Source organism: Phyllostomus hastatus, unplaced genomic scaffold (assembly GCF_019186645.2).
Source record: "Phyllostomus hastatus isolate PE091 unplaced genomic scaffold, TTU_PhHast_1.1 phas_contig_65, whole genome shotgun sequence".
Taxonomy (NCBI): domain Eukaryota; kingdom Metazoa; phylum Chordata; class Mammalia; order Chiroptera; family Phyllostomidae; genus Phyllostomus; species Phyllostomus hastatus.
Window position 1 is genome coordinate 1,035,258 of NW_025333932.1, and position 144,179 is coordinate 1,179,436.

At 37.7% G+C, this 144,179-nt stretch overlaps 2 pseudogenes; one reads left to right on the forward strand and one right to left on the reverse strand.

Annotated features, from left to right (window-relative positions):
• Window positions 1–18,648: 18,648 nt before the first annotated feature.
• On the forward strand, window positions 18,649–85,441 carry LOC123825775 (annotated as a pseudogene).
• A 10,150-nt stretch (window positions 85,442–95,591) lies between these two features.
• LOC123825776 lies at window positions 95,592–98,772 on the reverse strand (annotated as a pseudogene).
• Between the last annotated feature and the right edge of the window lie 45,407 nt (window positions 98,773–144,179).

Genomic DNA, 144,179 nt, shown 5'->3' on the forward strand with positions numbered 1-144,179 from the left:
ATAAATAAATTTAGCAAAGTTATATGATATTAAGTCAATATAACAATGTATTTCTATATGCTAGTAATAACAAAAATAAAACAATGAATTGAATTATAATTTATACTCCATAATGAGAATGAAAGCAGCATTGCAGAGACATTAATGAAACTGTAACTGAATAGAGAGATATACCATATTGTTAGATTGGAAGTTTCAATTTTATTAACATGTTAATTATCCCCAAATTGATTTATAGATCCAATGTAATACCAATCAAAATCTACCAGGCTTTTTATTATATATTTTTTTAGAAATTGATAAGATGATTCTAAAATGTTTATGAAAATGCAAGGGATCTAGAATAGGCAACACAATCTTGAAAAAGAACAAAAAATATAAAGCTACAGTAATTAAGACAGTATGGTATTGGTGTAAGTAGAGACAAATAGATCAGTGGAAAGAATAAAAACTTCTAAAAATGTTTGCTGACAAGATGACACTGTGAAGAAAATGAAAAGGGGAGCCACAGTCTGAAAAACAATGTTTGCAGGACTTGATTTAGAATATATAAAGAATCTTATAGGTCAACAATATGAAGAACAACCAACTGAAAAAATGGGAAAAAGACATGAACAGACTCAACACAAAAGAAGACATGCAAATAGCCAGTAAGCTCAAGAAAAAGTGCAAAATTCACTAGTCATCAGAGAAATGCAAATTAAAACCACAATGAGGTACAGTTTATTCCCATTAAGACTGAAAATATCAAATATTGGCAAGGATGAAGAGCAACTGAATCATACATTGCTGGTCACAGTGTAAAATGACACAGCTACTGTGGAAAACCACTTGGCAGTTCTTTATAAAGTTAAATACACACATAGGTGATGAGTTAGAAATTTCTAAGAACTGAGAGAAAAATATATGTCTCCAAAAATACATGCAAAAGATGTTCATATTATAATGAACATTATCAATGAATATATGAATGTTCATTCATGATAGTTCCCAACTTGAAATAATGCAAATGACTATCAACAAGAGAGAGATTACACATATAGCAGTTAAATCATACACTGAAATACCAGACAGAAATGAAAAGTGATGAGAATGGCGGTTGCCTGTGGGAGAGTTTTGATGAATTGGGCAAGAAGGAACTTTCTGCACTGATGTGAAATAGTCTATTTTTTTTTATTTGGATGCTGGTAACAGTGTGCATATTTGTAAAACTTAATTAAATTATACAGCTAAAATCTGTTAATTTTATTGTGTGTAAAATTTACCTCAATGAAAGTAAATTGGGTTTTTGAGAATGAGTACATATTTTCAGATTAAGAAGGGAAGAGAATTCTAGGCAGAAGGAACTGTTGAATGAGTATTGATAAATGTGATTGATACTTTTTGGTCATGGTGAGAATTTTTGTATTGTTCTATGATGTGACTATTAGAATTGAAAAGGGAAAACGAAGGCAAAGTAGTAGACTGGAACTAGATCATGAAGGACTATTTATACCAGGCTAAAAAGTTTATACTTATTCTGCTTATTCACTTATAAGCAGAAAAATAATATGGCATAAAATCTGGAAGGTATGTTGAGTAAATGAATGACTTAAAGCAGATGTTAACAAACTTTTTCTATAAAGGACCAGACATTAAGTATTTTAGGCTGTGTGGGTCATGTAGTCTGTCTTGCACCTCCTTAACTCTGCCTCTGTAGTGCAAAAGCACACATAGGCAGTGTGTAAAGAAATACCACTGACTGTTCCACTAAAACTTTTAAAAATAATTTTTATTGTTATTCTATTACAGTTGTCCCAATTTTTCCCCCTTTGTCCTCCTCTGCCCTTCCCACCCCTGCTCCCTCAGTCAATTCTGACACTGTTGTCCATGTCTGTGGGTCATTCATACATGTTCTTTGACTAGTCCCTTCCCTTTCTTTCCACCATTATATTCATCCCCTTTCCCCTCTGGTCACTGTCAGTCTATTCCATGTTTCCATGCCTGTGGTTCTATTTTGTTTGTTAGTTTATTTTGTTCATTCCTCTTATAGGTGAGATCATGTGGTATCTATCTTTCACTGACTGACCTATTTCACTTAGCATAATATTCTCCAGTTCCATCCATGCTGTCATAAAAAGTAGGAGTTCTTACTTTCTACTGTGTAGTATTCCATTGTGTAAATGTACCACAGTTTCTTGATCTACTCAGTGCCCTGATGGGCACTTAGGCTGTTTCTAGCACATAGCTATTGTAAATAGCACTGCTATGAACACAGACGTGCCTAAGTTCTTTTGAATTGTTGATTTGGGATTCTTAGGGGTATTCCCAGAAGTGGAATTGATGGGTCAAAAGGCAGCTCCATTTTTACTTTTCTGAATAATGCTGTTTTCCGCAATAGCTGCACCAGTCTGCATTCCCACCAACAGTGCATTAGGGTTCCCTTTTCTCTACATCCTCTCCAACACTTATTTGTTGATTTGTTTATGATGGCCATTCTGACCGGTGTGAGGTGGCATCTCATTGTGGTTTTAATTTGCGTCTCTCTGATGCCTAGTGATGTTGAGTACCATTTCATATGTCTCTTGCTCTTCTGTGTGTCCTCCTTGGAGAACTGTCTATTCAGGTCCTTTGCCCACTTTTTAATTGGATTATTTCTCTTCCTGGTGTTGAGTAGTACAAGTTCTTTATTTATTTTGGAGATCAAACTCTTGTCTGATGTATCACTGGCAAATATGTTTTCCCATACATTCCCTTTTAATTTTGATGATGGTTTCTTTAGCTGTGCAGAAGCTTTTTAGTTTGATGTAGTCCTATTTGTCTATTTTTTCTTTTATTTCCCTTGCCCTATATTTATAATTAAATATATTTAATTTATATTAAATTTATTTATATTATTTAAATATAAATATAGGACACAACATACATTTAAGCCTTTTATCCATTTTGAGTTTATTGTGGTGTACGGTGTAAGTTGGTGGTCTAGTTTTATTTTTTTGCATATACCAGTCCAGTCTCCCAACACTATTTATTACATAGGCTATTTTTGCTCCATTATGTTTCTGCCCCCTTTGTCAAATATTAATTGACCATAGAGACATGCCTTTATTTCTGGGCTCTCTATTCTGTTCCATTGATCTATGTGTCTGTTCTTATGACAGTACAAGACAGTTTTGATTACAGTGGCCTTGTAGTATAGTTTAACATCTGATATTGTGATCCCTTCTACTTCATACTTCTTTCTCAATATTGCTGAGGCTATTAGGATTTTTTTTTAGTTTCATATACATTTTTGAAATATTTTTTCTAGATCTGTGAAATATGCCATTGGTATTTTAAGAGGAATTGTGTTGAATTTATAGATTGCTTTTGGGAGTATGGCCATATTAATGATGTTAATTCCTTCAATCCATGAACAAAAATATGCTTCCATTTATTTGTGTTTTCCTTAATTTCTTTCTTCAGTGTTCTACAGTTTTCTGAGTACAGGTCTTTTACCTCCTTGGTTAAATTTATTCCTAGGTACTTTATTTTTCTTGTTGCTATAGTAAATGGGATTTTTCCCCTTGTCTCTTTTTCTGAGATTTCATTGTTGGTATACAAAAATGCATTCAATTTCTGAATATTGGCTTTGTATCCCTCTATCTTGCCAAATTCACTTATTAGGTTGAGTAGTTTTTTGTGGAGGCTACAGGGTTTTTTATGTACACTATCATGTCATCTGTGAATTATGACAGTTTTACTTCCCCCTTTCCAATTTGGATGCCTTTTATTTCTTTTTGTGTCTGATCACTGTGGCTAAAAATTCCAGTACTATGTTGAATAACAGTGGTGAAAGTGGACACATTTGTCTTGTTCCTGATCTTAAGGGGAAAGCTTTTAGTTTTTGCCTATTGAGTATAATGTTGGCTGTGGGTTTCTTGTATATGGCTTTTATTCTGTTGAGGTGTGCTGCCTCTATTCCCACTTTGCTGAATGCTTTTATCATAAATGGGTGCTGAATCTTATCAAATGCTTTTTCAGCATCTACTGGTATGATTGGGTGTTTTTTGTCCTTCATTTTTTTATGTAGTGTATTATGTTTATTGATTTGAAAATATTGTACCATCCTTGCATCCCTGAGATGAATCCCACTTGATCATAGTGTATGATCTTTTTAATGTATTGCTGCATCTGGATTGCCAATATTTTGCATCTATGCTCATCAGAGATATTGGCCTATGGATTTTGTTTGTTTGTTTGTCTTTACCTGGTTTTAGAATTAGGAGGTTGCTGGCCTTATAAAACAAGTTTGAAATTCTTCCCTCTTCTTGAATTTTTTGGAATGGTTTGGGAAGGATATAAGTTAGTTCTTCCTTAGATATTTGGTAAAATTCACCTCTGAAGCCACCTGGTCCACGGTTTTTGTGTGCCAGGAAGTTTATTATTACTGCTCCAATTCCACTAGTTTTTTTCAGTCTATTCATGTTTTCTGCTTCTTCTTGATTCAATTTTTGAAAATTGTACATTTCTAGAAATTTTTCTATTTCATCCAGGTTGTCCCCTTTCTTGTCATAGAGGTTTTCATAGTAATTTCTTACAAACCTTTGTATTTCTGTGGTATCTGTTGTACACTTATCTTTCATTTATAATTTTTTGGGGTCCTCTCTCTTTTTTCTTGTTGAGTCCGGTTAAAGATTTGTTAATTTCATTTGCCTTTTCAAAGAACTAGCTCTTGGATTTATCAATCCTTTCAATTGTTCTTTCTGTCTCTATGTCATATAATTCTGTTTTGCTCTTGATAATTTCCGTCCCTCTACTTGTTCTGGGCTTTGTTTGTTGTTGTTCTTCTAATTCTTATAGATGTAGGGTTATGTTGTTTATCTGAGATTTTTCTGTCTTTTTAGGCAGGCCTGAATCCTATGAACTTCCCTCTCAGTGCTGCCTTGACTGTGGCCCATAGGTTTTGGGTTGTTGTATGTTTATTTTCATTTGTTCCAAGGTACATTCTTATTTCTTCCTTGATCCCATCATAGACCTATTTATTATTTAATAACATGTTATTGAGTCTCCATGAATTTGAATGTTTTTTAGTTTTTTCCTTGAGATTGGTTTCTAGTTTCAAGCCATTGGAATCTGAGAAGATGCTTGATATAATTTCAATTTTCTTGAATTTGTTGAGGCTTGTTTTGTGTCCTGCCATGTAGTCTATCTTTGAAAATGTTGCATATGTGAATTTGAAAAGAATGTATATTTTGCTTCTTTGGGGTGATCTAGATCAGTTTCCAGTTGATCTAGAGTGCCATTCAGTGCTACAGTATCCTTGTTGATTTATTTTTGGAAGATCCATTTTTCACAGTGGGGTGCTAAAACCCCCTAGAATGACTGTGTTTTTGTCAATATCTTTCTTGAAGACCTCCAAGATTTTCATTATATATTCAGGTACCCTTGTGTTGGCTATAACCGTTACAAAGGTTATATTGTCCTGTTGGATTACTCCCTCAAGTATTATGAAGTGACCTTCTTTGTCCCTTTTTATGGCTTTTGTTTTGAAGTCTATTTTGTCTGGTATAAGTATTGTTACCCCAGCTTTCTTTTCATGTGTTTGCTTGGAATTAATTTTTTTACTGTCCCTTCACTTTCAACTTGAGTAGATGTTTTGTTCTGAGGTGGGTCTTTTGTAGACAGCGTATATGTAGGTCATGTTTTCTTATCCATTCAGCCACCCCATGTCTTTTGATTGGGACATTTAATCCATTTACTTTTATGGTTATTATTGATAGGTGCTTATTCATTGACATTTTTACCATACCTGTGTTTTCTCTCTCTCTCTTTCCCTGTCTCTATTTCTTCTCCTTTTTATAGCAGTCCCTTTAGCATCTCTTACTGTGCTGGCTTGGTGGAGATGTACTCTTTTAGCCTTCTTTTGCCTGGGAAGCTCTTTATTTCACCTTCCATTATAAATGAGAGCCTTGCTGGATAGAGTAGTCTTTGTTGTAGGTTCCTGCTTTTCATTACTTGGAATATTTTGTATCAGTCCCTTCTGGCTTGTAGTGTTTCTGTTGAGAAATCAGCTGATAGCTCTATCGAAGCTCCCTCATATGTTACAGGCTATTTTCCCCTTGCTGCCTTGAGGAGTCTCCCTTTGTCTTTAAATTTCACCATTTTAATTATGATGTGTCTTAGGGTAGGCCTCTTTGAGTTCATCTTGATTGGAATCCTCTGTGCTTCCTGAATTTGTGTGACTTTTTTCCTCACAAAGTTAGGGAAGTTTTCTGCCATTGTTTTTTAAAAGAGGTTTGCTATCCCTTGCTCCTTTTTTTCTCCTTCTAATATTCCCACAGTGTGATTGTTATTATGTTCATGTTGTCCTGAAGCTTCCTTATGTGCTATCCTTGTTTTTTTTTTTTTGGGGGGGGGTAGCCTTTTTTTATTTTCTTGATCTGACTGGGTATTTCTTTCTACCTTGTCTTCCAGCTCACTGAATTGGTCCTCTGCTTCATCTAGTCTGTTTTTAATTTCTTCTAGTGTATTTTTCATTTCAGATGTTATATTCTTCATTTCTTCCTCATTCTTTTTTTTCTTTTCTTTTCTTTTTTTTTTTAGAAACATCAATGTGCGGTTGCTGGGGGCCATGGCCTGCAACCCAGGCATGTGCCCTGACTGGGAATCGAACCTGCAACACTTTGGTTTGCAGCCCGCGCTCAATCCACTGAACTACGCCAACCAGGCGATTCAATTCTTCCTCATTCTTATTCATAGTTTCTATGTTGCTTCTCAGGCTGCTGTAGTTCCCTCTAAGTTCCTTGTAGCTCCCTTGTAGTTCTCACTGAGTTCCTTAATCACCCTTATATTATGACTTTGAATTCTATGTCTGATAGATTGCTTGCCTCAATTTCATTTAGCTCTTTTTCTGGGAATTCTTCCTTTTCTTTAGATTTGGGTTATTTCTTTGTCTTCTAATTTTTGGTGGCTATTTTTGTTTGTTTCTGCCTCTCAAGTTGCTCTGTTTTGCCTGCCGGTCTTCATGGAGTGGACTTTTGTGGTAGAAGTTTTATGGGACTCAGTGGTGCAGTCTCTTTTATCTCCTGATCTGTGTGCTCTAGGTTAGCCCTTTATTCAGTTTATGTTGGCTCTTTTGTTGTACTTGGATGCTGATTATTGATGGCTCATTCATTGTTGGGTTCCTCCTCTGGCTGCCTGACTGGAGGTCACAACTCCCACCTTGTCTTGTATGCTGTTGTACAGGTATACAAGCAATACTACAGAAAACCAAACCCATGCCAGCAAAAATACCCACTACCACATCAGCAGTATCAGCAGCAATTAAGAAAAAAAAATAATAAAGGCCGAGAGAGATTAAAAATATTATAAGATAGGGAAAAGGGAATGTGAGATTACTAAAAGAGGGAAAAATGATTCTGAGTGGGAAGAAGGAGGAAAAATAATAAAACTAGGGAATAGAAACAAGGCAAAGGAAAGAAGAAAATACAATTTAAAATGTAAATAGGGAAGGGCAATGGCAAAATGAAATAAGAAAAGGGAAGACTATAATATGAGTCTTGAAATAAAATTTAAAAAGTAGAGAACAAAAAGGAACAAAATTGCAGAAAAACCACAACAGGGTTGATAACAATGACAGCTTAGCAAACATGAATAAAGGTGGAAAGAGAATAAGAATATTATATGAAAGAGAGAAGGGAATATGAGATATCTATGATAAGGAAAAGTGATTTTGAGAGGTTAGAGGGAGGAGAAATAACAACAGTAAGGAACAGAATCCTGGTTAAGGAAGGGGAAGAACAATTCCATAATCAAATTAGTATGGGCAGGAGGAGGTCAAAATGGAATAAGATAGGGGTGCATAACCCATGATATCTGAAATAAAAAATAATAGTGAATAACTAGGAATACTGTTGAAGAAGAACAGCAATAACCAAAGATATCCACACCAAACAAGCCACAGTTTATCATAGTGGAAAGAAAATAAGAATATTATGAGAAATGAAAAAAGAATGAGAGCTGACTAATGGAATGGAGAATGATTTTCAGAGGATAGAGGGAAAAGAAATAATAAGAGTAAGAAATAGGAACAAGGCATAGAGCATGGGGGAAAATAAGAATTACAACAAAAATTTAAAAGGGCAGGAAGAAGGCAAAATGGAGTAAGACAAGGGAAAGGTACAATGTGAAATTTGAAATAAAAGTAAAATAAAAAATAAGATAAAATCTAAATAAAAATAATAAGAAATAAAACACAAAGAATAGTGAATTAGGTAGAATACAATTGATGCAAAAGAAGAAGTCTTAAAAGGTTATGCAAAAAAAAATGACATGAATTCTGAAGACAAGGTACAATTCATCTCATCAGTGTTTGATGTTTGCTTTCTGTCTTCTCTTTCTGGATTTTCCTCTGGGTTTTATCAGCTCATGATCCTGGTGTGGGTCGTCCAAGTTCTGGCAGCACCACCTGTATCACTTTCACCTGCCTCTAGAGGGGGCTTCTGTTGTGATTGGAAGGGTGGGGCTCCTGAGTCTCCCTTGGAAGGCACTGTTCAGTCTTCAGGGAAAGTCTTGTGGGTGTGTTCCCCTTTTCCCTGCACCACCCGTCTTGGTCTGTCCCAGCTTATTTCCAATAATGTATAGTTTCTGATGAATTAGCTGTTTGTTTCAAGGGAGTGGCCAATCTGTGTAAGAGGGTCAGCTTTTTCCTGCTTGGTACTGAGGGCAGCTCTGTGTACGAGCTGAGGCTGGGCGGGGCCCTGATTCCCACTCGCTGCACCAATTTCTGAACTCCTTGCTTTGCTGGCCTCAGTGTAATAGGGCCCTAGGAACCAGTATATTTTGTCTCCCTGAGAGAAATTCAAAATGGGCCCTTTAGATGTTTCTCTTTCTGTATTTCTCTTGTGGATACACACCCTGCAGGAGGTTCCTGAGCCTCTCCTGCTTGCGACCTTGCAAGAGGTGGGGGATGAGTGCATCTTTGCTTTCCCAGACATTCAGTATACCCTATGGAAGGTGGCTCTGTTTGGCTGTAAATAATCTCGGGTGCTGCAAACAGCTGGTAATTATTGAAGGTGGGTTATGGGTACCCATAATGGTACCCATAAAGGGGCTTATTATAATGTTCTCAACTTTTGGTCATGTTGGAAATTTTAATAAAAATTAAAAAAAAAATAATCTCAGGTGCTCCACTCCCACCTATCCAGTTTCCAGCCCACTGCTCTCATAGCAGACATAGTCCCAAACTCTATTCTGCACAGCCTCTGGCCTGCTAGCTGCTCTGGGTTGGGCTTAAAAAAACCCCTTGCTATGCACCTTCCTGATTTCTCTGCCCAACTGAACTCAATAAGAGAAAACTGTGCCCTCAATCCTTTCCACTTGCTGGCAGGGCAGCTGCACACAGGGTCCCTGCCCAACAAGCCTCAGCTCCCCTTTTCAAAAGTCTCTGGGCATTCCCACTGCAGTGCTGAGTCATTGTCCTGCTTTCCTCACACACCACCTCTCTAAAAAGTCGAAAGTCCCTCACAGTCATGGCTTGCTGTGACCTGTTTCTCCCCAGCCTAGGTACAGATAAAATCCCTCTCCCTCTGGCACTCTCCCAGTTGGCGTTTGCTGCTGCAGCTATGGGTGTGCTGCTCACTGTGTGTGTGTAGCCTGGATCTCCCCAACTTTCTGTATCCAAGTCACTCCTGGCCCAGGTCTGGGGGTTCTCTGCTCTGGGAGGGGAAGGAGGCACAGAGCTGTGATCTCTGACCAGGCTCTTTGTGGCTGCGGGTGTCATTCCTGGGATACTTCCCCTTCAACCTATAAAATCTTCTTACCACCCATTGTGAAACATCTTCTGTACTCCTTGGCTTCCAAACTTTATATCAGCAAAATTCCATTGAATGATCAGTTTATCTATCCAAAGATCAGCCAAGAATCCAAGCTGGGGACAAGAGCAGTGGACTCAGCTTCCATATACTTGGCCACCATCTTCTCTCACCTGTTCTACTAAACCTTAGTGAATACTGAAATTTTGATTTTATATAATTTTATGTAACAAAATATTACTTTTCCTTTGATTTGTTTTCAACCATTAAAGAAATATAAGAAACTTTCTTAACTTATGGGTCATAGTCATTGTCATCATCATCCTAGATAATATTTTTTGAGAACTCATCATGTGCTAGAAGTAGCCTCCCAATCACGCTGCACACTGACAATCACTATGATCTCCATTTCAAACACTAGGTACTGAAGCCCAGAGAAATGAAGGAACTGTCTGTAGAGGACAGTATTGGTGGTAGAGCTCCACATGGTCCCAGGCATCAGTTCATAGCTGGTTCTCTTGTCCAGTGGGCCATAAGACCTCCAATGACACTGATCAAAGGCACAGTGACCAAGAATATGTTTAATATCATGGATTTTTAAACTATATTTTATTGATTACACTGTTACAGTTGTCCATTTTTTCATCCCCTTTACCCCCTCTGCTCTTTACCCCCCTTGCACCAGCATTTCCCCCTCTTAGTTTATGTCCATGAGTTGTACATATAAGTTCTTTGACTTCTCCATTTCCTATAGTATTCTTAACCTCCCCTTGTCTGTTTTGTACCTACAAATTATGCTTTTTATTCCCTGTACCTTTCCCCCCATTCTCCCTTCACACCCTCCCTGCTGATAACCCTCCATGTAGTCTCCATTTCCATGATGTTGTTCCTGTTCTAGTTTGCTAAATTTGCTTTTGTTTTTGTTTTTTAGGTTCAGTTTTTGATAGTTGTGAGTTTATTGTCATTTTACTGTTCATATTTTTCATCTTCTTTTTCTTAGGTAAGTCTCTTTAACATGTCTTATAATAATGGCTTGGTAATGATGAACTCCTTTAACTTGACCTTCTGGGAAGCACTTTATCTGCCCTTCCATTCTAAATGATAGCTTTGCTGGATAGGGTAATCTTGGATGTAGGCCCTTGCCTTTCATGATTTGAAATACTTTTTTTCCAGCCCCTTCTTGCCTGCAAGATTTTTTTTGAGGCCTCAGCTGATAAACTTATGGGAACTCCTTTGTAGATAACTGTCTTCTTTTCTCTTGCTGCTTTTAAGATTCTCTCCTTATCTTTCATCTTAGATAATTTAATTATGATGTGTCTTGGTGTGTTCCTCCTTGGGTTCAGTTTTTTTGGGACTTCCTGAGCTTTCTGGACTTCCTGGAATTCTATTTCCTTCACCAGATGGGGAAGTTCTCCATTATGATTTCAGGTAAGTTTTCAATTTCTTTCTCTTCCTCTTCTCCTTCTGGCACCCCTATGATTTGAATGTTAGAACATTTCAAGTTGTTCCAGAGGTTACTCAGCCTCTCCTCAATATTTGAATTCTTATTTCTTCATTCTGTTCCAGTTGAAGGTTTATTTCTTCCTTTTCTTCCAGATCATTGAGTCTTGATTTTCTTCCCTTTACTGTTGGTTTCCTGTATATTTTTCTTTATTTCACTTTGCATAGCCTTTACTTCTTCTATTTTGCATCCACACTCAGGTATTTCTGTGAGCATTCTGATTACCAGCGTTTTGAACTCTGCATCTGATAGGTTGGCTATCTCCTCTCACTTCATTATTTTTCTGGAGTTTTGATCTGTTCTTTCATTTGGGCTATATTTCTTTTTCAGTAACAGATGGAGCCTTTGGTATTTGCCAGGGAAGAGCAACCCACGTCACTGGTTTGTGGCACTGTATGTGGGGGAGGGGTCAGACAGGGATTAATGCCACTTGCTTGGCTCTTACCCCACTTACATTCACTTCCCCTGCTATCCCCAAGCAAATTGGGGCCTTGTAGTGCTGATTTCCAGGTGGATTGGCTGTGCACCTTCTAGGACCACGTGATTCTCTCCAATCAACTTTCCTTTGAGGCTGGGAGTTTCTCCCGCTGCCACAACCCCCACAGGTTTTTATAGCCAGAGCTTTTGAGGCTTTAGGTTCCCAAACTGGAACCCTGGGTTGCATGGTCTGACTCGCTCCCCAGGTATTTCTTCCACACACAAATCTGCACACAAATGTGGGATAACCTAGTCCACTGCCTTGCCATGGATCCTCTCGACCCCAGCTGCCCATATGCACCCTTTCTACCAGTCTAGATGAGTGTTTCCTCTTTAACTCTGTGGTTGTTGGAGTTCCATGCAGTTTGATTATTCTGGCAGTTCATTTTTTTTTGTCTTTATATTGGTCATTGTCCTCCATTTGGTTGTGCAAGGAAGCAAAGCATATCTACCTATGCCTCCATCTTGGCTGGAGGTCACGAATCTTCTGTCTAATGTCATGGCTCTTCATGTACCCATAACATTAAATTTGGGAAATGGAAAGCTAAAATGGCCAGGAATATGAAGAAATAGTCAATACCATAATTATTGTGAGAGATCACTACACTTCTGTTTTTAAAATTTTATTTTAATCATTGTTCCATTACAGTTTTCTCCTTTTTACTCCCAATCCAGCACCCCCTCCCACCCCTCCCCACTTCCCTCCCATTACCACCCTACCCTTAGTTTATGACCATGTGTCCTTGAAGTTTGTTCCTGTGAACCCTTCCCACTGTCCCCTGAAATTCCCTCTTCTCTCCCCTCCAGTCACCATCAGCCTGTCTTCTATTTCAGTGTCTTTGGATATATTTTGCTTGTTTCTTTGTTTTGTTATTGAGGTTCCTGTTAAAGGTGAGATCATATGGTATTTGTCTTTCACTGCCTGGCTTGTTTCACTAAAGCATAATGTTTTCCAGCTCCATCCACGCTGTTGCAAAGGGTAGGAGCTCCTTCTTTCTTTCTGCTGCATAGAATTCCAATGTGTAAATGTACCATAGTTTTTTGATCCATTCATTTACTGATGGGCATCTTGGTTGCTTCCAGCATCTAGCTATTGTAAATTGTGCTGCTATGAACATTGGGATGCATAGGTTCTTTTGAATTGGTGTTTTAGTGTTCTTAGGATAGAGTCCCAGCAGTGGAATTGCAGGGTCAAAAGGCAGATCCATTTTTTAGTTTTCTGAGGAAGTTCCATACTGCTTTCCATAGTGGTTGTACCAGTCTGCAGTCCCACCAGCAGTGCACTAGGGATCCCTTTTCTCCACAACCTCTCCAACACTTGTTGTTTGTTGCTTTGTTTATGATGGCCATTCTGTCTGGTGTGAAGTGGTATCTCATTGTGGTTTTAATTTGCATCTCTCTGATAGCTAGCGATATTGAACATCGTTTCATGTGTCTTTGGATTTTCTGTATGTCCTCCCTGGAGAAGTGTCTGTTCACGTCCTTTGCCCACTTTTTAATTGGATTCCTTGTCTTCTTAGAGTGCAGTTGTGGAAGTTCTCTATATATTTTGGAGATTAAACCCCTGTCTGAGGTATCATTGGCAAATATGTTTTCCCATACAGTTGGTTCTCTTTTAATTTTGATACTGTTTTCTGTAGCTGTGCAGAAGCTTTTAATTTTGATGATGTCCCATTTGTTTATTCTTTCCTTTATGTCCCTTTCTCTAGGGGACACGTCAGTAAAAAAGTTTGTTCGTGAAATATCTGAGATTTTCCTACCTACGTTCTCCTCTACGACTTTAATGGTGTCATGTTTTATATTTAAGTCTTTTATCCACCTTGAATTTATTTCTGTATGTGGTGTAACTTGGTGCTCAAGTTTCATTTTTTTTTGCATGTGGCTGTCCAGTTCTCCCAACACCATTTGTTGAAGAGGCTATTTTTACTCCATTTGATGTTGCTGCCTCCTTTGTCAAATATTAATTGACCATAGAGACTTGGGCTTATTTCTGGGCTTTCTGTTGTGTTCCATTGGTCTATGTGCCTGTTTTTATGCCAGTACCAGGCTGTTTTGATTACAGTGGCCTTGTAGTATAGTTTCGTGTCAGGTATTGTGATCCCTCCTACTTTACTCTTCTTTCTCAAAATTGCAGCAGCTATATGGGGTCGTTTATAATTCCATATAAATTTTTGAAGTGTTTGTTCTATGTCAGTGAAATATGCCATTGGTACTTTAATGGGAATTGCATTGAATGTGTAAATTGCTTTGGGTAGTATGAACATTTTGATGATATTAATTCTTCTAATCCATGAACACGGTATATGTTTCCATTTGTTTGTGTCTTCCTTGATTTCTTTCCTGGGTGTTATATACTTTTCTGAATACAGGTCTTTTACTCTTTGGTTAGGTTTATTCCTAGATATTTTATTTTTCTTTTTGCTATTTCAAATGGAATTTTTTCCTTGATCTCTGCTTCTGCTGTTTCATTGTTGGTGTACAGAAATGCCTTTGATTTCTGGATATTGACTTTGTATCCCGCTGTTTTGCCAAATTCATTTATTAGGTCAAGCAGTTTTTTGGTAGAGTCTATACGATTTTCTATGTATACTATCATGTCATCTGCAAACAGTGACAGTTTTGTTTCCTCTTTTCCAATTTGGATGCCTTTATTTCTTTTTCTTGTCTGATCGCTGTGGCTAAAACGTCCAGTACTATATTGAATAGAAGTGGTGAAAGTGGACAGCCTTGTCTTGTTCCTGATCTTAGTGGAAAAGGTTTTAATTTTTGTCCATTGAGAATGATGTTGGCTGAAGGTCTCTCATATATGGCCTTTATTGTGTTGAGGAATGCTCCCTCTATTCCCAGTTTGCCGAGTGTTTTTTATCATGAATGGGTGCTGTACCTTATCAAATGCTTCTTCTACATCAATTGATATCATCGTGTGCTTTTTGTCTTTGCTTTTGTTTGTGTGATGTATTACATTTACTGACTTGGGAATATTGAACCATCCTTGCATCCCTGGAGTGAATCCCACTTGGTCATGGTGTATGATCTTTTTAATGTATTGTTGGATGCAGTTTGCCTATATTTTGTTGAGGATTTTAGCGTCAATGTTCATCAGTGATATTGGCCTGAAGTTTTCTTTCTTTGTTGTGTCTTTATCTGGTTTTGGAATTAAGATGATGTTGGCCTCATAAAAAGAGTTTGGGAGACTCCCATCTTTCTGGGAGTAATAATTTCTTACAATCCTTTGTATTTTTGTAGTATCAGTTGTAACCTCTCCTCTTTCATTTTTGATTGTGTTTATTTGGGTCTTTTCTCTTTTTTTCTTGATGAACCTGCTTAAAGGCTTGTCGATTTTGTTTATCTTTTCAAAGAACCAGCTGTTGGATTCATTGATCCTTAGAATTGTGCTTTTAGTCTCTGTCATTTAATTCTGCTCTGATCTTGGTTATTTCCTTCCTTCTGCTTGCTCTTGGCTGCCTTTGTTGTTGTTCCTTGAGTTCTTGTAGACGTAGGGTTAGGTTGTTTGTTTGGAATGTTTCTAACCTTTTTAGGTGGGCCTGTATTGCTATGAACTTCCCTCTCAGGACTGCCTTGGCTGTGTCCCATAAGTTTTGGGTTGTTGTGAGTTCATTTTCATTTGTTTCCAGAAACTTTTTGATTTCTTCCCTAATATCATTCTTGACCCATTCATTGTTTAATAGCATGCTATTTAATCTCCGTGATTTGGAGTGTTTTTGGTTTTTTTCCTTTGGATTGGTTTCAAGCTTCAGTCCCTTGTGGTCTGAGAAAATGCTTGGTATGATTTCAGTTTTCTTTAAATTGTTGAGGCTTGTTTTGTGTCCTATCATGTGGTCTATCTTTGAGAATGTTCCGTGTACATTTGAAAAGAATGTGTATCTAGCTTCTTTTTGATCGAGGGCTCTCTATATATCAGTAAAGTCCATTTCATCAAGGGTATTGTTCAATGCCACAATATCTTTGTTGATATTTTGTTTAGAAGATATGTTCATTTTTGATAGTGGGGTGTTAAAATCTCCCATATAATTGTGTTGCTGTCCATATCTTTCTTGAAGTCCTCTAAGATTCTCTTTATGTATTTGGGTGCACCTATTTTGGGTGCATATATATTTACAATATTTATGTCTTCTTGATGGATTCTTCCCTTGAGTATTATGAAGTGACCTTCTGGGTCTCTCTTTATGGACCTTTTTTGGAAGTCTATTTTGTCTGATATGAGTATTGCTAGTCTGGCTTTTTTTTCCTGTCCATTTGCTTGGAAGATTTGTTTCCAGCCCTTCACTTTCAGCCTGTGTAGGTCTTTTATCCTAAGGTGAGTCTCTTGTACACAGCAGATATGTGGGTCATTTTTTCTTATCCAATCAGCTATTCTATGTCTTTTGATTGGAGCATTTAATCCATTTATGTTTAAGGTTATTATTGATAGGTACTTATTCATTGTCTTTTAGGTACGTGTGTTTCTCTCTCTCTCTCCCTCTCTCTCTCTCTCTTTCTCTCTCTCTCTTTCTCTCTCTCTTTTCCTTTCCTTCCTTAAAGCAGTCCCTTTAGGATCTCTTGCAGAGCTGGTTTGGTCGAGGTGTATTCTTTTAGACTGCTTTTGTCTGGGAAGCTTCTTATTTGGCCTTCTATCTTGATTGAGAGCCTTGCTGGATATAGTAGCCTTGGTTGCAGACCTCTGGTTCTCATTACCTGGAGTATTTCTTGCCATTCTCTTCTGGCTTGAAGTGTGTCCATTGAGAAGTCAGCTGTTAGCCTTATTGGGGCTCCCTTGTATGTTACTTCCCCTTCTCCCTTGCTGCCTTTAATATTCTCTCTTTGTCTTGAAGTTTTGTCATTTTAATTATGATGTGTCTTGGGGTGGGTCTCTTTGGGCTCCTCTTGATTGGGACTCTCTGTGTTTCCTGGATTTGTGTGACTTTTTCTCTCATCAAATTGGGGAAGTTCTCCTTCATTACTTGTTCAACTAGGTTTTCAATCCCTTGCTCTTCTTCTTCTCCTTCTGGTATCCCTATTATACGGATATTATTACGTTTCATATTGTCTTGCATTTCTCTTAAGCCCTCTTCATTCTTTCTGATCTTCTTTTCCTTTTCTTTCTCTTTCTGGATGTTGTTTTCTACTTTGTCCTCCAGCTCGCTAATCCGATCTTCTGCTTCATCAATCCTGCTTTTCATTCCTTCTACTGTGTTCTTCAGTTCAGAAATTGTATTCTTCATTTCCTCTTGACCTTGTTGAGAGTTTCTATTTCCTTTTTCATATTTATATAGTTTGCAGTGAGGTTGACATAGTTTCCCTCTAATTTCTGAAAGCTCATTGTGAGTTCATTGAACTTCCTGGTAATCAGTGTTTTGAACTCACTATCAGATAGTTGAGTTGCCTCTATTTCATTTAGCATTTTTCCTGAGGCTTCCTCATTTCCCTTCAATTGGGGGTTGTTTCTTTGTTTTCTCATTGTTCGTGGGTTTCTTCTTTTTTCTTCTTGTTTGTTAAATTGATATGTTCTGATTCCCTGAAATTATGGTGTGAACTTCTGTGGTAGAGTATTTGTGAGATTCAGTGGTGCAATCTCCTTCGTGTATCCTGGTGTTCACAGCTTCCCCCTACTCTTTTTTTGTGATCAGTTGGAGGAGTAAAGTGAAATGGTTTAAGACAGCAATACAATCTACTATGATATTCACAATAGCGGCCAGTAGAGAAGAGATGGGTTATCCTTTTGCTCCTTATAGTGTTAATCGTGATCCTCCACCCCACTATACTATCCACGTTTTAGAAAGGATGGAAAGAGGGTAAGACTCTTACTGGGGATGAGAGGATTGTTAGTTGTATCTAGAAGTTGTAAGGCTGTGGGAGGTCAGATTCTAAGGTATGATTGGATTAAAGATTAGTATATAGGAGTAGTGTGTAAAAGAATAGAGACAACCCCCACAATAGTATAGTTCAGAAAATTGCAAGGTGAGCTGAGATCAGGTAGGGGTATTGAGTAGTATTTACAATTGTATGAACTAGGTCTTATTAACAGTAATAGTATAGTGACAGTCTCTTGGCAGAATTGATGAGATCTAGATAACAAGAATAAAGAGTATAGAACCTTGAGAGGTGTATTAATGGAACACAGATGAAGAATAGTAAATTATCAACACATTGTGACTGATATACCAGGGGGAGCCTATCAAATGACAGTATAACCAGCCAAGCAAAGAAGATTATACAGAAAGAAAAAGAATAGCAAAATACTATTAAAATAAAAAATGTTGGAAAAGTGAGAAAAAGATAATAGAAATTTACAATAACTTGCAAGATTGAAAGAAAGAAAGGAAAGAAAAGCAGAAGATGTAGTGCAGGAGAGATCAATTTGGAGTGGACAGAATATTAAGATGAACGGAAGAGAAACATAAGGGATTGCGAAGTATAAAAATAATAAGAATTGAAAAATAAAATGTCACATAAAACACAAGATAAAATCAATCAATCAACAACAGCCACAAAAACAAAACAAAACAAAACAAAATAAGAAAAACCTTTTGTTGGTTTCTAACTGGCCAGACCAGTTTTTCTGATCTTGCTGGCTTCAGCTGGCTGAGGGACCTTTGAAATGCTTCTCTCTCTTCCCAGTCAGATCTCAGCAAGACTGTCAGGTACCCTGGGTGCTCCCAAGCATACTAGCTCTCTAGAGCTCACTGCCGTGTTCTTCCGGACTCCGGGGTCCTGCAGGGTTCCAGCTCTATGATCTCAGAATGCACGTGAGACATTTTGGGATTCACTGCGCCCTCCCTGGGAATCATAAAAGTGTGCGCCCCTCCACCAAACTTTTGAGATTCGGGCTCTAGGATCACCCTAAGCGCCACGCTGCGACTCTTCCGAGTTCACAGCGAGCTCGAGACAGGCTCCCCGATGGAGCTCTCGACCCTTCCAGGTTCACAGCGCGCTGGAGTCAGGCTTCCCAATGGAGTGCGTGACACCCCTGGGTTCACAGAGCGTTCCCGATGGAGTAAGCGACCACCCTGGGTTCACAGCGTGCGAGTCAGGCCTCCAGATCGGGCGTGGGTGGAGTCCTTTCCAGCTCTTTATTTTCCACCAATCCGCACCCCAACCGGGCCAGGGGTGCTGGCACCTTTCCTGACCAGGGGCTGTCATGTTGGCTGGGGGGGCCTCACTTCTCCCAGGTCTCTGGGTGGGTGTTCATAGTCCCTGGGCGATTTTGTCCCAGGCCAACTGGCCAATCTGTTCCTTCAAGCGACACGTTCTCCCCTGGAGTTGCTCAGCCCCCATATTTGGTGGAGGGAGCAGCGACTCCCCTCTCCTGGGAGCCCTGAGGCAGACCCTGGAGCACCGGGCCTGGGGACTGCACACCCCCAGACCCCGCGCTGATCCCCGGGTCCCTTTTGTCCCAAAGCAATCTCCCTACCGTCTGGTTTTCCAGTGATTGCAATAATCCCCGATGTCCTGCTTTCAAAAGTGATTCGGTAACCCAGTCCACTTTCTCTGCCTCTCCACCAATCCGCGAGTTTCCCTCCTCTTCACAGAAACCGAGAAAAATGCTGCCTAGAGCAAAGCTGCCATCTTCCTTCCACTTCTTATTTTTAAGTCCTCACCTAAGGGTATGTTTTTGACTTTAGAGAGAGGGAGAGAGAGAGAGAGGAGAGGAGAACATTGATCGCTAGCCTCCCATATGAGCCCTGACTCTAGAATAAACCCCCAAACTAGGTGTGTGCTCTGACCAGGGATTGAACCTGCAACCATTTGGTGCATGGGACAATGCTCTAACCAACTGAGACACCCAACCAGGGATCCACATATTTCTTAATAGGCAAATTAGCCTGACAGAAAATAATTAAGACTATGGAAGGCTTAGGACACTATGAAATTTGACAATATACTCCTAAAATACTCCTGGGTTAGGAAATAAATCAAAATTGAAATTTTAAAAATTTACAAATGAACAAGTGCTTTATATATTAATAACTGGCCAAAGTAGCTCTCAGAGAGAGCTGTCTTTAAGAGAGAAAGAAATTTGGGCACGTACACACACATATGGAACTTCAGGTAGACATGGACACAGAAATGGAAGTGAGGTATCTACAAGCCAAGGAATTTGAAGGATTGCCTGCAAATGCTAAGGGGCTAGAGAGAGACACACAGAGCCTCCAAAGAACACCTTGATTTTGGGCTTCTAGTCTCCAGAACAGTGAGAGAATTAAATTTCTGTTGTTTAAACCATCTAATTGTGGTATTTTGTTATGACAGCTCTGGAAGATTAATACACTGTGTAAATTTTTATGTTGATAAATTTGGAAATGTAGTTGAAATGTGTGACCACCTGGGAAATATATATGACTAAAATTGACTTATAATAAAAGTAAAAAAATTGAAATGTTCAAAGATCAGCCCCCAAAAACATAGAGACTGCATAGTTTTATAGGCAAAATCTACTTAATCTGCAAAAAAGTAGACAATCCCTATATTAAGTACAATATTTTAGCACATAGAAAAAATATGCTTTTAAGCTTCTTCTACATGGTTAGCCTATTCTACTAATAAAAACAGAGAAGGGGAGCACACGAAAATAAAACCACAGAAATATCTGATTAGTAAATTTCTAAGCAAAATACTAGTAATTCTACTCAAGCAATAGCTTAATAGTATAATACGACATGGCCCAGCTGAGAGTGCAAGGTTGAGGTAATATTGCAGAATAGAAAGAATTCATCTACCTGTCACTGGAAGAGCCAAACATCAGACATCAAAAATTGCAGTGGAGAAATATTAGTTATTGTGCTATGAATGGCACCACTCAGGAGAATAGGAGCTTTGTGCTTACCCCAGTAGAGAGTAGGTTACAGATTATATTGGGCAAAATCACAGAACACAAGATTCCAGTGATCTAGAGAAGAGGAAGCAAACTCTGTGCTGGGCCAATTTTTTTTTGTTTTTGTAAATAAACTTTTATTGTCACACAGTAATGCTCATTTGTTTAGGCATTTTCTGTGACTGCTTTCCTGATACAACAGCAGAGTTGGGTAGTTGTAACAGATACTGTATGCCCCCACAAAGCCTAAAATATTTACTGTCTGCATTTACTGCAAAAGCTAGGTGACCTCTACCATGCAGGCCTAATTTGGAACCCTCTAACTGGCACTGAGCAATCAGTATTGGAACCAGCAAGGACCAAGCCTTGGGGACCAATCTAAGGATGCTGGTGATAAGCCTCACTGTTGCTAGTACTAATTCCTGCAAAGAGGGACAGTATCTAAACCTTAAAAATATTTTTTTGTGTGATAAAATATGCATAATATAAAATTTATCATTTTAACAGCTTTTAAGTGTGTGTTTCAGTGGCATTAAATATATTCATTCACACTGTTGTGCAACTACCACCCATCTCCAGAACTTTTTCATCATTGCAAACTGAAGGTCTAACCTTTTACACCATTTCTCCTGTCTTGAATATGTTCACCAGTAAGAGCCTACTTCTGTTATTCCTTATTCTAATTAGTAAGTCACTGGTGGTGGCAGTAAATATCCATTTTTGATAGGCTACTGAAGAGCAAATTTTTTGTGCCAATTGGAATCTGTGTGGCAGAAGGCTGATGAAGCTGCCTCTGTGCTGGGTCCAGGAAGTACAGTGAGTCAACCACCCCTGGAGTGTGCATTGCTGACGGTGCATGGATAAATTAAAGCTGAAACTAGCTGGCACACTCACACTTGCCCACTGGTTAGACTGAAGTAATTAAAGTCAATCAGGGACACCACTACAACCAGCACAAAGCAAGGTCCTGGTTGCTTAGTAGGTGTTCAGTAAATATTTACTGGGGAGACAACAAAGGAAAGCATGAACAAACCTATTCTAAATGCAAGAGTGAAGAAATTGTCTTTCAGACTTTGGCTTTCCATAGTCACATTCTTAGTAATCTGACACTTTCAATTTGTGGTTCTCTCTTTCCGGAACACGATTGTTTGAATGGTTCTCCCAATACTGATAAGAACCTTTGTTTTGAATTGGACATTTTCTTGGAGTATCACAAACTCCTTCTTTCCTAGATTCTTATGTAGAGTTCTAGTCTGTTCCTCCTTCCCACCCTATGTCAGACAGTGCTCAGATTTCCACTAGAGCTGACTGGTGGGGTATGGAGTTCCATCCAGATTAAAAATCTGGGGGACTTCTCTTGTCCTCTAGCACAGATATGACACCAAGCAGTTGCCAGTATTTGCATCAGTTAAAATTTAAGATGGCATTCAATGGTTGCTCTCTCCCTTCCACTCATCTTCTCATATCTGGTCAAAGGCCCACAGAGAGGGTGGGGAGAGAGTGAGAAGTTGGGTGAGTGTTTTTATACTGTGCATGAGTATGAGGGTGTGAATTTAGGGCTGGAGGGGAGAAAAAAGGAACTGTCTTACTTTCTACCCCAAGGAATGAGTGGAAGAGACCCAGGCCAGAAGGAGCTAAATGGCATGCAGAGGTGTGCCAGAATACTTAGTTACACACTTACTAGAGGCAGAGCCTGAGCAAGCCTTGTTTCCACATTCTTGTGACTAGAATATTCAGTACATTTGCCTAGATTAGCTGTTCTTAAAAAAATAAAAAATAACTCATCATAAAGATGGTGACACAGGTTGTTCCTGACTTCACTTGCTCCTCCTCACAAGAACAGCTAACAACTATTTATGGACAAGAAACCTAGAACACAGGGTGAGGTTAGAACACCCTCTGTACCACAGAAACCAAGAAAGACTGAATTAGGAGGCACTCACAATTCCAACATTTTTCCCAGGCCTGCTGGAGGCAGCTAAGCCATTTAGGGGAAACTTCCACATAGAACTTTTCTTGCCTCCTGGGTAAGAAAAGCCTTGCCTGTCTGGCTCACATCAGGAACTGGTTTGGACATTATCCCCCACCATAAATGATAGCAGAATGACTGAGAACCAGAGATTGTAAGGACCTTTGGTAATCATACTTTGCACTGCTTTAATTTCACAGATGAGGGAAATGGAGACCACAGAATTTTGGAGAAGGACATAATTTATGAGAATGGACTTGGTCTGGGGACAGTGATAGGAAGATTATAGTGATATCCTATATTAACATGGATCAGCAAGTGGGTTCCATTGCTCTGTGTATTCAGTGCCTGACCTCCCCCACCCTTCCTTCTGACTGGGATCTTGTAGGTTCTGGGACAGTGCAATCTCTTTGTCTTTAACCACAGTCCTCCCTGTGCAATAATTCACTGGGACAAAAGGCAGCTGAATAGCAGAGTTAGACTCACTGCATAGTCGTGGGCTCACACCTTTCTGTCTTACTAATCAGGACTCTGGGACCAGAATGAAGCAGGCAATGGATACAACATTCCTGGACACTCCATGATTTTTTAAAAAAAAATAATTTTGATGTGAATGAACTTGAGAATTTGCCTTGTCTTCAATGTTTGACCCTTCTGTGATATACAGTTGGTTCCTTGATTTGCTGGTACACACAGTCACAAGCTGTGGGCAATATAAACTGATGTGGCCATCTACCCCTTTATCCTTAGATAATGATCTCAAGTTTTTCCTCCCTTTGACTTAATTTGGGGAGGGCTGGGAAAGGCAGCAAAAGGGAGGGAGAGAGAATAAATGTGTGATTGGAACCATGGTATCTTGGCATATCTCTTTAAAATTGACTTGAACACTCATGTTAACTTCTGACATAGAAGTATTTATATTAATTAAGGGTATTAGTTAATGGCTAATAATAGCTTTGTTTGTTTCTGAAAGCTAGAGACAAGCCAAAATGCAGTTCGTGTATGTTTGTATTATAAATCTCTTTTGGGCAATTAGTGTTACAGATTAGTGAGATCAACCAACTAGGTCAGCTGATTCCATTTTCATTATTTCTTTTTTAAAAAGTAAAAGCTGGAGAAAGGAGCTGGCTACCTCTCAGGCCATTTAGATTGTGTGTAGCTTTCTGGAAAACATCTTTGTTCAGGGTGAGAAGTTGAAGGTTTATTTTTAAGCATCTCTGTTTTTAGCAGCAGATCAACATTGCTGGCTCACGGTGGAACCCCCTTTGTATGAAACATCCCTTATTACATTCGTCCCTTGAGCATAGTATGTGCCAAATTATCATTCCTATTAGGCTGGTTGACTTGCTTGAGAGAGGAAACATCTTGATATCTCCTTGAGATGTGTATGTCAGAGAAAGTATGCCATGAATTCTCAACAGCTCACACAAGAGCATCGTGAGGGGAGAAATGCCAGGTGCTAGGGCTTTTGGCTCACCTGCTCAGGGACCGAAGCCCATCACATTACCCAACTGCATACACTTGGCTGCCATTTTCTCAAAGACACTTACGCAGTGGTATTTTGTAATGACGTCAATTCTTTTCCTGTCTGACCTAGAAGATTACAGTGACTCAATGCTGACTGGTCAACCTTAAAGATTAAATCGAAGACAACAGCTTAATGGTTTTAACAGCTAGTGTAAAGGATTTCCCAAGTATGAGAATCATGATATACAATAGCATTGGGAATGTTATTCAATCTTAAAGAGAAAGTAAGTGACACAGATGAACACATACTTTCCATTTGTATTTCTTAAAAAATAAGCTGCTCACTTAAAAAGATTTGAACAGGAAGAAGGATATAGGAGTCTAATGGAGAGTCAACATACTCTAAACTTGTAAAATGCTCTACATGTGAATGAATATCTATTGTATTCTGAAAAATATGCAAGAATGAGTATTATTCTATGATTATGACTATCATTTTATTTGTTGAATTTTTTAGATAAAACTTGTATTTTCTTTAGTTCAGTGTTTCTCAAACTGCTCACATGCATAAGAATGTCCTGGGAGCTTGTTTATAATGCAGATTCTTGGGCTGTATCCTCAGACCTCAGTAGGTATGAAGTAGATCCCAGAAACATGAATTTTAAATAAGCACTCTTGGCACTAGTGCAGGTGGTTGTGAAGATAAAGATTCCTTAGCCAACACTTAACCCCCTTCTGGATGCTGACAGAAAATCAAGTACAAATAAAGCTGTCAATGGCAATTTAGTTTTATGAACATATTTATCTAGAAAAAGGACCTTCTGAACAATTTTTATTCCTACTTCTATCATCCTAGAGAGGCATACAGTTTCAAAAGAAAGGCAAAATCTCTTGGCATATGACTTCTTCCTAGTGCTTCATGTATTATCTAGAATATTTGGAAATATGCCCAGTAGAAAAAATTCCTGCCTGAAATTTGTTGGGAACAAGTAAGTCTGTTATATGTGCCCTGGGATTTTGCATCTCAGTTGAATGTACCTGATCTGGAGTGCTTCACTGGGTAGCTCTGTATCTTTGTTATCCCACCTGAATATGGCAGGGTGGGAGCATGTGGTAGTGGGGCTATGGTGCTGGTGAGACTGGGGAAAGACCTGGACAAATTGGCTGCCTGGTCCTGAGCTACCTTGCCAAGCTGTAAGTGGGAGTTGCTGGGCAAAGGGAAGGATTAGTGTGAATGTTAGCTTTCTCGTTGCCTCATAGAGTGTGATTTCCCTCAAATTTAGGAAAGTCTTATCTTTTCTCTTTGAAGATAATCAAGCCAAATGATTTTTGTTTTTAAAATATTGAGTATAAACTCTATGGATGAATAAAGAAGCAAAAAAAATGTCAACAACACAGAAGCTCCTTTTACATTAGGCTTTATTTTTATCCCTGCTATTTTGGAAAGCAACAATTATCTGAAGCATCTTGGGAAGCAGGAATGCTATGTAAGATGACCTATTACATCCTCAGTGCTTTCTGAGTTATAAACCAATTGCTTGCTAAACTTGGATATCCCACAGAAATTATAAATGCAACAGGCACAAAAGTAGGTGTACTTATCAAAATCCCAAAGGCATTTTTTTTTGCAGAAATAGGAAATAAATTCTAAGATTCATGTGGAATTGAAGGGGACCATGACTATCCAAACATTTTTTGAAAAAGAACAAAGAGTACTCATGCTTCTTGCTTTCAAAGCATTACAAAGCCACAGTAATCAAATCAGTGTGGTACTTACATAAAGACTGACAAATAGACCTATGGAACAGAATAGAGAACCCAGAAATGAACCTTTGCATATATGGTCAAATGATCTTCCACAAGGACACCAAGATTACTCAGTGGGGAAAAGGTGGTGTCTTCAACAAATGGTGGTGGAAAAACTGGATATCCATATGCAAAAGAACCCAACTGGAACTTTTCTTACAACATACAAAAAGAGGAGCTCAAAATAAGTTAAAAATCTAAAGGTAATTATAAAACTCCTAGAAAAAAACCTAGAGAAACATCTCTATGACATTGCATTTGAAAATGATTTTTTGGATATGCAACAAAAGTGCAGAAAACAAAATAAAAAATAGACAAATGTGACTATGTTAAACTTAAAAACTTTTGTGTGTCAAAAGACACTATCAACAGAATCAAAAGGTTGCTTATGCAATGGGAGAAAGTATACGTGCTTTGTATTTTTTCATGAGATGACCAGCCAGGTTCAACCACAAAAGGGAACACAAGAGAGGTACAGGAAGACAAAATTTATTATACTTACAGGTCCTAGAGATGTGGTCACTCTATGCCATGCAGAATAAGATGGGGGTGGTGTGAGGAGAGCCAAGGGAGCTAACTCAACCAGCACGTGATGGGCTGAGAGACACAAATGCCTCTCGGGGGCACTTGTATTGGGGGCCAAGGTGGAGTACACAGGGAAAAGGAACAGGGGTATTTAATTGGTGTGTTCAAAGGCCATCAGGTCACAGTCAGGATAGGGCAAGAAGGGGAACTTGCAGCAGGGACCAGCCTTCCCACAATGATTACTTGATTGCCTGGGCAGACTGTTCACAGCTGTTTGTGGAATTGCTCAGGCAGCTGGAAAGTACAAAACTTAAAAATTCATAATACAATTTTCAAATCTGTATTTGATAACAGGTTAATATCCAGGGAATATAATGAACTTATACAGAAACAACAGAGAGAGGGAAGATGGCGGCTTTACTCTAGGCAGCGTTTTTCTCGGCTTCTGTGAAGATGGGGGAAACTCGCGGATCGGTGGAGAGGCAGAGCAAGTGGGCTGGGTTGCCGAATCACTTTTGAAAACAGAACATCAGAAATTATTGCACTCACTGGAAAACCAGACGGTAAGCAGTCTGATACAGGAAAAAAGGGGCCCAGGGATCAGCGCGGGGTCTGGGGGTGTGCAGACCCCAGGCCCACCAGTGCTCCTGGCTCTGCCCCAGGGCTCCCGGGAGAGGGAACCCGCTGCTCCCTCCCTCCCCCAAATACGGGGGTGAGAAACTCCAGGGGAGAATGGGTTGCTAGAAGGAACAGATTGGCTAGTTGGACTGAGAAAAAAATCGCCCAGGGAAAATGAACAGCCACACAGAGACCGAGGAGAAGTGAGAGCCTCTAGCCAACAGGACCAGGGGCTCTCTAGCCAGGCGGAGGTGCAGATCGGAGGAGAGCACAAGCCGGCCACGCTAGGCTTGCGCCCCGGGAGGAGGGACGTGGTGCTGGAATCGTAACTGCAGTGGTGGCTCAGAGATTTCCAGCCAGCCCCACCGAGGGAGCCGGGAAAGGCGCCAACACCCTGTCGTACCCCATAGGGAGGCCAGAATCGCGCGCTGCGATCCCAGAATCTCGCACTGCGATCCCAGGAGGGACGTGGTGCTGGGTGCGGAACTGCAGTGGTGGCTCAGAGATTTCCAGCCACCCCGACCAGGGGAGCCGGGAAAGGCGCCTATAGCCAGTTGGAGTGCGGTACGGCGGGAACACGGAGCTGGAAACGGCTGGGGTCGCACAGCGTCATCGGGAAGACTGACTCTCGAGCGCCAGTGTGTGCGGGGGGGCGGGGGGGGGGTGCCCAGGATACCTGACAGACTTGCTGAGATCTGGTTGTGAGAGAGAGAGAAGCATTTCAAAGGCCCCTCAGCCAGCTGAAGCCAGCAAGATCAGAAAAACTGGTCTGGCCAGTTAGAAACCAACAAGAGGGTTTTTTTTGTTTGTTTGTTTGGTTCTTTTTTTTTTTTTTTTTGGTTTTCTTTGGTTTTCTTTGGTTTCTCTGGCTGTTGTTGGTTGATTGATTTTATCTTGTGTTTTATGTGACTTTTTTTCAATTCTTATTATTTTTATCTCGCATTCCCTTATGTTTCTCTTCCTTTCAACATAATATTATTCTTTCCACTCCAAATTTATCTCTCCTGCACTACATCTTCTGCTTTTCTTTCCTTTTTTCTAATCTTGCAAGTTACTGTAAATTTGTATTATCTTTTTCTCACTTTTCTGACATTTTTTATTTTAATAGTATTTTGCTATTCTTTTTCTTTCTGTATAATCTTCTTTGCTTGGCTGGTTATACTGTCATTTGATAGGTTCCCCCTGGTATCTCAGTTACAAGGTGTTGATAAGTTACTATCCTTCATCTGTGTTCCATTAATACACCTCTCAAGGTTCTATACTCTTTATTCTAGTTATCTAGACCTCAACGATTCTGCCACAAGACTGTCACTTTACTATTACTGCTAGTAAGACCTAGTCTATGCAATTGTAAATGCTTCTTAATGCCCCTACCTGATCTCAGCCCACTTTGCAATTTTCTGAACTATACTATTGTGGGGGTTGTCTCTATTCTTTTACTCACTACTCCTATATACTAATCTTTAGTCCAACCCTACCTAAGAAGCTGACATCACACAGCCTCACAGCTTTCTAGATCCAACTAACAATCCTCTCGGCCCCAATAAGAGTCTTACCTTCTTTCCATCCTTTCTAAAACGTGGATAGTGGGGTGGAGGATCACGGTTAACACTATAAGGAGCCAAAGGATAACCCATCTCTTCTCTACTGGCTGCTAAAGTAAATATCATAGTATACTGTCTTGCTGTTTTAAACCATTTTGCCTTATTCCTCCAACTGATCCCAAAAAAGAGTAGGGGGAAGCTGTGAACACCAGGATACATGAAGGAGATTGCACCACTGAAACACACAATTATTCTACCACAGAAGTTCACACCATAATTACAGGGAATCAGAACAGTTCAAATTAACAAACAAGAAGAACAAAGAAGAAACCCACGAACAATGAGAAAACAAAGAAACAACCCCCCAACTGAAGGGAAACGAGGAAGCCTCAGGAAAAATGCTAAATGAAATAGAGGCAACTCAACTATCAGATAGTGAGTTCAAAACAATGATTACCAGGAAGTTCAATGAACTCACAATGAGCTTTCAGAAATTAGAGGGAAACTACATCAATCTCACTGCAAACTATATAAACATGAAAAAGGAAATAGAAACTCTCAACAAAGGTCAAGAGGAAATGAAGAATACAATTTCTGAACTGAAGAACACAGTAGAAGGAATGAAAAGCAGGATTGATGAAGCAGAAGATCGGATTAGCGAGCTGGAGGACAAAGTAGAAAACAACATCCAGAAAGAGAAAGAAAAGGAAAAGAGGCTCAGGAAGAATGAGGAGGGATTACGAGAAATGCAAGACAATATGAAACGTAATAATATCCGTATAATAGGGATACCAGAAGGAGAAGAAGAAGAGCAAGGGATCGAAAACCTAGTTGAAAAAGTAATGAAGGAGAACTTCCCTAATTTGATGAGAGAAAAAGTCACACAAATCCAGGAAACACAGAGAGTCCGAATCAAGAGGAACCCAAAGAGACCCACCCCAAGGCACATCATAATTAAAATGACAAAATTTCAAGACAAAGAGAGAATCTTAAAGGTAGCAAGGGAGAAGAAGGAAGTAACATACAAGGATGCCCCAATAAGGCTAACAGCTGACTTCTCAATGGAAACACTTCAAGCCAGAAGAGAATGGCAAGAAATACTCCAGGTAATGAGAACCAGAGGTCTGCAACCAAGGCTACTATATCCAGCAAGGCTCTCAATCAAGATAGAAGACCAAATAAGAAGCTTCCCAGACAAAAGCAGTCTAAAAGAATACACCTCGACCAAACCAGCTCTGCAAGAGATTCTAAAAGGACTGTTTTAAGGAGGAGAGAAGAAAGAGAGAGAGAGAGAGGGAGAGAGAGAGAGAGAGGAACACACGTACATAAAAGACAATGAATAAGTACCTATCAATAATAACCTTAAACATAAATGGATTAAATGCTCCAATCAAAAAGACATAGAATAGCTGATTGGATAAGAAAAAATGACCCACATATCTGCTGTGTACAAGAGACTCACCTCAGGATAAAAGACCTACACAGGCTGAAAGTGAAGGGCTGGAAACAAATCTTCCAAGCAAATGGACAGGAAAAAAAAGCCGGGGTAGCAATACTCATATCAGACAAAATAAACTTCCAAAAAAGGTCCATAAAGACAGACCCAGAAGGTCACTTCATAATACTCAAGGGAAGAATCCATCAAGAAGACATAAATATTGTAAATATATATCCACCCAAAATAGGTGCACCCAAATACATAAAGAGAATCTTAGAGGACTTCAAGAAAGATATGGACAGCAACACAATTATAGTGGGAGATTTTAACACCCCACTATCAAAAATGGACAGATCTTCTAAACAAAATATCAACAAAGATATTGTGGCATTGAACAATACCCTTGATGAAATGGACTTTACTGATATATAGAGAGCCCTCGATCAAAAAGAAGCTAGATACACATTCTTTTCAAACGTACACAGAACATTCTCAAAGATAGACCACATGATAGGACACAAAACAAGCCTCAACAATTTAAAGAAAACTGAAATCATACCAAGCATTTTCTCAGACCACAAGGGACTGAAGCTTGAAACCAATCCAAAGGAAAAAAACCAAAAACACTCGAAATCACGGAGATTAAATAGCATGCTATTAAACAATGAATGGGTCAAGAATGATATTAGGGAAGAAATCAAAAGGTTCCTGGAAGCAAATGAAAACGAACTCACAGCAACCCAAAACTTATGGGACACGGCCAAGGCAGTCCTGAGAAGGAAGTTCATAGCGATACAGGCCCACCTAAAAAGGTTAGAAACATTCCAAACAAACAACCTAACCCTACGTCTACAAGAACTCGAGAAACAACAACAAAGGCAGCCCAGAGCAAGCAGAAGGAAGGAAATAACCAAGATCAGATCAGAATTAAATGACATAGAGACTAAAAGCACAATTCTAAGGATCAATGAATCCAAGAGCAGGTTCTTTGAAAAGATAAACAAAATCGACAAGCCTTTAAGCAGGTTCATCAAGTAAAAAAGAGAGAAGACCCAAATAAACACAATCAGAATTGAAAGAGGAGAGATTACAACAGATACCACAGAAATACAAAGGATTGTAAGAAATTACTACAAAGAGCTGTATGCCAAGAAATTTGAAAACCTAGGTGAAATGGACAACTTTCTAGAAAAATATAATCTTCCAAAACTCAATGAAAAAGAAGCAGAAAGCCTGAACAGACCAATAACAACAAAAGAAATTCAAGCAGTAATCAAAAAACTCCCAACACACGAAAGCCCCGGACCAGATGGTTTCACAGGAGAATTCTACAAAGCATTTAAGGAAGAGCTAACCCCTATCCTTCACAGACTATTCCAAAAAATCCAAAAAGATGGGAGTCTCCTAAACTCTTTTTATGAGGCCAACATCATCTTAATTCCAACACCAAATAAAGACACAACAAAGAAAGAAAACTTCAGGCCAATATCACTGATGAACATTGACACTAAAATCCTCAACAAAATACTGGCAAACCGCATCCAACAATGCATTAAAAAGATCATACACCATGACCAAGTGGGATTCATTCCAGGGATGCAAGGATGGTTCAATATTCCCAAGTCAGTAAATGTAATACATCACACAAACAAAAGCAAAGACAAAAAGCACACGATGATATCAATTGATGTAGAAGAAGCATTTGATAAGGTACAGCACCCATTCATGATAAAAACACTCGGCAAACTGGGAATAGAGGGAGCATTCCTCAACACAATAAAGGCCATATATGAGAGACCTTCAGCCAACATCATTCTCAATGGACAAAAATTAAAACCTTTTCCACTAAGATCAGGAACATGACAAGGCTGTCCACTTTCACCACTTCTATTCAATATAGTACTGGACGTTTTAGCCACAGCGATCAGACAAGAAAAAGAAATAAAGGCATCCAAATTGGAAAAGAGGAAACAAAACTGTCACTGTTTGCAGATGACATGATAGTATACATAGAAAATCGTATAGACTCTACCAAAAAAACTGCTTGACCTAATAAATGAATTTGGCAAAACAGCGGGATACAAAGTCAATATCCAGAAATCAAAGGCATTTCTGTACACCAACAATGAAACAGCAGAAGCAGAGATCAAGGAAAAAAATTCCATTTGAAATAGCAAAAAGAAAAAATAAAATATCTAGGAATAAACCTAACCAAAGAGTAAAAGACCTGTATTCAGAAAAGTATATAACACCCAGGAAAGAAATCAAGGAAGACACAAACAAATGGAAACATATACCGTGTTCATGGATTAGAAGAATTAATATCATCAAAATGTTCATACTACCCAAAGCAATTTACACATTCAATGCAATTCCCATTAAAGTACCAATGGCATATTTCACTGACATAGAACAAACACTTCAAAAAATTTATATGGAATTATAAACGACCCCATATAGCTGCTGCAATTTTGAGAAAGAAGAGTAAAGTAGGAGGGATCACAATACCTGACACGAAACTATACTACAAGGCCACTGTAATCAAAACAGCCTGGTACTGGCATAAAAACAGGCACATAGACCAATGGAACACAACAGAAAGCCCAGAAATAAGCCCAAGTCTCTATGGTCAATTAATATTTGACAAAGGAGGCAGCAACATCAAATGGAGTAAAAATAGCCTCTTCAACAAATGGTGTTGGGAGAACTGGACAGCCACATGCAAAAAAATGAAACTTGAGCACCAAGTTACACCACATACAGAAATAAATTCAAGGTGGATAAAAGACTTAAATATAAAACATGACACCATTAAAGTCGTAGAGGAGAACGTAGGTAGGAAAATCTCAGATATTTCACAAACAAACTTTTTTACTGACGTGTCCCCTAGAGAAAGGGACATAAAGGAAAGAATAAACAAATGGGACATCATCAAAATTAAAAGCTTCTGCACAGCTGAAGAAAACAGTATCAAAATTAAAAGAGAACCAACTGTATGGGAAAACATATTTGCCAATGATACCTCAGACAGGGGTTTAATCTCCAAAATATATAGAGAACTTCCACAACTGCACTCTAAGAAGACAAGGAATCCAATTAAAAAGTGGGCAAAGGACGTGAACAGACACTTCTCCAGGGAGGACATACAGAAAATCCAAAGACACATGAAACGATGTTCAATATCGCTAGCTATCAGAGAGATGCAAATTAAAACCACAATGAGATACCACTTCACACCAGACAGAATGGCCATCATAAACAAAGCAACAAACAACAAGTGTTGGAGAGGTTGTGGAGAAAAGGGATCCCTAGTGCACTGCTGGTGGGACTGCAGACTGGTACAACCACTATGGAAAGCAGTATGGAACTTCCTCAGAAAACTAAAAATGGATCTGCCTTTTGACCCTGCAATTCCACTGCTGGGACTCTATCCTAAGAACACTAAAACACCAATTCAAAAGAACCTATGCATCCCAATGTTCATAGCAGCACAATTTACAATAGCTAGATGCTGGAAGCAACCAAGATGCCCATCAGTAAATGAATGGATCAAAAAACTATGGTACATTTACACATTGGAATTCTATGCAGCAGAAAGAAAGAAGGAGCTCCTACCCTTTGCAACAGCGTGGATGGAGCTGGAAAACATTATGCTTAGTGAAACAAGCCAGGCAGTGAAAGACAAATACCATATGATCTCACCTTTAACAGGAACCTAAATAACAAAACAAAGAAACAAGCAAAATATATCCAAAGACATTGAAATAGAAGACAGGCTGATGGTGACCGGAGGGGAGAGAAGAGGGAATTTCAGGGGACAGTGGGAAGGGTTCACGGGAACAAACTTAAAGGACACATGGTCATAGACTAAGGGGAGGGTGGTAATGGGAGGGAAGTGGGGAGGGGTGGGAGGGGGTGCTGGATTGGGAGTAAAAAGGAGAAAACTGTATTTAAACAATGATTAAAAATAATAATAAGAAGAAGAAGAAGAAGAAGAAACAACAAAACTTCAAATCACCCAATTAAAACATGGACAAAGGGCTTAAATAGACATTTCTCTTGGGAAGATATACAAAAGGCGATGAACATATTAAAAATGATCAACATTACTAATCCTCACAGAAATTAAAATAAAAGCCACAATGAGACATTACCTCACACCAATTAGGATGGCTATTATCAAAAAGCAGAAAATAACAAGTGTTGGTGAAGATGTGGAGAATTTGGAACCTTGTACCTTGTGAGATGGGACTATGAAATGGTGCAACCACTATGAAAAACAGTTTGGCTGTTCCTCAAAATATTAAAATAGAACTAATATATTATCTGGCAGTCTTATTTCTGGTTTTGTATCCAAAAAACAGAAAGCAGTGTCTGGAAGAGATATTTGCACATCCATGTTTACAGCAACACTATTCACACTAGCCAAGAAGCACAAGAAACCCAGGTGTCCATTGACAGATGAGTGAATAAATGAAATGTGGTATATACATACAGCAGAATATTATTCATTCTTAAAGAGGAAAGAAATTCTATGACGTGCTACAACATGGACGAACATGAGGACATTATGTTAAGTGAAATGAGTCATTTGAAAAAAGACAAATACATTATGATTACACTTCTATAAGGTTCTTCAAGTAGTCAAATTCATAGATAAAGAAAGTAGAATGCTGGTTTCCAGGGGGTTAAGGAGGGGTAAATGGGGAGTTACTGTTTAATGAGTACAGAATCAGTTTTGCAAGATGAGAAACTTATGGCAACAGATGGTGGCAATGGTTGTACAATAAGAAAAATATACTTAACACTATATTAAATGATACACTTGAAAATGATTGAGATGCTGAAAAAATGGGTGATCATTTTTCCTGGGACCCCTTTCTCCTCAGTACCATGATGATTGTTGCAAGTCACCAGAACTAACTCTAAATGATTAAAGCAGAAAAGAAATTGATTACACATGTGGCATATTTAACTGATTTGAAGATGTACACTTTTTTATAATCTGACATGTCTGATATCAGAACCAATACAACAATTGGTGGCATTTGTAGTGGATCATGAGGTAAATGTTTCTCAGATCCTCTCTTCAAGTCCATTTCTTAGAGTGTTCATAGAGGACAGCTCTTAACTGGGTGTCCCTTTCTGGGATTTTCCTGCTGCTGGAGTGAGCTGACTCACCCAAGGCTGCACCCCACATTCAGTGTTCCTTTGCAGCTCAGCTCCTCTGTCTCCTGTCACTCTCATTTACTTGTAGATGTTTTTCTGGAAGTGCTTCTGAGTCAGCTTTCTTCACTCACATCTCAGAGGCTTTTTTTCTGGAGAACCTGGCCTAAACCAGCATGTCACCATTTGATTGATAGTCTTTTTTTCTTTCTTAATGTTCCATAAAATAAAGGTGTGACTTACTATTGATGGTGTCTTTGATTTATAAAATGCTAGAAGTTAGCCAAGTGAAAGAGTCAAGGAAGCAGGGAAACAGGCCTAAGCAGCTGGTGCAGACTTGACCTCAAAAGGCCTGTATACCATTCAATTGAGTTTAGATTCTATCTTGAAGGAAGTAACATAAGCAAATTTGGGGTTCTGAAAAATCTGCCTGGTTGAGGGGTGGATACTAGATGGGAGAGGACAACCTTTGGAACAGAGGGAACAGAATGAGGTTGTTGAAATAGTCTACACTAGTAGATAGTGGCAGTAAAGATGATAAGGAGTGGGTATATGCAAGTGTCCTTACAGAGGCAGAATCGATAAGATTTGATGACCACTATGGCTGTGCAGATTTCTGGAGAGGGAAGACTCTGGCTTGGGTACCATCTTTCAACAAGTCTAAGATGTAATAGATTGCAAGATATACCATGATTCTATATGCTACTGACAAAGAAAAAAAATGTTCCCAGTCAAACTCTGACTTGCTCTGGATTGTGGGATGCATCCCATCTCAAGAATGTCAAGAATTAGAAATGTTAGCATATTCAAATTTTTTCAGAGACAATTTACAATTTATTCTTAAAATCTATTAATATTTATAAGCAATAAATGTCCATACATATAAAATGCAAGAGAAATTGAAGGAGTATATTCAGACAATTTCCGCAACATTTGCTCAGGGTTTCTATTGTACTTCTACCTCCCATATTCTTTACATTTCAAATACTGCAAGGAAAAATCTAATGTAAAAATGTCAAGGTATTATAGACTTCACATTTAAGTCAATTATTTACAGGCAGAGGTTAAACATATATTTGTTTGTTCTAGCACTGAGAACAAATAAAAACTCAGTATTCTAGACTCATGTGTTCACAACCTATAGCATCTGCTCCTATTAGCATGTTAAAATTGAAAAAATGCAGTATTCATCTATTCATGCCAGTTTAAGCTACCTATTTTGGGAAGTTGTCTTGCATCTCCAATGTTGAGTGAAATACCCTTCTGTGTGCTTTCCTAAGACTAAGCAGTATGCTTCATCCTATTGTATTAGTCCTGTTATCCTATTTATGTTATTTTGAACTTCATGAACAAACATCCACAGAGGCCTAACATGTGCTGGCTTTCTTCTAAGGTCAGGGATTCAACAAGTGGACTCAGTTGGAAAAAAATCCTCCCATGTCCCCTGTGGTTGTTTTGTTGTCTTTTGCCCAGTCAACTGTGGGTTGCCTGGCAGAACACCATGGCTTCTCTAACAGCTGGTGCAGGGCCTCACACATGCTGAATACAATGAATGGATTGTTGTGAGAATGAATGAATACATGAAAGGGCATTTCTTTTGTGGTAACTGGTCCAAACCCTTAGAACTTTATGTTTCAGTGATTTCAGGGAGCCTGCCTCAAGTTTCTCTACTCACCTTGACCATTGACAGCTTTGTTGCTGGATTAATCTGCCCAGAACATTACTGTTATTTTACCAGTATCAACATCTTTTAGAAGTTCCTTGTCACCCACTGAGACAAGTCCTCTGTTCACTGACTTCCCTCAGTCTAGTTCCAGCTCTTCTTTTTTTTTTTAAATCAAGCTGTTTTTATTTTAATTGTTGTTGCAGTACAATTTTCTATCTTTTACTCCCATCCAAGCTCACCCACCCAGCCCTCCCCTTCTCCCTCCCATTTCCACCCACCCCTAGTTTTTATCCATGTGTCCTTTATACTTGTTCCTGTAAACCCTTCCCCTTTTCCCCTGAAATTTCCTCTCTTCTCCCCTCACCTCTGAACACTGTCAGTCTGTTCTCTATTTCAGTGTCTTTGGTTATATTTTGCTTGTTTCTTTGTTTTGTTGTTTAGGTTCCTGTTAAAGGTGAGATCATATGGTATTCTATGCAGCAGAAAGAAAGAAGCTCCTACCCTTTGCAACAGCATGGATGCAACTGGAAAGCATTATGCTAAGTGAAATAAGCCAGGCGGTGAAAGACAAATACCAGCTCTTTTTTCTAAACTCACTTGTGATTCCTTTGAGGAATCATGATCTGCTCACAATTTTTAAGTCATTTCTGATTATCCTAGCTTTGAACACTCCTTTTCTTTCCCAAATCCTACCCATACACTAATACCCACTGTAGATCCTAGTTTATCCTAAAGCTTTTCTTTATTACAGTGGTTCACAGAGATTACTTTCATGTCTTCTCTCTTGCAACAGTTATAATCTGTACCATCTAACTTCTTATGTGTTTTTATTATAATTTAATCATTCATTTCTCACTCAATAATATGGAAATTCTTTATAGTGGGAATTTTGTAATATACTTATATATATTATTTTGCCTAAATGCAGCATATGACAGATAGAAAATATTTAGAAGTAGTTTTAGTGAATCAAAGAATGAATGCTAACCTATTGGGAGGGGTGGAAGGGATTCCTGAGGCTTTTTGAGTGGGATAATAAAGAAGACATGAGGCAAGGTGATAGAAAGTCATTCACTGCTTCTAATTATTTTGAAGGTAGTGATCTACATAGTTATAAAATGGTGCTCAAAAGGTTATATCAAAAAACAGTAGTCTCCTACCTTTCTCCACCCCAGTTCCACTCCACAGGGACAAACTCTTTCAACTCTTCCAGCTATTTTTTTCACCCTGAGAAAACTCCAAATTTCTAAATAACATGCTTCTATGCTGTTATTTCTTGATGGAATATCAGTCTTGTACATATGTTTCTAGTACAATAGGATCCTACATATTTTTTACTTTTTGGTTCAGTCTCTTGTTTAAGTGAAGCACACCCTCTAGTAGCACTCTAAGAAGGGATAGATTGAGAACTCTATTCTTGAAAACTATTTTTTTATGGAAGATTTAGATGTACAGCAAAACTGCAGGGAAAGTACTGAGATTTTCTGTATATCTCATTCACACCTATGCACAGCCTTCCCATTATCCATATCTCCCACCAGGTGGTAAATTTTTTATCATTGATGAACCTACATTGATACATCATAATTACCCGAAGTTCATAGTTTACATTAGGGTTCACTCTTGGCATTGTACATTCTATGGGTTTGGACAATGTTTAGTGACATGTATCCATTATTATGATTACAGAGTATTTTCTCTGCTGTAAATACCCTCTTTGTGCCACCTATTCATCCCTCCTGACATAACCCCAGACCCCTAGCACCCAGTGACCTTTTTACTGTCTCCATAGTTTTGCCTTATCCAAAATGTCATATAATTGTAACTATACAATATGTAGCCTTTTCAGATTGGTTTCTTTCACATAGTAATACACATTTAAGATTTTTCCATGTCTTTTCATGGCTTCAAAGCTCATTTCTCTTAGTGCTGAATGATATTTAATTTTCTGAATGTACCACAGTACCTCACCAACTGAAGGACACCTATGTTGCTTCCAAGTTTTGGCAATTATGAATAAAGCTGCTATAAATATTCATGTTCAGGTTTGTGTGTGGACATAAATTGAAACTCATTTGAGTAAATAGTAGAGAATGTGATTGCCAGATCATATTCTAAAAGTATGTTTAGTTTTGTAAGAAACTGACAAACTCTTTCCAAAGTGGCTGTATCATTTTGCATTCTCAGCAACAATGAACAGGAGTTCCCATTGTGCCACAACCTCACCAGCACTGGGTGTCGGCAGTGTTCTGGATTTTAGTCATTCTAATAGATGTGTAGTGGTACCACACTATTGTTTTAATTTGCATTTCTCTGATGACATATGATGTGGAACCTTTTTCATAAGCTTATTTGCCATTTCTTCAGTGAGCCATCTGTTACATTCTTTGGCCCACTTTTTAAAAAGTTGAATTGTTATCTTACTGTTGAGTTTAAAGTGTTTTTTGTACATTTTGTATAACGGTCTTCTATCAGATGTGTCTTTTGAAAATATTTTCTCCCAGTTTGTCTCTTCATTTTCTTGATATTGCCTTTCACACAGATGTTTTAATTTTAATGAAGTCCAGCATATCCATTATTTCTTTCCTGAATTGTGCCTTTGGTGTTTTTTCTAAGAAGTCATCACCATATACAAGGCCATTTAGATTTTCTGAGAGGTCTATTTTTTGGTTCTTTGCATATCTGAAAGTTTTTATTCTCTTCTCACACTTGCTTGCAAGTGTGGCTGGGTACAGAATTCCCTTGAAATTTTTTAATCCTCACTTGAGGATATGTTTATTGATTTTAGAGAGAGGGTGGGAAAGAGCTACCTGCTCTAGGAAGACTCCACCTGCTAAGGTCTAGGTCTTCTGTGTCTAGAATTTCATAGTTTCCTGTTTTGAATGGCACCTCCATCTCACCTTCCATTAAAAGTTTTCTGAAAGGAAACTGGCCTGCATCTCAGCTAAGTCAGTCACAACACCTCCTTTCACTCTCTCTCGGCACAATTTGCTAAGATATCTTGCCTGCTCTCACCTGCTCTCCCCTTCTTTCCATAATTTTGAATGAACACCCTTTTTATTCTTTTACTGCCATTTGATAGCATTTTAGAAAAAAGAAAAGGTGAATGCCATTTTTAGGAACAAAAAAAGGGGAGGTCTTTTTTTTTATAAGAAAAAGAAAGAGGTAGTTCAGCCTGTTGTTTCAGAGCCTGGATCCAGCTCTGTGACTTTGTTCCCTCCCCTGCAAACAGAACTATAAGAATATAGCATCTTTAAAGAATTTCTAGACTTCTGGCCAAGATGGAGGTGTAGGTAGACATACTGTACCACCTCACACAACCAAAATAAGAACAACAATTTAGAAACAAAATAACAAGCAGAACAGACAGAAAATTGAACTGTATGGAAGTCTGACAACCAAGGAGTTAAAATACACACATTCATCCAGACTGGTAGAGGGGGTGGAGTTGGAAGGCCTGCCGGGTGAAGAGGGATCGAGGCACAAAAAGCGGTGGCACAGGGCATTCAAGGCACCCTGGGCACAAGATGGCAGCGGGCAGACCCTGGGTGAGCAGGCAGCAGCTGGCAGACGCCTGGCACAGGGTGGCAACGGGCAGAGCCAGTGAGGTGGTGATTGTGAAATGAGGCACTTTGAGCAAGGCCGCTGGCTGACCAGGTGGTCCCACATTCGGGCACAGATAAACCAGGCAAAACTGGGGACTGAGACAGATCATGCAGCCCAGGGTCTCAGTGAAAGGAAATAAGGCCTTGAAACACTAACTGAAAACACCTGTGGGGGTTTAGGTGTAGGGAGAGACTCCCGGTCTCACAGGAGAATTTGTGGGAGAGACCCACAGGGTCCTGGAACATACACAGACCCATCCACATTGGAATCAGCACCAGAAGGGCCCAGTTTGCTTGGGGGGAAGCAGCAGAGGCCACTGGGATCAGACAGAGAGCAGAGCAGGCCCCATTGTTCCCTCTAGGACCCTGCCCCCACATAGAGCATCACAACCCAATAATGTGGGTTGCCCCACCCTGGTGAACACCTAAGGCTCTACCCCTCATACGTAACAGGTGCCACAAGACAAAAAAAGGCCCAAACAGAAGAACAGATCAAAGCTCCACAGCAAATACAACTAAGCAACAAAGAGATAGCCAACCTATCAGATGCATAGTTCAAAGCACTGGTGATCAGGATGCTCACAGAATTGGTTGATTTTGGTCACAAATTAGATGAAAAAATGAAGGCTACAATAAGTGCAATGAAGAAAAATACACAGGGAACCAACAGTGAAGGGAAGAAAACTGGGTCTCACATCAATGGGGTGGACCAGAAGGAAGACAGAAATAATCAAACAGAAAGGAATGAAGAAACAGGAATTCAAAAAAAATGAGGAGAGGCTCAGGAACCTCTTTAAACGTTCCAATATCCGAATTACAGGGGTACCAGACAGGAGGACAAAGAGTAACAAGTGGAAAAATTATTTGAACAAATAATAAAGGAGAACTTCCCCAATCTGGCAAAGGAAATAGACTTCCAGGAAGTCTAGGAAGCTCAGAGAGTCCCAAAGAAATTGGACCCAAGGAGGAACACACCAAGACACATCATAATTACATTAGCCAAGGTAAAAATGAAGGAGAGAATCCTAGAAGCAGCAAGAGAAAAGGAGACAATAACCTACAAAGAAGTTCCCACAGACTGTCAGCTGACCTCTCAAAAGAGACCTTTCAGGCAAGAAGGTGCTGGAAAGAAGTATTCCAAGTCATGAAAGGCAAGGACCTACATCCAAGATTGCTCTACCCAGCAAAGCTTTCATTTAGAGTAGAAGGGTAGATAAAGTGCTTCTCAGATAAGGTCAAGTTAAAGGAGTTCATCATCACCAAGTCCTCATTATATGAAATGTTAAAGGGTTTTATGTAAGAAAAAGAAGGTAAAAATATGTACAGTAAGATGATAACAAACTCACAATTATTAACAACCACACCTATAACAAAAATAAAAATGAACTAAGCAAACAAGTAGAACAGGAACAGAACCATAGAAATGGAGATCACATGGAGGGTCAACAGGGGAGGGGGAGGAGGAGAGAGAGGGAAAAGGTGCAGAGAATAAGTAGCATAGATGGTAGGCAGAAAATAGACAGGGGGAGGGCAAGAATAGTATGGGAAATGTAGAAGCTAAAGAACTTATGACACAAGGACATGAACTAAAGGCGGGGAATGTGGATGGGAGAGGGTGTGCAGGGTGGAGGGGAATGAAGGGGGGGAAATGGGACAACTGTAATAGCATAATCAATAAAATATATTTAAAAAAGAATTTCTAGGAAGATTAAAGTAATTACTATTATAAACTGCTTGAAACAGCCTGTGGTAGCTAGCATTGCCTACAAAGGGTAGTGCAACACATTTAATTTCAAAATATTCTGTTAATAAAACAGATGTAATAGGACCCTCGTATATGGTTCTGAGATTACTTTATAAAGTTCCACTGGAAGCTGGTTATCCCAGGAGCTGGGACTTGGATGACTCAAGGACAGGGATCATCTGGGGGTCACAGTGTGGAGCTTCAAAGATTGAGGGGAGCAGAAAGAGGAAGGTGAGTGGAAAAGTTCTGTTGCCCTTTTGCAGGGCAGGCAAGGAGGAGAGAGGCTGGGATGAGCCTGCAGAGGAGGGAAGAGGGGCTATTGGGAGCATGTTGTCTCTGGGTTTACTAGGTATTCTCATCTTGCTGCATCATACCCTAGCCAAAATCTGCAATGTAGGTAGCATTGTGACCTGAAAGAGTAGGAATCCTCACAAGATTCCTCAAGAGACTGACTGAAGGAGTAGAAAATAAACACGTACTTGAAAGAGGTGCTTAAAACAATGATAAAAACACAGAAAAATGGTTTAGAGAAAATCAATCAACATATGTTTAGTCTGTGCTAAGCATTTGAAAGAAGTCAGGGATATTTTAAAGAACAGAAGGCAAAACCAACTTAATCTGGCTTAGAATCCTCAGAGCAGCAGATGAATATTATAAACATGGCCTGGTTTTAACTGTAAAATTCCTGGCCTGTCTAATTGTCTTCCTTATTCATCCAAGTAATATTTGTGCATCACCAACTATATGAAAACTGTGACAAAGAAAAACCAAGAACCATTATTTTCCCCTAGGGACTTTCCATCTAAATGAGACATTTGCAAAAATCACTAAATCAAGGTAACATACGATGAGCAATAAAGTTAATTGATGCTATAGAATTCAGTAGAAGAAGAAATAACTGTAAACTGAACTGATCAATAAAACTGTGGGAGAGATGAAATATAACCTGGGGTTTTGTCTTTTCTCTTCTGCAGCCAGTTGCTGACTCATCTTTCCCTTAAACAATGTGCCCAGCAAGTGCTGAAATACTTGTTTCTCCTGCAGGCCAATCCATCTCTCAGTCCAGACCTTGCAGCAGCAAATTCGTCACCTTGGAATGCTCTTTCTCCAGTCCTTTCCTTCTGTGGCTGAGGGTTGGGTGCTACTAACTAACTTTCAAATCTCAGCTTCTGTGCCAATTTTCTCTGAGGCCCTCTCCAATCACTTATGACTTGAAAAGAGACATTTCCCCCTTTGGATAATAATCTAATATATGCCAACTAAATAAAATATTTGTGTGTTTATTCAGGTCAATTAAAACAGACCTCCGTGGTATATTATGTAACATCCACTATATACACATGATTTAGGCAATAAAAGGTAATCGTATGTATGAGGATTATTCAACACTTAGTAAGACATGAATGGGGCCAGTGATGCCCAGCACCAATTAACAGTCTTCTGAATATAAGACGTTTTTTACATATTCTTTTAGCATGCTACATTCCTATCAGCCTTGTAAACACTGGGTATCTTTATACTGTGGGCTGCCAGAACCTGATACATAACACTAACTCATGTTGACTGGGAAGAACAGCAAAAGAAAAATTTGTGTGCTTCCATATTTTGGTAATGCTGCCATGAACATAGGGGTACATATGAGTAGATCTTTATTTTTGTATATTGTATAAGTATTGGTGAATTATTGGGGGTTTTTTTGATAAATACCAAGAAATGGGATTGCTGAGTCACATGGTAGTTCTGTTTTTAATTTTTTTTAACTTTAAAAAAATTATTGTTTTTCAAGTACAGTTGTCTGCATTTTCTTCCCTACCTCTCCCTCTGCCCCTGCCCCAGCCATCCCCACCTCCCTTCCCTGATTCCACCTCACCTGGGTTTTGTCCACATACCCTTTGTAGTTGTTAGGAACGTACATACGTGTACCAATTTACAATCCCACCAACAATGCACAAGGGTTCCCTTTCCTCCACATCCTCACCAACACTTACTGTTGATTTTTTGATGATAGCCATTCTGACAGGTGTGAAGTGGTATCGTATCTCATTGTGGTTTTGATTTGCATTTCCTTCATGATTAGTGATGTTGAGTATCTTTTCATATGTCTATTGGCCATCTGTATGTCCTCTTTGGAGAAATGTCTGTTCAGGTCTTCTGCCCATTTTTAATGAGATTATTTGGGGGGTTTTGGTGTTGAGTTTCTTGTATATTTTAGATATTAATTTCTTAGCAGATGTATCATTGGTGAATATTTTCTCCCATTAAGTAGGTTGCCTTTTTGTTTTGTTGATTGTTTCCTTTGCTATGCAGAAATTTTTAGTTTGATATAGTCTGATTTATTTTTTTCTTTTGTTTTCCTTGCCCAAGGAAAACAAAAAAATATTGCCAAGAGTGATGTTGAAGAGCTTACAGCCTATGTTTTTTTTTTCTAGGAGTTTTATGGTTTCAGGTCTTATAGTTAAGTCTTTAATCCATTTTGAGTTTATTTTTGTATATTGTATAAGAAAATGGTCCATTTTAATTTTTTGGCATATATCTGTCCAGTTTTCCCAACACCATTTATTAAAGAGACCATCTTTACCCTATTGTATATCTTTGGCTCCTTTGTTGTAGATTAACTCTATAAGCAAGAATTTATTTCTGACTCTATGTTCTATTCCATTGATATATTTATATTTATATATAAAATCTGCTTTTATTCCAGTACCATTCTGTTTTTCATTGTTGCAGCTTTATAGTATAGTTTGAATCAGGGAGCGTGATACCTCACACTGATCTTTCTCAAAATTTCTTTGGCTATTTGGGGTCTTTTGTGGTTACATTTAAATTTTAGAATTAGTTCTTCTAATTCTGAAAAGAATGCCTTTAGTATTTTAATAGGGATTGCACTGAATCTGTGTTTCAAATAATACTGCATATACATGTAACAGGTACCTTTTAATCAGAGCAGTTTCTTGTCTCTGGGTTTCTTTTTTATTTTTTAAAGTATATTTCATTGATTATGCTATTATAGTTGTCCCAGTTTTTTTTTCTTTTAATCTCCACTCTTCCCTGCACCCCACCTCTCTATAGAATTCTCCCCACCTTGGTTCATGTCGATGGGTTATACATGTAAGTTCTATGGTTTCTCTATTTCCTATACTATTCTTAACCTACCCTGTCTATTTTACACCTGTCAGTTATGCTTCTTATTCCTTGTACCTCCCCCCACCATTTCTCCCTCCCTTCCCCACTGATAACTCTCTATGTGATCTCCATTTCTGTGATTTTGTTCCTGTTCTAGTTGTTTGCTTAGTTTTTGTTTTTGTTTTAGGTTCAGTTGTTGATAGTTGTGAGTTTATTGTCATTTTATTGTTCATAGTTTTGATATTCTATTTCTTAGGTAAGTCCCTTTAACATTTCAGATAATAAGGGCTTGGTGATGATGAACTCCTTTAACTTGACCTTGTCTGGGAAGCACTTTATCTGCCCTTCCATTCTAAATGATAGCTTTGCTGGATAGAGTATTCTTGGATGTAAGCCCTTCCCTTTCATGACTTGGAATACTTCTTTCCAGCCCCTTCTTGCCTGCAAGATTTCTTTTGAGAAATCAACTGATAGCCTTATGGGCACTCCTTTGTAGGTAACTCTTTTCTTCCCTCTTGCTTCTTTTAAGATTCTCTCCCTATTTTTCATCTTGGATAATTTAATTATGATGTGTCTTGGTGTGTTCCTCCTTGGGTCCAACTTCTATGGGACTTTCTGGGCTTTCTGGACTTCCTGGAATTCTATTTCCTTCACCAGATGGGGAAAGTTTCCCCTCATTATTTGTTCAAATAAGTTTTCAGTTTCTTGCTCTTCCTCTTTTCCTTCTGGCACCCCTATGATTTGGATGTTGGAACATTTAAAGTTGTCTTGGAGGTTCCTAAGCCTCTCCTCATTTTTTTGAATTCTTATTTCTTCATTCCATTCCAGTTGAATGTTTATTTCTTCCTCCTGGTCCAAATCATTGATTTGAGTATCAGTTTTCTTCTTTTCACTGTGAGTTCCCTGTATATTTTCCTTTATTTCACTTTGTATAGCTTAGATTTCTTCCTTTACTTTGCACCTGAGCTCAATCAATTGTGTGAGCATCCTGTTTACCAATGTTTTGAACTCTGCATAAGATAGGTTGTCTACCTCCTCATCGCTTAGCTCTTTTTCTGGAGTTTTGATCTGTTCTTTCTTTTGGGGCATATTTCTTTGTCTCAGTGCACTGGTCTGGATGGATGTTTCTTTAACTCCTTGGCTATTGGAGTTCCATGCAATTTGGCAGTAGTGGTTGTTTATTGTTTTTAAATTGGTTGTTATCTTTCTTTTGGTTGTGTAAGGAAGTGAAGCATTTCTACCTACACCTCCATCTTGGCTGGAACTCCTCTGGATTTTTATTTCACTGAGATTTTTTTGGAAGAGTTTAGGTCAGTCTTCCTGTAGAATATGCCATATTCTGCATTTTTTTTGGCTTGGTTAATAGCTTTTTCATATCTCAATTTGGAGTCAAACATTTCTGGCAAGAATTTTTCATAGGTGCACCACATCAAGATGCACATAATGTCAAGGGCTCCTACTAGGACTCAGTTTGTTCCCTTACTCAAAGTTGTCACTGCCACCCCCTTTATCAGAAAGACAATCTGTAGGGTGGTACTTTAAGACCTCATACATAACCCATTTCTTTATAGTGGTTTACCCAGTGGTTTTTGCACACATTAATGATTCTTGCCTGAATTAGTGATTACAATGAGAGGTAGCATTGGTAATTTTGTAATTGTATCATTTCTCATTTCTTCTACATTCATTAAGTGGAGTTCTCCTATAAAGGAGAACTTTTCCTCCCCCTTTACTTTCTTTTGGAGTACATTATGATTCATATATTGTTTTTCCCCTTAAATGCAACACATCATGATACATCATGATCAGTATATTTTATGCTCAAATAATCCCAAATACATGCAGTGAGAGCCTCTTACAGCTGATCTTCTATTTATTGAAAAAACCCTTTCATTTTTGAGCCCTTCTTTGCCTTCTGACACAGCCTGATGCTCCAGGCTCACCTTATATTTCTGCCCCTGACCTGGAATCTTCAGGAAATCTGGTTTCTTTTAGAGAGGAATTGTATTTGGAAACAAAGAACTGAGTGCTAGGTATACTATTTGCTAAAGTGGTGTCATTGTTTCCAGGCCCCTTCAATGGACAGGGGTAGGAAATATATATGTGTGTGTACACACAAATACACACACCTCCAACCTTCTAGTACCATAGGGCTCTTCTCCATTTTCTCTCATTAAATTTTGTACCTCCCTTCTTTCACAGTGAAAACCCTGGTCCTCAATAATAGCACAGTTTTTCATTTGCTCTATCCTTCAACATGAAGGAAATGCTTTCAGAATCAATATACTTATTCCACTACCAACAATAAACTTACTAGGTTAAATTCAATACTTTTATTTGTAACTTTTTGTCTTAAAAATACACATATCATTAACAGCATATATAATCAGAATACTGTAAATCATAAGTTATTTAAATTAATATTTAATTTGCATAGTTATGTGATCAGCTTGATAAATAGCTAGGCTTATGTGTTTCTATTTGTACTCATTTTTAAGGTGTCATTTTAATCTATTTTTGTAATTTAAATTTTGTTTAAATATAAACATATATATAAATATATATATTTTTATATATATATATAAAGACATTTTCAGAGAAACCTTACTTCTCTCCTTGTCATCTCATTCTTCTCTTGTCTGTTTCATATAGGAAACTATTCATATTTACTTCTGCTTTATCTTTCCTGTGGTTTTGAAAAAATAAGCATATATTTATATGTAGTTTTGTTTTCCTTTCTGTCTTCAAAAAATGTGTCTTATTATATGAATTCTTTCACACCTTGCCCTTTTCATTTAAAATTATGCCCTGAAATTGCTTCATATTTGTTCATAGAAATTTTCACATTTTTAAAGGCTGCATAGTATTTCATTATTTGACAGCACAAAATTTGTTCAACCACTCTCCTAAGGATGTCCACTTATTTTTCCCTAATATTGTACATTAAAGTAATATCACAATGAGTAATCTTGGGCATATTTTTTTGTTTTATATTTGAGATGTTATTTTTCAGGGTGAATTTATAGAAGTAGATTCCTGGTCCAAGAATATACAGTTTTGTCAGATATTGCAAAACTTCCCTTCATATGCTTTATACCATTTTGTATTTCTCCCTTCAACTTAACAGCATCCCATAGGCTCACCAAGAGAATGTGTTGTCAAGCTTTTGAATTTAGACATTTAATATATTAGATATGAAATATCAGGGTGCATTTTACTATGAATTAAGTTGAGCATTCTTCACTACATTTAAATGTGATATGCTTATTTTTTTCTGTGAACTGCTATCTATACCTTGGTCTTAATAAAGCTTTTGTTATTTTTTCCTTCTCAGTATTTAAGGTGTTTTGTAAATCTGAGACACGAACACTTTATCTGTGATATAAGTACAAATATGTTCTCTCAGGTTGCTATTTGTCTTTTGGTTTTTCTTATGTTATTGTCATTGTTACTACAGAAAATTTTTGTCATTGTCATTGTTATTATAAAAAAGTTTTTCAATTTTTATGAAATCAAATTTATGAATCTTTACTGTTTTTCTTTTGCATTTTTGGAGAAACTAGTATAAAAGCGGGCAACAGCAGTTGCAAAGACATTTAATAAAAGAGGGAATCCAAGTTTTGAGGAGAACGAACAAAGTCTGAAAATGGTTTCTGGCAAAAACTACTTTGGCAGACTCTGTGATAGGAATGATTATGCTTAAGGATGCACTTTCCTTATGACCCAGCCATTCTACTGTTAGATATGTAATCAAAAGAACTGAGTGCACATCTTCCCAGTTGATATGTATGTTTTCATTGAAAGATTCCCTTAAACTAGAAGCAGCTCAAATGTCCTTCAACAGTAAATAGATGAATAAATTGTAATATATTCATAAAAAGGAAATATACTATAGCAATGAAAACAAATAGGGCAACATGGAATGGCTTGACTGAATCTCACAAATATTCTGAAGTAAATCAGGTACTAAAAATATGTACTATAAGTTTTCATTTATAAAAAATTTCAAAATAGAACTAAACTATAACGTTTAGGGTGAATATTTTGCTGTTAAAACTATGAAGAAAAGTTGGAAAGTAACTACCATTAAAGTCAGAATACTGATTATTTTGTGGGGGAAGGAGGGAGCTGTGCCTGGGAAGAGAAAGACAAACAAGAGCTTTTGGGGGAGGGTGGTGAGTGCGATGTTCTGTTCCCTGGCCTAGATGGCTGTTAGGGTTGTTATAGGGCTTTTGTTTTATAAAATGGTTAAGTTGTAGATTTCTACTTTAGATACTTGTGTTATAATTAGCAATAAAATAGATTTACAAATATTTAAAAACTCAATAGAATGGATTACAAAAAGGGAATCGCCTAAAAGAAAAAATAACAAAGGATATAAATGGACATTTCATAGAAAAGCAAATCCAGATGGCCCAAAACATATAAAAACACACTCAAACTCATGGGTGACCAGAAAAACAGAAATTAAATATCAGTGAAATACCTGAACTAAGCTGACATGTTAAAATGAGCAAAATACTTGTTAGTGATGAGGATGAAGGGAAAGCCAACTGGTGGTTCCACACATAGAGGATTATAGCCTTTTGGGAAAAGAATCTGGTAATACCCATTAAAATAACAAATGCATGATTCAGTCAATTGTAAACCTCAACAGCAAAAAATGACTACTATTGTAGCATTGTTTGTGGTTAAAAACATTAATAGGATAATGGTTGAATAAATTAAAGTACCATAGAACAGAATATCACACAGCACTAATAAAAATTACTTAGAGATATCCTGATTGACTAGAAGGGATTTATTCCTATGAAGTTAAAAGAAAAAAGAGTTGGCTTTAACTCAAGCAGTTACTTCATCATAGCAGACACTAGAAAAAAGAAAATGGAGATAAGTGCATACAATGTGTCCCCATTTGTGTAAAACTAACAACTATGGGTGTGTACATATATAGACATGCCTATATAAGCCAGGGTTATATAAGCAAAGAGAGAAATATAAAAGAATACATACTAAGTTGTTACCATAGGTTTTCAGGTGGCCACACAGGTTAATGTACGTTAAAAAATTTTAAACAGAAAGCTTTATTCAAAGCTTTACTTACAAATTAAGAGAAAGGGTACCAAAAGAAAGAGATTATTTTTAAAAATTAAATTCAGGTTGTATGATTGTAAATTCAAAGAGGAAAAATATTCCCATTAGAAACTTCTGAGTCTGTACAGATAAGGGAGGCTAAATTTTAAAATTTTATTTCCAAGTTTCTAAGATTCAGGCTAATAATTACTGTCAGGTCAACCTTTACAGATCAATGCTTTCTTCTTCTTTGCCATTTCCCAACACAGGACATAGAACAGTCATTGGCTGACTTTAAAGACTCCCTGTGCTCTGGCCTTGTCATGTCTAGAGTATTCCCCATCCCCTCCACCAGGCTCAGTGCTTTAATTTGGACATTTGCACTGTCCCGATCTCATGCAATATGATTCCCCTCAGCATTAACTATTGCAATCCTAGCAAGGATTCTTCTTGTGTCTAAACCAGTCCCAGCCCTTAAAGTTCCAGCTCAAGAAAGCCTTCTTCCAAAAAGTTTTTTTCTAACTGCAATGGCTCACATTCATTTCTAGTAATTGTAACTACATTAATACATATGATCTGGCTAACAGTTTAACTTTTAATTACATGGTATCAGAATATTTTTGAATTATCTATGGTGTTTTCTGCTTTTCCCTTCTCAATAGACTGCATTCTTCTCAAGGGCAGACACAATGGTTAAATTATGGCCATATTTCCTGCTACTTACTTCTTGAATATGTAGGTTACATGGTAGAACTTAATGAATTTACTTTTGGTATGTATTTTTTCTTATTTTAAAAGCAATAGCACACCCTTAGAATAAGTTCCTTAACGTGAATTTACTGGATCAACTATATAAACATTTTACTGTTCCAAAAAAGCAAAATTGATAAAGGCATGATAGAGAAGATACACATACAAAGATAAAATTCACACAGAAGCATACTATACAGATGTCTATTCACCAGCAATCAAAGAAATGCAAATAAAACCCAACACTATATATAAAAAATATATGTATATATAGTTTATGTGTATCTGTGTACTCACATATATTTGACATAGTTTTTTAAATTAAAATAAAATTTACACAAAACACATTGTCAGTATTGTTGAGAGCATTTGTCAATATGAATAAAAAGATTTAACTTTTTAAATTTTGTTTTGTAATCTTTATTAATAAGTAAAAGATGTTACCCCATTTAATAAATTTTTTTGTTATGTCAGGGAAAGAAAAGATAAAAATGTATGCTTCCTACACATTCCTCCCTTCAAAGTTATAAAACATTATAAGAAAAGAAAACACTCAATATCTATAATCTTATTATCATTTTGTTTGGCTTCCTTATAATCTTTTTCAAAAGTACATTTTAATACTCTTGTAATCAAGTACACATATAAGATTTTGTCTCCCTTTTTTCAGATAATATTTAATGGAAGGAGTAGTTTTGAATTAAGAAAAATGCATTAATACAACATTTGATGATACATGTATTTTAAAAGTACTCTAAATTGTGCTTTATATTATTTGTGGATAGAAACAACAGTTAAAATGTAAAAATATGAATGGAGAAGATACACAATTGCCAAATTCAGATTGGTAGTTACCTTTGGAAAGAGAGGAAAGGGAATGGGATGAAGGTGGATGAATGAGAGAATAGTAAGTTTTCAAATGAGTTCGTGATGTTCTGTTTCTTCTTTTAAAATTTATGTTATCAAAAACATTATAAAATACTTGATTTTTGTTATTATGTTTGCATATGTGTATGTGTGTATCACAAGTTTAGATTCAAATATAATTCAGTCTAACTTCAAACCAGTGCTCATTTTATGTTGTTTTCCTCAACGAAATGAATAACCCCCACCAATGAATAAGCTCACGATAAAAGTTTCCACCCAACCAACACTCCCAGTGCTCAGCAAAGTACACAGTAGAAACTTCTCAGATCCCATTTACAGGAAAATTCTCTTCCTCTTGAACCAGCCCGACATTCAAAAACCGAGTCCAGTTCACATGCTGTGTCTGTGTCATTGCCATGAATGATAGCTTGCTGCATTGCAAGAGAGCTAATGAGCTCAGGACATTCATAGCTGTCATTTAGAGGGAGTCAGCCAATTTCCAATAAGGGCTGGGAAGCAGGCTGGCAGCAGGGTGGGGAAAGAGAGGGCAAGTTCTTGAGACAGCAGCAGTGACCGTGGCCTGCTATTGTTAATATGAAGTGAGCATGCCAAGTGCCCCCAAGGACCTTGAGGGCAGCAGGGCTCATACGAGAACTGCTGTCTTCCTTTCAAGTTACTGTGTAGAAATTATGCTAGAATATCAATAACCATGCCTTGTGTTCTTAGGAAAATGTTTTTATTCTCCAATAATGTAAGGTTTCTGAAGAAATGTTACATGGGTATCCTGATCTTTTCTTTGTTCTGGCAGGAAAACAATAGATAGAAATGTGATGAAATGATTATATGGTATCTTGAACCTTTAACTTTATAAGCTAGGTGGTAGATTTAATATGTGTTTTTAAAAAGAGATTTCAGGGTGTTAGAGTGCTACTAAAAGTTATTGCTGGTAGAGAGGGGAAGGTGGAACAGTAATGTTTTACTTTAAAAGTTCTCTTTTACTTAAATTTTTTTAAATTGTATTTATTTTTTTGTTTTATAGAGAGGGGAAGGAAAGGAGAGAGGGAGAGAAACATCAATGTGTGACTGTGTCTCACACATCCCCTACTGGGGATTTGGCCCACAACCCGGGCATGTGCCCTGACTGGGAATCAAATCAGCAACCTTTTGGTTCACAGACCCGTACTCAATCCACTGAGCTACACCAGCCAGGGCATCTTTTACTTGAATTTTTACAAAAACAATTATTCTTCTATACAAATAGCTTTAAATGATTAAATTTATTTTATTAGTAGAGAGTAGAATAATATGTATGTTATGGTTATGTAACTTTTAATTTTTAAAATAATTTTTTAATTCTTGGGATTACTTTGTTATGTGTATTTTATTCCCATTTGATAGATGAAGAAATTGAGGCACAAAACAGTACAATACTTGCCTAAGATACCAAGTTAGTGATGAAGTCAGAACTAGAACTTGAGTCTCCTGTGTTCTAGTTGAATTATATATTTTTAAATTGGATTCTACTGGTCTTCAGGTGTTAAATTCTTTACCTAAAAAGAAACACCATAGGAATCCAAAAGTTCCCAGAATTTTGTCTGGAACAAATCATCTCCACCTCTCCCCCACAAAATTCAATGCTCTGTTTAAATTTCAACTATCAAGAAAACTTTATTAACATATTTTCCTCCTTTACTTACTTTGTTAAAATTTTATTCTGTATTTTCAAAACCAATCTCTGGTTTCCCATTTACCGTCACCAAGATGGAAAAGCAAAAAAGAATTTGAGGTCTCCAAGGTTTTTTTTAAATAAAATAATTTAAAAGGCAAGGCAAAATATAAGACCATAAGTAAACCATATAGAATCCACATGTATTTTGGAATACAGAATTGGGGAAGAATTGACATTCCGTGCTGATTCACAAGATTCAGATTTGATTCCAGGTGCGTGTTATCTGAGTCTTGGGCTGTCTTGATGCATGCGTAAGTTGTGTACCTGTAACAGACTGATTGTACATGGAGTCAGAAGCCACTAACTATGAAACTGGAAACAGTAATCAAATATATATGAGGTCTTTTCGGAAAAAGTCCAGCCATTGTTAATATAACAAGAATGGTTTGCGCAACATCAGTGTAACTTGGCAGCTAAAGAGAGTGGACTGGAATGTGCATGTGTGAACAATGATGACTTCATTGCACTAGTCAGTGGGGACAGTAGATGCCATTGACTGAGCATGTGTACTGTGTGGCCATCATATTCAAAATTACTGAGTAAGTAGAGCAAAGAACATGCATCAAATTTTGCATTAAGTTTCAACATTCCTCCATGGAAACTATTCAGATGATTCAGAAGGCTGCAGCTGTGGGTAACTGGTGATTGGCAGCTTCACCACAACAAGCCCACTCATGCAGCATGTCTCATGCAGAGTCTTTTGGTGAAATATCAAATCACCGAGGTGACTCAGCCCTGCTACAGCCCAGATTTGGCCCCCTGCAACTTCTGGCTTCTCTCAAAACTAAAATCACCTTTGAAAGGGAAGAGATTTCAGACTATTTATGAGATTCAGGAAAATATGACGGAGCAGCTGATGGCAATTGGGAGAACTATGTGAGGTCCCAAGGTGTGTACTTTGAAGGGGACTGAGGAGTCATTGTCCTGTGTACAATGTTTTTTGTATCTTGTATCTTCTTCAATAAATGTTTCTACTTTTCATATTACATGGCTGGGTAACTTCTGAACAGACCCCATATATTTTAGGGGCAGTTTTAGATTTACAGAAAAATTGTGAGAACAGTACAGAGAGTTCCCACATACCCTGCATTTAGTTTCTCCTATTATTGTCATCTTATGACTCATGTTACAATTACTGAACTAACACATTATTATTAACTAAAGTCCACACTTTATGCCAATTTCTTTGGTTTTAACCTAATGTTCTTTTTCAGTTCTAGCATCCCATCAAGGACACCCCATTACATTTATTTGTCATATTTCCTTAGGTTCCTCTTGGTATGGCACTTTCTCTGACCTTCCTTGTTTTTGATGTCCTCAGAAATTTTAAGGAGTTCTAGTCAGGTATTTTGTATAATATTCCTCAACTGGCTTTTTTTTGCTTGGTATTCCTCTCACAATTAGTTTGTCACAAAGTTATGGGTTTATAGGAAGTCCACAAAAGTAAAGTGTTTTTTCCATTACATTATACACAAAGTATGTACTATCATCATGACGTCACTATTGAAGTTGACTTTGATCACCTAACTGAAGGAGTGTTTGTCAGATTCTCCACTGAAAAATTGCTTTTCCCCACTTCCTATGCTATACACTTTGGCATTACGTAACTGTGTTCAGTGAACACTTCAAGAGTGGTGAGTTATGCTTCACCTGCTTATGGGTGAGGTAACCACATAAATTATTTGGAATGCTTCTCCATGGGAGATTGATCTCTTCTTTCCCATTTGTTTATTTATTCAATCACTTATTTGTATTACTGTGGACTCATGTTTATTTCATACCTACTATTATAATCTAATACTAATTTATTTATTTTGTAGTTCAAATTGTTTCAGCATTTCCTGGTAAGAGCTCTTTCATTAGGACCCTTTGCATATTCCCATGAATGTGGAGGTTTTGTTTGTTTAGTGTATTTTTTAGCCTTTCCATATTTCCTGGCACTATCAAAATGTCCAGCTTACCTTGCATATTGCATGCTCCAGTCCTAGAATTAGCCATTTCTCCACAAGACTCTGGCTCCTTTTATTGGTGAATGGTATTAGAAACCAAGATCTCAGTTTGCTCATTGCTACTGGGGTGTCATTGCCTCTGGGCCCTTGTAACTGGCAAAGCCAAAAAATATGTGTGTATAATAACCTGTGTATGTACATTTAACTATAAATATTTCTGTGTGACCATCTGAATCTATAATTAAACTAAATATAAGTTCATATTAAAGTTTCCAACTCAATACATTTCTGCATTGATTACTCCAGAGCTGTCTTCTGCTTCTCTGTAAACTTCCACTTCAGCAGTATGAAATATGACTCCCATCATATGCCATCCATTTGCTCAATTGTTCTATTCCAGTATACATGTATAGTGGTATCAGAATTTTAACTTGCATGCCCATGGAAAACTACCAGTTAGAGTACAGTATTCATATACAATTTTATTTGCCTTTGGTTTACAGACTCCTCTCATTTCCAAATTTAGTTACATTAGTATCTACTCTAATTAGTACCCACCCTTCAGTAAGGTTGTTTTATACATATGTAATACAGTTAAATTCTCTTGTCTTAGTCTGTATTCCATTCTGGGACAACCCATCTCATAAGTGATTTTTTAAAATTTGCACATAATAGGGATCATTTTCTGCTGTAAGGTTCTGTAGGTTTTGACAAATGCATAATGTTATGCATGCACAGTTATGTTATCATAAGGAATAGTGTAAGCACCCTAAAAAACCATTCCCAGTGCATCACCCATTCAAATATCACTCCCTGTAAGTGCTTTACTTTCTCGTTGTCATTATAGTTTTGTCTTTTTCAGATGTCAGATAATTGGAAGTGTAGAGTAGGTGGCATTTTTAGACTGGATTTTTTCACTTAGTAATATGCATTAAAATTCATTGATGTCAAAAAGACATCAATGGGGGAGCTAGATAGGTCATTTCTTTTTATCTCTGAATAATATATTCCATTGTATGGATGTACCACAGTTGTTTATTCATTCACCTATTGAAGCATATTTTTTGGATGCTCCCAGTATATGGCAGTTGAATAAAGGTGCTATAAATATTTACAGGTAGGTGTTTATTGTGAACATGGCTTTCAAATAAGTTGGGGAAAATACTTAAGAACATGACTACAGAATCGTATGGTAAGACAATGTTTAACTTTGTAAGAAACTGCCTGTCTTCCAATTGCTTTACTATTGTACATTCCCACCAGCAATGAAGGAGAGGTCCTCTTGTTTTACACCTTGGTTAGTAATTGGTATCATAAGTTTGGGGGATTCCATCCATTCTCTTAAGTAAGGGTAACATCCATTTCTGTGGATCTTCTACTTTTAACTTTCCCTTGATTGAATAGCTAAATTACAGTGTGAGTCAAAAACTGTTATATGGTTTCTTTTTTGTTAGAATTTTTGATAAGTTGTGTTAAAAGTATTCTAAAATAAAATTTAACTATTATATAAGAGTACATAGTTTGGCAGGTGAGATATTTATAAATTTATTTAGTTGGTGTATGGACTCTTTATGATCTGAAATTCTAAAGAATAAATTATTAAAGTTCCAACCAAAAGATATTAATTTACCATTTATTGTACACTTTTTATAGACATGTAAGAAAAAGTAATATACATACTGTTGTCATCCAAGTATATAATCTAATAGCTATATATATCACTTTTATTGTAAGAAATTGAAAACAACCTTGAAAAAGTGATCTTAGGTGAAGTTGGTAGAGAAGATACATTTTTGTTAGAAATTATAGGAAAAACTTATTTGACCATGTATTAACTTAAAAAAATACATGGCTGGCATGAAAGGCTATCAATTTTTATATTCCACTTTATATTATTAAATTAACAGAATTTTAACTCAATAAAGCTTCCTTTCAGTGGGATGTTTTGGACTGTTTTGGACTCCTGCCCTCTCTGTTCCTTATCATTGCCTGCATTTCTACAGTAAGGTCAGGTTAATCTTTTACTGCTCCTGCAAAGAGCCCAGAAACTCATCTATCTTTGATTGTACAACTAGGTAAATCCTTAGTCCTCCCTGAGATTTGGGTTGGGTAAGAATGATTTATGCTGGTAGGTAATTTTATTCATATTTCTTCATTGTTTTGGAAGGCTGAAGTTGAGTAATGATATAACCCTTAACACCAGCAGGCTTATTTAACTTTACATTTGGTTTAGATAAGTTAATACCATTCGGTAGTTGCCTGTTTTGATTTTCCCCCGAATCCTTGAACTTTGCCCCCTCTTTATTCTTGATAAACCTGGGGTCTGCCCTTAGCATCCTGCTTGGTCTCTTGGGATTAGCAAATTACAGGTCTGATTTGGTTTAGAAAAGACATTCCTCTGTATGTAAAAAAATAAAACAAACAAAAAAACCCCTCCACCCAACAATTGCAGATATAATCATGGAATTGACTTGAAATTGTCAGTTACAGGATAAAGAAAAGATAAATCAATGGGAGTTGTGTTTCTCTATCATGAAATTTAGTTTTTGACCCGGACAGTTAGGAAGCCTGACAGTCTCCACTTTGTACTTGGTCTTTAATTCCTTGTGTGGGCTGTCATTGCCGCTTTGTTTGGAATGAGTGGTAGACTCTCTTTGGCCCAGAGGATCACCACAGTAACACTGAGCTTCCAGGTATTCATGTGGACAGTGAGGAACTGGAATTGTTCCCCAAACTGTCCTATTATTCTGTATCACCTCCAGGGGCTGTCATACAGTGAGGCTAGCACTGTGGATTTGAGGCAAAAATCTGTCAGATATTAGAAGTCAAGCTGTCATTTCTGTTTGTTTGGAAGCCAATAAAATCTCAGAGCACATTTCAACTTTTGATTCTCAGGGGAGAGAAAAGTGAGCTCATTTATGCTACATCAATCACAATAACTTTTTATTGCAATAGAATAGAATATGATCAATGTAAAAAATTGGAAAGAAGAGTAAAACAAAAATTAAAACCTATCATATTCCCTTCAACTTAAACTTACTGCTGTGATTTGTGTATATTTTTTGGGATATTTTTCTATGTGCTACATCACATGTTGTTGTTATAACCTATGTATAAAGAACATTTTCCATTTCTTTTAACATTTGCCTAGGAAATATCAAAAAACTAAATATTGTGTCTCAACAGAACTGATTTTAACCAACTGATACTAATTGGGCCTAACTGAAGAACTTTTCTTGACCAAGGGACAATGGGACTTGTTTTAACCAATATTTTCCTGTGGACTCTGCCCTATTCAGAGTGCTAGTTTCCATTCTCATAACTACCACACCTTCACCTTTTTCCTGCTGACTTTTTAAACTACTCAGTGAATTTCTTTATTGGTGTGTGTTTCCTTGCCTGGCCAGGAAATGATAACTTGATTTTTTATTGTCTTTTTTTTTAATCTCTGGTGGTCTTTGCTTAGTCTTTGAAACTTACAATATTTAAGAGGTTAATTAGTGTGTTTTCAATGGCAGTATCAAAATAATTAGGCATGATGAATTGATAACTGCAAAGGTACATTAAGTTGGGCCATATGGAGACTTGACTTAAAAAAGATGGCTTGGGTCATGTGCCTGGCTTCTCTATTCCAGGGATCACCTGGTGCTGACTTACCTGTTGGTTTCTTCCAGTGTTCAATGGAAGTGTTCACTGTGTGTTCACAGTGGTCCATTTTATTGCATTTTTAATTTGGGGATTCTAAATCTGTTTCCTTCTGTGTTTCCACAGAGTTATATTAGGAACAGTTCTGAAGTTTGTTTATTTTCCCTGCAGGTATGCCCAGATTTCCTAGACAAAAAGCTGGATTTTTGACTCATCCATGACAATGAGTACAATTCACATGGCTTCTCAGACTGGGTCACATTTGATTTATGATTTTCTGAACACATCAAAGTCCAGGGTCTCAAATTTTGTTTTATAAGCACCTCATTTTAGATTGATTAATCAATATTTCTATTTCCTTATAGCTTTGAGGTAAAAAATTATATTTATTTCTAATTTCTGAAGTACATTTTGCAAATAGTGGAGCCATGAAACTGAGGGATCGAGTGTTCTTTATTTCTTCATGTGACATGCTGAATACCACTGGATAAGGTGGTTTATTTGTTGTTGTTTAAGTGAATTTTATTCACTTTAGAGGGTTGGGTCAACCCTCTAAAAGGGCAATTGAGTTTCCCTTGAGAAAGTAAAAGTGCCAGAGAGCCATCTATTGAGATCACTTTTTATTACACCAGGAAAATTTTGTATTTCAAATAGCAAAGCCATAAAATAAAACATGTTGGGAAAGATAATATCAATAACAATAATGATTATGATGGTAATGGCTAATTTTTTGCATGTATTAACTATAGTATCAGGAACTGTTCTAAGGGTTTTACATAATGAATATTTATTTTAAAATTATTAAGTGTGCTATTTATTATTCTGAATCTTTGTATAATCACATTTAACAATCACAAAGATTCAGTAAAATAAGCAGTGTTATCTGCATTTCATATATTGACATCTTAACTCATTTAGAGATGTTAAGTAATTTTCTGGAGGTGAAAGACATGATAGTATTTCTATGTACTAAACAGGGGTTTTTTTTAGCTTTATTTTTTTTTAGTGTTTATATCTCAGTAAGACCATTGACTTCTTTTGTTTGATCTGCTTGGGACACTGTTCTGTCTGTGAGTTGATATTTGGGATTTGTCTTCAGAGCCACTTTATGACAGAAAAATAAATCTCTGTGCTTTTGACAGTTTGGTCTTTCTTTGTATCTTTGCTTGTTTTTCCATTTTACTCCTATTCTTTTTTTAGTTGGAGGAGATACTCTTTTATATAATATAAATTGTCAAACTATCTTTTACTGTGTTTATCACTTATATTTTATTTATAAGATTTTTCTGACACTTAAATTTTTAAAAAATAACATGATTATTTCAATAGATTTTTGCTTGTTTTTTTGGCTCTGGCTTTTGTAATAATTTAATTGAATTGTCATATTTAATATAATCTTCCTCATTCTGGGATTTTCAGAACAATTATATCATTGCTCTTCTTGTACTTTTTCTTTTTTCAAATTTTAATTTTTATATAACTTATTTTTGTATAAAAACTAAAGCAGAAATATGGATGTGTTCCTAAAATTCATATGTTGCAAACCTAATCCCCATACTTCAGAATCTGACCTTATTTGGAAATAGGGTTGTTGCATATGTAATTAGTTAAGATGAAATCATGCTGGAGTAGGAAGGGCCCCTAATCCGATATCACTGGTATCTTTATAACAAGAGGAAATGTAGACACACATGCACATATGCATGGGTGCACTGAGAATGTCGTGTGAAGACTGGAGTTTTGGTACCACAACCCAAGGAACTACCAGAAGCTAGGAGAGAAGGCTGGAATAGATCCTTCCCTAGAGCCTTCAGAAGGAGCATGGCCCTGCCAACACTTTGATTTTGGACTTCCAGCATCTATATATGAGAAAATAAATTTCTGTTGTCTAAGCCATTCAATTTGTGGTACTTTATTATGACAATCCTAGCAAAATACAGGACACAAATGAGGCCTTTCCACTTGGTTATCCAATTCTCCCAACACCAATAACAATCATGAGCATTGATCCATTAAGACACTTTTGCAATATGTTAACTTCTATTATGTTTATGAATTGATGTCTATAATTTCTAGTCTGTGCCATTTTCTGTTCACACACAGATACACCAGTGTTTCAAGCAAGGCTGCTTTATGATGTACTTTAACATCTGGTAGGCTAAATATACCCTTACCAGTCTATTTGCAAACTGTTTTTGGCTCTTCTTATTTGACAATTTTTAATACAAATTTTAGAATTTTCTTTTTCTTCATTGTTCTTAAACGTTGTTATAGTGTTTCTAGATGTGTGCTATTTTTCCATTTACATTTTCTACATGGGCTCTTAATAATTTTTTAGTTATGGAATATTTGGTGATATTGTTTTTTCTCTCCATTTATATATTTTTATTTTGGTAGTTCATGTTACCGGGGTTTTGGTACTTTTATGTCTATCAATGATAACTCTTAATTCATAAAATATTTTCTCTTTTTCCATTCCTTTTTCCTCCTACCTTCCCCACCCCCAGAGAGTTCCCCAATATGGTCTTCCAAATTCAATTTGTTTACATTTGAATACATTTTACTTTTCATCCAATTTTTTAAAAAAATGACTGTTACATTTTTAATGCTTATTATATTTTTAATGGAAGATTGAATTCAGGGGCACACATTTGGATTAATCATAATTCTTATTCCTTGCAAAGTCTCAAATTTTACCCAAGCATCATCTATTTATTTATTTATGTATAGATAATAATATATTAAGTCTCTGTGAACCCACCACAAAACACAAAAGCTACAATGTTGAAAACCACCAACATCTGATAATGTGTTCTGCTACCCTATGCTTCTCTTCCTTTCACCATAGGAAGTCATTAGTTTAAATCCTGTGTTCATCTTTCTATTCCTTTTTTAAATAGTATCCACATATAATGATATATCTTTTAATTTTATATGTTTGTTAACTTTTAAAAAGGGTATCAAGCTTTATATAATTAATGGGAAGTTACTTTATTCACTTATTATATTGCTAAGTTTATTCCATATTGATCTCTCCTTCTGTAGTTTGTTTCAGTTCCTGTATAATATTCCTTTGTGTAAATATACTACATTATTTTTCATGCATTTTCTCTTTGATAGACATTTGGGTTACTTCAAGGTTTTGCTGTTGTGAAAAATACTGCTCTGAACTTTCCTGCTCTGATGTACCTGTGTAAAACTTTTTCTTAACATATACCCACATGTGTGAATGTTCAACTTCTAAAGACAACACTAAACTGTTTTACAACATGGCTACTCCAAACTTCATTCCCTCAAACAATATATAAGAGAGCCTATGGATTTACTGTCTCTAACACTGGTTATTGCCACACCCTTTTCATTTTTCCTAAACACCTGAATTTCTTTTTTTTTATTTTATTTTAATCATTGTTCAAATACAGTTTTCTCCTTTTTACTCCCAATCCAGCCCTGCCTCCTACCCCTCCCCACTTCCCTCCCATTACCACCTCCCCCTAGTTTTTGACCATGTGTCCTTTAAGTTTGTTCCCATGAACCCTTTCCAATGTCCCCTGAAATTGTGAATTTCTAATGATGTCATATTATGGTCTTCATTTGTATGTCCTTTGTCTCTATGACACTGAGCATCTCTTCATAATGCTTTTTCACAAAATATATTTTTTCTGCAGTGAAATATCTATTTATGTCTGTGGCCCATTTATCAAATTAAATCATTTTTCTCATTGATTAATAGAAATTATTTATGTGCTATTGATATTAATCCTTTTTGGTTGCATTTATGTTTCTATTTTAAGATTGTTTGAGAAGAGACCCAAGATAGCAGGAAAGTAAGTGGAAGCTACACTAACCTTCTCCTAGGAACAACCTGGAATTACAGCTAAATTGCATCCTGAATAACCAAATGAACACCAGCTGGAGAGAAGCCTTATAACCAGGGACAGATGGAAGAAGCCACCTTACCACGATGAGACTAGTAAGGGAGTGGGGAGGAGGCATGAGAGGACTGACTGGGCTCCTAAGGGCAGCAGCTGAAGTTGCAGAGGGATATTTCAGTGGACAGGGGGTTCTCCCTGAGAAGTGTGGGTATAAACCTCAAGCTAGGCTCCCTAGATTATAGCACCAGAGCCCGAAAAGAACCCAGATAACATCCTACTATGAAAAGCAACAGGGTGCCTGTCTACCAGGGAGAGATAGCTAGAGACTCAGAGAGCCTCTTTTTTAAAAAATTTTATTTTAATCATTGTTCAAGTACAGTTTTCTCCCTTTTACTCTCATTCCAGCCCACCCACCCAACCCTCCCCACTTCCCTCCCATTACCACCCTCCCCCTAGTTTTTGTCCATGTGACCTTTAAATTTGTTCCTGTAAACCCTTCCCATTCTCCTCTGAAATTCCCTCTTCTCTCCCCTCTGGTCACTGTCAGTCTGTCCCCTATTTCAGTGACTTTGGTTATATTTTGCTTGTTTCTTTGTTTTGTTGTTTAGGTTCCTGTTAAAGGTGAGATCATATGGTATTTGTCTTTCACTGCCTGGCTTGTTTCGCTTAGCATAATACTTTCCAGCTCCATCCATGCTGTTGCAAAGGGTAGGAGCTCCTTCTTTCTTTCTACTGCATAGAATTCCATTGTGTAAATGTACCATAGTTTTTTGATCCATTCATTTACTGATGGGCATCTAGGTTGCCTCTTAAAGGGCCAATGCACAAAATTTCATTTGCAGCCACTTACCCTGGGCTCTGGCAGAGAAAGGGAAGAGTGGATTAGAGTGACTTGAGGAGAGTGTGGTGTTAGTGTCTCTGAGGGGAGAGCAGAAGGAACAGAGCCAGGATCTCAGTGGTGAGTCATTGCCCATCTGCAGAAGCCATCTTTCTCAAACAGAGCACTCCTCTCTGCATTGCATCAGCCTGAGGGAAAGCAATAGCCCTGCCAACAGATATTTCCCTGCCCCATCCTGTGGATCTTAAGCCAGGCTGTGGATTATAGCTTCAGGCCACATCATTAATTAGGTTAACAACTAAGGCCAATCACTGGGAACTCGGAAACTTCAATTGACCTTCCCGCAGGTCCAGTGCTGAAAAAATCTGGTTTGGTGTGCAGCCTGGTTCTTTTTGTGAACAAAAAGACCCAGCCAAGGGAATCACATGGTGTGGAATGCTGATACTTCCAAAAAGGTTGACCAGGGCCAGTCACAAGCAGCATCTGACAAAGGCTTACACCAGAGTCTTTGCAAATCTAACTAATATATAGAAACAAATCCAAAGAAGCAGCCACAATGGGAAGCCAAAGAAACAGACACAAAATAAAAGAACTAAGAATTCTCTAGAAGAACTAGATGAAATGGAGGCAAGCAACTTATCAGATAGTTTAGTGTAGTGATTATAAGGATACAGAACAGCATGAAAGAGACATAGAAACCATAAAAAAGGGCCAGTCAGAATAATGCAATATCTGAATGAAATGACGTACTGGAAGGAATAAACACTAGGTTAGATGAAATAGAGGATCAATTACATCAGTGATTTGGAAGACAAGGTAGGAAAAAAACACCCAGGAAGAGCAGCAAAAAGAAAAAAGAGTTTAAAAAAATGAGGAGAGCTTAAGAAACATTTTGGACAACATGAAACATAACAACATCCGACACATGGGAGTACCAGAAGGAGAAGAGAGTGGGCAAGGGATCAAGAACTTATTTGAACAAACAATGTCCCAAATTTCTGTAATCTGGTGAATGAAAAAGACACACAAGTCCAGGAAGAGAGTTCCAGACAAGTTGGACTCAAAGATGCCTACATCGAGACACATCATAATTAAAATGACAAGGCTTAAATACAAGGAAAGAATCCTAAAAGCCACAAGAGAAAAATGGTTAGTTACATACAAAGGAACACCAATTCCACTGTCATCAGATTTTTCAACAGAAATATTTCAGGCCAGAAAAGAGTGGTGTGAAATATTCAAGGTAATGAAAAGCAAGGACCTACAACCAAGGCTACTTAACCCACCAAGGCTCTCATTTAAAATTGGTGAAGAAATAAGGAGCTTCCCAGATAAGAAAAAGCTAGAGGAGTTTATTAACACAAAACCAGTACTACAATAAAAGTTAAGGCCTTGTTCAAAAAGAAGAAGAAAAAGAGAGAGAAAAATAAAGAGGAAAATAGTCTAACACTAAAATAGCACTAAATACCTATCTATCAATAATCACCTTAAATATAAATGGCTTACATCCTCTAGCCTAAAGACCTAAGGTAGCTGAATGGGTAAGAAAACAAGACCTATATATATGCTACCTCCAAGAAACCCATCTCAGGTCAAAAGATACGCATAGACTATAAGTAAAGGGATGGAAAAAGATATTTCATGGGAGTGAAAAGGGAGAAAAAGCTGGGGTAGCTGTACTTATATCCAACAAAATAGACTTTAAAACAAAAGCTATAGTAAGAGACAAAGAAGGACACTACATAATGATAAAGGGAACAATCCAACAAGAGGTTATAACCTTAGTAAACACACCCAACATTGGAGCACCTAAACATATGAAACAAATCTTGATGTATATAAAGGGAGAAATGAACAGAAATACACCCATACTCAAGGATTTTAACACCGCATTTACTTCAATGGATAGATCTTCTAGACAGAAAATCAACAAGGAGACAGCAGCCTTAAACAACACACTAGATCAAATGGATTTAATTGATATCTTCAGAGCATTTCACCCCAAAGCAGCAGAATATACATACTTTTCAAAGGCATATGGCATGTTTTTTAGAATAGACCACATGTTAGGACACAAAACAAGTCTCAATAAATTTAAGAAGATTGAAATCATTCAAGCATCTCTGACCACAATGCTATGAACCTGGAAATTGATCACAAGGAAAACTTTGAAAAACACACAGACATGGAGGCTAAACGACATGTTATTAAATGATGAATGGATCAACAACTGAGATCAAGGAAGAAGCAAAAGATACCTTAAAACAAATGAAAATGAGGACACAGTAATAAAAAATCTGTGGGGTACTGGGAAAGCATTCTTAAGAAAGAAATTCATAGCATTACTAGCTTCTCTCAATAAAGAAGAAAGGCTCAAATAAACAATCTAACTTTACACTTAAAGGAACTTGAAAAGATACAACAAAGTACAAAGTAGAAGGAAGGAAATAATGAAGATCAGAGTACAAATAAATGCAATAGAGCCAAAAAATTATGCAAAAGATTAATGAATCCAAGCACTGGTTCCTTGAAAAGATAAACAAGGTTGACAAACCTTTAACCAGACTTATCAAGAATAAAAAAGAAAGGATCCAAATAAACAAAATCAGAAACAGGAGAAATAACAACTGACACCAAAGAAATACAAAGGATTATAATAAAATATTATGCACAACCATATAACAACAAACTGGACACCCTGGATGAAATAAATAAACTCCTAGGAAAATATAACCTTCAAAAACTAAATCAGGAAGAATCAGAGAACCTGAAAAAACAGATTACAGCTAGTGAAATTGAAGTAGTAATTAAAAAAACTCCCAACATACAGTAGCCCTGGACCAGATGGCTTCACAGGGGAATGTCACCAAACATTCTGAGAAAAACTAACACCTCTCCATTTCAAACTATTTCATAAAATTCAACAGGAGGAAAGTATCCCAAACTCATTTTACGAGCCCACCAGTATCCTAATTCCAAAGCCAAAAAGAAGACAATACAAAGAAAGAAAATTATAGGCTAATATCCCTGATGAACATAGATGCTAAAATCCTCAAAATTTTTTTAGCAAACCAAATATAGCAATGCATCAAAAAGATCATACAACATGACCAAATGGATTTACTCTGGGCATGCAAGTTTGGTACAACATTCATAAATGAATAAATGTGATTCACCACATAAACAAGATGATGGATTAAAAATCACAAAATCATATTAATAGATGAAGAAAAAGCATTTGATAAAATCCAGCAGCCATTTATGATAAAAAATCTCAGCAAAGTGGGAATCGAGGGAAAAAATCACAATGTAATAAAGGCCTTGCATGAGAAACCCACTTCTAGCATCATATTCAAAAGGCAAAAACTACAATAGTTCCCTAAATATTGGGGACAAGACAGGGATATCCACTTTCACCTCTGTTATTCTATGTAATGCTGAAAGTTGTAACCACAGCAATCAAACAAGAAGAAATAGGAGTTCCAGCCAAGATGGAAGCATAGGTAGAAATTCTTCAATTCCTTGCACAATCAAAAGAAGGATAACAATGAATTTAAAAACAATGAACAACCAGAACTGCCAGAAAATCAAACTGCATGAAACTCTGGAAACCAAGGAGTTAAAGAAACATTCATCCAGACTGGTAGGAGGGGCAGAGATGGGCAGCCAGGTGTAAAGGAACCTCAGCAAGGTGGCAGACTGTGTGTGCAAGGCAGGAGCTGGATGACTGGTAAATAAAGATTCAAAACCTCTAGCTGAGGTCTACAGGATCCTAGAGTGTACACAAGCCCACCCACCTGGAAATCAGCACCTGAAAGGGCACAATCTGCTTATGGGAAGTGAGGGAATGACAGAAAGTGGGGTTAGAGCAGAACAATCCAGCTGCACTGTTTCCTCTCTGACCCCTCCCCTACAGACAGCACCACCACTTACAAAGAGGGTTGCTCCGTCTTAGCGAATACCTAAGGCTCCACCCCTTACAATGTTAACACATGCACTGAGACAAAGAAATATGGCCAAAAACAAAGAACAGATCAAAACTCCAGAAAAAGAACTAAGCAACGAGAAGATAGACAACCTGTTAAATGCAGAGTTCAAAACACTGGTAATCAGGATGCTCACAGAAATGACTGAGTTCAGTCTTTAAATGAAGGCTGTACAGAGTGAAATAAAGAAAAATATGCAGGGAACCAACAGTGAAGGGAAGGAAACTGGGACTCAAATCAACAGTTTGGACCAAAAGGAAGAAATAAATATCAAACTGGAATAGAATGAAGAAATAAGAATTCAAAAAAAGAGAGAGAGGCTTAGGAACCTCTGGATAACTTTACACACTCCAAAAGCAAAATCATACGGGTGTCAAAATTTACAATACCCAAGTGCTAGAAGCAACCTAAGTGCCCATCAGCAAATGCGTGGATCAAAAAACTATGGTACATTTACACAATGGAATTCTACACAGCAGAGCAAAAGGAGCTTCTATCCTTTGCAATAACATGGATGGAACTGGAGAGCATTATGCTAAGTGAAATAAGCCAGGCAGTGAGGGACAAATACCATATGATCTCACCTTTAACTGGAACATAATCAACAAAGGAAAAAAGCAAACAAAACATAGCTAGAGATGTTGAAATTAAGAACAATCTAACAATAGCCAGAGTGGAGGTGGGAGGGGATAATGGGGGGAAGGGTTTTCAGGAGCTACTATAAAGGACACATGGACAAAACCAAGGGGGAGGGTGGAAGCAAGGGAGGGAGGTGGGTGTGGCTGGTGTAGGGGGAGTGGTGGGAAAGAAATGTAGACAACTGTAATTGAACTACAATAAAGTAATTTATTTTAAAAAATCATAGGGGTGCCAAAAGGAGAAGAGGAAGAGCAAGAAATTGAAACCTTATTTGAGCAAATAATGAAGGAAAATTTCCCCAATCTGGCAAAGAAAATACATTTCCAGAAAGTCCAGGAAGCCCAGAGAGTCCCAAAGAAGTTGGACCCAAGGAGGAACACACCAAGGCACATCATCATTAAGTTACCCAAAATTAAAGATAAGGAGAGAACCTTAAAAGCAGCAAGAGGAAAGGAGAGAGTTACCTACAAAGGAGTTCCCATAAGACTGTCAGCTGATTTCTCAAAAGAAATCTTGCAGGCAAGAAGGGGCTGAAAAGAACTATTTGAAATCATGAAAGGCAAGGACTTATATCCAAGATTACTCTATCCAGCAAAGCTATCATTTAGAATGGAAGGGCAGATAAAGTGCTTCTCAGATAAGGTCAAGTTAAAGGAGTTCATCATCACCAAGCCCTTATTATATGAGATGTTAAAAGGACTTATCTAGGAAATAGAAGAAGACCAAAACTATGAACAGTAAAATGACAACAAACTCACAACTATGAACAACTGAACCTGAAAAAACAAAAACAAAAACTAAACAAGCAACTAGAACAGGAACAGAATCACAGAAATGGAGATCACATGGAGAGTTATCAACGGGGAGGGGGAGGGAGAGGGGGAGGGTGAAAGGTACACGGAATAAGAAGCATAATTGGTAGGCATAAAATAGGGGAAGGTTAAGAAGAGTACAGGAAATAGAGGAGCCAAATAACTTATATGTACACTCCATGGACATGAAGTAAGGTCATGGAAAGTGCTGGAGGGTGGGGGGATGCAGAGCAGATGGGAAAAAAAGAGGAGGAGAAAAAGTACAACTGTAATAGCATAATCAGTAAAATATACTTAAAAAAAGAGAAGAAATAAAAAGCATCCAGATTGGAAAAGAAGTAAAACTGTCATTATTTGCAGATGAAATAATACTGTACATAGTGAACCCCAAAGATTTTACCAAGAAATTACTAGAACGAATATATGAGTTCAGCAAAGTAGCAGGATAGAAAATTAATATTCAGAAATCAGTTGCATTTTTATATGCCAATAACAAACTAACATAAAGGCACTTAAGAAAAGAATTTCATTCACAATTGCTACCAAAAGAATAAAATACCTAGGAACAAACCTAACCAAGGATGTAAAAGTCCTGTACTTGGAAAATTATAAGACACTGAAGAAAGAAATTGAGGAAGATACAAATAAGTGGAAGCACATACTGTGTTCTTGGATAGGAAGAATTAACATTGTTAAATGTCCACGCTACTCAGAGCAATCTATAGATTCAGCACAATTCCTATCAAGATTCCAAAGACATACTTCACAGAACTAGAACAAATATTTCAAAAATTTATATGAACAATAAGTTTCCACATAGCAATAGCGATTCTGAGAAAGAAGAACAGAGTTGGAGGAATCACACTATCTAATATCAAACTATACCATAAGGACATAGTAATCAAAACAGCATGGTACTGGCATAAAAACAAACACATAAGTCAATAGAACAAAATACCCAGAAATAAACCCATACCTTCATAGTCTATTAATATTCAACAGAGAAATCAAGCACATACAACAGGATAAATATAGTTTATTCAATAAATGGTTATGAAAAAATTGGACAGATACAGGCAGAAAAATTAAACTCAACCACCTTCTTACACCACACAGAGGGGTAAATTAAAAAATGAATTAAAGACTTAAATGTTAGATCCTGCACTGTAAAATTCTTAGAAGAAAACATAGGCAGCAAATTCTTGGACATTTTTCATAGCAATATTTTATCAAATATATCTCCCCAGGCAAGGGAAACAACAACAACAACAACAACAACAACAACATAACAAATAGGACTACATCAAACTAAAAAGTTTTTGCACAGCAAAGGAAGTCATCAACAAAATAAAAAGACAAACCACAGAATGGGAGAACATATTTACTGATACATCTGATAAGAGGTTGATATCCAAAATTTATAAAGAACTTACAAAACTCAACACCAAAAATACAAATGACTCAACTAAAAAATGGGGAAAAGACCTGAATAGACATTTGTCCAAAGAGGATATACAGATGTCCAATAGACATATGAAAAGATGCTCAATGTCACTAATCATCAGAAGTTCAAATTAAAACCACAGTGAGATATCTTCTCACACCTGTCAGAATGGCTATCATCAATAAATCAACAAAAAACAGATGCTGGCAAGAATGTGGAGAAAGAGAAATCCTTTTGCACTGTTGTTGGAAATGTAGATTGGTACAGCCCCTGTGGAAAGCAGTAAGAAGATACCTCAAAAAATTAAAAAGGGATGTGCCTTTCAAGCCAGCTATCTCACTTCTGGGAATATATTTGAAGGGGCCCAAAACAATGATTTGAAAGAACATAAGCACCCCATGTTCATTGCAGCATTATTTACAATCACCAAGATATGGAAGCAGCTCAAGTGACCATCGGTAGATGACTGGATGAAACAACTGTGACACATTTACACAATGGAATACTACTTTGGCCATAAAAAAGAAAACTTTACCCTTTGCAACAATATAAATGGACCTGGAGAATATTATGCTAAATGAAATTAGCTGATCAGAGAAAGATAAATACCATATGATTTCACTCATATGTGGAGTCTAATGAACAAACTGAACTAACAAGATAAAAGGGGAGACTTATAGATGGAGAGCAGGATAACAGCTGGGGTGAAGAGGTTAGGGGGCAGAGGGATTAAGCAAAATTGAACAACTACTCATGGACATGGACAACAGTGTGGTGATTGCTGGGGGGAAGGGCATATAAGGGGACTAAATGGTAATGGAAAAAATAGACAATAAAGATTAAATTGAAAAACTTTTTGATGAAAAAGTTCTAAATTTTAATATAGTTAAATGTATTAATATTTGCTCATAAAGTCAGCTCATTTGCATCTTTAAAAATCTATAATAATCTCAAGGGCCAAAGAATTCATCTGTATATTCTACTAAAATTTTGAAGTTTGAAATTCATCCTTGCATTGCCTTGTAGGTTGATTTTGTCTGTTGTCATAATTTTATGTACATGGAATCATGTGACTGACTTTTTCTCTCAATATTACATTTCTTTTTAAAAAATATATTTTATTGATTATGCCATAACAGTTGTCCCATTTCCCCCCTTCACTCCCCTCCACCCTGCATAAACCCTCCCACCCACATTGCCCTTCTTTAGTTCATGTCCATGGGTCTTACATATAAATTCTTTGGCTTCTACTTTTCCCAGACTATTTTTATCCTCCCCCTGTCTATTTTCTACCTACCATCTATGTTACTTATTCTCTGCACCTTTTCCCCCTCTCTCCCCATCCCATTCCCCTATTGATAACCCTCCATGTGATCTCTGTTTCTGTGGTTCTGTTACTGTTCTGGTTGTTTGCTTAGTTTGTTTTTGTTTTTGGTTTAGGTGTGGTTGTTAATAATTGTTAGTTTGCTGTCATTTTACTGTACATATTTTTTATCTTCTTTTTCTTACATAAATCCCTTTAACATTTCATATAATGAGAACCTGGTGATGATGAACTCCTTTAACTTGACTTATCTGTGAAGCACTTTATCTACCCCTCCAATCTAAATGATAGATTGCTTTGCTGGAGAGCAATCTTGGATGTAGGTCCTTGCCTTTCATGATTGGAATACTTTTTTCCAGCCCCTTCTTGCCTGCAAGGTCTCTTTTGAGAGATCAGCTGAAAGTCTGATAGGAACTCCTTTGTAGGTTATTGTCTCCTTTTCTCTTGCTGCTTCTAGGATTCTCTCCTTCATCTTCACCTTGGCTAATGTAATTATGATGTGTCTTGGTGTGTTCCTCCTTGGGTCCAATTTCTTTGGGACTCTCTGAGCTTCCTGGACTTCCTGGAAATCTATTTCCTTTGCCAAATTGGAGATGTTCTCCTTTATTTGTTCAAATAACTTTTCTACTTGTTGCTCTTCCTCTTCCCCTTCTGGTATCCCTATAATTCAGATGTTGGAACGTTTAAAGATGTCCTGGAGGTTCTTAAGCCTCTCATTTTTTTGAATTCTTGTTTCTTCATTCTTTTCTGTTTGGTTGTTTCTTTCTTCCTTCTGGTCCACTCCATTGATGTGAGACCCAGTTTCCTTCCCATCACTATTGGTTCCCTGTACATTTTCCTTCATTTCACTTAACATAGCCTTCATTTTTTCATCTAATTTGTGACCAAAATCAACCAATTCTGTGGGCATCCTGCTCACCAGTGCTTTGAACTGTGCATCTGATAGGTTGGCTATCTCTTTGTTGCTTAGTTGAATTTGCTGTGGAGCTTTGATCTGTCCTTCCATTTGGGCCATTTTTCTTTTTGTCTTGTAGCACCTGTTACCTATGAGGGGTGGGGCCTTAGGTTTTCACCAGGGTGGGGCAACCCGCATTGCTGGGCTGTGACATTCTATGTGGGGGCGGGGTCCTAGAGGGAATAATGGCGCTTGCTCTGCTCTCTATCGGACTACAGTCCCTTCTGCCACTTCCCCCAAGCAAACTGGGCCCTTCTGGTGCTAATTCCCATGTGGGTGGGCTTGTGCACATTCTAGGACCCTGTGGGTCTTTCCAACGAATTCTCCTGTGAGGCTGGGAGTCTCTCCCAGCCCCTCAACCCCAGTAGGTGTTTTCAATCATTGCCCTGAGGCTCTATTTCCCGATGCTGTGACCCTGGGTTGCTCGCAGTGCCTTGCTTCACAATTGCTGCCTTGCTGAGTTTGCTGGTTGCCACCCTGCACCTGGGGTCTGCTAGCCACCACCTGTGCTCCCAGGGTCCGCCCACTGTGGTCTTGCATGCCCAGGATGCCTTATGCATCCAGTTCCACCACTCTTTGTGCCGTGACCCCTCTTCGCCTGGCTGCCAGAATCCACCCATCCTACCGATCTGGATGAACATGCCTATTTTAACTCCTTGGTTGTCCAACTTCCATACAGTTCAATTTTCTGTCAGTTCTAGTTGTTATTCTGTTTCTAAATTATTTTTGTCCCTATCTTGGTTGTGCGAGGAGGCACAGTGTGTCTACCTACGCCTCCATCTTGGCCAGAAGTCCTGCAAGGTTTCTTTTGAGAAATCAACTGATAGTCTTATGGGAACTGTTTTATAGGTAGCTGTCTTCTTTTCACTTGCTGCTTTTAGGATTCTCGCATCTTTTTTTTTTTTTTTTTACTTTTTAAAATTGATGTTTGAATACAGTTGTCTCCATTTTCCCACCATCACTTTCTCCTTATCTTTAATTTTGGGTAACTTAATGATGATGTGCCTTGGTGTGTGATTTCTTGGGTTTCCAATTTTTTTAGGGGCTCTCTGAGATTTCTGGACTTCCTGGAAGTCTATTTCCTTTGCCAGATTAGGGAAGTTCTCCATTAATTTTTCAAGTAAGTTTTCAATTTCTTGCTCTTCTTCTTCTCTTTCTGACATCCCTACAATTCAGATTTTGGAACGTTTCAAGTTGTCCTGGAGGTTCCTAAGCTTCTCCTCATTTTTTTTGAATTATTTCTTCATTCTGTTCTAGTTGAATGTATTTCTTCCTTCTGGTCCAGACCATTGATTTGAGTCCCAGTTTCCTTCCCTTCACTGTTGGTTCCCCGTACATTTTCTTTTCTTTCATTTTTCATAACTTTCACTTTTTTCTCTATTTTGTGATCATACTCAATGTTTCTATGAGCATCCTGATTGACAGTAGTGATGAACACTACTGATTACCAGTGTTTTGAACTCTGCATCTGATCGGTTGGCTATCTCTCCATCACTTAGTTTTATTTTTTTCTGGAGCTTTGATCTATTCTTTCATTTGGGCCATATTTTTTTTTTGTCTCGGCACACATGTTATGTAGCAAGGGGTGGAGCCTTAGGCATTCTCCAGGGCAGGACAAACCCCGTTGCTCCCTGTGGCACTGTGTGTGGGGAAGAGGTCTGAGGGAGAACAATGCTGCTTGCTCAGCTCTCACCTGGCTTTCAGTCACTTCCTCTGCTGCCCACAAACAAATTGGGTCCTTCTGATGCTGATTCCTGGATGGGTGGTTTCTTGTATGTTCCAGGATCCTGTGGGTCTCTCCAACAAACTCTCCTATGGGGCTGGGAGTTTCTCCCACTGCCACAACATCCAGTTTTTTTTCAGTCAGAGCTTTTGATGCTTTATTTCCCTATGTTGGAACCCTGGGTTGCTCAGTCTGTCTCATTCCCTCGCTGTTCCTCCTGGTTTATCCACACTCAAATATGGGACTGCCTGCTCTGCCAGCTGTTGCTTTGCCATCTCTTGTCCTCCAGCTGCCACCTTACCACAAGTTCTCTCCACCCTGGCTGTCCATATCTGTCCCTCCTACTGGTCTGGATGAATCTTTCTTCTTTAACTCCTTGGTTGTTGGACTTCCATACAGTTCAATTTTTCTGGCAGTTTTGGCTATTTTTTGTTTTTAAATTTGTTATTGTCCTTCTTTTGGTTGCACAAGTAGGCAAAATGTATCTACCTATGCCTCCATCTTTGCCAGAAGTTGGCTAATTGATTTTGAAATATTAAATTAATCTGTGTTCATGGAATGTACTTAATTAAATGCAAAGTATTATCTTTTTGTATTTCTAGAATGAATGTATTAATATTTGGTTTAGAAAGTTATGAGTGATATGGCTCTATAATTTTTTTTATAATGTCCCTGTCATTTTTTGAGTTGAAATTATACCAGCTTTCTAAAAACAGTTAAGGTAATGGAAGAGTTTAGGCTTAGAAGAATCTTTCAAAATATTAAGAACACAACTCACTTTTCATTGTCTTCCTAAATGTTAGGTATAGTATAGATAGGAAATACAAGTTTTTGTTATTCTTTCTTTTTTACATCAAACCTTAAGTGTTAGTGGCTGACTGTGTCATCCTATGAATAGCCTCTTAGGAATGCTCTAAAATCTTCAGAAAAAAATAGATCTGCAAAATTCCTAGTATAACAGTGGAAAATTTTAACAGTGGGAAATTATAACCCATCCTACCATTCTTTTGATATTTTTTCTGTAAGTGCTGCTCTGACTAAGATGTAGCTTGTAGATGAGCAGCATGTTTGTATAAGAATCCTAGGAACTAACTCCAAAAGATACAGACTTTGACCTTTAGACATCCCACCTCCAGGGGATTTGCTGACATTCAACTGTGGAGCCAGGATGACATGAAGCTGAGATTACCAAACCAGATGATACACATCAGACCATCATTTGCCTTATTGGAACATATTGTGCTCATCTGCATGTAGAGAATTTTGCAAACCCGTCCCCTGATCTCTTTGTTATGTTTCCCTCTCTATCCTTATATATATATATATATAAAAAAACCACCTCTACCTCCACTGAGAGGTGGAGATGGACTTTGTGACACATCTTCCAAAAGGTGGGCTTTGTGATATGAGTTTCCCATCTTCCAGATGATCTTAAAATAAACCATTTTCCTTTACATCAGCACCAGCCTCTCAAATATTGACTTTCATAGAGGCAGGCAGCTGGACCCATGCTGTGTTTGGGTTCAGTAATGCAAGTGTTTGAGACCTTATTTTAGAACTCAGGTCTAATGATAATAAGTTGAGTATAGTCATTATTGATAGTTAAACCTAGCATATACACACAAGGAAAAACTTCAGCATAATTTTGTACTTTCTCTCCCTTGGCTGGATTGACTGGGACTCAGTACAGATCTATTAGATGCCTCAGTATTTATCCTTTTAAAAAATTGATAAAATACACATAACATGTATATTCTTTTTTTAAAAGATTTTATTTATTTATTTTTAGAGAGGGAAGGGATAGAGAAAGAGAGAGGGAGAAACATCAATGTGCGGTTGCTGGGGGTCATGGCCTGCAACCCAGGCATGTACCCTGACTGGAAATCAAACCTGCGACACGTTGGTTTGCAGCCCGTGCTCAATCCACTGAGCCATGCCAGCCAGGGCCATAAAATGTATATTCTTAATAATTCTTCTTTCTTTATTCTTACTTGAGAATGTGTTTTTTAAAATTTGATTTTAGATAGAGGAAGGGATGGGGTGGAAGAGAGGGAGACAGAGAGAGAGAGATTGATTGATTGATTGATTGATTGATTGATTGATTTAGCCACCTATTCGTGCCCAGAACATGCAACCTAAGTGTGTGCTTTGATCAGGGATTGAACCCATGACCTTTCAGTGTATGGGACAACATTGCAACTAACCAAGCAGCCCTGCCAGGGCCATCTTAATCATTCTTAAATGTAAAGTTCAGTGGAATTAAGTACATTCACTTTGTTGTGCAAACGTAATCACCATCCATCATCAGAACTTTTTTTGTCTTCACAAACTAAACCTCTGTACTCATTAAACACTAACTCTCCATTCTCCCCAAGCCCCAGGATAACCATGCTTCTCCTTTCTCTTTATGAATTTGATACTCTAGGTAGCTCATTTAAGTGAAATCACACAGTATTTGTCCTTTGTGACTGACTTGTTTTACTTAGCATAATATCGATAAAGGTTTATCCATGTCACAGCATGGATAAATTTCTGTCCCTTTTAAAACTGAATAATGTTGCATTACATGCATATATCACTTTTTAATTATTCGTTCATCCATCCATGAACACTTAAATTGCTTCCACCTTTTGGCTGTGAATATAGATGTACAAATATCTGTTTGAGTCCCTGCTTTCAGTTATTTTGAGTATATATAAATATTGTTTCTTGAGTCTAGAAAAAGTTAGTTTCAGTTTAGTTCAACCCACTATTTGATCACATTCCTTTGTTTGTGTACCATGTCAAGTCACACAGAACATTAGTGAAAAATAAAGCATATTCTGGTGAAGGAGTGTTACTCAAAATAATAATAATAATAATAATAATAATAATAATAATAATAATAATATTTCATGTTCTTGTTTTATTATATATGCCAGTAGTTTTCATTAATGACTTGTAGCATATTATCTAGGGAAATGAGTCCAACAATAGCATGCATTCTGACTTCTCATTTTTCTAATATAGCCATAAATGAAAGTAGGAAGTATGGAATAGACACTGTTGGGAATTAATGTAGCTCTGTTGCTTAATCTCCATGTTACTCAAAGCCATTTACTGATCTCTCTCTGAAATGGGCTTGATGCTACAGTATTTATGCCTTGTAGTGTCTTCATGGGATCTGAAAAAGGCCTCTGACAGTGCCCTTCACAGATGACCTCAAAGGAACAACCTGATAACCCCACACTGTGCCATGAAGGCTCCTGAATTTCAGAATTCCTGGCCCCTCTCTTGGAGCCAGAGATGGGGAGCTATTCCTATTCACAGCAGGGGCTGGCTTGGGGTGGAGAGACCAGTTGTTTTCAGTATCAGCCCTTGACAAGAGTTGTTATTTTTCCTGTAATGTTTGTTGGGGTCCAGCTCAAGTTTGTTTTTCTTGCAGAAGGACAGGAAGGCCAATTTGGAATACACACAACTCACATGTCATCTATGATGACTTGGCCCAGCACTTGGCATTGGCTCCTTGACAGTTAAAAGGCACATGGTGGGTGAGCCCTTGTGGCCAGCACTGAGGAACAAGGAAAAGGATGGAGAATGTAAGATTCTTATCTGTGCAGGCCTTGCAGGCCCCTCCATTCTTTTCCCCTGCTCACACCTCCCTCAAGGGACTTCTGGCTTCAGCTCACACAATTTCTCGCCTGGAGAGCCCCGCTGTTCAGTGGCCACCTCCACTTTCTGTCCACCTCTTCCTCTTACTGAATGCGTGAGGAAGCATCCCACCCTAAGGAGAGGAAAGTCTGGATCAGCAGAGATCCATGCAGCAGCCTTGTGGGAGTCAGAAGCAGGAAGAGGGAGAAAGAGTACTTTCCATGTTGGACCCAAGACAATCATGCGGTTATTTGAGAAAAACTTGGTGTTTTTCCACTCAGATTTCAGTGGTGTTGGGAGTCACCATACACAAGTTTTCACTGACTTTAAATATTAGGATGCTTTGTGGGATGGTATGCTCTTGAAATGTGTGTGGATGCTTGGTGAATGATGTTCAGTCCTATTATGTAGAGGCCTTGTAACTTTTGAAGAGTGAATCACAGCTTTACATGTTGGTGAAGGAGCACACTCAATTCCAGGGAAATTTGACTGGGTAAAACTGCAAAACAAAAATAATATAAACAATAACATTTGTAAAATATGATCTTATGTTCTCAATAACTAAGGCTTCCTCAGTCAGTTCGTTATGGATATTTTAGGGAGTCAGTATTACTTTGAGAGTATTTAGGCCCTCAAAGCATCAGTTTTGTCACTAAAATGACTAATAGTGGGGCTTACTTTGCAGGGTTTGAAAGGATTCAAAGAGACCATAATTCCAAACACTTCTTAATCTCCCCCCAAATGACAGCTGTTTTGTGATTCCTATCTGTTCATCCCTTCTTTTTGAAAAAGTATGGTGTTTGTAATTGAAAAGAAGTAGGAGTCATAGCTTGGAAGTTATCTTTGAAGAATTATACTTTACCTAGTGGTATAAGATTAACACAGTAAACATTCAAAAATAATTTGTTGAATGAACAGCGTTATAATTGTTTGTTTTCTACCTATTTTACATTTCAACTACAAAAAAGCAGAAACCTTGTTTTCCATTTCTTCCAGGTAAAATATATCTCTCATGTAAGACTTTTGTGGTGTTGAAGTTTCTTTTTTAGATACGTTATACATAATCCATGCTATCCTCTAAAATACTTCACTTGCTTATCAACCCCTTCATAAATAATATGCCAGATGTGGTATATCACATGTCCAAAGATAACTACTGCAATGTCCGCCATCCCATAGGCACTGTGCAATGTGACCTTTTCATTCCTCAAGAGAGGATATCTCATTCCCATCACCTTGAATCTGGGCTGGCCCTGTGACTGCTTTGACCAATATGAAGCAGTGGAAGTCTTGTTCTAAAACTGCAAACCTCGGCATGAAGAAGTACTAACAGTTTCTGTCTTTCTACTCTTGGAAGTCCTAATGGAAGTCCTAATGAAATTCCAGCAGATAAGCAGTTCAGCTACTGGGAAGACTCTGTGAAGAGGCCAGCCACATGGAGAGGGAGAAGCCCTGAAACTGTATATAAAGAGAAGTCCAGCTGTTCCATGCCCTAGCTGAATCCAGACCCCAGCTAACCTGCTAGGCAAATAAACCCACATGGCATGGCCACAGGAAAGACCAGCAGAAGAATAACCCAGCTTTGCCTAGGTTGCAGAATCATGAACAAATAAATGGTTGTTATTTTAAACTGCTAATTTAACTTAATTAAGTAGCTAATTTTAAGCTACTAAATATTGGAGTGTTTTGTTATTATAACAGGCAATCAAAATACCAGATAAAGTAATGTTAAATCTTAATTGAATTAGTTTCAAAAGTTTACTGCAAATGTTATGCAATAACATTTTTCATTCATACAATTTTAGTTTATAAGTAAGATCTTGTGAAAATTGTATGCTTGACAATTTTATAAGTATTGTGTTTTTTCTAAATATACTGGTTAGATTGCTCCTTCTTGTCTTTTAATTCTCCATTTCTTTGTCCTGGTCACTTTACATTAGAATACGAGGTATTTTCTTTTTCTTAAATTATATTTTATTGATTATGCTATTACAGTTGTCCTGGTTTTCCCTTTTTAGCCCTTTCCACCCAGCACACCCCAATATCCTCAGGCAATGCCTTCACCATTGTTCATGTCCATGGGTCATGTATATAAGTTTTTTGGCTACTCCATTTCCTACACATTACTTTACATCCACACGGCTATTCTATAACTACCTATTTGTGCTTCTTAATCCTGTCACCTCTTTACTCATTCCCCACACCCACCTCCCTAATGGCAACCATCAAAATACTCTCTGTATCCATGATTCTCTGTTCTTTTTGTTTGCTCAGTTTGTTTTTTAGATACAATTGTTAATAGACATATATTTTTTGCCATTTTATTGTTCATAGTTTTGATCTTTTTTTCTTAAATAAGACCCTTTAACACTTCATATAATAATGGTTTGATAATGCTGAACTCCTCTAGTTTTTTCTTGTCTAAGAAGCTTTCTATCTGCCTTTTGATTCTAAATGATAGCTTTGCTGGGTAGAGCAATCTTGGCTGTAGGTCCCTGCTTTTCACAACTTTGAATATTTCTTGCCAATTCCTTCCAGCCTGCAAAGTTTCTTTTGGGAAATCAGCTGAGAGTCTTATGAGAACTTCCTTGTAGGCAACTAATGGTTTTTCTCTTGCTGCTTTTAAGATTCTCTCTTTATCTTTAACCTTTGGCATTTTAATTATGATGTGTCTTGGAGTGGGTGTCTTTGCATCCATCTTATTTCAGACTCTGTGCTTCCTGGATTTGCATTTCTACTTCCTTCACCAAATTAGGGAAGTTTTTTTTTCATTTTTTCAAATAGATTTCCAATTTCTTGCTCTTTCTCTTCTCCTTCTGACACCCCTATGATGCACCATCTTGAAGTTGTCCCAAAGACTGAGTATACTATCTTCATATTTTTGGATACTTTTCTTCTTCTTGTTCTGATTGGTTGCTTTTTGTTTCTTTATGTTCCAAATAATTTATTTGATTCTCAGCTTCATTCACTCCACTGTTGTTTACCTGTAAATTGTTCTTCATTTCAATTAGTGTATCCTTCATTTCTGACTGGATCTTTTTTATGCTGTTGAATTTCTCACTAAGTTCCATGGGCATCCTTATAGCCAGTGTTTTGAACTCTGCATCTGATAGATTGCTTATCTTCATTTTGTTTAGTTTTTTTTTTATGGAGTTTTGATCTGTTCTTTCATTTGGGCCATGTTTCTTTGTTTCCTTATTTTGGCAGGCTCCCTGTGTTTGTTTCTGTGTATTAGGTAGAGCTACTTTGACTCCATGTCTTGGTAGTGTGGCCTAATGTCATAAGTGTCCTGTAGGGTCCAGTGGCACAGCCTTTTCTATCACCCAAGCTGGATACTAGAGGTACACCCTTGGTATGTGCTGAGTACACCCTTCTCTTGTAATTGAGCCTTGGTTGCTGTTGGCAGATTAATGGGAGGGATTTACCCAGGCCAGTCAGATGCAAGGATTGGCTGTGATCACTTACCACCAATATCTACCCTCTGTGGAGGATCAGCTGTATGAGGGTAGGGTGGTGGTGCTCTGATGTAGTCTGTAGCTGTCTACTATTGTGCTGGCCCTGGAGTTTCCTGTGTGGTGCAGGGCAAAGTCAGCCCACTCCTGTGTTTTGGCCTGGGCTACCCTGCCTGAGCTATAATGCAATCTGAGATGGATGCTGCTTGTGCTAAGCTTGGAGATTCCCAGGTGAAGCCAAGCTGTGAACCTAGGCTGGCTGTGCTAGTGTTAGGCCTGGGGCTCACTGAGGCCAGCTGTTGCTTGTTTGAGAGGATTTAGGAAGTTGTGAAGCATGAGCAAAGACCCACCATTCATTTGGAAAAGCACTTTGGGTGGCCTCATAAGTTGGGTGGGGCAGAGTTTTTTGGATCCCCACAGTGGGTCAAACAGTGTTAGCCAGATTAATGGAGCCTCAGATTTGGCACCAGCCTGCTGGCTCTATTGGGGGAGAGCTCACAAAAGGGATAATGGTGTCTGCTCACCTTGATATCAGACACTTCAGTTTCTCCTGCATGCCACTGGTACCCTTCAAGCTGTCACCCTGGTGCTGAAGCTCAGAGGGAGTGAGTCTCAGTAGGTGGGTCCATGTGTAGGTTTGGTTCTGTATGATGGTTGTTCATAGTTTAGTTGTAATTTGATGTGGTTGTATAAGGAAGCAAGTATCACATTTACTTATGTTGCCATCCCAATTTTATTTTTTGCATGTGGATACGCAATTTTTCCAACATTATTGAAGAGACATTCCTTTCCCCATTGTGTGATTTTGGTTTCCTTATTAAAGATCAGTTGATCTCTCCCTGGCTGGTGTAGCTCAGTGGATTGAGCTCAGGCTGGGAATCAAAGTGTCCCAGGTTCAATTCCCAGCCAGGGTACATGCCTGGGTTGCAGGCCATAACCCCCAGCAACCACACATTGATGTTTCTCTCTCTCTCTCTATCTTCCTCTCTTCCCTCTCTAAAAAGAAATAAATAAAAAAATCTTTAAAAAAAAGATCAGTTGATCATAGAATCATGCCTTGTAATATATTTTGAAATCAGAACGTGTGATGCTTCCAATTTTGATCTTTTTTCTCAAGATTGCATTAGCCATTCAAAATCTTTTCTGGTTCCATATTAATTTTAGAATTGATTTTTCTATTTCTGTAAAGAATATCATTGTGATTTTCATGGGGATTGCACTAAATTTCTAGACCACTTTGGGTAGTTTTTAATATTAATTCTTCTAATCCATGAATACAGGATATCTTTCCATTTATCTGTGTTTTCTTATTTTCTTCACCAATACTTTATAATTTTCTAATGTACAAGTATTTCACTTTTTGGTTAAGTTTATTCTTAATTACTTTATTTATTTATTTATTTATTTTGCTACTAAGAATGAGATTGTTTTCTTAATTTTCTTTTTGGTAGTTTATTGTTTGTCTTTAGAAATGCAACCAAATTTTGTGTTCTGATTTTTTATCCCACAACTTTACTAAATTCATTTATTAGTTCTAATACTTATTTTGTTGCATATTTAGAATTTTCTGCATATATACTCATGTCATCTGTAGACAGAGGTAATTTTACTTCTTTCTTTCAAATTTGGATGCATTTTATTTATTTTTCTTGTCCAATTGTCCTGACTAGGACTTCCAGTAGTGTGTTGAATTACAAGTGTTGAGAATGGGCTTCCTTGCCTTGTACCAGATCATGGAGAGAGAACTTTCAGTTTTTCTTCATTGGTTATGATGTTAGCAGTGGGCTTCATAAATGGCCTTTAATGTATTGAGGTAAGTTTCTTCTATACCTATTTTGTTAAGAGTTTTTAATGAAGAATGCATGTTGAACTTTGACAAATACTTTTTCAGTGTTTATTGACATAATCATGTGTTTTTTTTCTTTTATTCCATTAATGTGTCATTCTGTATTGCATTGCTTGACTTGCATGTGTTAAACCACATTTACATGCCAGAGGAAATCTCACTTGGCCATGGTATATAATTCTTTCAATGTGATGTTTAATTTGCTTTGATAATATTTTATTAAGGATTTTGCTGATCTGTGATCATCAGGGATATTGGTCTGTAGTTGTCTTTTCTTAGGGTTTCCTTATCTGGCTGTGGTATCAAGAAAATACTGACTTTGTAAGATGAGTTTAAACTCTCACTAGTTTTTGATCTTGATAGATTATCCCATTCTTCTATAATTGTCCCTAAGTCCAGAAATGCCATTTAAATTGTTTACAATAAAAATTTTCTTTATCTTTATTAGTTAGTTTCCATTAGTTTATTAAAAAGCAATTTACTTCCTCTTCTTGCTAAAATCATGATCTTTCTTTTACAATTATTTTGTTTCCTTCTCTTCTGTAAAAAGATGATTGTGAAAATGAGAACCTTAATATCAAGATAGAAAATAGATAATACTTATGGAAAAAATGGTCTTTGGTGGTGACAGTGAAGTAAAGTATCCCTCAAACTTTTATTTTAGCAAGTCTTCCATTTCATTTTGTGGACTGAAAGGTAATTTGTGCTCCAGAGGAATGGTGACAGAATCAGTGAGTGGAGCAGGTAGCTCTCCCAGGTTGGAAGGGAAGCAGAGAGGTGCAGTACAAAGGCAAGCTTTAATAAAAGCAGGAGGGCTCAGCTCTGATGGCATCATTTTGTTTGCCCAGATGGCATCCTCAATCATGGAACCTTCTCCCAACTTCAGATCCTTGGTTTCATGCTTTTAGCACCCCATTCTTAAGTGGCCTCTTCAAATCATACAACCATCCAGACATCAGAACCCATTTTATCACAAAAAATATATAAATGCAGGTTCAAAAGGTAAGTTTTATGATCACACTTCATTGAGAATTCTTAGCAAACAATTTGTCCATAGATAGAAAAAAAATGTAGGACATTAAAAACCTACATTTTGCTCTACATTTTGCTTGATCTGCAGGCAGATAACCCCCCTGGTGTCCCACACATGGCTTCTCCTTGCCATAGACACCACCCCTAATGGGCTTTCTCTTTTGTTTCAGGGTCAGGCTGTGCAATTTCAGTGAGTATAAGATCTACCCTGAACACAGGAGGCACTACACCAGGACATATAGGAAGGTTTTCCAATTCTTAATGCAAAATGTGAGTAGGCATTCCTTTCCAAGAGGAATCCTTGACAGATAAACTGGACTGTCCCTATAGAAGAAAGCACAAACAGGGACAGTCAGAAGAAACCCAAAAGAAGAGAACCCGACAAGCAGTCAAATTCCAGAGGGCCATCTCTGGTGCTCTCTTGTTGATATAATGGGCAAGAGGAATCAGAAACCTGAAGTTAGGAAAGCTCAAGAGAACAGGCTATCAGGGCTGCTGAGGAAGCAAAAAAGGTTAAGCAAGCAACTAAAAAGACAGCAATGGCTGCTGCTAAGACTCCCTAAGCAAAAGTAGCACCTAAGCAAAAGATTATGAAGGCTGTGAAGGTTTCTGCTCCTCATGTTGGTGGAAAATGCTAAATTGGCCAATCAGATTTTTAAATAAAGACTTACAAAGTTAATAATTTAAAACAAAAACAGATCGGAGGATCTAAGATGGCATTGGAGTAGGAAGGAGCAGATTCGGCTTCCCTCTGCTCAGGGAAGAAAATCCTGACCGATCTATGGAGTAGAGAAGCAAGCAACCAACATACTTCAGGATATGTGAAAATATGGGACCAAGGATTGTGGCAGAACCGAAAAACTGGACCCTAAGAAGAGTGTTGCAACAAGAGTAGGTGGAAGCAGTGAACACCAGGATACCCCCTGGAAGAGGAAACCCAACAACAAAGGAACCATTAACAGATAACAACAGAAGAAGGTGAAGGAGGGAGTGGTAACCACACAAAACTCAATCCAGGACCTATCTGGAAATACAACAAAACAGTAGAGATAGTACCCAATACAAACAACTGAACAAGAGCAAGAGAGAATCCTTAAAACCTTTTATACACAGAAGAACCAGCTTCAACACAACCTGCCCTCACCAGCACAACAAAATACAAGAGGTGGTGGACAGAGTGACCGTCATTTAACCAGATGGTGGGAAGGAACCACCAAAGAAAGACTCAACAGCAATCAAAACCCAAAGGCAAACACAAAGCCAAATTAAATGACAGCCCAAGAACAGTGAGCTTGGGAGATCAAGGAAACTGCACCACTGAAACTCACTGCTATTCTACACCAGAAGTTAACACCACAAACCCAGGGAGCCAGAACAGATCAATTTAAGAAGCTGAGGCTATCAAGAAGAGTCTCACAAACAATGGGAAGACAAAGAAACAATCCCCAAATGAAAGGAAAGGAGGAAGCCTCAGAAATAATGCTAAATGAAATAGAGGCAATTCAACTATCAGATATTGAGTTCAAAGCAATGATTGCCAGGAAGCTCAATGAGATCACAATGAGCTACCAGAAACTACAGGGAAGCTACAATGAACTCACTGAAAACTACATCAGCATGAAAAAGGAAATAGAAACTCTCAACAAGGGCCAAGAGGAAATGAAGAATACAATTTCTGAACTGAAGAACACAGTAGAAGGAATGAAAAGCAGGATCGATGAAGCAGAAGATTGGATCAGCGAGCTAGAGGACAAAGTAGAAGAAAACACCCAGAAAGAGCAAGAAAAGGAAAAGAGGCTCAGAAAGAATGAAGAGGGATTAAGAGAAATGCAAGACAATATGAACCATAATAATGTCCGTATAATAGGGATACCAGAAGGAGAAGAAGAAGAGCAAGAGATAGAAAACCTATTTGAAAAAGTAATGATGGAACACTTCCCTAATTTGATGAGAGAAAAAAAGTCACAGAAATCCAGGAAACACAAAGAGTCCCAATCAAGAGGAACCCAAAGAGGCCCACCTCAAAACACACCATAATTAAAATGGCAAAATTTCAAGACAAAGAGAGAATATTAAAGGCAGCAAGCGAAAAACAGGATGTAACATACAAGGGAGCCCATATAAGGCTAACAGCTGACTTCTCAATGGAAATGAACCAAGCCAGAAGAGAATGGCAAGAAACATTCCAAGTAATGAGAACCAGAGGTCTGCAACCAAGGCTATTTTACCCAGTAAGTTTCCCAATCAAGATAGAAGGCCAAATAAGAAGCTTCTCAGACAAAAGAAGTCTAAAAGAATACACCTCCACCAAACCAGCTCTTCAAGAGATGCTAAAGGAACTGCTTTAAGGAAAGAAAGGAAAAGAGAGAGAGAGAGAGAGAGAGAGAGGAACACATGTACATAAAAGGCAATGAATAAGTAGCTATCAATGATAACCTTAAACATAAATGGATGAAATGCTCCAATCAAAAGACATAGAATAGCTGATTGGATAAGAAAATATGACCCACACATATGCTGCCTACAAGAGACCCACCTCAGAATAAAAGACCTGCACAGGCTGAAAGTGAAGGGCTAGAAACAAATTTTCCAAGCAAATGGACAGGAAAAAAAAGCCAGACTAGCAATACTCATATCAGACAAAATAGACTTCCAAAAAAGGGCCATAAAGAGAGACTCAGAAGGTCATTTCATAATACTCAAGGGCAGAATCCACCAAGAAGACATAAATATTGTAAATATATATGCACCCAACATAGGAGCACTGAAATACATAAAGAGAATCTTAGAGGACTTCAAGAAACATATTGACAGCAACACAATTATTGTGGGGTTTTTTAACACCCCACTATCCAAAATGGACAGATCTTCGAAAAAAAATACCAACAAAGGTATAGTGGCATTGAACAATACCCTAGGTGAAATGGGCTTTACTGATATATACAGAGCCCTCCATCCCAAAGAAGCTAAATACACATTCTTTTCAAATGTACACGGAACATTCTCAAAGATAGACCACATGATAGGACACAAAACAAGCCTCAACAATTTCAATAAAATTGAAATCATACCAAGCATTTTCTTGGATCACAAGGGACTAAAGCTAGAAACCAACCCGAAGGAAAAAAACCCAAAACACTCAAAATCATGGAGATTAAATAGCATGCTATTAAACAATGAATGGGTCAAGAATGATATTAGGGAAGAAATCAAAAGGTTCCTGGAAACAAATGAAAATGAACTCACAACAACCCAAAACTTATGGGACACGGCCAAGGCAGTCCTGAGAAGGAAGTTCATAGCGATACAGGCCCACCTAAAAAAGTTAGAAACATTTCAAACAAACAACCTAACCCTACGTCTACAAGAACTCAAGGAACAACAACAAAGACAGCCCGGAGGAAGCAGAAGGAAGGAAGTAACCAAGATGACAGCAGAATTAATGACATAGAGACTAAAAGCACAATTCTAAGGATCAATGAACCCAAGAGCAGGTTCTTTGAAAAGATAAACAAAATCAACAAGCCTTTAAGCAGGTTCATCAAGAAAAAAAAGAGAGAAGACCCAAATAAACACAAACAAAAATGAAAGAGGAGAGGTTACAACAGATACCACAGAAATACAAAGCATTGTAAGAAATTACTACAAAGAGCTGTATGCCAAGAAATTTGAAAACCTAAATAAAATGGACAAATTTCTAGAAAAATATAATCTTCCAAAACTCAATGAAAAAGAAGCAGAAAGCCTGAACAGACCAATAACAGCAAAAGAAATTGAAGCAGTAATCAAAAAACTCCCAACACATAAAAGCCCTGGACCAGATGGTTTCACAGGACAATTCTACAAAGCATTTAAGGAAGAGCTGACCCCTATCCTTCACAGACTATTCCAAAAAATCCAAAAAGATGGGAGACTCCCAAACTCTTTTTATGAGGCCAACATCATCCTAATTCCGAAACCAGATAAAGACATAACAAAGAAAGAAAACTTCAGGCCAATATCACTGATGAATATTGACACTAAAATCCTCAACAAAATACTGGCAAACCGCATCCATCAGTACATTAAAAAGATCATACTTCATGACCAAGTGGGATTCATTCCAGGGATGCAAGAATGGTACAATATTCGCAAATCAGTAAATGTAATACATCACATAAACAAAAGCAAAGACAAAAACCACATGATCATATCAATAGATGCAGAAAAAGCATTTGATAAGGGACAGCACCCATTTATGATAAAAACACTCAGCAAAGTGGGAATAGAGGGAGCATTCCTCAACATAATAAAGACCATATATGAGAGACCTACAGCCAACATCATACTTAATGGGAAAAAATTAAAATCTTTTCCACTAAGATCAGGATCAAGACAACGTTGTCCACTTTCACCACTTCTATTCAATATAGTACTGGAAGTTTTAGCCACAGCAATCAGACAAGAAAAAGAAATAAAAGGCATCCAAATCAGAACGAGGAAACAAAACTGTCACTGTTTGCAGATGACATGATAGTGTCCACAGAAAATCCTATAGACTCCACCACAAAACTGCTCAAACTAATAAATGAATTTGGCAAAACAGCGGGATACAAAGTCAATATCCAGAAATCAAAGGCATTTCTGTACACCAACAATGAAACAGCAGAAGCAGAGATCAAGGAAAAAATTCCATTTGAAATAGCAAAAAGAAAAATAAAATACCTAGGAATAAACCAAACCAAAGAGGTAAAAGACCTGTATTCAGAAAACTACATAACACTGAGGAAAGAAATGAAGGAAGACATAAACAAATGGAAACATATACCATGTTCATGGATTGGAAGAATTAATATCATCAAAATGTCCATACTACCCAAAGCAATTTACACATTCAATGCAATTCCCATTAAAGTACCAATGGCATATTTCACAGACATAGAACAAACACTTCAAAAATTTATATGGAACCATAAACAACCCCGAATGGCCAGTGCAATTTTGAGAAAGAGGAGTAAAATAGGAGGGATCACAATACCTGACACAAAACTATACTACAAGGCCACTGTAATCAAAACAGCCTGGTACTGGCATAAAAACAGGCACATGGACCAATGGAACAGAACAGAGAGCCCAGAAATAAGCCCAAGTCTCTATGGTCAATTAATATTTGACAAAGGAAGCAGCAACATAAAATGGAATGAAAATAGCCTCTTCAACAAATGGTGTTGGGAGAACTGGACAGGTACATGCAAAAAAATGAAACTCGAGCACCGATTTACACCTTATACAAAAATAAATTCAAGGTGGATAAAAGATTTAAATATAAACTGTGACACCATTAAAGTCCTAGAGGAGAACGTAGGTAGGAAAATCTCAGATATTTCACGAAGAAACTTTTTTACTGACATGTCTCCTAGAGCAAGGGACATAAAGGAAAGGATAAACAAATGGGACCTCATCAAAATAAAACACTTCTGCACAGCTAAAGAAAACAGTATCAAAATTAAAAGAGAACCAACTGTATGGGAAAACATATTTGCCAATGATACCTCAGACAAAGGTTTAATCTCCAAAATATATAAAGAACTTACCCAACTCTACTCTAAGAAAACAAGGAATCCAATTAAGAAATGGGCAAAGGACTTGAACAGACACTTCTCCAAGGAGGACATACAGAAGATCCAAAGACACATGAAACAATGTTCAATATCGCTAGCTATCAGAGAGATGCAAATTAAAACCACAATGAGATACCACTTCACACCAGACAGAATGGCCATCATAAACAAAGCAACAAACAACAAGTGTTGGAGAGGTTGTGGAGAAAAGGGGACCCTAGGGCACTGTTGGTGGGACTACAGACTGGTACAACCACTATGGAAGGCAGTATGGAACTTCCTCAGAAAACTGAAAATGGATCTGCCTTTTGATCCAGCAATTCCACTGCTGGGACTACATCCTAAGAGCAGTAAAGCACCAATACAAAAGAACCTTTGCACCCCGATGTTCATAGCAGTACAATTTACAATAGCTAGGTGCTGGAAGCAACCAAGATGCCCATCAGTCAATGAATGGATCAAAAAACTACAGTACATTTACACAATGGAATTGTATGCAGAAGAAAGAAAGAAGGAGCTCCTACTCTTTGGAACAGCTTGGATGGAGCTGGAAAGCATTATGCGAAGCAAAATAAGCCAGGCAGTGAAAGCCAAGTACCATATGATCTCACCTTTAACAGGAACCTAAACAACAAAAGAAAGAAACAAGCCAAGTATAACCAAAGACACTGAAGTAGAAGACAGACTGACAGTGACCAGAGGGGACAGAAGTGGGAATTTCAGGGGAGAATGGGTAGGGTTTACAGGAACAAATTTAAAGGACAAATGGACAAAAGCTAGGGGGAGTGTGGTAATGGGAGGGAAGTGGGGAGGGTTGGGTGGGTGGGCTGGAATGGGAGTAAAAGGAAGAAAACTTTACTTGAACAATCATTAAAATTAAAAAAAAAACACAAAGAAACAGAAAACCCTCCTACATTTCTGTTAGCATTACTCCTCCCTGAGTAAGACACAGGTAGATCTTACCCTCAAATGATTGTAGGGTTAGATTTTTAACATCTCATTAAAAATTCCTGATGGTTATAATTAATGGGTTAAAAGTATAACATCATATATAAATTTTATAGTTTATATATGTATTTAATAGATTTTTGCAAATTATTTTTATCAGCAGGCACCATGGTTATTTTGCTGTCTCAGACATCTCTTCAGTCTCTTTACTTGAAAGATATATATGTGGAGAATATATAGTTTCTAGATTATAGGTCATATTTTCCTGTTTCTTTAAATATTTAGTAATTTTTTATGGTATGCTGATGTTCAGGGGGTATTAAATTATTTCATCTTCATTTAAGTGATATTGTCTTTTATGCTAACAAGCAATTAATTTATTAGTAGGTTCTCTTGATCCTACCAGGTTGGCCTATTTCAGTTTTGTCTGTAGTTCTTTTGTCCTTACTCCTAAAGAACTACTAAAGAACATTCCAGAGCATATTCTTTACTCAGAAGGCATGGCCTTGCCAGGTCTGAGTTGAATGCCTGCAGTGCTAACAACTTCTCTTCACTCTGATTGGGTAGGAATCCATCATCTCCCAGCCTCAAGTGACCTGAGGACCCCTGTGAAGCTCTCAGTCTATATCAGCTCTTCTGTGCAGGGCCTATTAGAATGTTCTCTGCACTAATGTCTAGCCTTCAGCCCAGGACCATGGGTACACCCACCCAGACTTTTGCCATCCCTTCTTGCTAGCACCTTCCCCCACAAATTCTAATTGCTTCACCTGAACTCCAACATCTGCCTACATAAGTTAGAGAGATCAGAGCTCTCTGCCTGGATTCTGCCTGCCTCTGCCACTATCTGGAGTGTGTTCCTGGGCTGAAAGCCAGGCTAACTGGGGCTCATATTGAGTATTTCCCTTTCTCTAGGATTACCATCTTCTGTTTCCTGTTGTCGAATGCTAGGAAACATCTACTTCGTATACTGAATATAGTTTTATAGTTGTCTACAATGAGATGCTAGGGCTGGTATGACTTACTCTGTCAAGGTTGAAAGCTGAAGTCTGAATTTTGGGAAAAGTAGCAAAGTTTTCAGAATAGGATCACTCTGGTTTAATTCCATTCTTTAGCATATATGTTTTTACAGTGTTTTATACAGTTTTATTGTCTTCTGTTTACATAAAATGATAGCCTTTTAAAGCCTGAATGAATTATAAAAATTTTTCATATCTTACTTTTATAGATAAGAAAACTGAGACCCTAAAGGGTAGAGATTTGTCAAGGTGAAAAACTAGGGGACTAGCAGAACTAGTTTTATTTGCTCTTCTTCATTTTTTAATATTGTATTTCCTGTGGAAGGCAGAATTGCTAGCTCTCTACCCTTTCACCTTTTGTCTTTGACTCCCATTGGGAGACAATAATGAAAAGCCAGCTGCTGAAAAAGATTAAGGAGTATGGCTTGCAGAGTCTCCGCCCACCTTGGAATCACAGAGCAGTATCGCAGTTCCTCAAAAAAATTAAACCGAGAATTAGCATATGGTCTAGCAACTCTACTTCTGAGTTCAAAAAGGATTGAAAGCAGGGATTTGAAAAGATACTTGAACATCCAAGGTCACAGCAGCATTATTCACAGTAGCCAAAAGGTGGAAACAACCCAAGTGTCCATTGATAGGTAAATGGATAAACAAAATGTGGTATCTGTATACAGTGGAATAGTATTCAATCTTAAAAAAAGGAAGGAAATTCTGACAGATACTACAGCGTGGATGAACATTAGGGACTTTACATTAAATAAAATAGGCTAGACACAAAAGGACAGATACTGAATAATTCCATGGCTGTGAAATACCCAGGAGACACAAATTTATAGAGACTGAATATAGAATAGTCATTTCCAGGAGTCAAGGAGGGGGGAGGGGGATTTTGTATTTAGAGAATATAGTGTTTCAGTCTGGAATGATGAAAAAGTTTTGAAGATGTCTTGTGGTGAGAGTTGCACACTTAAAAATGGCTAAGACTGTAAATTTTATACATTGTATATATATATATATATATACCACCTCTTCCTTAACCATTTTTCTATCAGTGGGCACTTATGTTGCTTCAATATCTTGGTTATTGTAAATAATGCTGCAATGAACATAGAGATGCATGTTTTTTTCAAATCAGTGTTTGGGCTTCTTTAGATAAATACCCAGAATTGGAATTGCTGGATCCTTCTTTGCCTCTTGCTGTAGCCTATTTTGTTTGATATAAGTATTCTTGCCCTAGCTTTTTTTCCATTTCCATTTGCATGAAATATCTTTTCCCATCTCTTTACTCTCAGTCTGTGTGTCTTTTGATCTGAAATAGGTCTTTTATAGGCAGCACATATATGGGTCTTGTTTCCTTATCCATTTAGCCACCCTATCTCTTTTGATTAGAACATTTAATCCACTTATATTATTGTAAACTTCATTTATAACTGTTCTTTTTTTATGTTTTCTATCTCTGTTCTTAGTTTCCTATCTCTTCATTAAAATTTTCACTGAGTTCATCTACTCTTCCCCTAAGTTCACTGAGCATCCTTGTAAGCAGTGTTTTAAACTTTGTGTCTGGTAGGCTGATTGTCTCCATTTTGTTTAGTTCTTTGTCTGGAGTTTTGTTCTGTCCTTTCATTTAAGAACATGTTTCTTTGTCTTATAATTTTGACTTACTCCCAGTGTTTGTTTCTACATATTAGATAGATCTGCTATGGTCCTGATCTTGGCAGGGTGATTTTATGAAGTAGGTGTCCTGTAGGGCCTAGTGGCTCAGTCTCTGTGTTCACCTGAGACAGGTGTTTCAGATGTGTAACTGTGTGGGTTGTGTGCCCTTCTGTTGTATTTGAGCCTTGATTGCTGTTGGCACATTAGTTAAAATGACTGACTATCAAGTTGATTATGAGGAACAGCCATGACTATAGTAGAGGTGCTATTGTACAGGTCCTGACCCCATAGAGCAGGATATGCCTACTGAGTCCACCCTTTGGGTGTGTCATTTGTGGAGGTGGTTGGGTAGTGCTCTGGAGTGATTAGAAGCTTGCCACTAAAAGTGTTGGTCTTAAAGTCTCTTGGGAGGGGCTTAGGCCAAGGTCAGTTACTGGCTGAGCTCAGCCCAGGGCACTTTGTAGTGGTCTGTAGATGTTTGACCCTTGTGCTGGACTTGGAGGTGACTGGGAGAGGCTAAGTTTCAAACAGGCTAGCTGCCACTAATGCTAGCTGGGGATAATTAGCAAGAGGTATGGAGCATGCTGAAATCAGATACCACTTGTTTGGGGTTTGTGAACCTTTGATAAATTTTAGGAAATTCTGCATCATAAGCCAAGACAGGCTGTTTGTATGCAAAAGTCACTGGAAGGGGCTTGGATGGGCCTGCAACTTGGGAAGGTTAGGGTCTCAAGGAATCACCAGGGCAGGCAAACAGTGTTAGCTAGGTTGATGGAGATACAGACTTAGCGCCTACCTGCACCTGCAGGCTGTATGGGCACAGGGCTCAACAAAGGAACAATGGCATCTACCAGCACTTTTTTTTAATGAAAAAACTTGCTGATTCTATTATGATTATCAATGCCAAACAAGCCTTTAAATCAATTAAAATTTATTTAATTAAGCATAAAGTTTCCTTCACATTCATCTACAATCATAATAAATATAGTTCTTGGCTGACACAGCCTTTGGAGTTTAAAACATCCCCAGCTGCAAGATTACATATAGGAAACTCCCATTATTGTTTTTGTGATTGTGGATTCACTAATCAAATTAAAATAATTATACTATGTAGAATAAAATAAAATAGAAACAATTTACTCATAAGATTCATAGTTAAATCATCTTTATTTATAAAATACTATGCTGAGAATGTGATTCCATTAAGCTCCAATTTGAGCATAAGTATAATCACTTAAGTAACAGCCATCACTTAACCTGAAAATTAGAGAAGTAAAAATTACATTTGAAGACAGACCAAACATACTGTCAAGTGTCTTTGCAGTTTTGGATGTTCATTTAGTAGTAGGCTAATTCTAGGTGGAATCAACCCTGTTGGGAACACATCTACTTTCAGGGTGTGGGAGTGAGGGGAAATCTGGCCTTTGGGGGAAGATAATGAGGAAAAGCACTCAGTGAATAAACATTTCTTACTCAAATGGAGGAGGTGATGTACCATGAAAGTCTCTTGAAGGCAAATAATCACGAGAAGCTCTACACATGCTTCCTGGAGGTGGAGGAAAAGAAAGACCTCATCTCATATGTGTGTCGCTTGCATCCCTTGGAAACAATGAAATTCTAATTGGAGGAACAAAGCCAGCCCTGATCACATCACTTTTGGTGGGGAGAGATGCAGCAAACACATTTAAATTTCCAAGATTGTCTTTGCTAACATTTCTATTGGATTCCATTTCCAAAGACATTGGCCCAGTTGCTTTATCCAGTGATGGCATAGTAAAAGTTCTGAGTTCTTCTGGTCCAGATAGTCTACCAGTATTAGAATAAAATCTGTCTTCCCTTTGTGGAGGAAGAGCTGGACTAGAATAGGCTTGGCCTGATAGAAGAATTATCATTTTATGATCCTATTCCTATGGAGGTGAATGGGACTGAGGGTCAAAGCTGCCCTGTGAGGATCAGATAACTTATAGATTGATTCTCCTCTTTCATTAGTAAACCAATGGTCCAGAGGATTTCCTGAGCCTCTTGAAACTCTTTCTCATCTCCCTGGAAGAAAAAGGTAAGAGTCTGAGGGGACCCTCCAACAAAGTTGTACAGGAGAGAAAAGTTCTTGTTTCAGATGGTTGACCCAATGGTGAGGGACAATATGGGGAATGCTCTTTATCAAATGCCACATTTGGAATGTCAACTGCATAAGAATCCCTCTAAAAGTTCAAATTTAATCTCTGTTTCAGTTAATTTTTATCTGATGTAATAATTTTCTTTCTTTAAATCTTTGAGGTTTCTTTTAGCAGTCTGAGCTGCCAATCTATTATAATGTGCTTTTTTTAATGGGAAATAATCTGCCTTTGATAAGAATGAATGGTTCTTTCTAATTCTTCTTCAGACTTTTTCTTTAACTTTCTATAGGTCTCCAGTTCTTCAGATGCATGGCTGATCTATCTATTCATCTGCTTTAGAAAGTTTTTCCTTTCTCTAACTAGCAATGTTCTTCCACTGTTGATTTCCTGTGAAGAGTAATCTTATTTTCTTGATACAGTATAGTCATTAAGTTTGTGCTGAAGCTTTTGACTCTCATTTTCAAGATGTTCGTTTTCTGACTGCAAAGATGCTTGTTCAGTCTGGAGATTTTTAATACACTCTATAAGCAATTCCTTTATTTTATCGACTTCAGTTAATAAGTGTAAATTTAGTTTCTTTCTTCTTCTAGGAGAAAGAAGCCTTTAACTTAGCAGCATGATTGAGCTTCTTTTGGTTGATTATCTAAGAGTGCACCATTTTCTGAATCACTCATTTCCATTTCCAAGTTATCATCAGTTAATTCTTCTCCGAGCACAGTAGCCCAATCTTAGATCTTTAAAAAGCATTCACTCAGAGACTTCATCTGATATTCTTTTTCATGTAGAACTTGTTTTGCATATATATTGGAGTCTTCAAATATTATTTTCTGTTTATTGACTTCACTCATTTGTTCTTTCAATTCTTCAGCATCTTGTAAAAGCTGTTTCTGGCTTTCCTGGAGTTGGGAATTTTCACTCAAAACATCTTTTATAGTTATCTTAAGTCACTTTATTCATTAAAAATATTTTGAAGGTTGTTTTGGCTTCAGCTACTTGTGATTTGAGTGATTGTGATTCATCTGCTAAGGTCTGTATCCTTTTCAAAATATCTGCCATCAATTCCTGTTTAGAATGTTTAGGTTGCTCTTCCTTTAACTCTTTTTCTAGAAAAAGTATTTCATCCTCAAATTCAGATTTGGAACTTTTTGGTTTTTCACTGATTGCCTCCCAGCTTTGAGTTTCTGTTAACTCTGTCTCAAAGCTATAATCCTTTAATGACTCTAAACCTGCATACTCTTTTTGTAAGAAGCTAAATTTTTCAAGTAGTTTACATTTGCTTGCTGTGGGAGTTTTCTGGAAGGAATTTGGCTAATAGGCCTCAAGTGTCTACACTTCCCGTGGGGGGTCCTAGGCTTCTACCTTACACTTAGCATCCAGATGATCTGAAAAGTCCCTGCCAACACTTCTATCTGGGAGAATGGTGCCCTTCCGAGTGCTTACCCTAAAGACAGGTGATTAAGTTCCTCCTCCTATGTCCCTTGCTCTTATTCAGCTGCTGTCTTAGTGTTGGAGCTCAGAGTAAGTGAGTTTTTCAATGAGTAAATCTGTGCATGGGTCCTTCAGAAAGAATACCTGGAACTCCAGAAGCCCTCCATTTACTCAGCCAGTGTCCCTACATAGACAGGAGTTTTGGGCTGAGGGACCTGGTATGGGGCTGGTCATCTTGCTCCTCAGGGGGAGACTTCCCAAGCTGAAATATCCCTCCCATTTCTTAACTGCCACATCTTGAGTGTGGGGCTTGCCCAATGCATACCTTCACCCTTGCTATCAGTCTTGATGTGGATTTTTCTGTATATCCTTAATTATAGGACTTCTGTTCAGCTAGACTTCAGGTGGTTCTCAGTGACAGACGTTCTGTCATTTAGTTGTAGTTTTGATGTGGTCATGGGAAGAGGTGAACACAGTGTTTCTATCAGCCATCTTGACCAGAAGTCCTTTAGGAGCTATACAACACCAAATTTCATTTAAATAACAAGCTAAGAGTTATGAAAATACATTTATCCTTTTGTTTAACAAATGTTTATTGAATGCTTCTATGCTCAGGAGCTCTTCCAGGGTAGCAGTGAACCAGAGAACTAAACAATAAGGACTCCCTGTCTTCTGAGCGGTTCCATTCTACCTTGTGAGGGTGAGGAGAGTAAACTATCTAGTGCAGCAGATGCATCCAGTGCTGTGTGGAATATGCATGCTGGAAAGGCTATAGAAAGTATTCATTACTGGTGAAACAGTTTTAAAGAAAGCAGATGGGATGACCTCACTAAGGGTTATTTTAGCAAATAATCAAGGAAGTAAAGAGATATCTGAGTACAAAGTTCCCAATGCCCCTCATGCATTTGAGGAATAGCAGGGAGGCCAGTGAGACTAGAGCCATGGGGTGGGTTTAGAAATGGTCCCAAGGTCAGTGTGGGGAAGCTTCTGGAGTCAGTGAAAGGATTTTGGCTTTTACCTGAGCCAGATGAGAGCCACCGAGGAGCAGCTGGAGACTGCTGTGCAGAAAATAGACAGGTAACAAGGATGGAGACAAAAAGCTGTTAAAGCCAGGAGGTGCTAGACTAGTGCAGTCAGGGAGATGGGAAAAGTGGCCAGATATTAGATCTATTCTGAAGGTAGAAGAATCAGGATTTCTTCCTTGCATCAGAGATGGGGTTGAGAAAGAGAAATTAGAGCTGGCTATAAGATTCTTAGCCTGTTAACTAGAAGAATTGAGTTGCTGTTCCAGAGAAAGTTAATACTAAGGAGGGTTTGGTTTGGGGTATGTGACATTAGTAAGGATACTAAACATTTCAGTAGAGTGTAGGTGGGCAATTAAAGACAGAAGAATGAGTTCAGAGGTTTGCACTCAGATGGTGTTTAAAGCCTAGGATAGGCTGGGGTGGTGGAAGGAGTTAGGGTAGCTGCAGAAAAGATGAGACCTAAGGTCTGAGAGCCCCTTTGCCTACTGTACAGACATAGAAAGAGTAGAGTAAGGACCCAGCCTGGGCAGTCTAACTATAGGGTCCTGGGCACATTGCTGAACCTCTCTGAACCTCTGAATCTGTGTCTATAAGATAAGAATAGCTGAACCCACCTCCTCAGGTTGTTATAACTAATGAGGTAATTCATGCACAGACATTGCTTACCTAAACTCACTTCTTAACTCCCCTCTCCTAGCCTGAGTGATACAGTAGGAACCACAGACCATTCCAAACCATTTGATTGAAAACTTCTATAAGAAGCTTGGTAAAATTACAAGGGGAATATTCTCCACCTGGCTTAGCTATTTCCTTTCCTAGTCTTGCATTTTGCTGCTCTTGAGAGCATGAGTCATCTTTCATAGACCTTTTTCTTAGCTTATTGCCTATATCCCCCTTTCTTCCAGCTTTTCAAAACCTAGCTCGGTTTCTGTTCCAGTTTTGCAAACACTATTGTCATCTGTGTGCCAAGATAAACTTGCCAGAGGGTTAATGTGTTAATGGTGCTAGTGGGTATTCGGTTAACCTTCTCAATCATCTGCAGTCAGTAGCTACAGGAGCCCCTTCACACACTCCCCCAAAGAAGTTGCTGCCTAAAAACCTCCTGTTTTCCATCAGAGGGTGGGGGAAGGTGAGGAACCAGGAAGCTGAGATTTCTGAGAGGATCTGGAGAAAGAGCAAAATCATCACGTGCTGTGAAGTGCTTTTCACACACAACTGACAAATCATGCTGTTCTTGAAATTAAGATGTTGGAATTGAACAAACACAAATGTAGACTAAATATATGATTTTTCCATCCTGATTAACATCCCAATGGCCCTAACAATAGATCCACATAGTGAGAATTGCTATAGTATGCTTGGTCTTGTCTTGTTGCAGTTAGAAATACTGTAAGACTTAGTCAATCAGTGCAAGAAAAATAACTTGAAGGTGAAGTGCTTTCTGATAGAAATTGTAGCATTATTCCAAAATATACAGATTTAATGAAAAGAGGAAAAATTTAGTGTAGATAACACCAAAATTGAAAAACAAAGCCTATTTCTAGGGAAGTAGCAATATTTTCATCTTTAATAGAAGAAGAATGTAACAATGAACGTTGAGAATTCCAATTCTTGAACTCAAGAGCCAGGAATTAAATAAATTCTCTTATTTTTGTAGATTTAAAAAATTAACTCTGAAGTCTGTCACTGGCAAAACTATGCATTCTGAAGAAATAGATTTTGCAGCTCAGAATCTTGAAATTTCTAAATTACTTTTCTATAAAAGTGTACTTTGTTTTTCATTATTAGGTGGGGAGGGCTGGGGGGATGGGCTGGGATGGGAGTAAAAGGCAGAAAACTGTACTTGAACAATGATTAAAATATAAAAAAAACTCCTCATGTCTGCCATAATTTCAGAAAGCACAGATAAGCAAAAATAAAAGATCAATGACCTCACCTGATGACCTCACCCTTTCAGTAAGCAGGTTGACTATTTCAGTTATCCTGTTAGTATTTGTACTTTAAGATGTTTTCCTGAGAACATTTTCCTCTACCAAATGAGATAATGCTATAAATTTTATGTGGCAACATACTTTTTTCATTGCACAACATGCATCTTGAGAATGTTTCCAGATCAGCAGTGCATTGCCAGTGCAATGCAGTACTAGGGGCTGCATTCTAAGCCAAGTACAGTGTTTCTGGGCTGGTTTGTTAACATTAACAAGATTGACAGAGTCCCTGCCATGATGAAGCTGATAGTTTAGTGAGAAATAGGAAACTGTAATACACCACACAGTGATGTAGAAGAACAGGTATATGATAGAAACATAGATTTGTGGAAGGATGTATTTAAGCTGAGACTTGAAAGATAAGTCAGAATTAACCAGACCAAGAGCAGAGGGGTAAAGCTGACTTGAAGGCTCTGTGAGGAAAAAATCACTGGGGGTTCAGGAAATCAAGTGGAGGACAGTATGAGCATGGCCAGTGAGTTGGGGAGAAGTGTAACCATACTGCTGAGTCCACGTCAAATGTGAGATGAGCACTATAATATATAACTGGGTGTTCAGAGTGTACCCTAAGCACTCTGAGAAGCTGTGAAAGGTCTTGAGCAGAAGAATGACAATCAGATTTGAGTTTTGGGAAGATTACTAGAACTACAACTTAACTGTGGAGAGAGGCTTGGCAGGGCCCCAGAATGTGACAATGATACCAAGGAAGAGGCCTATAAAAAGTTCGAAAGTAGAAATAGAGAGAAACATGGCTGATTCAAGAAATACTTAAGAAGTAGATAAGAAACAACTTTCATTTTGTTTGTAATTGGCATGAAGATAGGCCCACACATCCCCCTAACACAGGACTTGACCCACTGCAGAGAGGGCTGTTAGTCACTCCTAACCACTTCCCAAGGTCCCTGTCCTTTGGGCAGCTCATATCCAGTGACTGACTGAGGTAAAGCCACAGAAATCAACTGAACCTGGAACCAATGTTCACAATCCTACACACAAAGGAATGTGTAGCTTTCACATCCCTTGAGGGCTCCTTGAGGCCATTATTGGGCCTACATCACCACAGCTCAGGTTCTGTCTGTGCCTAGTCCTGCCCCCACTTTCTTCTCCTCACAGAAGTCTACCCCAAGAGCATGGGAAGGAACTATGTGTGTCTTCTGGGTTTCTGGTGGCATTATTCATTGTCATTGAGAACTCAAACAGAAGAACCAGGGTTGGAGAGAGGAATGTAGATGATGAGCTTAGCATGGGGTGGGGGGGTCCCTGTGAAACCGGGGTGTTTATAGTTTATTCCTGTGGAGATACCAGTAGGTGAGTCAACTAGGTATTTGGTTTTGAGGTTAAGTCTGGTTTGAAGCTGCATGGTCACAGATGTATTTCTTGCTCTCTTTTGCTAGCATCTCTATGCTCTTGCTATTCTGAAAGAATTAGTTTCTTAAATATACTTAAGTCTCTTTTATCTCTGGGTCCTTATACATGCTATTGTCTGTGCCTGGGACATTCTTCTTTTCCATTTATGTTCTTCCCCTGCTTAATTTCTACTCATAGTGATGACATGACTTCTACCAGGAACTGATCCCAGATGCACCCAGATGTGGTTTAGGGACCTGACCAACACACTCCCAGACCATTGCATATCCCAGCACTTGTCATGTGATAATTGCTGATTTTCTTCTTTGCGTTCTCCCCAAAGTTTATAAACTTCATGAGAGAAAGGATTTTGTCTGAGTTGTTGAAAGCTTTAACCCCAGCACCTTCCGTGGTCATGACACCAAAGAAGTTATCAGTAAGTAATTGTTTCATGAGCCACTACTAATTGAAAGACAGACTTAGAAAGAAGCAGAGGAGCGCTGAGATTTAATGTAAAGTTAGAAACAGAAAATACAAAGAGAGGTGTGGCCAAGAGGTAAGGGTAACTGTTTTTTAACTTTTATTTACTCATTTATTTTTATCACCAATTATTTCCCCATACCCTTTTCCACCTCCACCCAATGCCCTTGCCCCTACAATCACCACACTGTTTTCTGTATCCATGAGCTCTTCCTTTTTTTCCTTTTTTGCTCAGTCCCAGCCTTCATTCCCAGAGCTTTCTATCTATGACTCTGTCTTATTTATTAACAGAATTTATTAAACTAATATTGTTGGACATTTAGGTCTTCCCAACATTTTTAATTATAAATAATAAAATATTTATTATGTATAAATTTTGTTTAATAAATAAGCCTGCCTTATTTATTAAACAGAATTTATTAAACTAATATTGTTGGACATTTAGGTCCTCCCAACCTTTTTTTAACAATTTGTTCTTACAATGTTATCACAAATGCTCTTCTACACAAAGATTTTGTGCACATTTTAAATTATATCCTTAGAATAAATTGATGAAAGTGGAATTGCTGTGTTAAAATTTTCATTTTATTTGATTTTTGATATCTAGTAGTGAAAATTTATCTATCAGAAACATTGTGTCATTTTTGTGCTTATTTCTCAGCCCAGAATTATTTAACAATTTAGTATAAAGCTTTTGTTCATTTATTTATTAATTTTTATATTATGGTAAAGCAGGTATATTATAAAATGTATAAGCCAGGGGCATTATGTACATTCATAATGTTATACAACCATTACCACTATCCACTTCCAGAACTGTTTTTCATCATCCCAATCAGAAAGCCTGTGCCCTTTAAGCAGTAGCCCCATTCCCTCCTCAATTATTTCAGAAAATTATTTGCATGGCTTTAAAAGGAATTTTTTGTTTTATTGTCATTTCTTCCAGCAATAGAATGTTAATTAACTCTAAAAGTTTTAATACTACATTAGGCCAATTACCGGGAACCTGGGTGAAAAGTTATATCATTATAATAAGGAATGGAGCTTTGAGAAAATAATATTCAGGCCCACAATGCCATAAAATAGATAGCCCTTAGGGTTTTGTAGACTCAGAAGAGCATCCTTTTGTAATATTCAAGAACTCCTCAATCAATCTAGTAATATGAAATAAACAAAGACCAACATTTTTAGGATTTTAGAAGCTTATCTTAAACTAAAAATAAGACACAGAGGGGTTCTCTTTGTTTTTTTGCAGGTGTAATATATAATCCTAAATGTCGATGAGGTGTAGTTTACCTAAGTGGTAGCAAGTTTAAGAAAGCTGAAAAGAAAAACTTAGTCTTTGCTTTGAAATGATTTCCCAGAGATGAAAGATTATACTACTATTTTAAAAAATTTACATAGCACCTCCTGGGGAGCTCATGAAAAGTCAGAAGGACCCAAGAATGAGACAGCATGGGATTGAGAGGAGCGTATATTTGGACTTGATATGGATCCTGAGATTAAGTAAGGTATGTCTGGAGACTCACTTCAAACAATGGCAGTTTGTAGCTCTGCTAATTATTGGCTCTAGCCTATCTTCTGTTAGGATTACTAAGCAAAAAGGTATTGTATTGAACCTCTGGGCATAACAGGAGGGAGAATTTATGGAGGATTAACTTTCTTTCATCTTTTTACCTTTAAATAGGGGAACAAGCCTAACAAATTGAATGAAAGGGAGGTACTTTCTTAAAGTCTTTGAAGTTTTTCTTTGCAAACAGAGTTGAATTGATTTGAGCCCTTTCCCTTCAAAGTAAAAGCCCTACGAGCAAATTTCCTTTATACAATCTTTGCTCTTTGTGAATTAACAGAGATAATACAGTAAAAAAGAGGATCTGATAAGAAGTAGGAGCAAGCCAACCCCTTTAGAATATTAATAAATGCTGATGAGCTCATAAAATGACAGAACAATTTTTTTAATGATTAAAAAGTTTTCCTTCTGCAGTCTGGAAGTATTAAAACCTTAGGATGGTAATAAGCGTAACTTGGAAAAATTGAAATAATAATGTGACCTTAAAATGTCTGCCTCTCAGAGCTATTTAAATTCAGCCAAATGTTGTCTGTTGGTGGGGCTCTCTATGTTTTAGTCTCTGAAAAAAAATAAACAACAAAATCATGAGTAATATGTTTCAAAATAGCCAAAATTTATGTCTTATGTAAGTCACCAGTTTTGATGGTCACCCTACCTTCAGGATACTATCCTCATGGAGTGTACCCTGCAGTGGCCTTATAGCAGCCTTGGTTCCACCGTGGGCTCTGCCAATTACCAGCTTTCATTCCACACAATCTTTCTGGGACTCAATTCCATCATTTATGCCATGACAATATGAATGGGAGCTAATTCAGGAAGCTACTTCTCTTGTGGTGGCAGGGGATTATAGAAGACATATACTTTATGTGCTTTTGAGATACTTTTCATACATTTTCTTTTATAAAAAGGAAAAAGTGAATATTTGGATTAAATGAGGTCACGAGTGTAGGCAGTTCAGCTCACATTTATAGGATGACATTGGAAGTGCCCTTACCTTGGAAGTTTCTGGCCTGGGTCCATTGTCAGCATAGAGACAGGACCTGCCTGGCCTCACCTTCTCTCCTGGGTAAAATGAGGTTTATCCAGCCCAGATCTTTTTACTCCAATGTGTGAATCTTGAAAAGCAAGCAGATGCTTTACTTGGACCAGGGCTCTGGAGAACAGGAAAGGTTTGGGAACTCTTTTTGTTTGTTGGGATCACAAACGTAATCTGACATATGTGAAACAGTCATCATCTCCTACACCACTGTCTGCAGCCACAGTCTCCTCATGCTCCAGTGGGTAGTAGACACCCTATGCACGTGTTCTCTCATGCAGGTTGGGTAAACCAAGGCAGCAACCACTCTTGCTCAACTCAGCCTCATCACTTCTAGGCCCTTCACTGGGTAAGGCTTTCCTGCTCCAGATTTTCTTCTTATCTTTATTGTCCCTCCTCTCCCTCTATGTGTACATATGCATGTGAAATTTTAATTTGAAGCCTTTGGTTCTAACATTGAGGAGATGTTCTAGGAATTTAATTCCTGCTTTCCTTATAGTTGTTTTAACACAGGTCCAAGAACCCATCAACAATGTTAAGTGAGGACTTACTATATTCACAGACTCTGTATTTGCAGATTTGCATACTTGCTAAAATTTCTTTGTAACCTCAAGATGAGTATTTGCTGCACTTTCCCAGTCATTTGTGGACATGCATAGAGCAAGCGAAATTTGAGCTGCTTGACTAGCCTGTTTTCAGCTGAGGGGTAACAAGGCAATGTTCTGCCTTCTGTTTCAGCCCCCAAATTGTAAGTAAACAAGTGACCTTTTCTTGCTTGATTTAGTGCCACATTTTTGTTGGTGATTTCAGTTTAAAATGGCTCCTAAGCATAGGGCTGAAGTGCTGCCTAATGTTCTCAAGCATGAGAAGGCTGTGATGTGCCTTAAGTAGAAAACAATATGTGTTAGAGGAGCTTTGTTCAGGCATGAGTTACTGTTCTGTTGTCCATGAGTTCAACTTAATGAGTCAACAATATAGTATATTAAATAAGGAGCACATTTAAATAGAAACACACATAAAATAAGATTGTATATTGATCAGTTAATTAAAATGTTGTGACCAAAACCTCACTACTGTATGTCCCCAAGGAGTAATTACAGTATCCACTGAATCAGTGTTCATAGTGATTTTTAGAACACAACTACTGTGAATAATGAGAATTGATGTGCATGCATGCATGTGTGTACATAATATACACATGACACTATCTTCAAGGAAAGTAAATCTAATTGAGAAGGTAAAATATGAAAATAAAGGGAATACAAATAGAAGCATTTGAGTGACAACTTAAAGACTAACGATAATTGACAGCTGAATGGACAAAGTTCTTCGTATCCAACTAAAGCTTTTCTTGCCAATAAAATGGAGCAATGATACCCACTGCTTGGCTAGTTTCTGCTTATTTTTCAGTACAAACAAAGCTGTATTCAAAATAAGGATAAATGTATCCATGTTAATTTTACCTGGGACTCTTTCTTGAAGAGCAATTCCCCTAATTTTTCTCACATAGTTCTTTGAGCTCTTCCTGCCATCAGGCAGTGCATTTAAAACTGCTGTTTAAAGTCCTTTGCACTAGTTGATGTTCCCTGAAAGTGAGAGAGCATTCTTTTTGTAATCTACATCTAATCTGTATTTCTGCCAAGTTTCAATTTTTGTTTTTCCTTTTTAGCAATGGACCAAAGTGTTCACATGAATTATTTAAAACCAAAGTTTGTAATTATCAGATGAAAAAGTTAACTTAGAACAGCCATTCTCAGAGGTGAGATTTGCATCAATTGGAATTTTTCTATCGTGTAACATGATATCAAATGCTTGAAAGTTTAACTTCAGAAATTTTAGCAGAATTTAAGCCAGGGGTCAGTTTCCCCCAATTTCTTTCTTGATTTTTCACACCTGAGACTTATGAAAGAGAGAAGCCATAGCTGAGGAATGATGATACACTGAATCCATTAATTCACAGTGTCTTGATGTGACAAGTGGTCCACAGGTTTTGTACATGGGGGGAAACTCTAAATCAGCAATTTTCAACCTTTTTCTACTCATGGCATACATAAACTAATTACTAAATTTCTGTGGCACACCAAAAAAATATTTTGCTGATTGACAAATAAATAGATATCATTTTGATTCATTTACACTGATGGTTATTGTTATGTTGGCTGTTGTTACCTTTTTATTTATTTAACAATCTAAAGGAAAAGAGGTCAATGCCTCTGACTAAATAGTCAGGTATTGAATGTTTTAAAACTTCTAGCAGCACATAGGTTGAAAATTGCTGCTCTAAATTATTTATTCTTTTCCCTTTCTATTCCTTCCTCTTTCTTTCTTACTCTATGTTTTGTACTCATGTTAATTCTCCAGAAGCACATCTTGGTTCCCTTGGCGAGTTGTATCTCCTTTCCGCTCTGCTCTCAGTGGATTGATTAGTCCAGTATCTTCACAATGGGACAATGAATGCCACGTTTCCTTTAGGTTTTTTCTGTGATCCCAATTTCTCTACTCATACTCTTCTGTTCTTTTGAATAAATTTTCAAAGTCATTTTTCTAGGTGAGAGTCCATTTCCATCTAAGATCACCTGGTCTTAGCTTTTACTACAGCATTTGTCCTACCAGACATATAGGTAGTATAAAGAGAATCTAGAACAGCTTATCTAAGTTTGGTTATTATTAAGCGCCCTTGCCTCAGTTGGCAAGACTGAGAAGAGGAAGTCCATCAGCCACAGTCAAGAGCAACCTACACAATTTTCTTTGTGGTTAGCTACCATTATGTGAGTTCAGTGTTATAACAGTATACTGATCCAATTACCCCAAAAATTGCCAAAATCTATAAAAATATTTTATAGGACAAACAAAGAGGGATCCTCAAAGATATAAGGATTGAAGGCACTAACTCCAGCTATCAAACTTCACAAGTAAAATTATTTACAACCATTATACTAGAATTAGTGTCATAACTCAGGCCTACGAACTTCTAGTTCCAACTTTACTTAATCAATGATGAGCAAATGTATATTTGGGTTTTACTATTAAATTTAATCCTCTTTTTCATTAGTCACTATGGTAAATTAGTATAATTATTTCTGTGATTGGTTTCAGTTTCCTTCCAAATAGACCTTTTTTAAAGCTTTATTAAGGTATAATTAATGGACTTACTATAAACTGTGCATACTTAAAGTGTACAACTTGATATATTTTGACATATGTGTGCATTCGTGAAATCACCACACAGCAATAACATGAAAGTATCCAACACATGTTTCCTTGAACCCTTTTGTAATACCTGCCTCCCATCCCTTTTTGATCCCTTCTTGTCCCCCTCCCCCAATTTGGCAACACTGATTTGTCTTGTGTCACTGTAGATTAGTTTGCATTTTCTAGAATTCTGTCTAAATGGAATCATACGGTAGGTACTTGTTTTAGTTTCTTTTTTACTCAGCATAATTTTTTTGAGATTCATACATGCTGTTGCTTGAATCAACAATTTATTCCACTTGATTGCTGAGTAGTATTCCATGGTATGGATATAACACAATTTGTTTGTCCCTTTATCTGTTGATGGACATAGCTTCTCAACTTGGTACTATTGACATATTAGGCTGGATAATTCTTTGTTGTGGCCTGTCCTGTGCCAATGTGAATAGTACCCCACCCAAGTTGTGACAACCAAAAATGTCTCTAGACATTCCCAAATGTCACCTGGGGGCAAAATCACCTCTAATTGAGAACCACTGGGCAGCAAATTGTATGGCAATGAGCATTCAAGTGTAAGTCTTTGTATAAAACATATGCTTCCATTTCCCTTGGATAAATATAGGAGTGGAAAGGTTAGGTCATATGGATGTATGCTTAACTTTTCTAAAAAACTGCCAGTTTCAAAAGTGGTTGAAAGTTCCCACTAGCAGCATTTTAGAATTCAAGTATTTTTATGTCCCTGCCAATACTTAATATAGTCAGATGTTCTATAGTACTGAAATGGTATCTCATTGTGGTTTCAATTTCATTTCCCTAATGATAACAAATTCGAATATCTTCATGCATACTTATCTTCTTTGGTGGAGCCTCTCAAGAATCCACTGTCCTTCATTGCCTGATGGCCAATGTCTTGAAAACTATTGTTTCATATATTTTGTACAATTTTTAGTTGTTTCCATTTGGAGGATAGATTTGGTCCCTGTTACATCATCATGGCTGGAAGCAGGATTCTCAGCACCTGTCCATAAATGTTTTTCTAGTAGTTTCTCAGAATTGTATAGCCAGTGCTGTCATATCTTCTCTTATTCTTCAGTTTCAAATCCTTGGAACTTTGATTTTCTTGCTTTTGGCTTTAAAAGTTAGTTTGTTTAATAAAAAGTTTATATTGTGTGTTTTCTTATCCTGGTTTGTTGCATTCTGCTACTGCATCTTTAAAAATTTCCATGGTATCTAGGAGTATATGATGTTCACAAATTTTAATTTAGCAATCAGGATGCCCCAAAAGATCAAGAGGACAAATAAGAGGAATGGATAGAGGCAGTTTTCATTTCATTCCAGGTAGTTTTACTTCTGGTATCCTTAAAAGTAAATTGGCATAAAATAATAAATAAAATGGGCTTTATCAAATTAAAAATATTTATTCTTCTAAAGAAAAAAAGTTAAGAAAAATGTAAGACAAGCCACAGATTGGAAGAAATTCTTGCAATGCATATAATTTTATATAATTTATGCAGTTGATAATAATGTTTAAAATGTAAACAAACACTTCAAAAATGGAGATATATGGATGACCACAAAGCACATACAAAGATCCTCATCAACCGTAGTCACCAGGGAAATGAAAATTAAAATACAATGATACCACTGCAAATCCTCTAGAATGGCTATTGTTAAGAAGACTAACAATGTCACGTGTTGGGTAAAATATAGAGGAACTGGAACTCTCATACATTGTTAGAGGGATGCAAAGTTGAATGGCCACTTTGGAAAACATAATGTGTGGTTTAATTTATATGGAATCCTAGAAATGGAAAAAAGAACAACTACTGTGCCAGATGGCAGAGCAGTCTGTGTCAGTAGTTGTATAAGTGTATTGTGAAAATTCATCAAACTTTACACTAAAGCAGAGGAAATTTTATTTTCGGTAAATAATACCTCAATAAATATTGGGGTGGGGGTAAATGGTGACATTTACATTGGAAAGATAAATGTAGAGTAACTCTTTTCTATAGTAAATGGTAGAGCAGTGTAACTTCTGACCTGCCATCTAATTTGATTTTTAGGCTTCTTTGCATCTCATTTTTATGGGTTTTATTTTTCAGGCATGTTTTGAAGAAAATAACATAAATGTTTGAAGTACCTTAAATTTTTTTCATAAAAATTGCAATATAAATGCTACATAAATCCTTATGAACATGCTATAAATCCACACCAACTTGCAAATATGTGATTAACAATTTAGGTTGGAAAATGAAGACAGACTACTGATTCCATATATTTTACTCCCTTTGTTTCTAAAATGGGTGCTGTAGCACTGTGATTAAATTGCTTGGCTAAAGCATGGAAAACACACCAAAAGAAAGAACACTACTAAAAATATGTACTTTCTTTACTGAGAAATATTAAAATCAAAGCTTAATTTGACAGCTTAAATGGTGTTGGTCCAACAATAAATACTGTGTTTCAATAGTGACCTCTTTTGCCTTGCGTCTTTGAAACCTGAGATCCACTTTGATTTTTTGAAACAAAATGTATGTGCATGGGAACTGACAGAATTATGCTTTAAAAACATAGGCAGTAGGACCATGAAGTGTGTACAGAAAGAGGGCCCCAAATTATAAATCTCTGTTGGCAGAGGGTTTTTTTAAAACACAATTTTTGGAAAATCCCTTGCATTTCTAATCTACAGTGTGGTACATTAAGCAGGGTTTAGAAATCTGATATCCAGTGAGGGTATATCTGTGGAAACAGAAGGCATGTGCCTGATTTTAAATGTCAAAGCAATCTCTTCCTTTTTTCTCCTGCTTTCTCTTCTTATGCTTCCTTTGGCTTCAGGACCTCTTATCTACTGATAGCAGTTTAGAACACATTCTCTCTCTCTCTCTCTCTCTCTCTCTCTCTCTCTCTCTCTCTCTGTCTCTCTCCCCCCCCTCCACCTTTCCCTCTCGTCCTCTGTCTCTCTCTTTCCAGCAGGTGTGTCTATTTCATCAAAATATGATATTTTATTATTTATATATTCTCTTAAGTTATAATAAAAAATTTAGTAAAATCCAGGTTTTTGGACAAAGTATGATGTGCTAGGGCCTGAGAGCATGTGCTGATTATAGGGGCCCGTGACCTTTGAGAGATGGATTCTTAGCAACATGGGCTTGGAAGTCAGACTGGGTTTGAATACTGGTTCTGCTGTTGCTTCTATCTTTACTGTGTACATGACTTTGAGCTAGTGTCAACCAAATGTTTATTAATTTCCTTAACCTTAATTTCCTCATTTGTAAAAGGGGATTAATACATTAAATACTGTTGAGAGGGTTAAGGAACCTAAAGCCCAAATATCTCTTAGGGTTGCCACTAAATCTCTAATATTGTTGGCTCCCATCTCTCAAATGAAAAGATCACCACCTGTGTTTCCCTAGCGTTCCTAGGAACCCTGTTTCACATGTAGGTTGAGCAGTGGACTGCATCTCCACAATCAGCTCTGCCCTGCTGTCCTTGGCCACCCTGCTCAGCTGGGTTAAGACTGATCTGGGCTAGATTCTCAGAGTGGTATCTCCACATGTGGGAGTCCCTGGAGTGGTACCTGGAGTTTCTGTTCCACATGCCCCCACTTCTCTGCTGCTCTGCATAGCCTCTGAAGAGAGAAGGGTGTCTTTTGTTTGTAGTTCTGCCCTCCACCCAAATTAATAAGAATATTTGTTCCATGGTACTAAATTTGTCTTGGAGTGCCTGGCCTTTCTTCCTCTGTGGCAATTAGACTCTCAGAAGCTTTGTTGTTCCTATCACTATTTCCTCATCTCCAGTTCCTCCCATCCATGAGACTGACCTGTATATACATGCCTGGACCCAAAGGGTGAAGTGTCTATGTATGCATGTTCCCAAGGGGCTTCTGGGTCTTATAGTCAAGGAACACATATAAAGGACCCATGGACAAAAACAACAAGGGGTGAGGAGGTGGGGGTGGGTAGGGCAGGGGACAGTAATGGGAGAAAAATGGAAACATCTGTAATTGAACAATAAAAAAAGAAGAAGATCAGTAGGTGAACTAGATATGTTTATTTGTCATTCAGCAAACACTAGTCACTACACTAAGAGCTGAGGAATCATAGTGGACAAGATAGATTTGGTAAATATCCTTACAGAAATTTCAGTCTAGTGGCAATAATTCCAATTAATATTCAACTTCCAAGGCAAATAAAATAATGTGCTGAAGGGAGGGTAAGCAGGGAACTATAATGTCTAAGTGGATTGGTGGATGTGAATGAAGCTTCCTGCAAAAATTAGGTTAGCCTTTATCGGAGAGAAAAATCAATGCTTTTAATGAAAGGGAAAAATGTTGGAGTAAGGGCAAGGGAGACAGGGCTGTCCTCCCAAGCTGTGCAAAAGGGAGTATCCCCTAAACAGAGTAACCCCTAACAGGGACAGCATGGTGTGAAAAAGTAAAGATTGGATACAGTGAGCTGTGGGTCAGAGATAGGAAGCCCTAACATGGGATGGAGCACGTTATGGCCCAGTCCCCATCAGAGAATGATTGCTGAAATCAGGGTTTCCAGCAGTTCCCAATGGCTTGTCCTTTTCCTGGGCAGGTACTTTCAGCCTGAGCAGACAGGCAACCACCCAACACAGAAAGGCTACAGCCTGGACCAGCTGATGGTGACCAACAAGAAATATGACCTATGATTTCTGTAACTCCCTTTGGCAAAGCCTGCATTCCTATCTAAACCCAATGAACTGGGAGGTTTCTTCACAATATTCTGACCAACTGCAAAATAATGAATGCAGAGCCCACACTACTGAGCAAGTGAAATTCAATTCAGTTGTCTCAAATTCAGCTGTCTTTCCTTTTTCTCCCTGAAAACATGGTAGATGGAGATATTTTTGTCCCTGCACTGGCTCGCTGTTGTGCTTCCATTCCCCTCAGATGTCTCTGTTATACAGTTAGAAGAAAAGCATACACAAAAGAAACGAGGACATCTCTTTGACAGCATTTTGCATTTCCTGTGGTGGGTCAACAGGATGTTTCTGAATGTAGAAGCTTTGACCTCAACAACAAGAACAGCAAATTTAAATGAAGAGATGACCAGGCCTACCTGCCTGGCTCTCTTGTTTCTTTCAGGATGACACACTGATGTCTGGTTGTGGACAGATTCCAGTGACATTTTTGGTTTTTGACTTCTGAAGTGATTTCTTTTTTCATTTTGAATCTCACAATTTTTAAAAACCTAATGCTCTATTCTTCAAAACACTTCAATTATAAAATAAAACAAATATTAAAAGTACATAAAACATCTGTATGTAGTTTAACAAGTAATTATACAATACTCAAAAATATCACCCAAACTGAGATATAGGACTTTGTTGGGTTCCCAATATCCTAATGTGAAGAAGACTGGAATATACAGTCCTTGTTTTTCTTTACAATTTTTACTACTTCTGGGTATAGCCCAAATAATGAAGTTTAGTTTGTTTGTTTGTTTTTTGAAATTTAAGTAAATGGAATTATTTTGTACGTATTCACTTATGTTTTTGTTTCCTTTACTCATTCTATGGTAGGATTCATCCATGTTGAGAGTGGCTATTCGTTTTCATTGCTATGTAATATTCTGTTATAGAACAGATCACAATTTGTTCATCTGCTCTAGACCTGAAAGTATTTGTCTTGTTTCCAATTTTTTATTATAACACAAGGTCATAATGAACACGTACATGGCCCTGTGCATGTGTGTACAAGAGTTTCTTCCAACTGTATATGTAGGAGTGTCATTGATGGATCATTGTGTATGCTTGTCTCCTACCTTACAGGATAATACCAAACTTTTTTTCAAAGAAGCTTATACTCCCAACAAATTATCAGTATCCTTTTATCACCTACTGTGTAATTTAGATCTTAAGGGAAAAATCAATGAACAAAACAGACAAAATTCCTGAGCTCATTCTATTTACATTCTAGTGTATAGTGACATATAATAAATAATGATATAATATTTCAAATGGTAAAAAGTGGGACAATAACACATAGTATGAAAGTAGAGACTGAGAGTGGGGTACTCTTTTAAACAAGGTGATTGGGATGGACTTTCTGCCCTTCTGAGGTGGTCAAGGTCATACTTAGAGAATTGTGCCCTTATGTTGGTTGTAATTTATATTTCCTTAATTACTAAACATATGGGTATCTTTTCATATATATTCTTGGGCATTTGAATTTCCCCTTTCATGAAGATTCTGTTCAAGTTTTGTCTATTTTTGTGTCATTTTGCCTTATTTTCCTAATGATTCTTTAGGAGTGTTTCCTTTCCTAATGGAACCTTTTGATTAACAGAATTAAAATTATATAGTTTGATTTATCAATCTTTTCTACATAAAGATGTGCTTTTTCTTATTTTCTTTTTGTAATCCTATCTCTGTCCAGTAGGTGGTACGTGTTCAAGATGTCAGACCCTGGGCTTCCCATGTGGGCCTGGGCCCCTGAGACTACACTCCTCGATTCTTCCTCATTTTCCCAGGGAAAACGCCACCTGGAGCATTCCTACTTTCTGAGCTGTTATGTGACTAGCTATGCTACGTGCTGTCTCTGGCCTCTTTGCCATGGTAGACACTGCTTTCCACCTAGGAACACATTTCTTTTCTGTTCTTGTCTTTCTTCCACCACCTTTGGAAAATATGCATCCACTTTGCAGTCTCCCTTAGTCCCACCCCAACCCTGAGCTTGGATTAGGACTGCCTCATCAGTCTTCCTGTTGGGCCCATTGTACACCATTCTCAATGCCCTGACACAATGCATACAAAGTATTTATATCTTTAAAAAGAAGTGACTGTATTACCTTCTGTACCAATGATTTTTAACTGTTTTCATCACACACAAACTAATTACTAAAATTCTGCAGCACACCAAAAATACATAGTATGATTTTTGCCAATCTGACAAAAACAGATATAATTTTGATTCAGTCACATTGGACAGCTATTATTGTGTTGGCTGTTGTCATGTTTTAGTTTGACAATGTAAAAGAAAAGAGGTCAGTGCCCCTGACTGAATAGTCAGGTATTGAATGATGTAAAAATTCTTGCAGCACATTGGTTGAAAATTGTTGCTTTATACTATGTACTCCACAATGACCAGAGCAGCTAACTAATCCTTGAAATCCAGTGCACAGCACAATGCTTAGCATGTGATGGGCACCCAATGATTGCTTAATGATCTAGAAATTAACTCTGAAAACATCAAAGTCATCAACCTAATGAGTTCTGTTGACTGATTGCATTTTATTTTACTCATATTTTATTTTTCTAAACATTAATTTATTTATTTTCAGAGAGGAAAGGAGGGAGAAAGAGAGGGAGAGAAACATCAATGGGTATTGTATGTGCCTGGACTGGGGACGAACACACAATTTAGGGATGTGACCTGATAGGGAATTGAATTGGCGACCTTTCATTTTGTAGTATGATGCCCACCAACTGAGTCACATGGTCAAGGCCAGAATACATTTTTGACACTTATCTTTTTTGTTATTTTTAAAAATGTGCTAATTGATTTTAGAGAAGAATGGAGGAAGAGAAAAGAAGAAATATAGATGTGAGAGAAAGACATTGATTGGTTGTCTCCCATCTACTCCCTGACCAGGGATTGAACCCACAACCTAGGTATGTCCCTTGACTGGGAATCAAACCCCCAACCTTTTGGATTATGGAATGATGCTCCAACCAACCGAACCACATTGGCAAGGGTAATTTTAGACATTTCTGTAGGCTCATTATTAAAGTGAAAATTTTCTCTTAACTATCATTGATTACTACTGGGATTTCTTTCTCAACAGAGAGATGCTGGTAGTGGGTTGAGAATACATGGGAGAAAAAGAGGACAGTTGGAGATTTGCTAGGATAACCAGAGGTCCTCAAAGCCAGCTGTGGATACTGGACAAAAGGCCATAATCAAATCTGCAGAAGCATCTCTGTTCCAGAATCTCAAAGAAACAGTTATTCCATGTTTTTGGGAGGTATGCAAAGCCTGGCAAATATGAAGAGTGAGCTCCATGTGTGATTTGGATGAATTTGAAATTGCTCTTGTGTGGATTTTGTGCTATTCATGCTGTTTATCTTTTAAAAATAGGGCAGTGGTTACACAGCTGAGGTTCTGAGCCTGCCCAGCTCCCTGCATGACTCTGCCCGCTCCAAAGCTTGACAGCACTTCCTTCCTGACCTCGAGTGGCTTCCTGCTCTGGCCTTATCGCACACAAAACTTGACACTGTGCTGGAATGCACTTAAAGTCCATACATGGAAATCTCTTGCTTTCTACATTTACAAACAACTGCCATCTACGAAACGCTTTCTTCCTTTCTTTCTCTTTCTTTCTCTCTTTCTTTCTCTCTTTCTTCCTTTTTTTCCCTCCTTTCTTTCTCTTTCTTTCTTTCTTTCTTTCTTTCTTTCTTTCTTTCTTTCTTTCTTTCTTTCTTTTCTTTTCTTTCTTTCACCAGACTTTCTTTACCCTAGTAGGGTAGGATAATACAGTTCCAAAAGAGTAAAGAAAAAAGCACTTACCATCTCTATCACTCATTTTCAACTGAAATTTCAATCTGTTGTTTTATGAGTCAAAGAAATAATTAGTAAGTATGACATATATGTGTACATTAGCAAGAGAGAGGTGATGGGAAGCTCCAGTATTTATGGGGGATTTGGGAAATGGCTACCCACATAAAGTGAATTATAAAATTATATATTTTCATTGCCATTTTATTACATCTCCACCTTAAATAACAATGGTGGGCAGTTTAATTGTGAATATTGTTATATAAAAAATAATCTAGTACTGGCATCTTTGGCTTCTCTTGCAAATTTTAAGTGTTTAGGTAATTATGAAAGGCCTTTTGTTTCCTGTCATCTGAGATATCCTGATATACTTCTTTCTTTATCCCATAAATTTCAAGGTACATATGAGATAATTGTCACATCAAAAATTAAAATTTGGAATGTCACATCAATCAAAGATAAATGAGGTTACAAAACTTTTAAAGGTTAATTAAGTTTCAGAGACAACACACACTGCTCTTTGCTTTCAATGCATTTTAAAAAGCTACTCTGTAAATAATTTAAAATTTGGAAAGTTGCTGATCTGGAAATTTCGAGTGGTTAATGGAGAAGAAAAGTAGTTTACAGGAGGTTTCTGGGAGTGTCTTAGCTTTCTAAATTTAATTGCTGGTCATGAGCTCATCAGCTTAAGATATTATGATCTTTTACCCAGGCTAGGGGAATTTCCTCAGATGTGATTAAAGAGTGGGCTGGGCCATGTCCTCAGAGTCACAATGCTTAATATTGGAAGCATGAACTTTCTTGGAGCCTTTCCCAATTTTATTTCAGAGGAATTCCCCCTTGAAGAACAACTCCCATGATAGAAGGCAGGGGACAGAAGAAGCCTTTTGAAATGTACTTATTATTTTAATTTGGAAGTTGAAAAGTCTCCTTTTACCTCTTTGTAAACTACTTAAGTAAGAGTCAGAGGGAACAATTTGAAGTCTCTTCCAGAGGATGAGTAAATTAAACAAGTGAAGAGTACTCAGAAATACTTGTTGAAGTTCACAGTCATCCTGAGTTATTATGTATAAAGCACATGACTTCAATCATTTCAGGAAGCTTGATGGACCCCATGGGTGAGGGGAGCCTAGGTTTTTCATTGATTCCTAAAGAACAAGGCAGCTTTAACAAAGCTTCTCCATGTGAATATAACCTCCCTTGTGACATGTGATGAAGCTGAAATATATGAAATTCGAGGTCTGTCAGGAAAAGTACAGCCATTGTTAATAGAATGAAAATGATTTGTGGAACATCTATGTAACCTGGCAGCTAAGGAAAGTGGACTGGAATGTGCATGTGTGAAGTGAACAATGATGACTTCAACCTACTAGTTAGTGGGGGTGGTAGACACCATTGAGTGAGCATGTGTACTGTGGGGTGGTTGCATTCAAAATGACTGAGCAGGTAGAGCAAGGAATCTGCATCAAATTTTGCATTAAGCTGGAATATTCCTCTGTGGTAACTATTTGGATGATTCAGAAAGCCCCAGCTATAGACAACTGGTACTGGCAGCCTCATCATGACAATGCACCCACTCATGCATCACATCTCATGCAGTTTGGCAAAACATCAAATCACCCAGGTGACTCAGATCCCCTACAGCCCAGATTAGGAGCCCTGTGACTTCTGGCTTTTCTGAAAACTAAAATCACCTTTGAAAGGGAAGAGATTTAAGACCACCAATTAGATTCAGGAAAATATGACAGGGCAGCTGATGGTGATTGGGAGAACTATGTGAGGTCCCAAGGTGCCTACTTTGAAGGAGACTCAGGAATCCTTGTCTTGTGTACAGTGTTTCTTATATCTTGTATATTCTTCAATAAATGCCTCTATTTTCATGTTACATGGCTGGATACCTTCTAGGCAAACTTCATATATGAAGGGTAGAGGACTGACTGAGGGCTGGAGTATGAGGGAAAGTTTCTTTGTGGAGATTGTATTTAAGTTGCTGCCAGATGGAAGAGAAGCAGCCCACTGTGTTCAAAGGCCTGTGGGTTCACAGAACCCTTGGAGTGCATCAAGGGTAGAAGTAATGAGGGAAGAGGGAAGTTAGGGTGGTAGGCAAGGGCTAGAAGATTCAAGGCCTCCTAGGTCATGGTAAAAGTTTTGGATTTTTAAGAGTTGTAATATAAGGGACATAAAGGAAAGAATAAACAAATAGAATCTCATTGAAATAAAAAGCTTCTGCACAGCTAAAGAAAAAAGTATTAAAATAAAAAGAGAACCAGCTGTATGGGAAAATGTATTTGCTAATGATACCTCAGACTAGGGTTTAATCTCCAAAATATATAAAGAACTTACATGACTCCACTCTAAGAAGACTAGCAACCCAATTAAAAAATGGGCTTGAACAGACACTTCTGTTCAAGGAGGACATACAGAGGATCCAGAGGCACATGAAAAGATGCTCAGTATCGCTAGCTATCAGAGAGATGCAAATTAAAACCACAATGAGATACCACTTTACACTAGTCAGAATGGCCATCATAAACAAAACAACAAACAACAAGTGTTGAAGAGGTTGTGGAGAAAAGGGGTCCCTAGTGCACTGTTGGGGGGACTGCAGACTGGTACAACCACTATGGAAAGCAGTATGAAATTTTCTCAGAAAACTAAAAACCTATCCTAAGAACCCTGAAACACCAATCCAAAAGAACCTATGCACCCCAATGTTCATATCAGCACAATTTACAATAGCCAAGTATTGGAAGCAACCTAGGTGCCCATCAGTAAATGAATGGATCAAAAAAACTATGCTATGGTACATTTACACAGTGGAATTCTATGCAGCAGAAAGAAGGAGCCCCTACCCTTTGCAACAGCATGGATGGAGCTGGAAAGCATTATGCTAAGTGAAATAAGCCAGGCAGTGAAAGACAAATACCATATGATCTCACCTTTAACAGGAACCTAAACAACAAAACAAAGAAACAAGCAAAAGATAACCAAAGACACTGAAATAGAGAACAGGCTGTCAGTGACCAGAGGGGAGAGGGGAAGGAATTTCAGGGGAAAAGGGGGGTTACAGGAACAAATATAAAAGACACATGGACAAAAACTAGGGGTGGGGGTAGAAATGGGAGGGAGATGGGGAGGGCTGGGCGGTGGGCTGGGATGGGAGTAAAAGACAGAAAACTGTACTTGAACAACAATTAAAATAAAAAATTTTAAAATAATAAAGTAATTATTGATTTAAAAAATGAGTTGTAATATACGTAACATGTAGTTTACCATTTTAACCATTCTTAAGTGTGCAGTTCGGTGGCATTAGCTACCCACATATTGTTGTATAACCATTACCACCTTCCTTCTCCATAATTGTTTTTGTCTTTTGAAACTGAAACTCCAAATCCATTGAAAAATTTCCCTTCCTCCCTCATCATAGCCCCTGGCAACCACTCTTGTACCTCTGTCTCTATGAATGTAGAGGTTATATAAACAGAATTATACAGCATTTTTCTGGTTTACTTCACTTAGCACATTTATATATGTTCTTGCCTGTGGCAGGATTTACTTTTTTTTTAAGGCTGAATAATACTTGATTGTATGTATATACCACATTGTCTTTAAGGATGGACATTTGGCTACTGTGAATAGTACTGCAACATACTCTACAACAATGTACAAATATCAGTTTTGAGACTCTATTTTCAATTCTTTTGGATATGATCTAGAAGTGGAATTGCTGATCACATGGTAATTCTCTTTTTAATTCTGTTTTCCACAGCAGCTATAACTTTTTACATTCCCACCAGCAATGCAAAAGGGTTACAGTTGTTTCACATCCTTGCTAGTACTTGCTATTTTCTGGTTTTTTGTTTGTTTGTTTTTTTAATAATAGTAGTCTTAATGAATGTGAAGAACAGTTTGGAATATGTAAGTTAGAATACATTGGATAATTTTATAACTAGTAACACAATCCTTTTTCTTCTTTAAAACAGTCACTCTGGCTGCTTCATGGAGAATGAATTGAAGAGAGAAGAGAGAGTAACTGAGCAGGTTAATTATAAGAATATTGTGGTGTTCAGGGAAATGATGACAGGGTAGTGACCAGGATAGTAATTTTAAAGAGAGATGTGCAAATGCAAGCTATACTTTAGAAGTAAGATTTATTGGTCTTGAAGATGGATTGGACGTAGGGGTAGCTGAGAGAGAGAAAACAATAAGATATTAAAGTTTCTGAAATAAACAATTTGGTGGGTGTTGCTGTTATTTTCAGAGATGAGGAAGAGTGAGTGTGTGGGGGGTATCAAGATTGGAAATCAAATGCTTATAAAATATTAAATGGAAGCATCAAGAGACAGAAAATTGGATTGGGTGATGTGGAAACTGCAAAAAATGATTCAGAAAAGTCAGTAAAATTAAGTCAGTAACTTAAGGTCACACAACACAGAATGCAGGTGGCAGAATAAAGAAGCAAACCCAAGATTGTGTGGCTGTGAAGCCTGGTCTTACCAATTCTGTGTCACTGCCTTCCTGTCCAAGCAGCTCAATCTCCAGGAATTTGAACCAATGACTATGATTATCTATTTGGAAAAAATCTGTAGTAATAAAAAGGAGTCAATGTGGAGTGACCTCTGTGAGGAGTAGTGGGAAATCTTGTCACTGTGATAGTCTTTCATAAGCAAACCAGTTAAAAAGCTAAGAAGAGCCAAGAAAGGAAATTAGGAAAACACTCTAGATATTTTTCTACATATATTGCCTACATAATTAGTGACTTCTGAAGCATTAGCTAATAACTTTACAGTCTTAAAAGCATAGCATGCTTTGTTGGGACAAATGGCATGTTTTCTGGAACCCTCCTTCTGGGGGTTAGAGAAATACAGGCAAAATAGCACTGGATTTGGTCCTGGGTAGACCTTGGTTTGAATTCTCATTCTGCTTCTTAGCTGTGTGATTCTCGCAAAATTACCTAACTTCTCTGTACCTTTTTCTTCATTTGTAAAATGGGGACAATAATTTGATTTTGTGAGGCACATAAAGTGGTTAGTTATAGCTGGGTTCAGCTTAAGCTATCTATAAATGGTAGCTATTATTGATAGCTATCTTTATTTCTTTTTCTCTTTTCCTCTTGTAATCTGCATTATGCTTTTCTCCCAAGTGAAAGGGTACAGAAAAAAAACTACTATAGAACCCAGGCCATCAAAGTTTCCATGAAATCTTTGCTAAATCAGGGATGTCATTCTTCCTATTGAGTCCATGTCCTAAAATAACTCCTTGACCATCTACAACCCTCCTTGATAGAAGTTACAGATGGAAATGAGTGAGGAGTTCTTGCTTCTTACCAAAAGTTGTCTTGTTGATTTCTTGGCTCCACTCAGCTTTTTAACTGGTTTGCTTTTGAATGACTCTCACAATGACAAGGTTTCCACTGCTGCTAACATAGGTTACTCCACACTGTACCAAGACTTCCTAGTGAAACGCATGTATGTTCTTTTTTTCAACTGATAGCAGCTTGACCTTTCCTGACTCTCTCTTTCCTAGGACCCAGTGCAGTGGCCAACTTTTTAAATCAAAGGGAAGAGGAACATAAAGCAGGAATTGGCATAGTTTGGGTACTGATAGAGTACAGGTGATGGGAGGTGATTAGCATGGTTTGGGAGGGAAAGGAAAACACCGCCTTGCAGGGACAGAGTCTGAGGGAGTAGAAACTAGTCTGGGAAATAAGTGACAAGTTTGAAGTCACTAAGCAATCATCAGGTGGTTAGAAGTAGGGACCGGGGCTTGTGGAAGGTTCCAGAATTGAGATACACCCTGGTGATCTTTTGCGTGAAAGTGGAAAGTAGACAGAGGGTGGTTGGGTCACCTTGAGGAGGCAGAATGTGGGCAGAAAATGCTGCGGAGTGAGAATTTAAGACCAACTACGCTGTAGAGTAGGAGAAGAAAAAGGAGCCAACATTAGTGGGAAGTAGAAATCTGCCATCTCAGAATATAAAATGGGGCACAGGATTACTACATCTAAGGGATGACGGCACTGGAGGTACCAGAAGGTTAGGAATGGAAGGCAGGTCATGGCACTTTGCAACTCCCACTAACTGGTGACTATAGAAGTACCTATTTCAGAAAGTGGGGGAGAAGTTTCATCCTCACATTAAAGGGAGATGGGTCATCAACTTGAGGGCTTGGCAGGTGAAGAAAATATTTAGCATAGAAATACAATTTTTTAAAATTTCTATTGATTATTTATTTATTTATTTATTTATTTATTTATTTATTTTGTACTGTTGACACTGTTATAGATGTCTTCCTTCCCCCCTGCCTTTTCCTGTGCACCCAGCCCCTGCACCTCACCCTGGTCTTCACTACGTTGTCTGTGTCTGTGGGCTACACATATACACAAATAAATATGTTCTTTTGGCCAATCTCTTCCAGTTATCCCCACCTTGTGCCCCTCTGAGATCTGTTAGTCTGTTCCATGTATTCAGCCCTCTAGTTTTATTTCATTCATCAGCTTATTTTATTTATCAGATTCCCCATAAGAGTAAGATCATATGGTATTTGTTTTTTTCTGATTGTTTTATTTTACTTAGCATAGTAATCTTCAGGTCTATCCATGCAGTTGCAAAGGGTAAGATTTCCTTCTTTTTAACAGCCATGTAGTATTCTATTGTGTAAATGTACCACATCTTTTTTTATCCATTCATTTATTGATGGGCACTTTGACTGTTTCCAGACCTTAGCTATTATAAATAATGCTGCAATGAACATAGGGGTGCATATATTCTTTCTGATTAGCATTTCAGGATTCTTATGATATATTCCCAGAAGTGGAATTCGCTGGGTCAGAAGGCAGTTTCATTTTTAGTTTTTTGAGGAAACTCCTGCTATAATGGCTACCATCAATAGAATAGTCTTTTGAGAAGGATCTGTAGCAAATTAAATTTGATCAAATTATTTTTTGGAAATTGCCACAAATTTTAGGCACTGTTTTGAACAGATTATATAAATACAGATTTTTAATAAATTAAAGACTAGACACAATACTGCTTTTACCAAAAAGGTTTCAAAACTACTGAAGCATTTAAGAAACAATGTTCAACTTTCTCCTTATGTTTCAGCTTGACCTGACACACCCAAACTAAAGTACCTTTCAACTATTTTCAACCAATTTTTGAGAATTTTTTTGTATTTACTATTTTGAAACAGTTTAGTTTTTATTTTTAAAAAATTTAAGATTTATTTACTGAGTTTATAGTGTGCATCTTAATTTTGCTGCATCTGGTGAGTATTAGATTTCCTATGTACTAATAAGAATTGATCCTAAAATACTTTCCAATTACCTTTGAATGAGTAAGCTTCCAGGCAGGAGGGCGAGAATCTTGCTGTACCTTGGTCCCCTCCCTTTGAGAAAATGACACATTACGGAAACTATTAGTTCTTAAGAGGGGATTTGTTATTTCCAAGATTGAAAATGAGATATACTATTTCAAAAGATTCACCTCTTTCCCTTTTATCTCTCCTGTTTGTATAGATGGTAAGGTTCATATAAGGAAACCTAGCCTCACAGCACTTTTCCTTTTGAGGGTGTTTGTAATGTTTGTGTGTGCCAAAATGCCTGAGTTTATTAATATTCACTACACATTGTGTTTATTTCTGTTTCATCAAGGTTTTGCCAGATTATGGCCTGTCTGTGTCTGATAGCGGCTGTGTTTGTGTATGAGCACAGGGTCATCTGATAACGAATTGTCGCATCATGCGATTAAGTGATGTTTAAAATGGGTGTAGGCCAGAAGAGTTTGACTCCCAGCACACTTTTAGAAGGTCTGATCAACAAAAGAAAGTTCAAGGTATCTTGAAAGAGGTCATTGATTACAACCAGCGTCTTGATCATTCTGGACATGTTCCTTCCTGCAGAGACACAATTAAAATAATGTTGTACAGTAGAAATTTTTCATTGTTGGAGGAAACAACTTTTTTTTCCCAGAGGTAAATCAATGTAAAATCTATCTTCTGTTTAAGAAGATAAAAGCAAATAGTTTTAGAAGTTCACTCAATGAATTATAGAAGAGTTGATGCTCTATAACATGCATCAGTTCCCAAATGCTGTCTGTGATGACTTTCTCTACCACATCCAAGGCCACACGGGCAGGCTGTGAGCATTGTGGGGCAAGGATTCTGTTTTCTTTACTTTTGTATTCCTGGTGTGGTTTTGTGGTGTACAGTTAATGCCTTGTAAGTTTCAGTTGAAAGACTGGATGAATTCTTGAAACAAATCCAGTTACTAGCCAGGAATATTAACATTTAAACTTTGACTTATAATAGTGTTACTATAATTTTTGTATTGATATCTAATGTCCAATTTTTCATTGTTATAATCAGCTATAAAACTGAATTAATCTGGAAAGTACTGGAAGAAAGTTTTGTTTGATAGCTAAAGATAAGAAGCAATGCCACCCTCATTACTAGTGGTTTTGTGCTCCAGGGAAAATTCTAAAATTAGAGTTTTTCTTTATTATTTTTTGGGGCCTTGGGCACTTCTCCTAAATGCTATGGGTATATTATCTTGTTGGAACTTAAGAAAATATACAAATGAAATGAACCTGTGTTCTCTTCCATAAAGTCTGGTAATTTTAGTAATCCATTGCCCTGTGAGATACAAGGCAACTCTGCTTCCTCTGCAGTCTGTTTTTTCTTCCTTTCTTTCAAAATAACCTGCCATCTTTCCAAAATAAACATGAAGGGGAAATACATTAGTGGGTATGTAATCTCCCAGATATCTGGAGCAGCATGCCTCTAAAAAATAGTAAAAATAAAAGTCATCAGAAATTTATTCTGGTTTTGTAAGACTTGTTAGTGTTCTTGTCTTTTCCTTATAATATTTTTGAAAATAAACATTTAAACTTATGTTAAAAGTTTTCCAAAGTGATAATGAAATAACTATCTGCCTAGAACTTACTTTCTCTTAGATTTCTAAGGTTATAATTTTGGTGAACATCATCAAAGTAATTGCTTTATAGATTTTTAACATTCTAGAATTATAATGTCATATTATATTTCTATTCAATAATTACAAAGCCTCATTCTAATGGTCTTATCTAATAACTATGTTAATCATGTTATATGTATTAATCATAAAATGCACATTTAGCATTCATATTTAGATTCCTTGAATTTAAAGGTACTTTTAGGATTCCTTTCAATCCTGAAGGGTCTTTGATATTTAAGAAACATTTAGAAAACTGGCTTGCTCAAAATACTGGTGAATAATGTTACTACTTTCAATTTATATTCTGGAAAATACAATGATCACTCTCTATTTCCTTTCTCCTGTTCTTTTCCTCTTCCTCCTCTTCATTTGCATTTTCTTCATTGTCAACAAATATTTGTTTAGCATCTTCTGTGGTACTGCACAAAAAAAGTTCAAAGTTTTCAACTACTGTTTTTAGATCCAAAGGAAGAAGCTGACCTGAGTCAAATTCTGACTCATTTTATATCATGACCATGGCCAGGAGCAAACCATCAGAAGTATAATACAAATCTGTTAATAAAAATCCCCTTCTTTTGGAGTCAGTGATAATTTGTAGGAAGCTAAGCAAAATTATCTGTATATAACTTACCAGTCTAGGAGAGAGGATTTGCCAAACAATTTATTTGCCAAGCATTATAAGATAACAATGTTGATTCCTCTTAAGCAAGTCAACTGGTTTTGCCCAGACACATGCTTATGAGACCTGAGGATCCCAATTACAGATCATTCTTATCTTGTCACTAAAGTCACAAGGAGGTTTACTTGTAAGAAGACCTTAGTAACCATGGGAATCTTAAAGCCAGATAAACAAATTACAAAACGATTCTTCAGTTTAGACTGACTGCAACTTCAAATTCCAAACTACCCTGACAGTTGTAACACATGATGTGTATAGATCTTCCCTTGCCTTTGAATGTTGAGTTATTATAATTCTACATGCTAAAAAGGGCCTATTGTTCATTGTTCGGTGAGTTAGTCCTCCAGCCAAGACTGTGGAAGGAAAATGAGCCACTTCACTTCTTCTCACCATAGGGCTAGAGCTTGACTGGGGTTAGAGATAGGGTAGGAAGGACAGTTATCCTCTGCCAGGACCCAGCAATATCACTTCATAGTCCTTTCTCTGAATAGCTTCAATAGCTTACCTCTCTCACCTAGTGGGGGCGAAACGGAAGCTGCTCAATTCATAAAAGAGAAGAAAGAGCAACAGTGCTTATTGACACAGTTTGTCTCTATGTACCTGTGCTGACCTAGGTCTGACAGGTTTCCTGTTAGATGATCAACTGGCTTCTAGTTCACTTGAGCCTTCAGATTCAATCCTCAGGAAACAAGCCCATCCACAGTCATCATAGTTTTAGTCTGAAGATTATAACTAAATCTCTTAGAGATAAGGAAGAAAAGTTCAATTTAAATGTTTAGCCACGCTTTCCAGGGCAGAGCTATGGAGCATTTCTGGCAGTATCTTGGAAATGGGCAAGCCAAAATACCTAGTTTTAATTAGATGTGGTGGGGGAGGGAGTGGTTTGGCATCAATGGAGTTAATTCTTTTACCCCCAAATTACCAGGTAGGAAAAGTTCAGTGTTGGACTTGAAATCCCAAGCTAAGTAGTCAGCCTGCTTGCATAAACACAGTTTTAAGATCTTTGGGCAGGTTACTAAACCTGTCACCTCAGTTCTGACATATAATTGTCCCCCATGATCCATGGGGGATATGTTTTAAGAGCCCCAGGGAATAAATAGTACCAAGTCCTATATATGCTGGGTTTTTTTCTATACATAAATACCTATGATAAAGTTTAACTGATAAATTAGGCACAGTAAGAATAACAGCAACAATAAAATAGAACAATTATAATAATATATTGAAATAGAAATTATGTGAATGGCTTTGGGGCCATTATTAGGTAAAATAAAAGTTACTTGAACACAAACACTGTGATACTGCAACAGTTGATCTACTTACCCAGATAGCTACTCAGTGACTAACACTCGGGCAGCATCTACAGTGTGAATATACTGGACAAAGGGATGATTCATGTCCTGGGTGGGATAGAGTCGGGACAACATGAGATTTCATCACTCTACTCAGAATATTTTGCAATTTTAAACTTATGAATTGTTTATTTCTTGAATTTTCTATTTAATATTTTCAGAACAAGGTTGATTACGAGTAACTGAAACCACACAGACCAAAATCATGGATAAGGGTGACTACTGTTCCCATAAAAATGGGGATAAGAATAGCCATACTTCAAAAGGTTCTTAGGGGCTTCCTTTTCAGGCTTAAATGAGTTAATATCTGTAAAGTACTTATAATGCTGCCTATCACAGAGTCGGCTCTAAACAAGTTTATTTACATAAGCTAGGGCTGTTAGTATCACCATTTCATGTTACAGTGCAAGTACTCTGGATGACTAAAAAAAGGAGAGAAAAAAAGAAAGAGGAAAGCAGAGGGAAAAAAACTTCCTGTCAAGGTTTAAAGATAACTTTATATATATTACCTCACCTAGTATTTCCTTTAATTCTCAAAATAACTGTGAAATAAGTAAATAGCTAATATTTTAAGAGACATAAGTTTTTTCCAGCTTTATTGAGGTATGATTGACATATCAAGATTGTACAATGTGATTTTTAAGCTGTAGAATAGGATAATTTAATTACATGTGCATTGTGAAATGATTACCACAATCAAGTTAATTAACACATTCATTACCTCACATAATTACCATTACAGTATGTGTTAAGAACCTTAAGACCTACTCTCTTAACAGATTTCATGTATACAACATGGTATTATTAACTATTGTCATCATTAGATCCCCAGAACTTTTGTCTTATAACTGAAAGTTTATATCCTTTGAACACTGCTGGTACCAAAACTGATCTAGTACTGTCTGTTCAAGTGCATATTCATTTCCTGTAGGTAGTAAGGACCCAGCAGAGGTTTTATAGAGTGACATGACCATCGTTCTTGCAATCTGGCCACATAGCCACTCTGGTAGCTGCTCTGGTAGCAGTGTGGAGAATGCGCTATAGAGTCAGAGCAACCTGAGAAGACCTTGGACACAGTGCTCAGAGATGGGTCCTGAAGTGGAAGGAGGATATGGGGATGGATAGATGCACTCAGAGTTGAGGCATGAGTGTTAGGATTTGGTGATAGGCTGTGGGGTCAAGAGAGGAAGGAATTGAAGGCTGACACAAAGAGTTACCAAACTTGGCAATAATGACTGTACATATTTTGGCTTAACTGTGTAATTTAAACTTAGTAAAGATATGGAAACCATTTCCAAGATCTCTGATTCTTTTTTAAAATAATTGAACTTAGCTTGTTTTCTGCAGTATCACATTTCAACAACAAGGTAATACCACATTGCTTCTGTCACTTATTAGCTACGTCATCTTCAGTAAATCATTCACTTCCTGAGTCTTTATTCTCTCATTGATAAAATTTGAATAATATCTATTCCCATAGAATTGGGAATTCAATTTATAATTTATGTGAGTAATCCAGTCATGGACCAAGAGATAGTTGGGTTAGTATATGTTAGTTCCCTTTGAGGGGAAGAATTTTGACTAATGGGAGTGATGTTGTCAGTGGGTGGCTAGGTTGCCTTTTTCTCCCTTCCCTTCCTTTGCTCTTCCTTGGTTTCATCCTCACTACTTTCCACCCTCCCTCTTCTTCCCTTTCTATTTTTCTTCCCCTTTTCCTTCCTCTTCCCCTTCACCTTTTTCTTCTTTTCCTAGCTAGATTCTGCAGTTCAGGGAAGCTAATTCTTTCTCTCTTGTAAATAAAATGAGATGAATAAGCCATGTCTAGACTTTTACTTGTGGGTCTAGAATTTAGCTTACTGTACAAATTAATATTTAAATTTTAATATTTAAATCACTATTAAACTGTCCTTTGCCTCAATTCCTCTAATTTCTATCTTCTAATTAGTTTCAGATCATTGGTTTTCATTGTTTGAGAAGTGATGCCCAAGTGACCAAGAGGACTCAAGTCCTCTTGAGCATGCATGGGGAATGCTACACTGACTGCTCATACTGAACCTTGGGTGGGGCCCTTGCCTGATCCTAAAGACCTTTCCTATTCACCTGCTTCAGTCCACCCAGGCTTCCATCATACAAGATCTGGAACCAGAGTTCTCACAAGCCTCTTTTCACATGCTGAGCTTTGAGGGAGGTAGGGTGACTCTCCTGGACTCTTTGAGGCTCTGTGTACTCCCAGATCCTAGCACACCAAATCACAGTAGCATTTAAATATCTCTTTGCTTCTCCTCTCCCTTACTAAATCTTGAACCACAAAAGCAGGGGCCTTGTTCTATTCATGGCTTTATTCTAGTACCTACCCAAGAATAGGCAAAAAGCACTAGTACTCACTGAATAGCAGGTGTGTGTGTGGGGTCAGGGATGTGAGTGGAGATAAGTTTACTGCTACTGTACTTCCAGAGAAGTCTTTGGACCATGTAGAACTAGGGATATTCATCAGACATGTGTATACAGGAGATCAAACCTTGGGGGGATTTTCTGTAGCAGAGGACAGTGGATAGGAAGGATAAGCTATGGGTCCTCTGATTTTTCCAGGCTAGTCTTTCAAGTCCTTTCCAGTAAAACTTCTGCATAAATATTCCATTACAAGAATAGAGATGTTTTAAGGCAGAAGGAGACTAAGCTACCAGATGGTTTTCCATTGTTAACTTAGACACAGCAGCATCCTATTCTTTGTCTACTTGATGAAGTCTAAGGTGTTGACACTCCTAGATTATTATATTTTAACATGTGCATACTGAAAAGATGTTTGGGACTGCATTGTGGAGGGAAGATTGGACCCTCCCTAAGTTTATGTAGTTTCCTTCCTTGGAGGCTAGAATTTGACAATTTCTTGCCCCATGGCCATGGCTAAGAAATGTTCCTCCTCTGCTTTTCTGTTGGCTTTTCACTTTGGTTAGTCTCTCAGAAACAGGAGAAAAGAGAGCATCACTGTGCTAGCTGGGAAAGGCTTTATCTCTGTCTTTCTCTAGCACGTAGGCTTTGTAAATAGACCAGGAATCTCCACTTCCCTGCTTTGTTAGTGTGTGCTGTCATCAGAACCTGGAGCTACTCAGCCTTTCTGTCAAAGACACTTGTTTATGTGTTGTCTAGGACGTCAAACTCTGTCCAGAAGAGAGGGCAGGCTTGCCTGGGGAAGTGTGTCTGGATTGTAGGCCACAGTGTATCTTGTCTCCCTTTTTTTATTTTGTTGGCCTGATGGGAGCCAATGTTATAAAACAAAGTAAATATTATAAGCCAAATTTCCACAAACAGAGAGATGCTAAGTTGCTGACAGTCTTCCAGTAAATTACCATGTTTCTCATTCCCCTTGGAATCATTCTAAACTATGTTTTCAATTATGATTTAAATTTGGCATTATCTACCTGCAATCAGATACCACTACCAGAAGGATAAAAAGAAGAAAAACATTTAAAAAAAGTTACTGGTAGGCTAAACAGGGTGTCCTCTGTTAGGAAGGCAGAATAAAATACGCTTTTTTTAAAATTGTGGTAAACTACATACAACATAAAAATTCATCATTTCAACTATTTGAAAGTGGCACTTAGTCAATTAAAATGTTGTATAACCATCACCACTATCTTTCTACAACATTCTGATTAATCCACTCACCTTCTCCTTTTAAAAAGTTAAGATTCTATCTGCCCCATAAAGAAACAGAATGATTTTAATCAACCAGTGACTGCAGCAATCTATTCATAAAGCATCTATATTATATATCAACCATCCACAGAAACTAAAATATGATTGAATTCTTTGATATGGACTGTTATAAAGAGACTCAGCAAAATACATACTACATAGATATAGATAAAAAAATTGACATGTAGACTATTTGAAGAAATAAAATGTTATTGCTTTTATGTTCCCAGAGTATCTCTACTAACATAAAAGGGAAGATAGAAACACATTTGATTATTTTATTTAATAAAAGTGTAGATGTAGATAGGTGACATTGATATACAGTAATATTCTTTATTATTATTACTCAAGAATAAGATAGAAATCATTAGTGATTGTCACATTAACAGCATGTGGTTTAATAGTGATATTTGTATATGATAATTATGTAGAAGCTCCATGCTTATTGACTCCACTTTAAAACAAGCTTACTCTTTCCTTTGGTTACTTTTAAAAATTCCCTTAGCAAGAACTCTCAGAGAAAATACAAAGTTAAATTTCAGTGAGTAATGATAAACTCTACGTTACTACCAAAGTGTTGCTGTACCAGCAACCACTCTCATTAACTAGTAGCTTTGCAAGATAATCTTATTTTCCTCTACATAAGTTAGTTACAGAGCTCTAGCTACAATGTGAGTCAATACTGCTAAACGAGTGACATACTAAAGGAATTTGTGTACATTAAATTCTGTTTCTGCAGAGTATTACACATCTAGTGTTGGGTATGCCTTTGCAAATTAACCTTGCATCCCTTACTGATCATATTTTTAAAATTCATGTATCACCTTCCCATATTTTTGTTCCATATTCCTCTTTTCTTTGTGGTGAGATCTTTTCTATTTTTTCTTCAAATTCTCTTTATCTTATTTTTGGAACTCTAAAATTTTTTTTTGCCATTTACCAAGTCTGATACAATTGAACTGCAGCATCATATTTGTGTGAATATGTATCTGGTCTGAGGCAGATAACACCTAATTTAAATCTTAATTATAGAATATAGTTTGTAAGACAATTCCAAGAGGAATGGGAAGCATGGTAGCTGATTGAAAGACTATCAGCAATTTAGCATCTCTATTTTTAGAAATATGGCCTATAATATTCACTTTGTTTTATATATGTGTGTGTGTGTGTTTATATACATACATATAAGTACAGTTGAACATATGAGATCTGTCTTGAAAATGTCCAGCCATCATTAATATAACAAGAATGGTTTGCACAACTTTGATGTAACCTGGCAGCCAAGGAGAGTGGACTTGAATGCACATGTGTGAACAATGATGACTTCACTGTAATAGTCAGTGGGGGTAGTCACTGTTGAGTGAGCATGTATACTGTGCAGCCTCCATGTTCAAAATCACTGAGCAGGAGACGGAAGATGGCAGCTTTACTCTAGGAAGCATTTTTCTCGGCTTTTGTGAAGAGGGGGGAAACTCGTGGATCGGTGGAGAAACAGAGCAAGTGGGCTAGGTTACCGAATCACTTTTGAAAGCAGAACATGAAAAATTATTGCACTCACTGGAAAACCAGACGGTAAGGAGAGTGCTACAGGACAAAAGGGGCCCAGGGATCAGTGCGGGGTCTAGGGGTGTGCAGACCCCAGGCCCGCCTGGTGCTCCGGGGTCTGCCCCAGGGCTCCCGGGAGAGGGAAGTCGCTGCTCCCTCCCCCGAATATGGGGGGTGAGCAACTCCAGGGGAGAAAGTGTTGCTAGAAGGAACAGATTGTCCAGTTGGACTGGGAAAAAATTGCCCAGGGACTATGAACACCAGCCCAGAGACCTGGGAGAATTGAGGGCCTCTAGCCAGCAGAACCAGGGGCAGCCTGGAAGAGTGCCTGGAGCCCTAGCCCCGTGGAAGTGCAGATCAGTGGAGGGTACAGAGCGGGCCATGCTAGGCTTGCATCCCATAGGGATGTTACAGAACAAACAAGGGGGGGCCTGGGATGATATACTATTATTGAAAGAAGGCCCCAGGTCCGTTATGTCCGCTGCCCTAGGAAAGACGTCTCTCAATGCCAGAGATTTGTGAAAAGGAAAGGAAATGTTTATTTAATGCTATACTAACTTAAAGTAGTGACCTAATGTCTTTATCAAAAATCCTAAAGTCCCTAAAAACACCCACAAACACACAGTCCTTCCTTCCTTCCCCCTTTGCCCAGTCCAGAGTACCGTATCTCAGGAAAGGAAATAGAAGTCCATGGCTCAGGCAGTCCTCTGGTTCTTAGTTAGTACTCCATCTCGACTGGGACACCTCCCTGGGTTCCTGGCACCCTCGGCTGAGTCGCCAGGATCTCTGCTAAAACCAGGTGGTGGTTCCCCCTTCTAAAGCTGTGGGGCTCCCCACTCTGGCACAGGCACATGGTCCTCTCTCCCAGGGCCACGGGAGTCTCCACTCTGCTAAAGACGCGTGGTTCTCCTCCTCAGGGCTGCGGGAAGGGGAGAGTCTCCACTCTGCTAAAGATGATGGTTCTCCTCTTCAATGGCTGCCGCCTCTGGGTTTTAAATCCCCGTGCCTGCCTTCCTCTGCAGCCCCATTTCCAACTCCTCCCACACTCGACTTCACATGCCAGAACTCGTATCCTTCCAGCTTTACTGGGCTGCCATCATGAGTCTGGGCAGGCGTGGCCCCATGTCATGGAGCCAATCATCTCCAAGTTCCCACACAGGCGCTGTAACTTGGGGGACCTGCCCTCCCTCAGTTACATCTTGGTGGGGAAGTTACTTCTATTCCCCTGGCTCAGGGCATGATCACAGCTATTTAACATATCTAAGCGACCAGCCAAAGGCTATAGATATGTTAAATGACCACGCCAGAGCTTAGCTGCAAGTCTATTGCTATGCAAAATAGCTGTCAACGGCCCTGCTCCATTTGTCCCTTCCCCCAACCCACACCGACGGGGGCGGGGGGGGGGCGGGGGGAGGTGAAGACATCTTAAAATCTCCTGGACACCTTAAGTTCTGGACCCCATTTCAAATGCCCATTTGGGGTCCCCCCCTCTTGGCTGCATCCTGGAACAGGGAGGCCTGAATCGTGCGCCTTGATCCCGGGAGGGAGGTGGCAATTGGTGCGTTCATACAGTAGTGGGTCAGAAATTTCCAGCCAGCCCAACTGGGCGAGCCGGGAAAGGTGCCAACAACTGGTCAGAGTGCAGTTGGAGGCGGGGGGGGGGGGGGACACGAAGCTGGAAACGGCTTGGGTCGCGCACCAGCTTGGGTCGCGCACTGTTGGGTAGACTGACTCTCGCACGTTTTGAACCCGAAAGGGTCTCAGTGAGGCCCTTAGGGCGATCCTAGACCCCAAATCTCAAAAGTTTGGGGGAGGGGCATGCCCTTTTATGATCCCCAGGGAAGGCGCAGTGAATCCCAAAACATCCTGGGTGCCTCCTGAGATCATAGAGCTGGAAATCTGCAGGACCCCGGAGTCCAGAAGAGCATGGAAGTGAGATCCGGAGAGCTAGTGTGTTCGGGAGTGCCCAGGGTACCTACAGACTTGCTGGGATCTGGCTGGGAGAGAGAGAAGCATTTCAAAGGTCCCTCAGCCAGCTGAAGCCAGCAAGATCAGAAAAACTGGTCTGGCCAGTTAGAAACCAACAAGAGGTTTTTCTGTTTTGTTTTGTTTTGGTTTTTTTTTTTTGGTTTTGGTTTTTTTGGTTTTGTTTGGTTTCTCTGGCTGTTGTTGGTTGATTGATTTTACCTTGTGTTTTATGTGACATTTTATTTTTCAATTCTTATTATTTTTATCTCACAATCCCTTATGTTTCTCTTCCATTCATCCTAATATTATTCTTTCCACTCCAAATTTGTCCCTCCTGCACTACATCTTCTGCTTTTCTTTCCTTTTTTTTTAATCTTGCAAGTTACTGTAAATTTGTATTATCTTTTTCTCACTTTTCCGACATTTTTTATTTTAATAATATTTTGGTATTCTTTTTCTTTATGTATAATCTTCTTTGCTTGGCTGATTATACTGTCATTTGATAGGTTCCCCCTGGTATCTCAGTTATAAGGTGTTGATAAGTTACTATCCTTCATCTGTGTTCCATTAATACACCTCTCAAGGTTCTATAGTCTTTACTCTTGTTATCTAGACCTCATCGATTCTGCCACAAGACTGTCACTTTACTATTACTGCTAGTAAGACCTAGTCTATACAATTGTAAATGCTTCTCAATGCCCCGACCTGATCTCCCCACTTTGCAATTTTCTGAACTATACTATTGTGGGGGTTGTCTCTATTCTTTTACTCACTACTCCTATATACTAATCTTTAGTCCAATTCTACCTTGGAATCTGACCTCCCACAGCCTCACAGCTTTCTAGATCCAACTACCAATCCTCTCGTCCCAGGTAAGAGTCTTACCTTCTTTCCATCCTTTCTAAAACGTGGATAATGGGGTGGAGGATCACGGTTAACACTATAAGGAGCCAAAGGTTAACCCATCTCTTCTCTACTGGCTGCTAAAGTAAATATCATAGTATACTGTCTTGCTGTTTTAAACCATTTTGCCTTACTCCTCCAACTGATCACAAAAAAAGAGTAGGGGGAGCTGTGAACACCAGGATACACAAACGAGATTGCACCACTGAATCTCACAAATATTCTACCACAGAAGTTCACACCATAATTACAGGGAATCAGAACAGATCAAATTAACAAACAAGAAGAACAAAGAAGAAACCCACGAACAATGAGAAAACAAAGTAACAACACCCAACTGAAGGGAAACGAGGAAGCCTCAGGAAAAATGCTAAACGAAATAGAGGCAACTCAACTATCAGATAGTGAGTTCAAAACAATGACTACCAGGAAGTTCAATGAACTCACAATGAGCTTTCAGAAATTAGAGGGAAACTACGTCAACCTCACTGCAAACTATATAAATATGAAAAAGGAAATAGAAACTCTCAACAAGGTCAAGAGGAAATGAAGAATACAATTTCTGAACTGAAGAACACAGTAGAAGGAATGAAAAGCAGGCTTGATGAAGCAGAAGATCGGATTAGTGAGCTGGAGGACAAAGTAGAAAACAGCATCCAGAAAGAGCAAGAAAAGGAAAAGAGGCTCAGAAAGAATGAAGAGGGCTTAAGAGAAATGCAAGACAATATGAAACGTAATAATATCCGTATAATAGGGATACCAGAAGGAGAAGAAGAAGAGCAAGGGATCGAAAACCTAGTTGAACAAGTAATGAAGGAGAACTTCCCTAATTTGAACAGAGAAAAAGCCACACAAATCCAGGAAACACAGAGAGTCCCAATCAAGAGAAAGCCAAAGAGATTCACCCCAAGGCACATCATAATTAAAATGACAAAATTTCAAGACAAAGAGAGAATCTTAAAGGCAGCAAGGGAGAAAAAGGAAGTAACTTACAAGGGAGCCCCAATAAGGCTAACAGCTGACTTCTCAATGGAAACACTTCAAGCCAGAAGAGAATGGCAAGAAATACTCCAGGTAATGAGAACCAGAGGTCTGCAACCAAGGCTACTACATCCAGCAAGGCTCTCAATCAAGATAGAAGGCCAAATAAGAAGCTTCCCAGACAAAAGCAGTCTAAAATAATACACCTTGACCACACCAGCTCTGCAGGAGATTATAAAAGGACTGCTTTAAGGAAGGGAGGGAGAAGAGAGAGAGAGAGAGAGAGAGAGAGAGAGAGAGAGAGAGAGAGAGAGAGAGAGAGCAACACACGTACATAAAAGAAAATGAATAAGTACCTATCAATAATACCCTTAAATGTAAATGGATTAAATGCTCCAATCAAAAGACATAGAATAGCTGATTGGATAAGAAAAAATGACCCACATATCTGCTGTCTACAGAGACCCACCTCAGGATAAAAGACCTACACAGGCTGAAAGTGAAGGGCTGGAAACAAATCTTCCAAGCAAATGGACAGGAAAAGAAAGCTGGGGTAGCAATACTCATATCAGACAAAATAGACTTCCAAAAAAGGTCCATAATGAGAGACCCAAAAGGTCACTTCATAATACTCAAGGGAAGAATCCATCAAGAAGACATAAATATTGTAAATATATATGCACCCAACATAGGACCACCGAAATACATAAAGAAAATCTTAGAGGACTTCAAGAAAGATATGGACAGCAACACAATTATAGTGGGAGATTTTAACACCCCACTATCAAAAATGGACAGATCTTCTAAACAAAATATCAACAAAAATATTGTGGCATTGAACAATACCCTTGATGAAATGGACTTTACTGATATATACAGGGCCCTCCATCCCAAAGAAGCTAAATATACATTCTTTTCTAATGTACACGGAACATTCTCAAAGATAGACCACATGATAGGATACAAAATAAGCTTCAAGAATTTCAAGAAAATTGAAATCATACCAAGCATTTTCTCAGACCACAAGGGACTGAAGCTAGAAACCAACCCTAAGGAAAAAAACCCAAAACACTCAAAATCATGGAGATTAAATAGCATGCTATTAAACAATGAATGGGTCAAGAATGATATTAGGGAAGAAATCAAAAGGTTTCTGTAAACAAAGGAAAATGAACTCACAACAATCCAAAACTTATGGGACACAGCCAAGGCAGTCCTGAGAGGGAAGTTCACAGCGATACAGGCCCACCTAAAAAGGTTAGAAACATTTCAAACAAACAACCTAACCCTACGTCTACGAGAACTCGAGGAACAACAACAAAGACAGCCCAGAGCAAGCAGAAGGAAGGAAATAACCAAGATCAGAGCAGAATTAAATGACATAGAGACTAAAAGCACAATTCTAAGGATCAATGAATCCAAGAGCTGGTTCTTTGAAAAGATAAACAAAATTGACAAGCCTTTAAGCAGAGTCATCAAGAAAAAAAGAGAGAGGACCCAAATAAACACAATCAGAAATGAAAGAGGAGAGATTACAACAGATACCACAGAAATACAAAGGATTGTAAGAAATTACTACGAAGAGCTGTATGCCAAGAAATGTGAAAACCTAGGTGAAATGGACAACTTTCTAGAAAAATATAATCTTCCAAAACTCAATGGAAAAGAAGCAGAAAGTCTGAACAGACCAATAACAACAAAAGAAATTCAAGCAGTAATCAAAAAACTCCCAACACACAAAAGCCCTGGACCAGATGGTTTCACAGGAGAATTCTACACAGCATTTAAGGAAGAACTAACCCCTATCCTTCACAGACTATTCCAAAAAATCCAAAAAGATGGGAGTCTCCCAAACTCTTTTTATGAGGCCAACATCATCCTAATTCCAAAACCAAATAAAGACACAACAAAGAAAGAAAACCTCAGGCCAATATCACTGATGAACATTGACACTAAAATCCTCAACAAAATACTGGCAAACCGCATCCAACAATACATTAAAAAGATCATACACCCTGACCAAGTGCGATTCATTCCAGGGATGCAAGGATGGTTCAATATTCACAAGTCAGTAAATGTAATACATCACATAAACAAAAGCAAAGACAAAAACCACATGATCATATCAATTGATGCAGAAAAAGCATTTGATAAGGTACAGCACCCATTCATGATAAAAACACTCGGCAAAGTGGGAATAGAGGGAGCATTCCTCAACATAATAAAGACCATATATGAGAGACCTACAGCCAACATCATACTCAGTGGGCAAAAATTAAAATCTTTTCCACTAAGATCAGGAACAAGACAAGGCTGTCCACTTTCACCACTTCTATTCAATATAGTACTGGAAGTTTTAGCCACAGCAATTTCTTTTTCAGACAAGAAAAAGAAATAAAAGGCATCCAAATTGGAAAGGAGGAAACAAAACTGTCACTGTTTGCAGATGACATGATAGTATATATAGAAAATCATATAGACTCTACAAAAAAACTGCTTGACCTAATAAATGAATTTGGCAAAATAGCGGGATACAAAGTCAATATCCAGAAATCAAAGGCATTCCTGTACACCAACAATGAAACAGCAGAAACAGAGATCAAGGAAAAAATCCCATTTGAAATAGCAAAAAGAAAAATAAAATACCTAGGAATAAACCTAACCAAAGAGGTAAAAGACCTGTATTCAGAAAACTACACAACACTGAAGAAAGAAATCAAGGAAGACACAAACAAATGGGAACATATACCGTGTTCATGGATTGGAAGAATTAATATCATCAAAATGTCCATACTACCCAAAGCAATTTACACATTCAATGCAATTCCCATTAAAATACCAATGGCATATTTCACAGACATAGAACAAACACTTCAAAAATTTATATGGAAGTATAAACTACCCCGAATAGCTGCTGCAATTTTGAGAAAGAAGTGTAAAGTAGGAGGGATCACAATACCCGACACTAAACTATACTACAAGGCCACTGTAATCAAAACAGCCTGGTACTGGCATAAAAACATGCACATACACCAATGGAACAGAACAGAGAGCCCAGAAATAAGCCCAAGTCTCTATGGTCAATTAATATTTGACAAAGGAGGCAGCAACATAAAATGGAATAAAAATAGCCTCTTCAACAAATGGTGTTGGGAGAACTGGGCAGCCACGTGCAAAAAATGAAACTTGAGCACCAACTTACACCATATACAAAAATAAATTCAATGTGGATAAAAGACTTAAATATAAAACGTGACACCATTAAAGTCCTAGAGGAGAACGTAGGTAGGAAAATCTCAGATATTTCACGAAGAAACTTTTTTACTGACGTGTCCCCTAGAGCAAGGGACATAAAGGAAAGAATAAACAAATGGGACCTCATCAAAATTAAAAACTTCTGCACAGCTAAAGAAAACAGTATCAAAATTAAAAGAGAACCAACTGTATGGGAAAACATATTTGCCAATGATACCTCAGACAAGGGTTTAATCTCCAAAATATATAAAGAACTTACAAGACTGCAGTCTAAGAAGACAAGGAATCCAATTAAATAGTGGGCAAAGGACGTGAACAGACACTTCTCCAAAGAGGACATACAGAAGATCCAAAGACACATGAAAAGATGTTCAATATTGCTAGCTATCAGAGAGATGCAAATTAAAACCACAATGAGATACCACTTCACATCAGACAGAATGGCCATCAAACAAAGCCACAAACAACAAGTGTTGGAGAGGTTGTGGAGAAAAGGGGACCCTAGTGCACTGCTGGTGGGACTGCAGACTGGTACAACCACTATGGAAAGCAGTATGGAACTTCCTCAGAAAACTAAAAATGGATCTGCCTTTTGACCCTGCAATTCCACTGCTGGGACTCTATCCTAAGAACACTAAAACACCAATTCAAAAGAACCTATGCATCCCAATGTTCATAGCAGCACAATTTACAATAGCTAGATGCTGGAAGCAACCAAGATGCCCATCAGTAAATGAATGGATCAAAAAACTATGGTACATTTACACAATGGAATTCTATGCAGCAGAAAGAAAGAAGGAGCTCCTACCCTTTGCAACAGCGTGGATGGAGGAGGAAAACATTATGCTTAGTGAAACAAGCCAGGCAGTGAAAGACAAATACCATATGATCTCACCTTTAACAGGAACCTAAATAACAAAACAAAGAAACAAGCAAAAGATAACCAAAGACACTGAAATAGAGGACAGGCTGACGGTGACCGGAGGGGAGAGAAGAGGGAATTTCAGGGGACAGTGGGAAGGGTTCACAGGAACAAACTTAAAGGACACATGGTCATAGACTAAGGGGAGGGTGGTAATGGGAGGGAAGTGGGGAGGGTGGGAGGGGGAACTGGATTGGTCCTAAAAAGGAGAAAACTATTTGAACAATGATTAAAAAAATAATAAAAAAAAGAAAAAAATCACTGAGCAAGTAGAGCAACTAATCTGCATCAAATTTTGTGTTAAGCTTGAACATTCCTCCCTAGTAACTACTTGGATGATTGAGAAGCATGTAGCTATGGATAACTGGTGATTGGCAGCTTCATTACAACATCATTCCTGCTCATGATCACATCTTGGGCAGTTCTTTGACCAAAATTCAAATCACCCAGAAGACTCAGCCCCTCTGCTGCCTAGATTTGGCACCCTGCAACTCTGGTTTTTCCCAAAACTAAAATTACCTTTGAAAGGGAAGAGATTTCAGATCATCAATGACATTCAGGAAAATACAACTGGGTTGTTGATAGTAATTGGGAGAACTGTCTGAGGTCCCAAGGTGCCTATTTTGAAGGGGACTGAGGCATCATTATCCCATGTACAATGTTTCTTATATCTTGTATGTTCTTCCAAAAATGTTTCTATTTTTCACATTACATGGCTGAATAACTTCTGGGCATACCTCATATATGTACATATATGTATATACACACATATAAATTATGTATTTATTTATAAATGAAGCAAATGAAATAATTGAACAAACTAGGTAATAGGTACAAGAGTGCTTATTTTATTTTCTCTATATTTCTGTTTATATTATTTATTTAAAAAATATTTTTTAAATGTAACAGATCTAAGTCCATGAGGCAGAGGCTCTAGATTTTAAAAATTGGGATTAAAACCCCACTTCATTATTGCTGAGGTGAAATTGTATCTTCTTTTACATTCTTCATTTACTTGCAGTATTATCAAACCAAATGCCTTCTCCAGTGCTTCTAAAGTCATCCTCTTTTTGGAAGACATTCCCATAACTTGATCATATCTTACCTTTGGCTCTTGATTCTCTTTTAGCTTCAGCAATTACTTGCTTTGTGATTTTAGAGCACTTATTTAAATTTTCTGCAATATGCCTTCAATATGACATGAAGATAATAGTAGAAGGTAGCTCCTAAAATAATTTGGAGGCTTACAGAAACTAATGTATGTAAAGTACTTAGAAGAGTTTGTGCCAAATTGCCTGCCAGTGCTCCCTAATATTTGTTGTTGTTATCTGCCTTAGAATGTAGTTGTCGACTCATATGCTATTAAACCACTTGAGAACAGGGACATTACATTAATTTTAAATATGCTCTTAAAGTGAGATTCATTAAATAAATTAGTGCAGAGATTCACAAACTACATTATAATAAAAATGAGAGTTATGGTGATTAGCACACAAAATCTAGGATTTTGAGGTTTTTCATATTGAAGTAGCCCTGAAAAGCCTAAAGTGAGACTTAGTGAGAGGTGACTGAACTATGACAAGTAGCTATGATTTTGGCAAGACTTTTTTTTTATTTTAATTGTGGTAAAATAAAATTTACCATTTGAACTATTTGTAGGTGTATAGGTCAGTGGCATTTATACATTCATGTTGTGCAGCCATCACCACCAGCCATCTCTAGAATGGTTTCATTTTCCCAAACTGAAACTCTGTCCCCATTAGACACTATTACTTATTATCCCACCCCTAATCCCTGGCAATCACCATGCTACCTCTGACGCTATGAATTGGACTATTCTAAGTACATCATATAAGTAGAATCATACAGTATTTGTCCTTTTGCATCTGGCTTATTTCATTTAGCATAATGTCTTCAAATTTCATCTAAGTTGTAGCATTTGTCAGAATTTCATTCTTTCTATGGCATGTGGTACATGCCATACAATATTCCATTGTATGTACCACATATCCACTCATCTGTCAATAGGCACTTGATTTACTTTCACCTTTGGGCTATTGTGAATAATCCTACTATGAACACTGCTATACAAAATATCTCTTCAAGGCCCTGATTTCAATTCTTCTGGGTACATACCTAGGAATGGAAATGCCGGGTCATATGGTAATTTTACCTTTAAGTTTTTGAGGAATCACCACACTGTTTTCCATAGCAGCTACACCATTTTATTTATTGATTTTTGGTTTTGCCATTTTTACTTATCTTTTAAAAGTATAATTGACATATAATATTATATTAGTTTCAGGGGTACAACATAGTTGTTCAACATTTATATATCTTATGAAATGATCACCACAATCAGTCTAGCAACCATGTGTAATTGTACAAAGTTATATGATGTTATTTACTCTATTTCCTTTGCTGTACATTACATCCCTGTGACTTACTTATTTTCTAACTAGAAACTTGTACCTTTTAATCTACTTAACTCTTTTTGCCCATCCTGCTGGCAATCATCCGTTTATTCTCTGTACCTACAAGTCTGTTTCTGTTTCATTTTGCTTGTTCATTTGTTTTGTTGTTTAGACTGCACATATAAGTAAAAACTATATTCAACATATAGGAAGACTTTTTTCTAGAAAAGATGATGATTATTTAAGAACAAAATATTTTACTAGTCCCAGTAGTACATATTTTACTTCTTTTTTGGAAATATTTTGGAAATAAAAATAAAATTTTTTATTCTATGACTGCACATATACACACAGGCACTTCAAAGATATAATTGTGATCTTATCTGGAAGGTAAGTTGATATAAAATTAAAGTTGAAAACAACCAGACAAGAGAAATTAGATGCCTGTTTTGAAAGGTGGGAAGATGGGGTGGAAGCAAGATGGATGACAAGTGGAAGATCCAGCCAAGAAGGCAGAGTCTAGTGGAAGAAGACCTGGGACTCAGGAAACCTAAATTCTATACCAAAGAACAGCACAGGCTCACCCCTTTGAGTCCTTTATTTCCCTAGGTCTCAATTTAACTACCTTTAAAATAGTTGTGGCAACATTTATTCCTCTTTCACATACATGATACCACTCCTCACATAAAATGTTGGATAAACAAAAAGAATGGTATATTGTGGATATTGATGTGGCAACAACATTAGTCAAAAAGTCCTAACCCTGCTCACG